Source organism: Amyelois transitella, chromosome 9, assembly GCF_032362555.1.
Source record: "Amyelois transitella isolate CPQ chromosome 9, ilAmyTran1.1, whole genome shotgun sequence".
In the NCBI taxonomy this organism is placed as follows: domain Eukaryota; kingdom Metazoa; phylum Arthropoda; class Insecta; order Lepidoptera; family Pyralidae; genus Amyelois; species Amyelois transitella.
Window position 1 is genome coordinate 5,916,024 of NC_083512.1, and position 139,394 is coordinate 6,055,417.

Here is a 139,394-nt window from a genome sequence, read left to right on the forward strand (position 1 = left end):
TAGATTCATCTGAGCGCAGTCAGAAGGTCGGGCGGTCGCCTGTCAGAAGTTGCCCATTAACTTTTCATTTGCAAGTTTGGCGAACCTACGAAGCTATTGGCGCAACTTTGTAATTTCCACCCACTTGACTCGTACAATATGTAGAGCACAAACTATGCAAGCTATTCTCTTTGTAGGTATTGTAAATTAATATTCGCTTACAATATTAAGTCATTGCCATCTAAAAGTCTCCTTTGTTGCACTTCTTTCGAAAATAACATGAGCAAATTTAACCCAAAATAAAATGAAGATTTAAAGGTAGAGTTACTAGTTCTTTTCGATGTGAATAACAACACTTTCGTAAGAGAAGAAAGGGAGAAGCTTATTTGACATTAAAGCGAAGCCGCGAGTCAATGCTAGTAAAATTTAAACTTCAATAACATTCAATGCCGTGCCGTGTGGTTCCCGGCACCAATACAAAAAAGAATAGAACCACTCCAACTCTTTCCCATGGATGTCGTAAAAGGCGCCTAAGGTATAGGCTTACAAACTTGGGATTCGATTTTAGGCCATGGGCTAGCAACTGCAACAGCAAGTCACTATTTGAATCTCAATTCTATCATTAAGCCAAATAGCTGAACGTGGCGATTCAATCTTTTTCAAGACTGTTGGCTCTGTCTACCCCGCAAGATATAGACGTGACCATATGTATGTATGTATAACATTCAATACATACATAAATCACGCCTCGCTTTCGCGAAGAGGTATGCAGAGACCACATCTTTCCACTTGCCACGATCCCTGCATACTTCTTTTGCTTCATCCACATTAATAACTCTCTTCATGCAAGGCCGTCAGTTTCGGGTACTCTTGACCAGATCAGACCTTTTGCTTGAACGTCTCCGATTTGATAAAGGTACGTTCGTCTAGGCCTTCCCACTCTAACAGTCCCATTCACATTTCCCTTGTATATTTGCTTAGTTATAATAAACTATTTTCCTACTACACCGCAATATTCACTGAAGTTAAATTGCATGCAACCGTATTTATATTTGAAGTTCATTTTATAACGTAGATATAATTTGAAACCGAATTGAATATGCTTGAATATGATAATATCAATCAATCTTAAACCGATCGCTATAGTGAACGCAGCATCTTCGACGTCGTTTTAATAACTTAATTTAACTTTCGTAAATTAATTTTCATTTGATCATTTCATTGGGAGATGAGTTATAATTGAAGAAGCGCGTCGCAATCGCTCGGGATCCACAAACGGAATAATGTCAAATCAATTAAAAGTTGGATTCGGCGGGCAGCGCGCCAGTCTCCACCGAAGTTGATTCATTAGTAAAGGATTGGGCGCCGCTGTCTACTACTCCAGCTATCTGGCCCGCACAGGCCGCTCGCATACGTTCTGTATAATATGAACAGACTGAACTCAAATACTACATTCACACCACAAAATCAATATTATTCATCAATATTCTATAAGTATTGAATATTTCAAATACTTTGATTACTTATAAAAAGCAATTTATGTTGGTCACGTAATCTTAGATTTATCCAAAATAAACCCACAACTTGTTTTCTTCTGAACGTCAAAAAATATTTTATCATAAAACGCGAAGAATTTTGGTAATGGTTATTTTTGTTGGTAAGGAAAGCTATTGAATTATATCGTTTGTTTTTCTTTCAATTTGGTAGATAAAAAAATTTCAAGTCACCTAAATCTATGACACAAGGTTAGGTTTTTGGAGAGTAGAAAGTACCTAATCATTTTTCTCTTCCGTAGATGCCTTATGGTATGATAAAGGAATAAAGAAGCCAGTTCAAATTAGAGAATGCTAAATCATTTCACAGCGAAAAGTAATAGTATTATTTACTCGTGATTTCCTCTCTAGCAGATAAGTAGTTTCTTTTGAAAATTGCAAAATTATGAATGTTGCAAATAAATATGAATTCGGTAACCCTGTATTTATGCACGATACGGCATTGGTTGCCACGTCTTAAGTCCGCCGACGTTTCCTTATAAGTAAACGCAATAACATTTGCATAGGCCGCGTCAACTGCTGGCGCGCTCATAAAAGTAATGTGAAAGGGATCACACTCCCGCTACATAATAGTGGAACTTTTTCTGAGATCAGCAAAAGTAATTCGCCTTCCCTCGCAACTCTATTAAACTGGGAGAATACAACAGTTAAGCCATAATTCACATGCTACTAGCTACATAGTTTATCGTATGCTGGGGCCATAAAATTGCTATAGCTCGAAAACCTCGATTTATTTGCGTTTGTTAATGTATTTTGTTATCGTACATTTTTATTTGTCATCCTCTAATTGTATTCGACGAAAAATACTAAAATTCTGCACTACATTTTTCAAAAGAAATAGATAGAACTTTTTTCAACTCGAGGCTTGGCTTATTATATACCTACTCGAAAGATAAAAGTATCGCCTAATTGGCAATTGATATTAAACCCGATCTTTGATTTTAAGAATAAATTAACGAGGCCTCTCATTAAGCCGCTTTTAATGAGAACATTTTGAGTCATCAATTTGTTGGATTATTCTGAAAAACAGACTCAAAGAGAAAACCAAAATTTGCGGTAGGAAAAATGAATATAATACAAGTTAAAGGCTTATCCGCCGCGAGCGATTTATTCAAACGACCAATAAATATTCAAGAGTAATTAACCGCCGCGCCGCGTCGATACAGATACAAAATATGGATTTTCTAGACAACTGAGAACTTCTTGCCTAGGGATTATCTATTTTATCTCCAATGCACTTTTAAAAATGAATTAAATTATGAATGGCATATGATATGGATATTAAATTCGCAAAATCGCCATATTAATTTGGCTTGCAAGTTACACTTTTAAGTAAAAGTGTAAAATTGCTTAGACGACTTCCGTAATTGAGTAGAAATCATATAAAGGCAGCACGTCGTGGGTATGTGCTCTTAAAGGGCTTTTTATTTTAAAAAATTTCTATAGTCTACTTATTTTGTGATGCGGACCAGAATATTTTTCGCTGCCGTCGATTTTACGTTAATCCCCGTAAAGGTAGATTACGGAGTGTTGCTAACTCCATAAAGTACTACCAGCAAATTCATATTTTACGAAAGAGAATTAAAAATTAATTGTTAATTACTTTATATTGTTTCGTATTTTCAGGTTTTTCTTTCGTTATAGATATACACAAATTAAAAAAAACTCCACTTAAACATTAAAAATCAAACTCAATTATCATTCTTATCTCATCGGTGCACAATTGCCGAGTAATTAACTATATACATACATGTAATTACGTCGATATTCCTTGTGAGGTAGACAGAGCCCACAGTTTTGAAAAGACTGATAGGCGACGTTCAGCTGTTTGGCATTTGAATTAACAAAATTTGCAGAAATCATATCTCCTCCTTTTTAAAAGTCGATTGAAAAATTAAGATAATAAACAAACTTATTGCCTTTAAACATTACAAATTACTTAGTTAACTAAATATACTTAGTTGCAGTGTTCTACTTAAACAGCATAAATTCAGCAATTCAGTTGCATCTCCACACGCAAGCCATCCGCGTAAATTATGCACTCGTAAGCACTCGACAGGAGCACAGTGGAGCACCGACATTTGGCGGGAATCTGGGAATCTTGCGTCTGTTCCGTATGACGGGAACTCAAAAGACCGAGCGATGCGGTGAACTCGGCTGTACCTATTGTCTGCACATTGCACAACGAGCGTCTCAGGCGGGCGCTTCTTAACGCGCTGCGATAACGCCAGCCGCAGACGTACTTGAATATAGACGGCGAATGCGTCGCCAATAAAACTTGTTAGTCTCTTGAGCAATGAAAAGTGAAACGATACCACGGACACTTTATTCGATTGTACACAAAAAGTATGCCGTTTGCCTGAAGTTCAGAATAGCCTTCTGATCCCAAAACAGTCCTTTTACTCACATTTTTTACCTCTAGCTAGTCGAGTCATTGTTTGTGGGATGTGTTGAGATATTTTTATTTATTTGAAAGAAATGTACACATATACATACACTTATACTGCGTTAAAATATTCTTCAATTGTAATTAAAACACCTATATTTGTATAAGAACAAACATGCAGAGCGCCCAATTGAAAATTTTCTTAACTTGTGGTTATATTTACTGGTTAATGACTTTGTGTTGTCTACCAAGCAACTGGTCTTTGAGAAGCACTAGTAAAACGAAACCGGCTATATAATTTATACTGTGCCCCGATAGCCTTTGACCCTCGCTGCTGGTGTTTTATGAACACTCCAAGCTCATTGCGATGTATGGCGCGTCGTGAGCTCGGCCACTGTTAGAATGTTCTTCAACTTTTATTACGAAATTTTTGTCGAATTTGTGAAAATCACTCGAACATATTGACTCTTTGATTTGACAAAGGAAGTCTTATTCTAAGTTTATAACCCGTCATGGACCTATAGTCATGACCTTGGTTTGGATAAGAAGAACCCTGAAGACACGAAGCGACTCTGGCCTGACCTTTGCAGTTGCAGTGACACTTAACCCAATGAGATCATAACTACACATTCATTTACCGGAATGGACAGATTTTTTCACAATGTTTTCCGTCACCGTTAAAGCATAGAATACCTAACCAATAAATATAAATAACCTCATTGACTATCAGTAATGGCAGCTTTAAAATCAAAATGCCGTCGAATATAGTAATCACCCCATTCGTTTTTATCTGATTGTGTAGTTCACATACGCAATATTCATTTCAATATCCCCACAGCGTTATCTTATATCTTGCAATACAAACATTTCACTATTTCCGTTAATTTTCATGATGAAAAACAGCAATATAAATGGAAATACCTATGAAATATTAACTGAAAATTTATATTTGATTTTATATCTAGCGTTTATGACCAGTGTATCTTTTTGTGTAGATATTTCCCAATATTATTATTTCGGAAATTTGTTCATTGCAGGCATTCCATACAATTCCTAGGCAATCAATGGCCTGTTCACAATTACTCGGCATTATATAGAATGTTTGCTGGTCTACTATCTGAAAAAAATATTTCATAATGGTCGATTTTTATGTAAAAGCAGGGGTACAAGCAAACACAGCCCACCTGCACGGAAGAGTCAGGCGGTCGGTTAAAGGAATAAAAACTTTACTGTGACGGTACGAGTAGGTTTGTAAGGTAACCTCGTGAAATAAAAAGTCTAGAATAAGTCAGAATAAAATTAATTTAAGTGTTTGTTTTCCTTCTTTCTTTTAATTAACACATTGCCGGCTGCTCATTCGGCATTGTGCACAATTCCTAGGCAAAGTGAGAAATAAATAATGTTTCATAAATTCCCCGGTCGTTTTATGCATTTTATACATTTCCTAGGAATTGTATAAAATGACGGGCTATATAAGTTTCCGATAACTACATACATACATATAATTACATCTATATCCCTTGCGAGGTAGACAGAACCCACAGTTTTGAAAAGACTGATAGGCGTTCAACTGTTTGGCTCAATGATAGAATTAACAAATTATAACTACATATATAAATTTCCGGTAACATGGAGACAAAAAAGCAAATCTTTAGTTTAAGTATTGGGTTAGATATAGTGATACACTTTTTTAAATGTCGTCCAGTATAATGATCAGAGATCGGAATAGGTAGATTGAATTGGGGTCAATGAACTGAAACGTATATATAATATGGACATGCCTCCGGGATTGCGGGATTTGTAAATTGTTAAGATTTTTTCCGGAATTTTTACAAGTGGGATGAAGAATATATTGGTGGTAGCTGTTTTCCCTGTTATAATGCAAGTACATAAAATCAATCTACCTATTCCGATCATTGATAATGATAACATAATAATAATAGAGGTGAAAAACTCACCTTAACTAATTTCTTTAATATTTTAGATCGCAGCTCTAATGAAGCTGTTCCATCTAAGAAAAATCTCTTTAAGAACTTCCAACTGAACTTATCTAAATATACTTTAACCGCAATCTCTAGATAACCACAGGGAATAGATATTTTTACATTTGCAAGCGCTTCGCACCAGATGCATTTTTCTTCAAAGTAATATCAAAGTAATATTCTCATGCTCAGGAATTCTCCAATTTCAATTCCGCGACCTCCCACTGCCCGCTCTGTTTAGCTTACAACGGCTTCTTGGGGACCTCTTGTGGTCTCTTGGATGGTTGCGCAATCAAACTATTAGGTAAAATGTACATGTATAAATTAATTTAAACACTGCGAAATCATTCTCATTTTTCTTTAAGTGGAAATTTGCATTATGTAAACATTCTAATATTTAAATAAAATCTCACTAAGTATGCGACAAAATTATACTTCGAGTTGCCAAGTCAAATATGTTAATTAAGAAGTCCCGAATTTCTGATTTGTCATTGATGAGTAATTTCATTATCGACTCCGAAAAATCATGTTTGTTAAGTTAGAATGTAAAGATCTTCTTAAATCTCTTTCTCCATGTTGGCAGTTGGTACCTAACTACTTACTTAATCTTTTTTTGGACAAATACATACTTTAAGATTTTAATGATTTCAGTAATTCTTCTGCAATCATTCATTCATCTTTCCACGTAATATTTATGACAAAACAATGTTGGAATATTAAATTTATGATATGTGAATTATATAATGTAATTCTATTGAATAAATATACGAGCCAATGATTGGAAGGAATATAGGCAGACCCGTAAAATCCTTCCAAAAGCGCTATGATCTTAATGACGAAGCAAACTACTGACCGTTAGTGCGTAAAATGGGGTCGGGTCGGGAACATTATACCTCACCTACCCCGTAGTCCATTTTCAATGGTTCTCGATTCTCACAAATTCAACAATTTATTTTCGAACGTGCATTGCTGCTGTAAAATTGAACTTTATAAAATCAAGTGCTATTTTGTAGCTATTGCATTGATTTTATTCCAGCCAGTGGTTTCATTAATACAAAATACTTATTGCAGACCGCTTATTTTAAATCATAATATCCTTCATGCTCAGTTTTAAAAGTTTGGAGTTTCAGACAACAAATTATGAGGTATTAAACAACCACTTAACCCGCGTCGGTTTTGTATGGTGCACCTTTTGCAATATAGGTACAATATAATTATGTACATATATGAGAAAATTAACAAAAAGTTGTTATTTACCAGCGGCATACATTCAATTGATTGTGTATCACCCTAAACAATCACAGTGCCGTTCATTCGGATACCATTCATATACGAGTTTTATTTGTTTCACCGACCCACACTAATGGACCGAGCTAATTAAACGAGACATCAAAGGCCTTTCACAATACAATCCTCATATCCCGGCGTTTACATAAGTTCGCTATACGTATCCTGCATATTCATCGACCACTCGGAATCACGATAGCGCGATGACATCGTGCCTTAGTTAACAGATCGTAGATATCTGTTAGTGAGCCTGCCTAGAATACGACTCTGATAATATACTCTGCACATGTATTCGGGTTCGATTCGGACGGCGTTACGGATTGTACTCAGTGGTAAGAAAGGGCATTTAAAGTACAAACCATACTTTATATTTCGCTTATATGAAGATAATTTGTCTCTATCTATATGTATCTAATCTATCATAACATACAGAATAGTAAAATGCCTTTAATTGATTTTTATTTTAACATAATCTCATTTCACATTATTGTGCTCTTTCTTAAGACAACAATCCGTACTAACAACATTCGTAATCGTAATCGTATAGAAAATAAATTCAAAACAAATCTGTTCATTACAATCTCTTCAAGTAAAGAAAAAGCTGAGAAGTCCAATAGGAAAGCTCCGTGTGAGTCCCAATTATACATCATTTAAATTGTTATTTGCGATCTTTAAGTTGTGTGGTTAAAATGTTGGCTTGAAATATTGAATTCAGCGTTTTCTATTGAATACTCATTTATTAGTCTTCTAATAATTAAATCAACCAAATAACCCATGGAATTAATATAATTTTAAGTATAATGTTTGCTAGAACCATAATTATAGTCCATAAAATGCTAAGACTCGCAGCATTGCCATATTTTATGGCACGCCTTATTTCTGAAGTCACAAGCAACCTTAATTATGGATGATTTTTCGCCGAGTTTTGTACATTAGTTTGAATTGCTGGTTAGGATTAAGAAAACTTGCATTTTCACTCAATCATGATCAAAGCTAAGTTATTTTCCCCTGTTGATAGTCACCACTATTCTATTGCGAATCGCACTAGTGTAATAAAATAGCGCGTCATAGCCAAGTGTATAGCTAAACAAGATGCAAACTATTTGCATCCGCTGTCTTCTATGACCGCTTCTAGGACCGCTGTGTAAAGTCGGGCATGGAGCGTCGGAGGTCGCTGTAGAGATCCTTCACTGGCTACGTACGTGACAGGAATGGCGGCTAGCTAGTGCTGGCTCCACACAGCTTGACAAGCGTGCTATCGATCACGCGTAAACACGACACCAGTAATCCCGGTAAGAGCCCACCGAGACATCAATGGCGCAATTTATCTACAGAATCACCCTGCCAGCGATAGCATGAAAGAGTTAACGATCAAGCTTTGCGTTGTTAATGGATTTTTTAATAAATTGAAATAACTGTAACAGGATACGATCGACCATGTTCAACGAAAATCGAATGAACAGTTTGCGACATTCGGAAATAATATTTTCCCTTTTTATATTTATTTAAGTACACGTTGCCAGATAGGGATAATGGCTTCTCCGAACCAATATAGCTCTTATACGAGTAGTACCTAAATGGAATCGTCATTATTGTGTGTTTGAATACCACCAAGTACAACACATAAGTAAAAATAAATTAAACAAATATTCAACTTATTCTAAATTAAAATAAGTATAAACATATTTGTTGAAGTAAACAAACACGTTGAATAAGAAAAGAATGGAACTAAGTGGTGTCAAGAGTGCAGCACTAGCATTTTCCGAGTGAAACGGAGCACGGAATAGATTTTTATTCTGTTGAGTTAGCCGGCCAATTAGTTTCAGAAGTGCATCGGGAATGCTCACTGCCTCATTACTCAACTCTCAAATGAATACGATCCCTAAATCTACTCTTTATGGGAAATTTTTCCTTCCCACACTTTCATTACAAACTATCTTATACAGTATAATATAATAATACAAATATAATACAAACTTGTTAGGAAGTATTTTATCACGATTCAGAATAACTTGTTATTTTCATAACAGTAATGCGGATGGCGCAACATGTATATTTAATAGAATTATTCCATCTAAAAACCCTTTTTTTTTCTTATTGTTCCTAAACGAAATCAGCACACAATTAAAATTAATAAAATGGCTCTTCTTAAGCTCTCCTAACTGAATGATTTGCAAGTCTCAATTACAAAATAATCACATCAACAAAGTTGCAAGCAAAGGAATCGGCAGAATATAAGATATAATACTCCAAAGTCTATGGTTGCGAGAAAACAGTTGACTGAAATAAGTAATTTATAGTAATATTCAGTTAGGGTTAGCCAAGTGTTTCAATGTGAGGTTTCGACCTCGCGACCTGGTACTGTGCACTCACTTTCCGCGGCGCACTTTATGGTGCCAACGTGATGAGCTTACTCATAGCCCAATTCCAGTTCAAGTTCCCTGACTTGGTATTTACCAATGTATGAAAGTATCACGTCTCGATGTTTCAGTGATCGAACTACTAAAGATATGCACGTGTTATGGAATGTACCTACTTGGCCTTGGTCTTATTTTTCAAGTAGGCTTGAGATTCAAAATGATCAAGATTGATTAAAATTAGGTACAAAAATAATTTTAAACATAGTAACCGAAACCGATAAGCAACTCTCGTGACGTAATCAATGTGATCCTGTCACTTCCGAACAATTTACCAAATAAAAATGCGTCCATATTTATAGGGAAAATGTCATGACAAGTTAATATACCTTGCTCAATATAATGCCATTTGACGGCCTCTGTGGCGCAGCGGTGGTGCGCTTGTCTGTGACACCAGAGGTCCCGGGTTCGAATCCCGGCCAGGGCATGATGAGAAAAGAACTTTTTCTGATTGGCCTGGGTCCTGGATGTTTATTTATATAAGTATTTATTATTATTATAAAAATATAGTATCGTTGAGTTAGTATCTCGTAACACAAGTCTCGAACTTACTTCGAGGCTAACTCAATCTGTGTAATTTGTCCCAAAAAAAAAAAAAAAAAAAAAAAAAAAAAAAAAAAAAAAAAAAAAAAAAAAAAAAAAAAAAAAAAAATGCTATATATGTTATACCGTGCAATTACATTTCCTTTAAGAAATTCACAAACGTTCTAGACGTGTCAGTGGGATTTGTATTTTTCTGACATCTCTTCCATAATATGGAAGTTGTTTTGCAAAGAAATTGTGTCAACGAGAGCACGCGTCGTGTCGTGAAGAAATCTGTGCTTTGCAGACGCGATTGTGTACCTGGGAATCTTGTGCAGAGAAAAATTTAAACACTATATATATTATTTCTTTCTTTTAAAAGCAATATAACTTATGAACTATGCAAACGTAAATCCTTTATGTACTTAAATATAATTATAATCGTCGTAAAGTTTGGTCATACACTTTCGTTATTTCTACAATCAAAGTTAATTAGGTACTTACTTTAATTAATTTTCCTAAATCCGTCTCCTGAGTCTAGAACCAAACTTAAAAAATTATCCGTTTTGCTCCGTGATCACCAAATTAATAAAAACTGTCGCATTTGTATCTAAGATTGACAGCTTATAATTTTCTTTACTAAGAAATTCTTTATCATGAAATAACCAATCTTCGTATTTAATTTAACGCTTGACGGTATTATGATCTGAAGATTTCTATTCATTAGCGGGGCGTCAGGCTGTGACCTCGAGACTTCGCTCGTTTGAGCCTGGACGTGACAGGAAATAGGCCGTCTTACACAGAAACGTACCTACATCATGTACGTTATAGCTATTTAACTACAAAATACGACGTTGGTATATACATCATCGACCGCATTGCTCCGTGTATGTACATTTTGAGTAATTCGCAAACAAACTTCGACACGCGCTCAGACAACATTATCTACACAAACAAACCCAACATTATGTATTTTACATATACTTATATAAAGCCTACAAACCCAATATAAAGGTGCTAAATCTATTTGAAAATTGGAGTGGTGCATAAAATGATATTGACATACAAAAATTGAACCGGGTTTTTATTAAACCCCAAACATTGGTCCCTATTTCCACGTTGTTAGTCAAGGATCAACAAGCAACTCGCATTTTTGTTTACCTGTCCGCTTGATCTCCCAATCCCACACAGGGATTGATTTGTTCCTCCAGGATTTCTCCCCTGTCTCGTGGCTGCAAGACGAAGTTATCTGTCGGCTTAGAAGCGGCTACCTGAGGGGTGAATTTTTATCCGAGCCTCTTAGTATTCAAGGGCTGTAGGCTTATAATTCGCCGGAGGGTGCGACCACAAGGGGTAAGCGACATGGCGTCCCCACACGCCTAAAGATCTGCTTTAAGCTCGTACTGTCGCCCCTTATGAAGCCTTTTGACTTTATCCTATGGATCAGCAAACTTTATGAGTTTCTTATTGAAGTTAAATGACATTAAATGTCATCTTTGATGTCTAAAATAAAAGTGGGCGTATAAAACACCTTTTGAAACAAGACTTTGGTAAAATTTGTTTATTTTTAAATGTTAATTAACTTTGCTATGAATTATAACAAATACCCCCACTCTATATTTGTAAATAACAAAAGTTTCACAACTATTCATAGTGTCCAAAAGTTTATTTTCCCGATCCCATAAAGTAGTTCCCGAAGATACTCCCTCTAGACCGGGCGTACTATAACTTTTCATTTTTATTGGCGTTCCAATGACTCAGCAACTGACGGATCCGAACTCTAGATATAATAAATGTTTTACGAGATAAATTTAACTTGCAACATTAGCACCCTCAGGTTCGACACAACGATTACAGCGCGTGCAATTTTTCACTGTTGCCCACCCCTGTTGCTACAATTTATGACGCAGGGAATGATTTTTCAACATCCATAAGTTAGATTTATATTTAAGAGCCGAAAACTTGCCGATCTAAGGAAAATTTTCGCCCGGAGCGAAATAGTAACATGCTGAGTCACCGTCTACCGTGATCTATTTATTACGAAGGCGGGGGCAGTGTTTGGAAAACCAGAGCCATTAAATTTTTGTGACTCCGTAGGTACCTCTATTTTGTAATGGTAGTTTTATGTTTATTTATATTTCCGATAAATAAAATAAATAGTGCTTTCCGTATCTCGGTAAAATATTTCGACTGTTTTAGTTAAGCAGTTTTTTTTAATGATATAAATAAATCATCACTGTCTGTATTTACTCTAGCATTGCTATTTTGAATGGCAATTTTTAATAAATATTTTTTATTGTGTATACCCTTGTAAAAACTTTAGTCAAATTTTGGACACATTTGATCAAGTCAAAAATATACTCTATCAGTGCGCTTACACTCGAGTATATTCTCTGACATTCGATCTACCTTAATCACTTTCAACAACTTTAAGCGTCTCAACCGATTTTGATCAAACATTTCTAAGAACACTCGCACCTAAATCACCTTTAATCCAAAAAAATAAATTGAAATAGCTTCATCCGTTCGTGAGCTATGGTGCCACAGACAGACAGACCACATAGAGAGCTAGACACGTCAAACATATAACACCCCTCTTTTTCCGTCAGAGTTAAAATTATTTTAATGAGGTTTAATTTCTTTTATTTTTTTGCTGCATTTTCTCTCATTTTCTTCTTACTCTTATGGCTGATGGCGTTACAAATACGAGTAGGGCTACCTAATTGAAACTCTTACTTCTCTTATTGTCGTGTATACACATTGATCGTTTCGATTTGGATAGTGAACCAATCGCATTGGACACACAGCCAATTAATTTGGCCAGTACGAGATAAATGAGAGGTAATTTATTACAATTCGCGAACGGCCGCCCCATTACGTTTAAAATATAGCACGTTTGCGGTTCACTGCATATGAGGTACCTCTATCCAATTATAGGTGATTATTTTCTTATAAAATTTTAGAATATACGAATAATTAGAATTAACTTTATGTTTACCTTTGAATTTTGATAACTATATAACAATTATATGTTAATTTTCTGTCTATTTATGAATACTTACGTACGGTAAGCCAAACTGAAAAATACACTACATTTGCAACGTCTCAGATACGCAAATGTTGTAAGTAGTTTTCTATGTGGCCCACTGTGAATTTATTTCATTACAACGCCTGGCGTCATATTCTCCATCTCTTAGCTCAGCTTCTTAGAAAAAGCTTAAGGAAAAGCAACTTTGTAGCACCAATTCTGTCTGTTCTTCCACTAAAGCCTTTTGAATGTTCCGTAGAGCATATGTTTTTTTTTTTGATAAATATTTCGTTTGTAATAAATGAAATCTGGCACACCTGGTTTTCGTCTGCCCTGGCCGACACTTCCCAGCCCAAAAACGTGCCAGTAATACGAATGGTGCAAGGGATTCCCCGTGCAACTGTTACCACAACTTGCTTGTAGAGCAAATCTCGAAAAAAACTACCTACATAGTTATAAAATACATTTTGTGGCAAGCTTTCAGATACGCACACACTACGCCCTAGTTTCAGTGCCGATTTTCTGAAATTTTGTTTTTTGTTGTAAAATAATTTTTGTATTTCAAAAATGTTAGTTTAAGTCACGCCTCTATTGTTTTAAAAACCTTTTTCACCTCAATGTTATTCATGTTTGATCAGTATGATCGTAAATGTGTCTTTATGTCTACACCAGCCCCCGTAGGATAGCACGCCTGATGCCGTTTTTATCGCGCGAAAATCTATCGCTGTCCGTTACACGTCATAATAAAATCCGAAACATAAATAGATTTTCGCGCGATAAAAATGGCGTCGCGCGTGGTAATTACGGGGGCAGGAACTAATATGAAGCTTCACACAATTTATATCCCAAATAGGTTTAACCTCTCAGCGACGTGGGCCTTTCTGCCACACTGAGTGGCTAAGTAAACTGATGTGTAGTGAGATTTTGCATAACCAGCGGACCGGCAGGGCGCTCCCGGCCACAGGTCTACAGCTAAATGGCTTTAATTGGACCTCCTACATTGCATTCGCATATTGGAGTTAAAAACATATTACATAACAATTATATTAAGTTCTTTTAAACTTTATGAATAAAGTAAAATATGGAGTCGTATTTTAATACGAATAGCACCGCTACGAGTGCTACGAAGCTCAATTTACGTCGTAGCACTTTTAACTATTACGCTACGAAATAATATAGACTCAGCAAATATCATATTATGAAAAAAAAGGATAATGATACAACAAATATTAATAAACGATAATGCATACAAACATATTCCTGACGGTGTAGAGGCCAAAAATAATATCTTCTTTTTCAAAATTTTAAAATTTATCGTATAATAGTTATTTTAAACATGTTAAATGTGGCTTGGAATAATCATCGCGGGCACAGTTCCTTTTTTCGATATAAAACGTACCCAGAGTGGTGCTTAAGATTATACTAGGCAATTATACTATGGAATATACTTTACATAGACTCTGTCAACTTGCTTAGAGACAACATTGTAAAAATATGTATCGATATGTAGGCCATAACAACGAGGCGCCACGCCGCGCCAGCAAAATATCTAGACCATCGTTTAGCGTGATTTATGATGATATATTGCGAACTGATAGAGCAGTACCAGCGACTTGACCGCTCCCAAATGATTAATGTGAAAATTAGCTGCTGATTTAATAGATGGTCCGATAAATTTACTTTCCTATATAATAATAATGAGAGGTCTTATTGAATAAATTTACGATACTGAATATTTTTACATGAAAGGAAATCGTACTGCGGCGTAATGCTTTCAGCATATTGTTACATTTTTATGTAAAATCTTCACTTATAATCTAAAAAAAAAACTAGCTCTCAAAAATCGCCTGTGGGGAAATTTTTACATTAAAAATTTAACGCAGAAACAGTTTATAACATTAGAAGACTAGATATTTGATATATCTTCTTTGGCAAACTTTTATCAAAATCCAATGTTGAAACTTTGAAAATTTAAGCTAAACTATGTTGTACTTATAAAAGTTACCATACGTACGTTTTTATTCTCACTATAACTGCAGAGATAATACTCATCCCCAAAAACTGTTAAAAAAGGCTAAATGTAGTTACAATTTCTTTGGTTTCTAGGAAACACTGCAACTGTGTAAGTAGCAAAGAGCAAGTATATTGGATTTCTTGGAAAAATGTATTATTATAACAAAATAACGTCGCAATCTTGAGTTGATGCAGTCCGCTGTACTCAGGTTTCCGCTGCTTTGTATCTCAATACTGTTATTGAAATACCTTTACAAGGAGTTCTTTATTAAACTAAGTATTTACCTTAGTTTTAATACAATAAACAACAGGCTTTAATCTAATATGTTACTCAGTTCTTTGTAGAAATACAAAATATTTTTTTATTATTTTAGAAATTTATATCTTACCGGTATATTATCTCAGTATTTATATGGTCATTAAAATATTAAGTTAAAGTTCCTAAATTAGGTTGTGTGGTTCCCGAGGGTCCGAGTTCCCGGTCTCCAGCCCGCCGAGTCAAATATAGAGCATTGCAATCGATCGTACATTGCACCGGTGCAATCATTGTATTGACGTTGCTATATAGAGTATATGAGCAGCCTAATAGATTAACTTGAAAATTGTAAGGCTAGATTTATTGTGTTTAGTTACAGGCTACGTTACAGCTATATTATTTAGTTTTATTTGCAACTATTACTTGATATAACCATATAATTAATCGGGGATCAATGAAAATGTTTTAATTGTTGATGACATACATACATATATATATGTATATGGAAAACCTGTTTTATTAAAAAAAAGATAAACATAAAGTATTTTGAACTGCTACTGGATTTATAGAACTTGTATTTCAAGTTTTTTAAACTAAAATTAGGTAGACGAGATAAAATAGGAAATTCTCAAAGCTTCCACGACCAATATTAACTCGAGGTGTCACTTCCACGATAGTTCGCATCGTACTTGTTTTTATTTTTATCTTTGCCGATAGCATCATAAAAATAAAATTGTCTATTTTTAAATGGAAAAATACTGGTGAAATATGAAAATACTTACTTTCATAGATTAAGGGCCTACGTTTATTTTAAATTGTTGAAATCTTACAGTCCTATCATACTCCATTATTTAAAGATAAAAATACTACCTCCATACCTTTCTGGATTTTATATCATTTTCTGCAAATTTCCCAGAGGGGTACGTCTCGCTTGTAAGTACTCGTGAACAAAGATCTTAGTAATTATTTTCCTCTTTATTGCAAGATATAAGATAGCCATTAATCGTATTATCTAATAAGAATAAAGGGTGATAAATATTTAATTTAAAAATATCCTACTGGTCGATTTATCTACTTGAAGAGTAGGTACTCTTTTAAAATTATTATAATGTATACAAACGGATAGGCTTACAAACTTGGGATTCTTTTTTAGGCGACAGGCTAGCAACCTGTCACTATTTGAATCTCAATTGTATCATTAAGCCATATAGCTGAACGTGGCCTTCCAGTCTTTTCAAGACTGTTGGCTCTGTCTACCCCGTAAGGGATATAGACGTGATGATATGTATGTATGTATGTACACAATAATGTTTCCGTGCACGTAAAATATGCGTACATACATGTTCTCGCTTTTCCAGAGAGGTCGGCAGAGACTACATTTCTCCACTTGCTACAAGCTCGTTGTTCGCCCTACACATACATATAATAATAAAGTGGCTGATTAACTCGATTCCGAGTAAATATGTAGATAATATTCAAGATAGATAGGTATTTAAATGGTCATTCTAATTTCTCCAAGGAGCAAACTACATATATAAGCAATTGCACATAAGAGTCGTCTGCAATGGTCGTTCAGTTCTAAAGGAGCCGTTATTCACTTTGTGCAAGTTGAACTAATAGCTAAATATCTGAAAAGCTCCGTGGGTTGCGCTCTGGGAACTCTCGGGGTAACATTGCAGTTTGAATGCTTGAGCGGGACTTACAGATGCACCCCTTGGACTCCCGGAGATAAAATAAAAACGGGGTCAAGCACGAGTACGTCTGCACTGAAAGGGCTGCATACAAACTGCTTATTTAATTTTCCGTTAGGTTTCTTGCTTTTTTAAATAATGATCTAGCAAATATTATGATGGTTTAATTCAGCTTCTTACATAAAATAATGGATTTAGATATTTAAATTGATGAAGCTTATAATGAATACTTTGCTGTCCAGAACTGATATTAGTTATAATAGAACTCGTACGATAATGAAAGTCAAATTATAACGCTATACTTTTTATAACTACTTATTAATATGCTAACATGAAAAATGTGCCGTGTGGTTCCCGGCACCAATACAAAAAAGAATTGGACCACTCCATCTCTTTCCCATAAATGTCGTAAAAGGCGACTAAGGAATAGGCTTACAATCTTGGGATTCTTTTTTAGGCGATGAGCTAACAACCTGTCACTATTTGAATCTCAATTCTATCATTTAGCCAAATAGCTGAACGTGGCCGATCAGTCTTTTCAAAACTGTTGGCTCTGTCTATCCCACAAGGGATATAGACGTGACTATATTTATGTATGTACATATGAAAAATAATCTGTAAGTCAGCTGAAAGTTTCAAAATAAAGCGAATGAAATTACACATTGAGCGCATAAAAACCAAGTTAACAATCTAGCGGTTCATCACCTGTTATTTCGCCGTTGTATCGTAATTCCCGGTGCCTAGTGAGCGGGAATTGTGGAATCCAACAGCGAAACGAAGCGGAATGTCGAGCTTTAATGATCCTCCGCGCAGAGTTAAGTGTTAAGCCTTATTTACCTCCCGAACGTTATGAAACGAAAATGCAAATCGAATTTCCAATACAATGACTTAGTTACCAGAGTGTTCATTTGCTTGCAGTTTCCAATTTCGCTGAGCGCTGCAGCTATTTATTGGCTGCTCATTTTATTCTTCACTTGGATTTTTATTTTGTACTGTTCCTTATAACAACATTCATGTGTTTTTTCAATTAATAAAAAATGATACATTTGAACATAGATCACGGCTTTTTCCCGAAGGAGTAATACTCAACCTTCTTCACCACTCTGATGTTGATCATACGCAGACCCACAACTTCTACTCAGAATGAATGCCTCCGAAACAATGCAAACCAAGCACATTGATGGCTAGCACGCAATCGTCAATTTGACTAATTTTATTTTTTCGTTTCAATTCTTTAAACTATGTCATCTCGAAATACTTTTCTAACATTTATGTCTACATTTGTATTTGAAAAATCGTTGGCAAACGCCGTTTTCCAATAGGGACGTCACCTCTCGTTTCCATAATTTAAACAGCTGTGGTCATAAAACCGAGGTACCTGGTAGGTAGAGCGGAGAATCGTAAAATTTTGCATGTACTTGGATCGCGGGCTGCTGGAGCAGATAATTTCACTCGTACAAGAGGAGGTACGCAACATTTACGACTTTCGATGACGTTATACAAGACCGGCTGCTTTGCACAGACAACCATAAAATTTTTAGACTTTACCGCGTTTCCATCCTTCGTTAATGTAAAATAAAGAACTATTTTACGACACTAAAACAACGAAATCATAGCCAAAATTTATTTTTATGTAAATTTGATCTTAAGGGAGTAATTGCAATTGTTAATATTGAAAAGAAGAATACTGTACAGTTAATCTAAACAACTGTCACAAGTATATCAAAGAAGGTTACTAAGTTCGAAACTGGTGGAAATTAACTCTTCCACATGTTAAGAACTTCACTAAGTTCCTATAACTGGTCACTACCAGTAAACGAAATTATATATGTCTGAGTTAATATTGGCATATATAAGTTTTTACAAGAATAACCTAACTGATGATGGAAAACGATAGAAAACAATTTTTGTACAATAAAAACGCTGCGTTAAAGCGCGTAAAGTGTAAGCTAGTTTTGATGCACCAACGGAGCAACTTTTCAAATTGTCGCAGCGGAATACACTAGTATTCGTATTGTAACAACAGCGTGACGCAAAGTTAGGAGCGCAGCAGACGCCCAGCCGTCCATTACCGTCGTGAAACGAAAAGAAATATTGAACGCGATCGTCTGGCTTGAAATGAACTCTGTGGCACAGAGTGATACAGAGATACAGCCTTTTAAAAAAGAACTGCATCGGAACCAGGGAATACGATTAAGGTGTCTTTAATATCAAAATAGGCTTAGGTAGTTGAGCTTCAAAAGCACAAAAATTTTTTTTTTTGTATGTATGAGTCAAGGTTTTTTCGAGGTCACTGTTTTTTTGTTGTAAAAATTTGGTACCTAGAAATTTTTAGCACAATTTTTCAAGGTCAATTAACGTCATAATCGATTAAACATTACTTAATATAGAAAAAAATTGCTTATTATTTATTTTATTGAACGGTGCTTCTATTCCATCAATGTACGCCTATAATTCCGTCCGCCAGATTAGCGACTATCAACATACTCCACGTAATAATGTGAGAAAGGAATCATAGAAGTGTAATTTTTTTTATTATTGCTCATTAAAATTAGGATTTGTCCTGATATTAATAAAAATGCAAAAACTAAACTTAACATAACGACGAAAGCCTCGTTCTTGGAGATTGACTAGTTACTTAACTGGAATCCCAATAATCCGAAAGATGAGTAAAAACAGAGTGAACCCATTGAACTGTTCTTCTATTCCATCGATGTTTACGCCTTTACTTCAGTTCGCAGCGTCCGAGGGCGTGGCGTTACGATAAATCGCGACGCGCGACATCGACAGCGCGCGCTTGCCGACGCAACCCGCGACACCACATTAGCGACTAATGTCCCGTAACAACTCACTGCGAGTCATCATACATACATATAATCACGTCTTTGTCAGTCATATAAAAGACTGCAAGGCCACATTCTGCATGGCTTGATGATGAAATTGCGATTCTAATAGTGACAAGTTGCTAACGCATTACCTTGATTGACTTTTACAATCTGCACGGGAAGACAGCAGCATGGAAGCTTGCACTAGATAAATAGATATCGTAAACGTCCACCTATTCCCTTAGTCATCTTTTACGATATCCATGGGAAAGAGATGGAGTGTTCCTATTCTTAAGTGACGGGAACCGCATAACAAGTAATGATGCTCTTGTAAATATGATCCGTATTCAATTAGATTCGTATTTTAAAAATTCCCATGTACAAAGCAAAACCTATTGAACTTTGTCAGCGCACGCTTGCTGACGCAACCCGCGACACCACATTAGCGACTAATGTCCTTGTAACAACCCACTCCACGTAATGATGCACATGTAAAATACCATTTATAATGGCCGCTTTATGCTCAAGACGTTTTGTGGAGAAACGTGAAGGCAAATTTATCGTTATGAAAATACAGACCTCTGTTACTGAGACGTTGTTAGGAGCATTTGCGTGGTACATTTAAATAAACATGTTTTTTACTAAATTTATGGGCCCGTCTATATTAATCGGTATGGCAAAAGCAACGACATAAGACGTAGCTGGTTATGTGAATTATGTTTTGTTTTCACCGTCATGGTTTCCTTCCAAAAATAATGACAAAAGTAAATAGAGTTTGTCCTAATATAATAATATTATATATATTTCATAAGTTTTTAGATAAATAGAATCAGTATGTCCCGACTTTGCAGCGCTCTACAGAGTCTACAAAGTTCGCAATACGTCGTAGCAGCGTAGAGTGCTACGAGCTACGACATAGGCCGTAACTCGTAGATTACTCGTCTGGTCGTAGCTTCATAAACGAAACTTCTATAGTTGTTTAATAGCGCCCATTATGTTATAAAAACTATACTCGTGTACAGTTTATGCATTTTATTGTTGATGTATCACACATATGTGTCGCTTTAAAATAGGACCATTCCGTCTCATTTCCGTGGAGTAAATACATAGTTAAGGAACATCTGTTTTATTAGGGTTCCGTACGTCTGAATAAAAAAACGGAACCCTTATAGGATCACTCGTGTGTCTGTCCGTCCGTCGCTTATAGTCAATTATCTCCGAATCTATTAGACCGATTAAGTTGAAATTTGGTACACATATCAATTCCTGTGACCCAAACACAGAGGTGTGACTTGAGCAGATGAAATCTGTATATGGGGGGTCATTTTTGGGGGGGAAGGGGAAAAATTAAAAATAAAAATTCTGAAAACTGCATCGTGTGGCATATCAAATGAAAGGTCTTGTTGAGAAGATCTTAAATGTATTTTTTTGTAATTTTAAAATAAATAGTTTCCAAGTTATTCAAGAAAATAGACGAAAATTGACCATTCCCCAAAATACAGAAATTAGTTTTCTCCTTATAGATTATAGGAAAACCTATAAGAAGTCCATGATATTAAAATAACATGGTAAATAACTCAATATTGTGCGTACCAACTTACATTTTTTTTAGTTACCACAAACAAATTTTCTTGTCTCACTTGTCCCCTTTTTTTTATTATGAGCTAAGTATGCATTAATATAATGATTTTAATTTAAGACTTAATTTAGTGCCTTGTGATTTCTGGCACTCAAGAATACTAACCAGTTCATATTTTTCCCATGGACGTCGTAATAGGCTAATTAACTTGGGATTCCTCTTGTAGGCGATGGGCTAGCAACCTGTCATTATTTGAATCTCAATTCTCCAGCTCTGTTTGTGTTTAACATGAAAAGTAGACGTTTATGTATACATACATACATACGAGTACATATGATCACGTCTATATCCCTAGTGGGGTAGACAGAACCAACGTTTATGTATCAAGGTAATAAACTTGTGTGTGCCAGTTGTTCTATGCAGATTATAAAAGTCAATCGAGAAAAAGCCTACGAGTATTATATAATTTGGGATTCTTCTTTTATTCGGTGGTCGAGCATCCTGTTTAAAAGTTACTTTATATCCACCCTAATTAGACTTAAGTTATGCGAAGTCAATAAGTGATACCTGGTTTCAAATTTGGAAAATAAATCTATTCTACTCTATTCTATTTCTGTCTCTATCTCAATTTCAATAGCACCATAAATCTATCGAGCTGAATGTGGCCTTCGAGTCTTTTCGAGACTCAGCTCTGTCTACTGGGGTAGACAGAGCTAAGTTAGAGAAAATGACGAGATATATGTGTATAATTGAAGGGATTTCTTTATCAATCAAGATATTCATTCTACCAATGAAGGCAATATATCCGCTGCAATTTACTACGACATTGCCGTGATATAGACCGGTCTATTGGTCGCTGACGCACCACCATATTTTACAGTAAATAGTAGTCCTGTAATGCTGGCGTAGTATCGAACCGTTTTATCGGTGAATCAGCCATCAGGGCATAAAATAACGTAGTTACAGAGGTAGGTAACTTACATATGTATGTATACCTAGCCACGTAGGCTAGGTATATATACATATGTAAGGCGCGAAGCTAATATGCCTGTCTTGGTCGGACTCAGTAGATCGGACAAAGTAGTTTGAGAAAAGTCGGAAAGCGGACACCAGCAATCGGGAATACGCGATGTGAGTAAAAAAGGTTATACTTTCATTGGAAGTTAATGTGGAAGTACAGTTAACGCAAATAAATGTTTACTACTATTATTTACAGTCCATCAGTTCAAATATAAGAGCATAATGATGAAATATACAAATACTCTTAACATGTTCAAAATGCTTTTGAATCTTCAAATCAAATCAATTAAGAGGTTTGTGTCTTCAATTAGCATCTGGTAAATATTATTTTATTGTAAATGTCAATTCAATTTTATTTCCCCACTTCTGTGCTATTGTTATTATGTGGTGCAGGCTGAAAGCGCGTCATTGGTCGCGCGCCTAACATTCTGGATAACTCGATACGACGGCCGGACCGGACGCGGACCGCGGGAAATAAAACGTTCTTTGGACTTTACCCGTAACTATACAACACAACAAATTTAGGTTATTGGTGTAAACAGATATATTGCGTAGCCTTTACATTTATGTTATTTTGATTTGATTGTTGTTATGATGATGACTTGTATTAATCATCATAATAATAAAATAACAAAACATTTCATGAAAAATAAAAGTAAAGTCACACAGTTATTAATAGTACGATTTGTAACAGTATCTAAATAAAACTGCCACATTTTAAGCATTAACTTGCAAAATGTATCTCAGTTGGGAATTCGAATAACATAAATACATTACGTAGATTTCTGCCACCTCCCAACCCATCTACAAAAACTTCTAACCACGCGAGAATTACAACCTGTCTATTTTCGTTACCAGAGAAGAGCGTCTATTAGGGAACCAAATCCTTTGAGACGCTTGTTTAACTACTTTCTAAGAACAAAAGATATTCCATAAATATTTTTTCTTTCACAATTATAGGCCAATAAGAGTAAGCTGTACCACTTTCAAGATAAGATTTGCTCTTAAAATAATTAATTTTGTGAAAGCCTTAGAATCAAATACGAACCCAAGTTTTTGTCGGCATTCAATGTATTTTAATACAAAAGTAAAAATCCTTGGGAATTCCAACTAACTTCCACCCATTTGACTTGATTACTCGGAGAAAAATAATGTTTGAAACCGAGAAGTTTAGAATTCGCCTCCTGGGTCTGGTCTACTTAAAGTTTAACAGAACAAACGTCTTTCGTAACAGCAGCCGACAGTTCCAGTTGGCAAACGAAATAAAATGTCCGAGTGATATGTTTGCTCCATATGTCTTCATTTCAATGACCATTCATTTACGATCGACGCGGCCGCTCCATCCGCCATCAGATTAATGGCGATTCGATACTGTACCTACCATCGACACCGACCTCTAAATAATCGGACGCCCAACCCATTTACTTTCGACTTGTTCCAGATTTGTTTTATTGAGGAAATCATAAATTCTATGATAGGAGTCTGCATCAGTTTTTTGTTTACAAAAACAACAACAAATGATCAGGCAAAGGCGCGGACGTTGTCTCAGCGTGTTCCCTTCTACTTGCTTACAACTTCTACGCCCGAGTATACTTTGGTTGCAAATACATAATTGTCAATTGTTTTTATTGCAGCACTTAAAAAAAGGATGTCATATTGATATACGAGTATATAGTAAAAAGCTAAGTCGCCTTCCCTATCCCTTTCTAAGCAACGGATTTTGACAAAGTTTACTCTTAGGCAATTTATTCTCGAAAGCTTATTTATGGGCACAAAACATTCTACAAAAGGCATCGACAATTTACAAAAAACCAAGAATCACACACCAAATTCTTTAAAGAAGCAAACATAATACCAACATTTCAATAGTTACTTATAAAAACAATCTGTCATATACATAAACGGACAAACGGCTTTCGCAATCATGCAGTAAACCGGAACTAAGTATAATGAAAACATCCGACGTAGGTAATAACCATCTACTTTTTGCACTTTGAACTTCAGACTATGTGTGGACCAGAAAAATATTTGTCACTCATTCATATAATTACGTCTTTACCACTTGCGGTAGACAGTAATTAAAAAAATTAATTTCTTTTTTTTTATTTGAATACTAAGAGTTATATTGCCCTTCAGAGCGTGAAAAAGTCACAGTAGGTTAATTTGCGAGAGGAAAGGGCCCTATGTTTCACAGAAACTTCATTAGAACCTTGGTTATAACTTTTACATTAATAAGTAGTATTGTAAACTTGATTGTTATAAACTTTACAAGATGTGGTACTGAACAAAATTCTATATTTAAATATTTTAATCACTTAAGGCCTTCATTGGCTACAGTGCAAAATTTAAACCCGTTGTAAATCATTTACGAATGGATCATAAACTCGATGGACCGCGTGTATCATATGTATTATTTAATGCTAAAATGGGCAACCGCTGTAATCATTAAACATGTATCAGTGGCACAACCTTTGCGCGCCGACGCATTTCCGACTTGTAACATTTTAATGAATGTCATAACCGGTAAAAGCTTAGCTCTCATGCCGCAAATTGAAATTGTTTTTACCTGTTCAATTATTTATTTCAACAGGCCATTTATCTGAATTTAAATTTGTGTTGGTTACCTGTCATAAATGTTTTGCAGCGTAAAAATAAGGCATTAGGTAAAATTTCATTTCCGTAATAAATTTCATCTGATATAATAAAGCTTTTTGCCCTGGCACAGCCCGTGCAAAACGACAAGTCCCGGTACTAGACATCCGTGGAAATTTCGGGTAATTCGTTATGAGTGCGCCTCTACAGCCTCTGGGCCTCTACCAATGCTACGATGATGATGATGAACTAACTAAACTTTTTGTTAGTTTTTGGATGTTTTGATATACATACTTACATAAAATCACGCTTACTTACCTCCTTTGCCTACCCCTCCGGTAGGCAAAGACTACATCTTTCTTGCCACGATCCCAACATCTTTAATACACATCCATTACTTAGATTATATTATTCTTAAGTCTTATAAAAGTCGGCGAATAACAATAATGTACTTTATATAAAATATCCCCGTGATAAAATATCCTTTAAATGTTTCAAATCACAATATTCACCCTTACATACTTCCTTTATCCTACATTCTTTCACTTTGGGAGATTTGCGACAGAAAACCAAACGGCCGCGATATTATTTTTTAATCCTAACATATTGCAGACGACAAGTTGTATGCGATGTGGGACGTGGCGTCATCTGTTTGTTTGTTTGTGTTTATCGTGCAAACTGGCGGATTAAAAGAGCAATGCAACTTAGCCGACATGAAAATACCCGTGGGGCATATGGCAAACGATATGATAGTGGAGAGAAAACTATATTTATTTGTAAAAAGGTTTTTTATGAAGTAGTAGCCTGCCAGGTGTTGTAATATAAGATTGCGATTTAATCCTAATGAGAAAAATATTTTTATAAGAATATTTTTGATAACAGTAGGTACATATCAAAACTGTGTTAACCAATTATAGCTATTATTGGCGGTAATATTGTTCCTACTTAGTGTCTTATCCTACTGAAATCCGAACCTAAGTATCTCTCATAGATGAAAACTCGATAACATTAACAAACGAAACAATTTAATGGGAAGTGAAACTTTCAGTGCGTCAATAAGTCGTGAAGGCAATAACTTCACGGACCATAGGGCACGCCCGTCCTCGAGTAACGACAACGGAAATGTTTAAACTTGCTGCCCGGAATTTGTTTACTATAAGTACGCCCACTCTATGAAGGTACCGACGATACGGATTTTACAGAAAGAAAATATATGAGGCACTATCGAAGAAGAGATCTGTTAACACTGGTCGTATTGAACCGCATCTTCTTCGCTACGATTCCGATGCCAACTGGAAGTGGGCGCATCAAAACAAGCACATTATCGTTCCATTTATTTTATGACTAGCTTTTTCCCATGGCTTCGTCCACTGATTCCGAGCACTTTGTTATAAGCAAATCCGCCAAGAACAGCCATTTTCTTCCGAAATGAAAAATAATGGAGAAAGAACATACTCGTAATATCGTGATTTCTGACTGACACATATGATGAATGACTAAGACACGTGATATCTGGGACAAGTGAAGTCTAAGATACGTGCTTACTAAGACATGTGACGTCCGAAACACGTGCCTTCCAAATACCGTGTCGTTCGAGGCACGTGATGTCTGACTGAGACAATTCATGTCCGAGACACGTGACGTTCAAGATACGTTACGTCCGAGACACGTTTTTGACGATGATAATTTGATTAAAAAAAATATAAGGTGCATTGCCTTGCATATGAAATTGGCGTTTGTAATTCTTCTTAGTCGAACACTCTTGTCAGAGTGGTCGTGGTTGCGCAGACGAGGTACATGGCGTTTGTAATAAGACGAACAAAAAGTCGAATATTTTTTCAAATATTTATTTTATCAAAGTAAGAACCATTATTATCTATGCACTTTGCCATGTCAATAAAGTAAAATCTTTGAAGGTGATTTGGACTGCCCTACCGGAGTTGTTTTCCTTTAAAAGAAAGTTATCGAAATTTTGTAAAAAAATTTAATCTGTTGGAGCAAGGTCCGGGGAGAACGGATATCTTGGGCATACCAATTGAAGCTCCTCTAATTTGGTAGCCTCTAATAAATAAATATAAATGAACAGTGTGCTGTCCAGCGTTGTCGTGAAGCAGCAGTGGCGTGGAGCGATTGCTCAACCATGGTTATTTAGCAGCTAGCTTTTCCATCATATTTTGCAATTGCTGACAATAGACATCTGCCGTAATCATCTGGCCAGATTTGAGGAAACTGTAATGAACGACACCGGCACTAGTCCACCTAACGCTTACAAGTAACTTTTTTTGGGTAACTTTCGCTTGGGCCGTGATTTGGCTGGCTGGTCAGGGTCCAGCCATTGCGATGAGCGTTTTTGATTATCGTAGAGAATCACACTCTACGATAATCGAAAACGCTCTTTATTACAGGTAATTTTTTGATTAAAATCCCGTCATTATTGTGCCGTTAAGTAATGTAACGCAGCAGTCGACACGCGTTTGCCGGTTTGCTTAACTCAATTCGTGAGGTACCCACCTTTCCAGTTTCTTAATCTTCCCAATTTGCTTAAAGTGGATTAAATAGTTTTATCACTAACACCGAAGCCTGAAGCTTACTCGGACGTGGTTTGCAATGGGTCCGCTTCCACAATAGCCTTTAATTCTTCATTATCAACTGCTTGGCTTGTTCTGCAGGTACAATTTTCCAGAACCAAATCGTTGAAACCAAAAACGCACTGCTTTCTTTTGCTACATGACCGCCATACACATCATTAACCCTTCGAACCGTTTCCGCAGCACTGGTGCCACAATGGAACTCGTATTTGTAAATAACGCAAAGGAAGGACTGTTAACGAAACACAAATAGACGTGTAAATAGCTGTATAAATCTGAATTAGGAATTCCTAACCAAAGAGGACAAATTTGTGATTAAAGTAGCCATTACAACAAAACCTGTTTGACGCAACTTAACAGATTATAATTTTTACTATCGCGCGATAAAAATGCCGACGCGCGTGCCATGCTAGCACCACAGGTAGTGTTAAAATGGTAAAAGTTCGCTAATATAAAAAAATAGAATTGTTATTTAGGATATCAGTATAATACCTACTGCATTCTTTGTTAACCCTTAAATGTGTAGCTTGTAGGAAAGTCGAAAGAGATCGCAGTGTTCAGCGCCATCAAGTGGAGATATGAAGAACTGTTAAAAAAGTAGTTAAACCTCGGATAGGAGGATGCATACCAAAAACATCCTAAAAATCTGAACCCCTCTCACCTTGTCTGAAGCTGCTAACGTTTTTCCTACAATGAACCTCTTTCGTGTAGTAGCGCCTGTAAATTTGAGATGTAATATAAAGCAAACACGTGATTTTCCCACAGGTATAAGGAGATGGCTTGTATTAACTGCTGCGCAGGTTTTGTCTGTCTCACTTGTCTAGATTCCGTTTGGACCCAATACCTACATGATAGGTAGGTACTTATATTTAGGATTTTTTTTTATTTACAGTCTTGTCAACGCGATCTAGTTATCATATGGGAAACCCTATCTAATAATATTTGTTTTTCCCCCTAACGCATTATATTCTTAACCACTTTCTTGGCTACAACGTGGTTAAGAAGTTCAATACAAATAAATATTATTATTTTGCTAATATTGTAGTATATCCACTCCCTAGTAGATTCTCCAGTGCATAGTCTTAAAGGTCTAGTGCATCAAAACTTGGTTGGTTCACTAGGTTGCTATAAGGCAGGTAAAACTTCTGACAAACATTTTCAGCGAAAAAATTTTAAGGTTGACAGTTTTCAAATGCGTACATTTTTATCTTTGCTCTTACCAAGTTCGTATATAGTAAAAGACATAAATCTATCCTGCTGACATTCTATCTAATCATATCATATAAACTACTATAGGCTTAGCAACACGGGTTTCCGGAAGACTATAGGTATGCAGCACCTCGTCTCTGAACTGACTTAAGCGTCACCGAACTTTTTAGGTATGCTATCGGTAATACAGTAACATGAGAGAGAAAGGAATGATAAATAAAATCAAAGTTTAAATAAAACAGGTACATTTTATTGAAAAAAATATGTACACAGCAAAACAAATAAATAATCTTATGTTGTATATTAGTCTATAAAACATTAATTTCATTGAAATAAAATACTATACATAACTACAGTAAGATTATGTACATAATACCATCTCATAGAGGAGTTGCTATCTGACTATCAATATAATAAACAATATCCATTTAACATTAAATACTATTTCGATATCTTGGAGTCACATTTATTAGGAGTTTTAAGTGGAATCTCTAAGGTTAAAATACGATAATATAAAAACAGTAAGCTATGATAATTCCTTGATATAATTATATTTACCGGACATATTCAAAGATCACATAAAGTAATTTTTCACATTGATAATATCTAACAACGACCGTCAATAACAAATTACCTAGCAAATGTACTCATGGTATGAACTATCGTTAACATTCTACCTACATTTTATTCTTTATTTCTAATGTTATTTGAATATTGTGATTAAAAAGCATTTCTGAAATGTTTTAAAGTAATCTCCCTTGTACCACAGAAACTTAATTAAACGACACTTACAGTGATAATTTATTTTCTATATAAAAATAATAACGACAAGGTTAGTACTTATGTGATTCTTAAAAGTGATGTGACATTTTAGCATTCTATAGTTTGACTGTGCCCGGTTCGAGTCTTTTGATTTATCACATAAAAATATTTGTTCAAATTACCCTTCTAAAACTCTCCAAACATTTCAAAACAAAGTTACAATATGACCTAAAATAATAATATAATAGGCCTATTATTTGAATTGACGTATAAAATGTATAAAGATACTGCAAGCTAGCAAATACTTATTATTTCAATATGTATTGAATTGATACCACGCTTCTCGTGTATAAACCGCTCTATGTATAAAAATCTAGCTTTCCTTGAATAAAGTACTTAACAAAAGAACGCAATTAATTAACTGAAGAAAGTAATAGTTAATTATGCTGTACTTATCCAATATGTAACCGAAACAATGTTGACAGACATACGTCGTCGAAGGACGTCAACAAATGCCAGGCCAGTGTTATTGTCATTTACCTTCGTCTATAAATATCTACGTTTTAATATGCTCAATATTTTGACTAGAAATCATGTTATACTTATAACTCTCTAATAAAACACATTAATTTACACGACATATACCATAATTTCTTATCAATTTACAGATAACTACGATTGTACAATATATCGATGACAGGGTGAATTTCAACTTATTTGGATAACATGAGATTGACTGCAATCTACTTTTATCTCTTATTTACTAAAATTATAAACAACAATGTTTTTAATTATTGTTGTTGTACATAAGTATTACACCAAACATTCATTCTGGCAACCAATAGACTGCCACACACAAACGTTTTTGTTAATAACAGATTATGAAAATTTTTCGTCATTACAGTTATGAAACTACCGACGCCCAAGAGGAACTAAACAAAGATTGAATCATACTGACGTGGATTTAACCTACGATAAACTTCCAATTAATATGTTATGGAATGGTAAATCATCACTTATCAGTATAGTATTAAAGAAATTACAAATCTCAATTTCTATATTAGAAGACTATTCTAAACACTTGCCGCAGCCGCTGAATACTGATGAAACTTGAGATGTATAAAACTACGAGAAAAACATCAATAGTACTATCTTGGGTTTGATGCGCGTTGGAGCAGCATTCTGTTTAACTATAAGATGTTAAGAATCATGAAATCCTCGTTTTATTTCAATTGAAAGGTACACATATTACACTTAGGAATTCCATTACGAAGTTTAGGTATGGCTAAAGCCATAATAAATTATAATCAAGTTCTTATATATTTATAATATTGATTCAAAAGTATATAATCTTTTTACGGCAGGGCGACAAACTATAATATCCTCATCTTTAAAACCTGGAAAAACTGTCAAATAAAATAATAACAGCCGTTTTACGAGAGTACCTAGAAGAAGCCAAAAGATATGTAAACTGAATCAATTTTATTAAAGTTCATTATTAGCAACGTATGCAAGGCGCAAAAACTTGTTTAAGCCTATGCGCGGGGACGGAGTTAAACCCACTTAAAGAAATTTATTTATCTGAGTTAAGATGAAGAGCTATATAATATAGAACAGACATTCTCAAACTGTTAATGACCATAAAAACTGTGTGTAAATTAAAACTGCGCTGTTAATACATTATTTATCAGTTGCCACATAAAATTACATGCCTGTACTATATATTCATGTGAAACATACGGTTGTCATCGCGAGCTCCTTAGTCTTGTGGTGTCTCCTGACTTTGAAGTCTTGTTTACTTTCTTGGACTTCTCTTTGCTTTTTTTCTCTTGTTTTCTGCTCCGTTTGGGAGTTTCGGCGATGGGAGCGCCTGGCGCTGCCTCTTCGGCCTCTTGTACCCGTGTGTGTGTTTTCTCACTTTTCTTATCAAGCTCTGCCATCGCCTCTTGTATAGCGTTCTCGAGAAGCGTGTTTAGTTTTCTACTCCTGTGGCAATAATTGATGGAAGTTAATAATTTATTGTTATAAAGCTCAAGTGTTTAATAAATGTATGTTGCAACAAAAAACTATAAGACATTTTTGAAAAAAAAAGCGTCATTTTCTTTGAGCTCCACCTAAAAACGAGTACTAAAACAAAAAAAAAATAAAATAGAATTATTACGACTTAGATTTAGTTCTTTTATAATTAATTCGCGAACTCATCGTTTGTATCAACATTGCTTAACATATTAGTCTATGGTAATCTTTGGGTTGGGTTAATCGTCACACGACTCACTTCCTAAGCTTGGTGCGCGCGGCGTGGTGCGCCTCCAGCCCCTCGCTGAGCGTGAGCAGGCGCGCGGCGGGCAGCTCGGCCGGCGCGGGCGCGGGCGGGGGCGCGCCGAACCAGCGCACGCGCCAGCGCTGCGGGCCCGCGCCGCGCGCCACCACGGCGGCCGGCCACGACGCGTGCCCCGCCACCCCCGCCCACACCACGTCCCCCACCGCGAACCGCCGCCCGCTGTTGGCCGCGCGATCCTCCTCCTCCTTCGCCTCCGCCTCCGCCTCCGCCTCGCCGTCCGCCTCGGCCGGCTGTTGACCATCTATCGACGACCGGACGGTTACAGACGTACACCGCGAATACCGTCACCCACGTTTTATTAACTAAATATTGAACTAGCCAGAGAAAGCCGTCCGGGACAAATTGTTATACTAAAGTTTTTTAAATCTATGTCAATAGAGCGAACTTGACATTAAATTTGTATTTATAAACAAATGGCCTTAAAATGTTCTCTTTTAATGTAATTCAGTTTTCTCACTCTTCCATTTCAACGTTTTACACTTCTAGGGGTAGGTATTATTTACTTTTTATTATCTACTGAACTTTGCCAACTTTCATGATATAGAAAGAATCACAGTCAAGTTTGCTCTATCAAAAGCTTTCAGAACAATCAGATTTTTATACAATTTTAACAAGAAAAAAATACTTACTTCTAAATATAATGTTTTACTTATATTTTAAACTGATGTATGCAGATATTTACATTTAAAATAAATTTAGGTGCAACCAGATACTACTCCAGCATAACCAAAAATAAGAAAGCGATTTTTATATATTTCATGTATGAAATTTAGATAAACAAGCGTCATCTGGTTATGATGAAGTAACATCAAATTGAAGTGGATTGCATTTCCTCCCTCACCAAAGAAAAGATATTACAAATCAGTAAGTACATAATATGAAAATGTGCATTACTTACAATGATGGACAGATGATATGATGATGGCTTTACAATGATGCGTTAGTAATGTAATCCCAATTTGTGAGCCAATTTTGTTACTTCGAATGTGGTGCAATGGAAAGCGACAGAAAGCCGGGGTGAGATCATTTGAACGCTGCACATCTCTTTAGTTCTGATTAGTTTCCAGTACACCCTTTATTAACAGCTGTATCTTGTATTAACCCAACCAAAAGAAAACCAATGACCAATAGTATCGCATTATGTAGAAGCTGAAATATACCACAATACACATTGTTATGTATTCATCCGGTTCTAAATTGAGTCGCTTCAAGGAAATAGGGCGCGAGCAACAACATTTTAAAAGGTTTTAGGTTACCATTTCTCGATCATGAATTACGTATTTTCAACATTCAGCGAATGCTGACTCGCGTCCTTTTAACATGGAGTGATTCAATCAATAAAATTAATGTAAATTTAGAATATTTTGGCTAGCGACTGGCGAGACAATCAATTCAAAACCAATACAAGACACAACATAATGAGAAATTTTGAATTTTGTTAGCTGTAGCTAAAGCGTGAGATGGTTTGGATAGGTTAGAATATTGTGGCAATAATTTCACGAAACTGAAATCATTTTAATAAATAAAGAAGGCCTAAACACACGTTTGTAAGTGTCAAAATGTGTATTTGTAATGTTTCAAGTGAAAACATATAAATTTTCATTAGATAAAGACGTAGATATTAAAGTGTTATCGAAAATATGTAAGATTAAAGTGCGTTCGGCACTCTCATGAGTAAGTCATAGAGCATCCGAATAACATATAAATAGTAGCAAAGAATCAAGGCAAAGAAAGAAGAGATAACATAAACCGTTCACTTACCGTCGCCAGAACCTAAATTACGTCTGTCATATACTTTTTGCATTGAAGCATTATCCATGTTACTCCCTGAAGATGGGAAGTGCCTGGCTTGAATTTTATCCGAAGTAATACCCATGTTGTCGTAATCTGAATCTTTCGGCATGGCATGGACCATGTTGTAGTTAGTTCTCATGATTTTGTCTGTCCTGTAAGATGATCCGTCCCCGAAATCATTCTTCCGCTTGTAACCGTGTGTTCTGTCGTAGTAGTTGGACGAGACTGGCATGACGTGCTGATTGTTGTTGGCGGCCGCGTTCATGTTTTGGTTGTAGTGCATTTCGGTAGACTCGACCGGATTGTGCGAGCGGGACTGACGCACCAGGGGCACGTTTGACATCAAGCCTGTAATTATAACATCGAAATAACGTAAGTTCATATCTTTACAATAAAGTTCAACTTTTATGTAACTCTCCCCTTTCTGCAGAAGTTCTATAACGTTTTTATCGCATAAAATAATGAGTATTTTTTGTGAGAGTCGGTAGTCATGAGCGTAAGTGATTATACGGTTCACAAGGAGGCACAGGTTCAAAGCAAGGGCTCCTATCCAGAGAGGTAAGGTCGTAATCGGGAACAAATCCGAAGAGGATGGCGACTAATTCCAAGACACTTTATTTTATTTTCTATACAAAAGCTGTATTGTCTTTATTTTTGTAATAATGATTATGCGATCGTAGCATATTCATAAATATTAGGTTACTTATGGATGGCGTCACAATATACTATTACTGATAAAATTATATAACACCAAACAATATATTATCCACAGGAGCAGTCGAGAGATCCAGAATTAATTTATTATATGTCTTACCATGTGTTTCAGTATCAGAATGGAATTCGTTCCGAGCGGCAGGCCACACTTGTTCTCGAGACTCCGCCATGTCTTGCTCGCTACTTGAAACACATTGGACCATAGCCTGAAAAACAAAATCGAATGATTCTATTCAATTCTTAAAAAGACTGGTGTCTAACAGCCAACCTTAAAAACATATTTTATCAAATCTTATACTGTCAACATATCCTGAGCTTCAAAAGGTGTTTTTGTACTATTAGCAAATAGCTGAGCCTAAAAAGCCTAATAAAATTTTAAAAGTAAATTTTACTGACAGATAACATAGAAAAACATAACTTTTAGGAAAAGCATTTATGAGATTATAGAAAGAAAAGTCTTCCTGGGGTGCTCACTTGGAAATGAACTTGTTTCTTAAAGTTTCATCCTAATAGGTTCAATAATGTAGGTTCTTTGTGGTCTAGAAGTACTCGAAAGGATGGTGGTGTAAGTGAGTATTTCCTAGATTTTTTTGCGGGATAAAGAAATTACGGAATGTTTCGGTTGGTATTTTACTAGTATGGAATGAAGTGATTCTCACCGAGGAGTTATTATCGGGCTCGGGCGAGCTCGTGGTGGTGTCGGCGTAGTGCGGCGGCGGCGGGCGCGCGGGCTCCAGCGCGCCCAGCGGGCTCAGCGTCGTGGTGTCGGGCGGCGAGCCCGCGCCCGCCACCAGCGGCGACTTGCGCTGGTTCACCAGCGTCTGCGTGGATACAGAGTGCCGCACGTAGTTGAACCCGCCCGCCGGAAACTCCATAAACTTCCCCTCCTCCGACTTAATCTCCTCGTTAAACTTGTCCTCTTTCGTCTCATCGGCGAGCTCTTGCATATAATTGTAACTCTTCGCCTTCGCGTGCTGCTTCAGCGCGAGCGACGCGCCCCCGTCTAACAACCGCGGAGCGTTCCCCCCTTGCAAATTCGTAGTAATCGACGTGTGAGTGTTGTGAGAGTTAGACACCAGAGTCGTCTGCTGCTGGACTATAGTAGTATTTTGCTGCACGAACGTAGAATTACTCCTGTTGTTAGTTGCCGCTATAGACACTTGCTTCGGCGATAGCGGCACCATTAACGTTTGTCCCATTTGATTGGTCTGAATGAACTCTTGAGCTTGCACGTTACTCGATCTCACTTGGGAACTCGTATTGAATGCCACGTTTGTTGGACTCAAGTTAGCTAGTAAAGGACTTAATTGACCATTGAATCCGGGACTGTTCATCATCATTTGATTATTAGGGGACAAAAACTGAGCCCCTGGACTGTGTTGTGATTGTATTATCTTCCCTTGTTGATTTTGAGCTCTGATAACTACACCACCGTTGGCGCCGGCAGCGAACACTCCAGGATTTTGCACCGGCGTCAGCACATTTTGACCGTTCACGGTTTGTAATTGCAACTGAACCGGCATTCCCGTCGAATTGTCCTGTATTATAGCCGTGCCGTCCGCTGTCATAACCATTCCGCCGAGATTTGGCACAATAAACTGTTGGAATGCTGGGAAATTCTGCATCACACTGCTTGCATTATTTATCAGGTTTACTGGTTGCAGTAAATTAATTTGTTGTGATGGTGACGTATTCGTGATTATTTGTTGAGATCCAAAGTTATTGGCATTTCCTTGGCCATTCATGACTATATGAGCCGGAGTGCCAGATTTTCCAGGAACAATAGTTAAAGCTTGCAGTACCGGCGTCGGAGAAATATTATTATTAGGCGACAATTGGAAACCCCGCGGCGAAAACTGGGGGCTAGTGTTATGCTGCGGGGACGTATGATGAACCATCAGATTATTAGGATTTTGTGGCGGTGCCGCAATTTGTAAAACGTTCGTGATGTTAGGCTGATTTTTCTTTTTCTTACTTCTCTTTTTGAGACTTTCGGGAGACAGCATAGCCACTCCTTGTACGTAATTTTGTCCATTTTTAACGTCCATCGGTCGCTGACTTTCGCTCGGAGACTGGCCGGGCACGATTCCCCCTGCCACAATTTGCGGCAGGACAGCATTTGGTTGAACTACTTGACCGTCGACGGCCATCATAGGAGGTTGGAAAACGAATGGAGTCGGCAAGGTGTTGACGACGACAGTGGGTTGGTTCACAATAGGTTGCACGCTTCCAACCCCCGGGACAACCTGTGTTATAGATGTAGTAACATTCGTTACCATACCAGAGCTATGTCCTGGAGATACTGCCGTTGTTGTCTTTGGTGGTGGTGGTGGCATCTGATTATTAGACACGATTATTTGCCCGGTTGATGATATAAGGATCTGCCCTGGAGTGGTGGCCATTGCTCTTCGTACGGGTTGAGAATTGTTCGGCTCCAATTTAGAAGGTAAGCTGCCTATAACGTTTTGAACCATTTCTAAAGGTGATTTTGATATCATGTTTTGCGCTGTAGTTCCGGCTATGTGCAGTGGGTAACTTGTCGGTAAATTGACCGAGTTTATGAATGGATCGGGCTGATTGTTTGGGATGGCGTAACTGGTCGCTAAATTGACACTAGGCGGAGGGGGAGGTCGGACAAAGTTTGCTTGGGAGGCGTTGATTGAAGTTGTGGCGGTGTTCGCTTTACCCGCTAATACTGAAGTCATCGTATCGCGAGTAACAGAAAATCCACTGGCCATTGTTGTCACGAATGTTTGTACATAACACGCTTGTATTAGAGAATGTGCGGGACCGCCTCCCAAGTGAGGGGGAGGGCAATATCCCGGCATAGCATTTTCCAATCTTCTTCGATCGGCTCTAAATAATTCGTGTGGAGGTTTCAAGCCAGGCTTTACACCTACCATTGATATGTTATCTACCTCCATTAGATTTTTATTTACATTGTGATTTGATATGAAATGCATCATTTGTGTCCCGGTTATCGTCTGATTACTAGGCGGTCCAGGAGAATTAAAATGGTAAGCTTGGCTGCTACCAGGCGTCGGTGGATTACTATTAAAATTTTCTCTAAAGGAAGATGAATTAGAATACGCCGGACTCGGCATAGGGAATGTACAATTGGGCATTTGTGAGCTACCACTACCGTTGCTGTGCGGAGTGTCAGTACTTCGGGAACTGTTAGACAACGTGGGAGAAGGTTCTGGCGGTTGCAACGTCTCTGTGGGCGACACGTTACTCGTGCTCACGGTTCCTGCTTGAATCGGGCCACAGTTATCGTTTACGATCGGACTACGCTCAATAAATGTTGACGACGTCACGGGATTATCTTCGAAACTATGTTTAGGACTAGATGTAGCAATATTACTCTCCATTTCAGGTTTATACAGATTATGTTTCATATATTTTAGCCTCATTTGATTGTCAACAAAATCTGTGCTGTTTTTCATTGGCATATGCCCTTTATAACAATGGGGAAGATTTTCAATATTTTTCTCCAGTAAAACACTGCTGTCTGGTGTGTTATGTGGAGAAGGCGAAGGATTAGGAACTACGTTACCCCTATAGTTCATTTCAGATTTTGTATTTGGTTTACACATTTTATCTCCCTGATTTTGAGGATTGAAGCAATTATTGCAATTGTCAAATTGATTATTATCTAGAGAAGAATTCATTCCTACTTGTCTTGAAATTGTATTATTCAACAAAACAGTTTGCTGTGCTAAATACCCGTTAGGGTCGTCCATGAAAGACGGCACGTTACTGTTTGTGACGTCATCCCCTTTGACGTCTTGGACAATCCTCGTGCCGTTGTTACCGAAGGCCATCCCTTTGCTCTCGGTAGATCCTGCCTTCTTTTTAGACCCTTTGCTATTGTTTTTGAGCTTTTTCTTGCTAACGTCGACACTTGGCCACTGCTGACTTAGCATATTGTAATGCTGTGGCAACGGAGGCACACGGGAACACATGGCTTGATTCATGGCGTGTTCGTTATTAGTAAAGGAACCATAAGAACCTGTGGAATCATCTGATATATTTGTGTTTGACTCCTCATAATCAACATTTTCCATTTTCTGCTGCTTTGGAGTGGGGCTAACAATAGGAGCATTAGAGTCGTTTCTTTTCACTTGCCAAGGCGGAGTTTTAGCCGGATTCGTTTTTACAACCGCACCATTTTGTATAACCAGTTGACCTTGAGGCACATACTGAGGCTGATTCTGTGGTCTATTTTGACTAACATTATCGGCCAGTTGTGTTCTAAAACCTTTCATAGCTAATTCAATCTGTTTTTGGTTTTGTTGTATAAATATTTGCTGTTGTTCGTTAATTTTTTGCATGACTTCCGGTGTCAACGGTTGATTCAATCCGCAAAATATTTGGGACTCTTCTTCTTTGCCGGGGTATTTGGAGGCATTGCTCTGATGGTTCATTTCTTTCTTTTCGTCTTTGTGAGCTTGATCAACAATGTTTTGAGGGATAACGCTCACATTTTTGAAACTTGGGTTTTGTTTGTTGTACCCTGTGTTGACGCCTATGATTTGTCCATTAGTACCTAGTACTGGCAAGCCTACGTTGACAGGTGGAGTAGCCGGGACTGGGGGCTGTTGAGTTCTTTGTCGGTCGAGATTCTCTTGTTGTTGTTGAGTGATCCAGCCACTGCTCACGGTGAGGTAGTGGGAACTCCTTTGCACTTGTGTCTCCTGTTTGACATCATCCTGAGGTGCAATCGGAAGGTTTTGCTGCATGGGTGCGAAGGGCACGTTAGGTTGTACGTTATTCCGTTGGGGGCCCACTCCTGGCGACGCAGTCCTGTTATGATCGATGTCTTGAGACTGAAATGATAAAATATTCAATTTCAGAACAATACACTGTTAAGTACCTGTTAATTGTTTTAATTACAATAACACAACATGATTCCCGTTTGCATACTTTAATATCATGCAATGCGAAAGTTTAAAAGTTTAGTTTCAACTACAAATGCCTAAAAAGTACTGTATTTCAGGAAGACTAAGAATTGTGCTTATACGCTAAGTTATGGAGGACTCGGTCTATTCGGGATCATGGCCGAGAAAAGGTATACCCCGGGCTCCTCTTCAGAGAGGTGAGGATGAAACCGGAGATAACGGCAGGAGGAAGAGGAATACTTAGTTACGAGGGATTATTATCCTCCTTATAATTAAAATTATTATATTGTATATTACCTTTAAATCATTGAAAGGTCTTTCCCTTTGCATCATCATCTGAGACACACTCATGTTTGGCGGGAAGCCGGTTCGCTTCTTCATTTTCTTCTTCAAAACGGCGACCTCCGCACCAGCCACTGAAAATTAAAGAAATACGCTGAACTTGTGTTATCTTTCAAGTTAGAAGGAATAATGATGAAAATAATCAGTCAATACTAATAAAATCGCAAACAATGAAAATCCTTCAGACACCAACAAACTGTTTAAATTAAAAGGATAAATGCCTTATACAATAGTGTACTTAAACATTGACATTGAGGGAGCGGGGATCGACCGCGTGACTTTGCACCGATCTCCAGACGACCTAATAATTTAAAAGAATATTGAGATGCCAAGCAATGTCATTTGTCCAAGCAACCCTTTTCATGAAGTATTTTTCTGCTTAGTAGTTAGTTACTCTAAAGTCAAATATTTTTTTAAATTATCTTTTGTTCTGAACTCATTATAAGTATAGTAGTTTTATTCAAATTTTGCTCTTTAAGCATCATCAATATCTCTTGAATATACTACTCATAAGTTAGCAATATTTTCATTATTATAGTATAGATACACCTTACGTATGACTTTGGAAACTCTACCATCTAAATAATCTTAAAAATAATGCCATACCTACATACTACCTTCCATTGTTAAACCTATCAAAAGCATCAATGCCTTATCGAGATTTCCGAAGGAAGCTGCCAACGACCCGAACGGTGGGCGGGGGAAATGGAAAATAAGCGGTTCCACGTCAAATCGGAAGAGTCCCAGTAATCGAGCCATTGCTATGTAAAACGACAAAGATTAGCATTTATAGCCTTTAAGCGCGGTTAATAAAGTCCAATCTCGTCAGCCGGAATAAACCTAATTAAAAGTTATAATTGATATTCGAATTTTTACGACATCATAACTCGTGTATTAAAACATAAACAATTTCTAATCGATTTTGACGAGCCTAAAAGTCAGTCTCGTAATTCGATAGCGCTTCATAATTAGTTAGCGAGCCGAGTATAATACCGTTATCTATTTGCACATTATCTGGCAGATTTGCAATTAAAATACGGGCTGTGTGCGAGGCGAGGGTGGTCTCCGAGGCGCCAGGGCGGGAGGGCGGTGTGGGGACGCGGGCGAGGAGGCGCGACTCGTCAGATCAATAGTCGGCGGGGCGCCCACACCGGCCGCTCTGCACCACCACCGATTGTTTCAAATTACACTCGCCTTTGTTCCTGCCACTGATCGAGTCGCCTGCGTTTTTTGTTTGCCTAAACGTCCTACTTCCTTTACGGTAATTACGCAATTTCGTGGATTATGTTGACTTCCCTATACAATGCTTTGTAACACAAAATGGTTTAACCATTTAGTAAAAAAATATACATATTTATGCGTAATAAAACATTCTTTGTTTAATTATTATAAAATAATTATATAACGTAAAGATTCTGGTTCAGATACAGAGAAAAAAAATACATTATCAAAAAAAGTTATTTAAATAAACAATACAAATAAAATGTCAACCATAGTTTTGAAATTTAATAGTAAAACACAGTCGTAGCATATTACAGGTGGAGACACGACTGCTAGGATTGCAGGGGGTGTTGGGCGCAATGCAGGTTGTTACTCCCGGACGGACGGCTGACGAAGTGCAGTTACCCGCTATTCATGCCACGCTAAATGCGCCCCGCACCCCTTTTACGAATAATAAACACAACAGAAAGGACCCAAGATTTTGCTGCGATTAATCCCAAAATTTTGCCTAAAATTAGTAAACACGACATAAATAATTTTAAAAAACTTTAACTTTTCCCTATATTTTTATTACCATACAACTATTGCATGATAAAGTACCTATTCACATATTTTCTAGATTTTACTTGACCATTGAAAAGAAAATCAACAAGTCTTCATTGAATTTTGAAAACAGAATGCAACAGAATGCAATGAGATTGTAATTCAAAGATGGGAGGGAAGGTGTCTTTCCATACTATAGATATTTGAAACGCCTTCCCTCTGACTGCCACTTAACAACAAAGAGACCGCTCTACCCTCTTTGTTACAAGAAACAACTCTGCGCTCCGTCCTACGAGCAACCACGTTTCAGTGTTGCTTTTAGACTCTTTAGAAATAGATAGTGAGACTTATCTCGCTTTTACGGAGCCGACAGAGGACGACACTGATGTATACGTACTGAAACTACTCTCGGGAGATTTACATTTCCATTACAATGTTCACTGCAAATATGTGGCCAAAAATGTGTACAAATGCAATGTTTTTGCGAAACATTATTCAAAGTTACTGATTTTGTAAAGGTTAAATACCAAAATGAATCGCGTCATCGTCAACTGTTAATTAAATGAGGGTTCAACGGTCACTTACAATGGATTTTGAAAACAGGCGGGCACGTTGGTATCCCGGATAATTCCGTTCGGTTCACACTAGTGTAATTGGATGAAGGAGGGCCGGCTCGGAGATTGCGCCCGGAACACCCGCCCGCTAATCGGATAATAATGCTCTTGGCCGGTCTACTATGAGATGAAACTGCACTGTTAAAGCCTTTCTTTGCATAAACTTGTTTAATTTACAAAGTAATATTTTAACAACAACGAACATTGTTTTTCGTCTCTTCTAAACTGTATTCGAGTTGTATGTTATTCATTGATGGGTTAATTCACAGACAGTAAAGGCTTTAAAAGAAAAAGGCTTATGAAGAAAGAAAAAAGGAATTTAGGCTAAAAATATTAACTATACTCTCAAAAGTAAACAAATATAGAAAAAAAGTAAGATTAAGATTTATCCCTTTTGCCCCAGACGAGATAAAATCAGAGCCGAGCATCTCAATAAGTAACTCTAGTACAATAAACATGGATTCAAGACAATATACCCTCTGTTATTTCGCCGACCGTTTACTCCTCGCCTCACACCATCTTTCTCCTCCTCCTTATGACATGAATAATAATTTGTTTATTGTTATCTCATTTCTTCGTGTTTACTCCCAAAATTGAAGATTAAATTTCTCTGAGTAATTTATTTACAGTGACGTCGCTTTTAGTCGAATTGTACTAAGCGCTTCAAACGATGTGATATTTATTTTCACAAAGAAATAGACAAAATCTAGCATCTTATGATATTTTTGGGTAATTATTAACTTTATAATAGACTTATCAAAAACGCATATTGCAATCTTAATCAAATTTCTAATAATTATATTTTGCCCAAATAAAATTCACATAAAATAAACTTATTTTACGTGAATTTTTATTTTGGGACTAGGGACAGTTTGATTCAATACAAAAGCAGACCGTTTAACCTACAAATTAAATATTATTAAATCGTCGAAGAAATTAAGCGTTACTGTTAAATGTTCACCTTTCTTTTGTTCGGTGTGATTGGGCGGCGGCGTCGCAGGCGACTGCGCGCGCGCTTGTAGCGTCGCCAGCAGTTTCCGCTTGTGGTTGCACAGCTTCGTCAATTCCGCACCAGATGACGGCTGGTACGGCTTGCTTATGACCTGTAAAAGAAACAATAGAAATACATATATTTAACATGATTATTTTTTACGTAAACATGCTAATACTACATTTAGTGATACAAAAATTGTAACAATATCAAACCGAATTTTGTTACACTCAATTTCAATCGCTCTTCGCTCAACGTTCCACATATCTAAAAATGAACATTAACGTAGAATATGTTATACGAACATATTCTACGTTAATGTTTCGATCAATCGACATCTTATATGATCTACACTAATAAATCCGTGACCCAATCATCAAAACAGATCCCCATTGTATGAACAGACTACAAGAACCGTTAATAAAGCATTCGTATTGTTAACTAACCAGTGTCGATATCTGCACGCCTACAGCAGTTATAAAGTATGAAGAAAACGGAAATGAAAATAGATTTAGTCGCAAGCCTTTTAGCGTCTTTTGTTGTGAATAAAACACATAATTTGTGTAAAATGGTCACTTAAGAAAAGAATTTTTTAAAGTTATTAAAAAATACTTTTCTTAAGTGACCATTTTACACAAATTTCACTTCAAGAAATATTATTTATTTGTAAATTCCATTCTACTTTAAATTCTGCCGCTTTTGCGTAACAGTATTAATAATTAATAATAATGTTATCATTGTCAAGCACAAGCTATATTTCTGCATTGTAGGTATTTTGCAAGTGCACAGCAGTGTTATGAGTTTAGCCAATCATCAACCGTTGCATTTCCTGATTTCACGGTAGCGAGTGCTGGTTATGATCTACTTCGCAGATCGAACACAATGCATTGGACTAGTTCTTCTGATTACCCGTGAATAAAATATAGCAAATTACTTATACAATTTATGTTACATAAGAAGCATATTTATAGTTTCGCAGAAAATAGGTTAATCTTGACTCACTCGTCACAAACTCAAAGAATCTTTTATCCTGTTGTGTGTGAGTCAGAAATCGCAGCCGCGTCGATGAATAAAATTAATTTAAAGTGGCTTAGCGATTTATAGATGTGTGGTTTTCTGTGAAGTTAAATTTAAGTGTTTATACCATACTATATACATATACTACCTACCTACTATATATATATGTATATACATACCTATCCTATGAATCGAGCCTATTCTACGTCCGATAGCGGTGTTCCCAATCTGTGAACACGTCGCCCATTCATTACGGCGTGGACGCCCACTGTGCACGGCTGCACACGCAAATTGCTCTACGCTCACCCGCTGACACAGCTGCATATAAGAGTGCCACCTAATGTTTGAACAAAACGAGGAAATCGCCGGTCCCTCCACCGCGACCGCGGCTCAGCTGCGTGAGCGCTGCCGTGCTAACAAAATAATTTCACAAACCGCAGACTTGAGTACTCTGCTAACGATCCAAGATAAATGGCTTTTATGAAAGCAAGCAATTGCATATTGAAAACGTTTTGAGTAAGCCTTAACCAGGCACAGCACATTTTATTATAGTCTTTAACATTGTAATGATGATATATACATATACACATCTCCATGTAAGTGGTAAGCACTTACGCGTTACTTATTTGTTTACTTTATAGCCAGATTACTATCTATATAAATATAGGGATGAAGATTATTGGACTAAAATAGCCCTACATCTGGAGGTCTTTTTACACCTTAAAAAGTTAAGTAAAGTTACGTATAATAAATAAGGGGAAAAATGCAAAATATTAAAATCAGCTCAGATTCCATCGTTGAAAATAACAGATAAGGGTTGTATTAAAAGAAGTACAGTCTATTAAAAAAGTAACAAACATGGTGCCTAAAATACGACGAGTAAACAAATAGGTGTTAATTTGCTAAATTACTTTTTCACAGACACATGGATCAATATATCAAAACTAGCATTTTTAATGGAAAACATGGGCAATATTTAAATGGATTCATGCTGTGAGCGGGAGGCCGTGTCCGTCCTTGTGCCACTTACAGTACAATCACACGCGGTCAGACATCACATTATCACAGAAGACATGTGAATACATTTTTTTTCTGATACTAATCGACGTCGTATGAGTAAATTGCGTGTTATCACTACATTATTGCTGTAAATTAAGGATCCCGCACTGGTGTTTGTGTCGTTTTGGCACAAGTCAGGAAATAATTTGCTTATTTTCATTATAACTTGCGATTAGTATTCTATGAAGACTACCTTTCCTAGAACATTCACCTGAAGTGACCTGGCAGTACCTAAATTATGATTCTAGCAGTTAAAATACATTATATTTCGCTTAATGTTTAAATAACTTTTACACTTCGCATTTGGAACACGATGCGTAATTATGAAACAGTGACTTTAATACAATTTGATGGTGTGTTTCATACATAACTATGCATATGTCACGTATTGTCAGCACAAAGTGCACCGTAACAATACAAGTAGCACAATGTCGACGATGTCGCTTGGAGTAGCAAACCCTTAATGGGATGTCTCGTCGGTAGATAAACCTGTACAACAATACGGGGTCATTGCAATATGAAACCAATCAACGTGATGGACTCACCTACCATAGCTGGCGCTGTCATATCCCATAAGTAAAATAATGAAAAACAGGTACTTATAAAACTTATGCTTATGCTCGGGATTTTTTTTTATTGTGAAATTACTTTTCTTTTCATCATGTCTCTTGATTGAAATTTGGAAATAAGCAAAAGCTTCGATTTTCTTGTGTTAAAAATATCTTTATCTTTTCTGTGTACACAAGTTCATAAATATAAAACGTAGGTTCAACGGTTGGTAACCAATATTGGTTTAATTAAAAATTCCAAGAGTACAAAAATGAAAATAAATGTAACTATGTTCACTTTTTGCACTCTCCATACTTTGTAACACAACTGCATACTGCATCGAACATGTCAAGGTAACTAATGACTATGCTCTAATTAATAGATACATTTCGCTACTGAATAATTCATACAAGGCAGAGTAATGTTAGGACACAATACGTCAATTTCCTGAACAACACTACCTACTCAGTTTATTCTAGTTCTTGTTCCTTTCGAGCATTATATAACCCAAAGGTTGCCTGGAAGAGATTGCATTAGCGACAAGTCGCGTTTTTTCCATCTCTGTCTCTTTCGTGCTGTTTTGTATGTTTTACTCTTATGGTGCAATCAAGAGTTTTTCTATGTTTATTGTGTCCGTTTATTTATCTATTTTTTACTCAATCTAGAAAGAGTATCGAATCTACACGAATTCTCTACTTAGACATTAAATTGAAAAGAATTCAAAGATGCTAAAATGTATCATGAATTTTGTATGATAACTACTAGACTTACTAGAAATATTATATTCGCAGAAGAATATTAAATAAGCATTTTAATAGACATCAAGAAAAAATAATTAATGATCTTAAAAAAAATATAATAACGAAAGAATTGATGGAAGTTCAAAAGTTTGAGCAAATTGACCGCGGTGTCGGCGGCGGCGACGATACAGTGCGGTCGTTTTATTTGCGTGCGGCAACAGAATGTAGAGTAATTTGTCGCCGTATCGTCGGGAGCCCGCCACTAATTAACGGGGGCATTTACGGCTGCCGAACTTGCCTATATCTGTCTGTACTCCACCTTTGCCACCCTGTGGGTGTGCTGCATTCGCTCCAAACTTACCGGAATTTTAATCAATTAAGCTGCACAGGAACTGGCGCGAACGGTCACAAAAAACAAATATATATAAATTTAATTTTAATACAAATGCATATCATAAAGTATACCATTTTTAACTATATCCGTACATCTAAGTCGCTGTCGACACCTTCTGGACGTGCATTCGCTCAAAACTAACCATCAGTTTTTATCAATTTAGTTTCAATGGCAAATATGTAGTACCTACCCAAATTAACAAAAATAAACCTTTATTCAAACTAACCTTCAAGTATGCCATTATGAACAAATACGCGTTAATCAGCAATCAGGTAGAGGAGACTCCAATAGAAATTATCATATCGTTGAATAGTAAGTGGCTATGGCTACCCGTAAGAGGTAATTGATGTTCCCCTTCCTAAACTTTATTTAGGTCAAGCTCTGTCAAAGGATAAATAAATATCTTGACAGGGGTGGCAAAATAAGTTAGGGCGAACGAATGAGATTACCATCATTCGCCTAGTATACGAAGGAAAATCGGAAAAGTCAATAAATAAAAATATCCGATGACAGCAACAGAAAATATGGAGACTATGGAATTACATCTTCTGCATTTTGACAACTAAAGTCAGTCCAGTGACCAGATAAAATAAAAACACTTTTTAAATCCTTAATCAAATTGGAATTTACAGCACCATCATCGAAAAACCTTCAGCTATAATTGAGAAAGACAAGATTATACATATCATATAAGCCAAACAGCATTAGCTTTACTTTTGACTCAAGCTCTTTTTTATAAGGGTCTTATTTTTGTCCGTTTTACTGTCCAAGATAAAAAGCCGACACTTTTCAAAAGGTTTATAAGGACCTACTTCTACATTCTAGTTAATTTCTTACAGCAGTGGAACGAGACGCAACCACGCAGACGCGAGATGATAAAGAGATTCTGCGTGGGATGCCTGCCCGTGACTGAGAAAATAATGTCAAAGAAACATTAGTTATAGACGTCCATGAAAACCGTATTACATCAAAATTGGAATGTATTTTCATGTGAAGGCAAAATTAACACATCATTAAAAAAATGTATTAGTAATTTTGATACACCAATATTTATACCGTCCGTTGTCATAAAGTTTTCAGTTCCTAATATTTATTTGATGCAATCACAAGATCGATGTCCGTCCTTTAGTTAAAACTGCTTGATTGATTATCTCATTGCAGCTTAAACACTCACACCAGTCACACCTAATCTTCACAATGCTACGAGTATCCATTCACTACATATTTCGTTTAGGGTAAGGGTCGCCTGAATTGAGTATTGGTATTGAATACACATTGACCTTGACCTAAAAAGGAACAAGGGGGATGTTCGTCGTGTCTCCGGCACGTAAATATTTAATAAACAAAACATGTTTACATATTTTGTGGTAACTTACGTTTTCACATTTAGGAGTTACCCGTTCTTGGTCGTGTTATGTTATGGGAAAGTATTTAATATATCAAAAAAAATTATGAAACATTACCTACCTATCTTTTATTTTGGCAATATACAAAATTACTTCACAAACTCAGTGGAACCGTTGGTATACTGATAAAATGATTCCAGCATATGAAGTTGGATGAAAGGAATTATAGTTGAACCAGCCTAGTCACTGAAGAACAAAACGTGAGAAATGTCGTGGCAAAAATCACACGTATGATTTATACAACAGTAAAATAAATGACAGTTAGTAAAACGGAAACATAAGTGTCTATTCACAATATACCTGTCAAAGGAAATAACGCGGTCCAGAACGGTGGGCCACCTAAGACTTGTCATTGTATATGGCTCCATTCTCCATCGGCAGATATCCCGTCTTACAATAGCCAATAAACAAAGCTTGTAGATGGCAGACAAAGCCGCCGGCGGGTGCTATGCTAGCTATCTGGCCATCGGCGCGGACGCGGCGAACCGTGTCGCTTACAGCTGTCGGTAAACACAATTTACTGTGCCATATGTATGCACTTTAACTAATGAATGTTAGTCTGCCGTTTGTGGGAACCAACCCTTTTATTCATTTAGCAAAAATTAAAGATATATTATACTTATAAATGACAAAAATAAGAACGCTATTTCCACTGCGGGCCAACGTTTTAAACTGCTATATTTCATCATCAATACTATATTTTGGGGAAAGACGAAATCGTAAATAAAAATATTAGTGTATTGGTACTATGAGGAATATGTAAAGAAAGATCAAAGAAATGTAATATTATTAAACAAATATAGTGTAGTTTAAAGACAGTATATAAAAGTGATACCCGGTTGTATTGGATCGGAATGTTACGTGTGCCCTGCGCCAGCGCTCTGTCGCCACTTTCACCACACTGTGGGAAAGTAGAGGGCATTTTAGAAACTAACTCCACGTTTATTTTACATTTAATAGCTAGCATTTACATTTCAGCGCATATTCTTTGTTTGTTCTCCGTTAAATACGATTGCATTTGGCAAATTTCAATAGCGTGTGAAACTTGTTTGCTTGTACCTACTTACTTGTAAATTTTTCGATTCAACATTGTTTGTGGCTGAATTATGATTGGGCGACTATCAAAGATCACGACCTCGATTCATCGTTAAATGTCACTTGATATTGTTGCCACCCGGAAGAGCCGCATTTCTTTGTTCGCTCGGAGACAATGTAATTCCATAGGATCGGTGAATGTTTCGATTGAATTAATGAGATTTATGATGTTATTTTTTTATCAACATTTCAAGGAATCTGAAAGAGTTTATTGCACAAAGTCTAAAAAAATATAAATGATAACCGGAGTCGCGATACCGTTTTTAACAAAAAACGCCTTGTACTTTATCCGACTATGGAAAAGGCTTGTTGTAGAAGATGATAAGAAGTCAATCTTTTTCACTTTTAGTATTGGATTTTAGATAATGGAATTACCATTACTATATACTACATTAGTCATTTCGAATCATAGTGCCAAATCAATTGATCGTCCAGCATTTCGAGCCATGATAATAATTACGAAACGAACTGTTCGAAACTGTGATATGTACTCTTAAACATTGTTTCCAACAAATGTTTAAGAGTGATATGTGCCACAGATCACAATACAGGCAGGTGACGTCACCGACCTACTTGCAGCGGCATATTGTCAAAGTAGCATTTTGGCGCGCTATTGAATATTTGATTTTTTCTAGCGAATAAGTACCAAAATTAAAAATGAAACTTTTCGTTTTTACTCTTACTTCTTAAATAATATAAACTGGTTTTAAAAAAAGTCAAATAGCCTTTTGTGCGATTCATCATTAAGCGATACCGTCAAATTACCGTCAATTTATGCATAGAATCGGTTCGGTCGTAAATAGGAGTGTAATGGACCATAAACGTCCTAGTGGCAGCTGGAAGTGCAGACTCGATGATATCGCCTGTCATCGCCTGAGGGTTCCGCGACTTCTGAGCTCACGATTCACGACATGAAGGGGACGACTTTCTAGCAATCGAGATTTTCTAGCAATTCTCGTTCTTTAAATGACTGAAGTGAATGCAATGCAAACTCTAGATAAGAGGATGGTTCTTTTGTCTTGTGAATAGAAGAATTGAAAAGCGATTGAGGTTAATAACATTGTACTATCTCCATGTAAAATATTTTATCATCAAATGTACTATGAGGGAGGGAGTAAATTTCAAATAGACATATAGGGCATTGTTATAATTTCAAACATTATAAAGTTCAATGATATCTATATTATCAATAAGGAAGATATTCTAGATTGAATTGCGATCTGAACGGAAACTACGCCCCTCAAGAATTAGTTACATCCACGGAATCTGAGCACCGTCTCCTGCATGTAACATACACAAATTTTAGTGAATCAATTCAGTGTTCCGAATGAATGTGAAATCGAGATCTCGCTGAGTGCATCTCAAGACGAATGCTCGGAACAAAGAGGAATCGATGAGAGCCGGAGTGTGGGGATAGGAGGCGAGTGCACCGACCTCCCCCCTACGGACCGCGGTGCAATTTGTACATTTCAAGTGCACACAAAGGCGAGGCGAGGAGGTCGCACAGCACTTGCAGCAAGCTTTGACAGAATTAACTTGTCCGTCGCACGATTGCGAGTACGGCTCACCTTTATTGGATTGGACAAACTAGACGGAATTTTAGATGCGTGTACCGTTCTGATGCACAAATTGACTACCGAGGTAAAATTAGACAGGACAAGCCATAGGGGTTATTAAAGGCAAACTGCTGAACAGAGCATTTGACATTTCAAAACTAGTAACCTTTTTCTTTGATTGAGAATTAATAATCTACTATAAATAAATATTTATATATACCTCTATAAATAATTGATACCTTTATGTTTCTTGACGACGTAATCTGATCTTTTTACAATGTATAAGATATAAATATTATAATGTTGCCATAGTAATAAATTTACTTAATAAATATAATATAGCTATAAAAAAAAATTTGCATAAATGAATTTGAGTTCAAATTTGGTTTCTTGGAAGTCATACTGGCATGCCATTCTAATATGACTAGTACTTGGGTTGTTTGACTTAAAAAGTACAAAAAAATTAGTTGGATACGTGTGTGTATTAACATAAAGGCATAAAGTAGAGCAAACTACTAGCAATGAAATGGCAATCCACTCGAGCAAACATAATGGTCATGCGCGCGCCCCAACCCAATAATAACTGATATAGTTAGCGAAGACATGTGAATCATACTAGCGATAACGAGTTTGATACTAGATAACTATAATGTACTTGTATTTAACTACTGGTAGATCTCCGTTTCTATTTTCAAAAAAAAAGATCAACATTAGTACCAATTAAAGAAATTTATATATGTTTGGGATCAGCGATTTACAGATGGCGTGCATAAAAGGACGTATACAAGAGAAAAGGGATTACATACACCGAAACTTGTGTGGCCCAGTGTATATTTCCAATTTTCAATGGTAACAATAATAACAAGTAAGCAATAATTACTACAAATTATATGTTACGGGCGCAAAAATACGATGTAAATGAAAAAGTATATTACAACATTAATAAATAAGTGGTTTCACTGCGTAAGTAACTACGTTCATAACTTAAGCCTGATCCTTCATACATGACAAAATAATTGTTGTCCTCCCTAAACGATTACTGCATTCACATTTATTTTATTTGCTATTTGTGTCTCTATTTTATCAAATTGATGTTCGTTAATTCATATTTATTATCTATCTCGGATAGGTCATTTATAATGGTAGAAAAATGGTCAATTAATAAATATAATAAAAAATAGTTGTGGATTATTAGGATTACAGCTCTTTGCTATACTTTAGATCTCTAAAACGATTGATCAGTTAACGAGTTTCATATATACACATACTTGCATTAACTTTGTCAGGAGCGTTAAATATAAGGACGCTAAATTAAATTCGTGTTAATGAGCACGTGTAAACTCGTTTCTAGGGATATCATTTACGGGGAGTAGGTAGATGTCTTATCCTCCGTTCCAACCCCCCCACCCTTTTGCGATTTATGGCACAAACACAAATTTGAAATCAATGAATTGAGTAATTGATTGATTTCATGTATTTATTAGACCTTATTGTAGTGGCAACAATTTAGTACCTACCTACTCGTAAGTTGAGGTCCAAGTTGGAATGACTGGTCAGGTCAATCGTTGTTTTTAAAAGGATTTACAATTTTATTAATTTGTACTCGTTCATTTGTCAAGTCAAATCTTGACAGACAAAGTCAGGGATCAAAGTGAAAGATATAAAACCTTACTAGGTAATTAATTTATAAACGGTACTGACCGACCACTGGCCACTGGGTACTGATCAATTAGTTTAGTACAAAAACAAAGCAAGATGAAAAAATCAATAGAACTAGCAAAGATGCTAGAAGATTTTTCAAGAAGTATATTCTAATAATCTAACTGTAATAAATCTGTCACGTACACTTTATGTTGAAAACGCCCACTAAAGTTGACGATCCGCCAACGCGCCGCGTGGGAAGATGAGAGTAATTTCGCAAGCCCTTATTACGCCGGTCTTTGAAAAAATATGACATACCCGAGCTGGTAATGAATGATCCACAACTCTCTGCTTTTATATATACTCCTATTACACAAGTCATTAATAATTAACAAAATTAAAGTAGATGTAATACGAAACTTCGTACGTATTGTAGCGATGCAAGCATCGAACAAAAGCTTTGTAAATTTTTAGGGTTCCGTACCTAAAAGGCAATAACTGGACCCTATTACTAAGCCTCCGTCTCTGTCTGTCTGTGTATCACCAAGCTGTATTTCATTATGTTTTTCCGTTGCCGCTATAACAACATGCAATAAACGTGTGTTTCTTTTCGTATTTTTTTGCTGAATATTAATCACAGGTAGACATTAAAAATTTTCATAGAATATTTACTTGTATATTATCGTTCAAAATAAATAATAAAAGAATAACATACATACATATAATCACTTCTATAGCCCTTGCGGGGAGACAGAGTAAAAGATAGAATGGATCATGGACATGCAACATGTCGACCGTGTTGTAGTCCTACCGATTTACGATAGATGGCGTTGTTATGTGATTTTACCGTATGTACCGTTTTTATATCCTATGCATTACTAACTCTGATGTAAAATGTCTGTAATGATGTCCTTTTATTTTCTACTTTAGAAATATACAAAACCTAAGAAATTGCGTGGCAGTTTTTTATATTTTTAAGCAATTTTTGGGCCGATTTCAATAAATAGGTGAAAAGTGAATATAAAAAATTAATATTTATGTAAACGTAATGATGGTACGCTTCAAACCTTCGTGCGAGAGTCCATTTTGGTATGTGAATTTTGGTAACTTGATACGCCGTTGACTTGTTCGTATATTCTATTCTAGTAAATGAGATTGAGGGACTCGTGTAATACTCAGTTATCGTCCCTACGATGTGTCAAGGTGACACTGACATGGTAATTGCCCTAATTAATAATGTCTCGACTCGCCTTCTGTGCAATGTCGGCCCTTCACTCAACTAACATACTGCAACATTTATAATATTTCGCCGGCAAGGCGTAATCACGAATTAGTTACCAATTATTACACGTGTGGCAAAATATTTTTACCATTTAAAGAATTATATCAAGGTGGTGAATGTTTTACCGTACATACACCCCAGAACTATGTAATGTAATTTACGTATTTACATGTTACGTTACTTCGTATATATAATGGATTAAGAAAGTTTTTATCAGAAGCGTGTTAACATCGACTTAAACATTAAATATAAACTACGTGCCTGAAGGTCTTTAGGTAACAGAGTCGATTTGAATAGCAACGCCCCAAGGCAAAAACACTTGCTTTCACAAGTTTGGCTGTCAGTACGCACAAGATACAGAGCCACACGAGTAGGCTCCATACCATGATCCATACTCTAATACTTTGTATGAAATAAACTAGAAGCATGACTGAATCAGTTCCAATTAAGAGCGATTTGTAAGGAATAACAATTATAGTCAAGACATCATTTGATTTTTGTAATAATATCCTTATATTGACGTCTAATACACTAAAATTTATACACAATCATAGTCTGAATAATTTTCAATACAACCATGAGAAACATTCTAGTAAATCATACCATTATCTTTACAAAGGTTCCTCTTTTTGTTGGCAATGCGCCATAAACAATCACAAATGGATATAAATGACACATTTGCGCTTGGAGAGATCGTCAACGAGACGTAAAAAGTTTTAAGATACTGCTTGGTAACCGGCTGCGATCGACTCGTTCGCGGTTCAGAAAAAGTTCAACGGCTCATTCCTCCCTGTCGATGAATTGCCCGTAAGAATGCATTAAACGGAATATAAATGGCTGACGAACTTCACAAACCTGTGGGAAATTGCATCCCGCATGAATTAAGCATTCAATAACAATTTGAATTCTTGTCTAGAAATAGTTAAAAAAGAGTGTTTACCTTAGGATCGAAGCTGAAGGCTGTCTCCGGTCTAAGCGGACACGGTAATCCACATTTGCAGGTACCGGCTGTCTGTAGGTATTCCCGAAGCTGTGGCAGTGCACTAAGCGCCGTACCGCTAGGGCTAAAATATAAAAACCCACAATTAATTCATCAGTTTGCAGACATCGAAGACGATCATCAATATTAATATCGTGTTCATTACCAGCAGAAAAAAAAAACAATTTCACGTTCTCGAATAGCGAATAGAGATTTTATCTATTACATACGACAAATACAACATCGATATGGTATCGGATATATTAATCAAAACCGGTTCGTTCACAGGATGGACTAAGGTATTTAATATAGAAACCAGTTTGTAATTAATAAAGTGTTCAGTGATTACCAGTACCGTGGGGAGAGGTGCAGTGATTCGTGTAAACGATTGAAGGCATATTTGCTGAAAGCGGGGGATGCAAAAGCTTCTAGTCAAGCGTGAGTGCGCCTGACGCTGGCGAGGTAATCACGCGGGTAACTGACTGCTGTCCGGTCAATCGATATTTAATTTCTAGACCCCATTACCTCACGTCGCTGACTCTCAATAAGCCCAGCCTATACAACTGGTCCCGTCCCGTTGAATCTAATAAGAATTTTCTTTTTTATTGCAGGACAATGTATCGTAGAAAAACATCTTTAGGTATATAATAGCTCTATTTATAGTTACACATCTTGATTCTCGTTTGATGATTTTTTGCGATGTACTGTGATACTGATAAATGACAAAATAAGAAATCTTAGCAACAGATAAAAACGCTATGCTAATAGAGCAAAAACATGTTTCATGAAATTAGACTTTTTCAAGGTTTTCCTCAAGAGATTTAGTTAGATTTTTTAGACAGACACGTCCGAAAATCAATTCTATGTATGAAATAAAAAGGTAATAACCGGTTTCGAAAAGAGACACATGAGAGTTGAACTAAATATGAATACAGAGGTCAAGCGGGTCTTCAAGGCTAATAACAATTTGCAAACATATTATTTCATCTCGATTCGCTATACAAACAACCTCTTTCATAAATGCTGCACGTGATAATTCACGGCGATTGTTCACGGTCTGGTACACTCGGTAAAGGTAAGCCGCGACCGCAAAAAAGATTTTTATTTACCAGCATTTATATTCATGCGCAGTCTGCGGCTTCAGCCACTACGCGGGGTGTTCGTGGTCACATAGCGAACAACGCAGCGAATTTCGCTTTTTGCCTCGAACGCAATGTTTGGGGGAGCCTGATGTAGACAGCTGCCAATAATTACTTGACACGCAAACCCTTTAGCACCTTGCTCACTCGAAACACAACACTATCTAAATTACCTACCTACTTGTGCACAACATACACGCCTGCCCCACGTTCGTAATTACTGGTTATTTATTACCATAAAAAAATCAGAAAATATATAATACAACTATGTACTTAATTGAAACTGTCAACATTTCGTGTGGTCTGTAAATGTTTGGACACAAGCCTTCTTTTATTTTTTAATTTTATATTATTATGTTGTCACGTACTCCGGTAGTTCAGTAGTCATATAATGTTTGTAGCAAGATACAAATTCAACCCCAAAACAATTAATTACAAATACTTTGGTACCCAAATTGTATGACTAATGACTCTGCCTTATTAATTACACAATTAATTGCTATGAACCGTGACGAGCTGTCACAATCTGCATTTACAACGAATGTTGTTAATTTACCATTGAGCAGGAGTTCCCTTCTAGTTTCTAAATTCCCGATTAATCTGTACAAACGAGGATTCCCCACAACGACAGGTTTAACCCTCCGTCACGATTCTGAGACAGTTTGTTGAAAGGGAACGTCGACTGATCCTTTTAATAAGCATATGTTTTAGATCTATATTATGCAAAGCTAATTGACATATTGATGAAAGATAGCTCATTTAAATTACATGATGAAAATGATAGATACCTTCAACACCAAAGAGAAGCGTATACCTTGAATTAACTCTTTGGTGACTGAATGTAATGAGCCCTGCCCAGGGCAACGAGAATCATTTTGGATAAAACACTACGACGACGGCCAGTTTCAATTATCTCGATATATTAATGTATTTACGTTGTATTTAACACTCCAGGATAGTAAAATTCAACCACAAACTAGACGAATGTACTGATGCTTCAGGACATAGGACATAGAAATTAAAGTAGTAAATAGTCTTTAACGAGCACAACAAAAGAAAGCAGTCTAAGTAATAGACTCAACAGATCTAACCAAAGCAGAGACAGAGTTAGCTAGAGGAATAAGTTCGTAAAATATTGTTAACTTATTAATTTTGAAACTTAAAACAGTTAATTTACTTACAAAGAAAAATTAAGACATCATAAGTAAATACTTGAAAATTGAAATAATATCGATTAAACTGTCGAGCAATACTGCCTCCCGCAATTAAAATACAGGCGACCTTGAAGACATGACTAATCGGCCTCAAACATTTATCCTCAATGACGACAAATAAGATTTGTCAACCATTATTAAAGAATCAAATTAATAATTGATAAAAAACGAAATTTGTAACTGCATGTTTTACTGCGCCTTGGATTGAAAAAATTATATAGTATGTAAGCATAATAAGAACTTTCGGGCGAGAATGACAACAATTTTGTTTTAAAACAGTAACCAACGTAGAGTACTTTACGTATACATATATAAGTAATAATAATAAAGTACTCTACGTTGTTTAAAACAAAATTGTTGTCATTCTTGCCCGAAAGTTCTTATTCGTGGACCACCATTAATATTAATTCTAGACCCAGGTAGTTAGGAAAACCACGCATAACATGTTAGTAATAATACTTTTCGAAAAAATATTGAATTTTTTGAAGGAGTTTCGCAAGGGACATGACTTACCGGTCTAGTATACACCGCGATTGATCTCATTTCCTTTATGATCGTCAACGGGGCTTCGAAAACATTCTGGCACTAAGCCAATCCGTGCAATACAAAATACAAAATACAAAATACAAAATCGTTTATTTCTTAAAGCACATGACACAAGAAATATGATTGGAGTCTCCTTTTAAGCGTGCAAGCCTGTGCCAGGAGACTCCGCTCTTTCATAAAAGCAAATTAACCTTGTAAAGTACGAGTAAGGTAATTAAATAAATATATAATGTGCATTTGAAAAAGTGTTAGATTCGTATACTAAGGTAAACTATATTTTATATTTATGTTAATATACATTTATCCTTATACTATAGTAAAGCCTCAGTCTGTTCATAACTTTTCGTTTTAAGCCATCCAGTAATCACAAACTTACATTCCTTATACAATTTTCTATATATATTATTTACTCTGTTAATTTTGTTATATAATTGGGCTGATATTACATAGAATTGTCTTCGTGCAAAATATGTTCTAGTTTGTGGTATTTTAGCTACTATGTATCTCCTTCTTCTTGTTTCAACTTTAGGATCATATTCTGTAGTTTTATGCTTATACAGTACACAATGCAAAATATACAACTGTCTAACCGTAAGCAGATTACACTCATTGTATAAGAGTTCAGTTGAATATCGCTTTTTCTTAAAATACATAATTTTGATCAGGAATCTCTGTGCTCTTTCTAATCCTATAAAATGAGTCTTTGCAGCATTTCCCCAAACTGAAATACAATAAATAAGAATGCACTGCACAAGTGATATATAAATATTGTTCAGAAGGTTTTTGGATGAGCACTGTACGTCTAAACCTCTGGGTACCACATAACGTAATGATTTAAATATCCAGGACAACTTTCTCACTCTATTTATTACGTGATCTACATGCGGGTACCATGATAATCTTTGATCAACCAGTACACCCAAGTACTTAACCTTATCTACTCTGTCGATGATAGGACAGCAGCAGTCAGGAAGATCAGTATTTTGGTTACAAGAATGGATTTTTATACGGTAACCTTGATTAGGTTGATTTCGTGAGTCAATACCAAAACAGATGTAATTAGTTTTTGCAGTGTTAAGAGTGAGCAAATTACTTTTGAGCCAGCGTGCTACCTGGGCTAGCCCTGTCTCAATGTGTGTACGTGTACTATCCCATGTAGTGCCACTGAAGACAATGGCAGTATCGTCCGCATATGAAAAGATTTTCGCATTTGGAATATTCATTTCACAGAGATCATTTATATACAAAAGAAACAGGGTGGGACCCAGTACACTCCCTTGAGGAACACCATATGTAACATTTTCTACCTCACTCACACAGTTTTCAATTTTAACCGTTTGCTGTCTGTTACTCAGATAGTCTTTAAACAGAGCGAGTGCCACATCTCTGATACCTATTCGTTCTAACTTCCGTATAAGAATGGGGATAGAAACGGTGTCGAAAGCACTTTTCAGGTCCAGGAATACAGCAGAGCATTTGACGCCTAGATCTAAATTACGTGCAACCAGAGTTGTCAGCTCAATTACTGCATCTTCCGCCGATTTTCCTCGTCGGAAGCCAAATTGTTTTGACGAAAGTATTTGGTATTTGTCAAGAAAATTTATTAATCTAATGTTAATTAATTTTTCCAAAACTTTCGATATAGCTGGTAGAATAGATATTGGCCGATAGTTGCTGACATCGTTTCTATTACCTCTCTTATGTATAGGTGTGATAATGGATTTTTTTAGTGGCAACGGAAATATTGCCTTCAAAAAACAAAGATTTACTAGGTGAGTCAGAATCGGAACAATTACATTTTTACCTAGTTTCAGGAATTTTGTGGATATGTTGTCCCATCCAGGAGCACTGTCCGATTTGAGACCCATCAGTACACCGCTCACTTCATCACAATCCGTTGGCAGTAGCACAAATGTATTAGGTTGTTGTGGAATATTATGTAACATTGTATTAAGTTCAGCTTCAGAACTTGTCTGAATCTGCGTAGCTAATTGTTTACCAACATTTGCAAACACTTTATTTATATAGTTAACAGATTCCTGATTTGAGGGTTTAATATGCAACAATTCAGAGTTTTGACTATTATTTTTGTTAGTATAAGTAATGCTTCTAATATTTTTCCAAAGTTGTTTATTATTATTTAAAGATTTTGATAAAAGTTCTTTTTCATAATTTCGTTTTAATTTTTTAATCAGATTATTACAATAGTTCCTATATCTTTTATAAATGACTTTAGTAACTTCATTCCCAGGATTATTTTTACATTCTTTCTGTAATTTGTTCCGATTTTTTATACAACGCAATATTCCTGGGGTGATCCAGGGTTTTATTATTCTTTTAGATTTAGGTATATTAGTGGTAACAGAATTTTGATCCAAGCAATTTTTTATACATTTAGTTAACTTCTCTATTATTATTGTGGGGTCATCACAGAACAGTAAGTCATTAACATTGCTTTTTTCCAACGCAACTACGGCACTTCCGAAATCAGTTTTGGTTCTAGATTTATTCACCTGTGAACAACGCGGTACTGAGGAGATGGAGAGAAAAACAGTTTTATGGTCTGTTATACTAGTTTCTAAAATAACTATACGTGCGGTATGTTTTACTTTATTTAATTTGAGCATTATATGATCTATGCAATTTTTATCATTCGTTTTAAAAGTATGTCCTGCAAGTATCCCATAGTTAGATAACATATTCTGGTATAGTATTCTGTTTTTGCGTTCATGAGATTCTTCTTTAGTTTTAAACTTAATGTTTATGTTTAAGTCACCCGCGACAACTATATTATTTCTAGAATTTAAAGATATTAGATGGGACTCTAGGGAATTTATGAACGGTTCGGCATTTTGTTGTGATGGAGACCTATATATACCTAAAATGACAGTGCCCAGTACATCGACTTGAATACAGGAAGCATGGGTAAGTATGATTTCCTTCACTTCGTGCCTAAGTGTATTTTTAATATAGAGAACAACACCATCATTTTGGTTTAAGTGACGAGTACTATGATACATGCAATAGCCTATCATTTGAGGTATGTTTTTATTATCATTTAATCTACATTCTGTCAATATAACAACATCTATATCAGTCTTTAAAGTAGCCAAAGTAAGGGTAAAATCGTCAAAGTTGTGATCAATACTTCTTATATTTTGTGTTATTACAGTAAGGTCCCTTTTGTCTACTTTAATAGTTGAATTAAATTCACTAGGGCTACAAATAGTGGAAGTGGCTATCTCCATATTGTCTATGTCATTTAACGTTACCAATCGTTCATCCATTATGATAATAAGTTAGGCTGCACGTCAAAATAAGGCCGATGTGACATATACAGTAAATGCATTTCATTTTAATAATTACTGAATTTTGTGGTTTGTACGATTTTACCATCATTATTTGCATACTTAGATGTTCAATCGGTTTTAAACGTAAATATGTATTTAAGAAATAGTTACATAAGGGCTGTTCAGACAAATGACAGAAGGTGTATACTTTCACCAAATGTGAAAAAATCCGAAAGTTCAAAAAGTGCACAGATCCGTTATAATAAATTAAATATATATTTGAATTGTATATTTCAAGTATATAACTGTTATATATAACTGTTATATATATATGTATATAACTGTTATATATATATGTATATATAGTCCAAAAGCCGTGTTGATGGTATGTAATAAAATGAATTTTTTTTATAAATGAATTATTATTATATGATTGTATCAGCTTATTTTGATATCTAATAAAAGTTTTCCATATAAGTGAGAATAAGAGACTGAAATTATCATAAGTGATATGTATGTTACCCCTAGAGTTAGCAATTAACAACAACAGACTAGGCAAAAGTAAGGCAGTGTACACATAGACATTTTTAATATTAAATAGTAAACATGCATGTATTACAAATGAATAGCAAAATTGCTTTAATTTATTATTGTTATAAATCAAGTATGGATATTTAAGTAGTTGTTGAGTGACTTTGAATTTTGTGAGTGATAATTGTCTTTTCAAATTTGTTAAGAACATTGAGATAAAAAATATTACCTTCATTAAGTTTAACCATAGACGTACATATAGTTCATCGTTATTCATACACACGTTAAGCTGCAAAAATAGTCATTTATCTTGGAATAAGCCTTGGACTTGCTCTTCAGTCCTAATATTTATTATTGGAGAATTTTCATCTTTTCTAACGAATACTTTTCCATAAGCCGTCCAACAAAATTTGTAACTCTTCGACTTAGCGAGGTCACGGGCTAGGAAATGGAGACGTGTTCCTTTTGCTGTGAGGTGTTCTGATACGAATATTGGAGTATCCTCCTGCGTTTTGTAGCCCATGTGTTTGGCACATAATTTATTTTGATGTTTCATGTTAAAAAATTTTACCTTCTTTAGGAATTCCGCTTTTAAAATAGCAGAGTTAGTCTCCACAATAATTGGAGTATTCTTCTTTTCAGGATGATTTCCTCTCACTCGGTAAATGTCCTTAATGTCACAATTTCGTAATGAGCAGTCCACAGTCTTGAACAAGTTTGTGACATTTTCTATGAGGTCCTGTTTAGTCTCAGGGTTCATCTTTGGAACATTTTTTATTTCAAAGTTTGTTTTACGACTCGCTATAAGAATATCTTCGAGTTTGCTTTCCAGGATGTTAATATAATCTCTATTTTTCTTAGATTGCACTTCAAGCTCATTTATCTTCGTCTGATATTCCTTATTTTGCTCCACCAGAAAATCCATAGAATTTTGAATTTGTTTATTAAAATCTTTAATTTCTTTTATTTCTTGTTGAAGGGGTTTCATTATATTACATAACTCTTCTCTAACTATAGTCCGTAAATCTGTTGAGGTGCTATCCATGCACTCGTCCGTAATCCGGCGCCGTTTGTTATCTCGTTGCGTAATGTTAATAACATCCTCCAAAGATCCAGAAAACTGGCCCACCTTATCCATGTCCGTTTCCGAAAAACTTACTGACTTATTTAGTGGCGGAGAGCGCATTAAATTAGGCATACTTTAAGTCTGCTATTAGTCAAAGCAAAACAAAATAACGGTAACAAGTAGCTAAGCGTTCTCGTAGCAGTACAAAGGCGCCCCTGTCGTAGACTCGTAGTAGGTATTGGGTCGTAGCTTCAAGCTCATGCGTCAGCCGGAATCATTCGGTATCACTCGGCACTAGTCGTAGCTGCGGTCGTAGCGTATGCACACAACGGAGTGAGAAGAATAATATATTTGACCCTTTCGCGGAGGTGAAGATGCAGTCCCCGCGCTCGCTTCAACTTGCCGTGCCACGAAACTTGCCGTAGAACGTCGCAGGTGCAATAAATATTGCTATTTGTATTTTCGCACTTGTACACGTTGATTTAAACGCGAGTTTAGTATAAATCAAGTTCAATTATTGGGAAATTAACGAGTAACACGTCTGCTCAGCACACGATCTTGGACGAAAGAGGACAAGCAAATACCACCACACAATAATATGAAGACAGAATATTTTTTTAATAAAGTGTCAGTGCAGTCCCATTGTTATGCTATTCTATTCTATTAAGAAGGACATTCGCTTGAGATTACGTTAAAATAGTTGCTTCCTACTCACAATACGTAAAGAATATAGTGTTCTAAGTTGCACCTTGAAATAGCAAGGCAGAGAATTATTTCGCAACTATGAGGATAATGTTACGTGTAATGTTGCAATAAAAATTGCAAATCTTGCAGCCGGATAGAAAGGGGTCCCAATCCCATATAAAAAAAACGAAGTTATTTTTTGTTTTTTTATTGGGTATGCGCCGAAAATAATTCTTTAAGCGTTAAGGCAACTGACATTTTCTATTACTTATATATCTGTAAATAAACGGTTAGCGGTCACAATGTGTGACAAACAATATTATCAAGAGAGTAGGGCGAGCCCAGTCCCTCAGTGCCAGCGATCCGATAACACGTGAGTCATGAAGGGTTTCCCTACATGACTCACGACAATACTAGCAGCCCTTTTAAAGTAACTGCAAAGATTGAACCCATCCATGTTTAATAGTATATTTACCCCTATACCCTAAATACACACAGGTTAAAACAACAAACAGGTATGACAAAAAACAAACGTTAAATATTAAAATGGCCGCGAGTTTATGATGTTTTTATTACGAAGTTTTTAGACGCAAATATAATTCTGAGTGCTGTTTGTCATTTTGTCAAGGCTAACCTTATAGAGATTTCGATATGTTCTACGGCAAATATCTTAAATTTACTACGCTTCACAGTTCGATTTGGGACAATGAAAGGTGTAAAGTGAGAAAACTGTATGTTCACCAAATTAGCACAATACACATATAAAACTTTTCTTAAAAGCTATTATTGCTACAGAACTAACAAAGAAACGAAATAATATTAATAACACGCAGATGAGGTTAAAAGTCCAGCCGCTATGTCATCAATAAATCTATATTAATATTATAAAGCTGAAGAGTTTTGTTTGCTTGTTTGTTTGAACGCGCTAATCTCAGGAACTACTGGTTCGAATTGAAAAAATATTTTTGTGTTGATAAGACCACTAGCTGTGCCCGCGACTTCGTCCGCGTGGAATAGTTATTTGGGCATCATATTTATTTTTGCAAACATCCTCCTCGGCTTTATAGCGGGCGGTCACGCGTATTAGAAAGAACGCTGGTTCGCCGTATTTAATGTTTCGCTGCAAATTGCTTATAACGACCATATCTCAAAACCTATTCGTCTGATTTATATACTGTAAATGGCAATTTTAGTCTACATGAAAAGCCGAAAGTAATAAACATATTTATTTGGATAAGGATTAATACTGAATTAAAGAAAATTGATTTCAAATTAACTTATGTTTATAATGAAAAAATAATCTTAAAAAATGAACATAAAAGTGGTATGCTCTCGCGGACTTTTTTGTGGCACAAAATGAGTACTTCACATCTTTAGTACATTGTTTTACTATATCTTTGTTGGTTTGCGCAGCGTTCGCGTGGAAAGCTCGCAGATGGCCGACTCATTCAACTTTCACCTGCATTGTTGACGTTTCCCGTAGGAAATCCGGGATAAAATGTAGCCTATAGCCTTCCTCGATAAATAGACTATCTAACAGTGAAAGAATTATTCAAATCGGTTCAGTAGTTTCTGAGATTAGCGCGTTTAAACAAACAAACAAACAAACAAAACAAACTCTTCAGCTTTATAATATTAGTATAGATTTATCGAGGAAGGCTTTAGGCTATATAATATCACGCTGCAACACTATTAGGAGCAAAGAATTATTGGAAAATGTGAAAAAAACGGGGAAAATTATTCATCCTTGAGAACTTCAATGATGCCCAAAATATCTATTCCACGCGGACGAAGTCGCGGGCACAGCTAGTATAATATATTTCTCTCTAATTTTTGTCTCTTTAGCAAGCAACATTCGTATTTTACACTATTAGGCAGCATTGACTAAATTATCCCTAAGATTGTACTTACTTTCGACTACCTACATTTATGTAGGTAAGTAAATTTTCGAGTATGTACACGCATCTAAATACGAATAGGATAAGTTAGTCGAAGGGTAACCGTACATTGTGTTTACACTTGTGCGAATGTTGAAGGATTTGTAGGCATGTCAATCCCCCCTTAACAAAATGAGCCTTGTCGGACATAAACACTGTAATAGGATACGTCACATGTATTTGCTGGTTTCTCTTTAGCATATTTTTTTTTGTTTACATACGTGTACGTACACATTTATCACGTCTTTATCTCTTACGGGATAAACTGAGCCAACAGACTCGAAAAAACTAAAAGCTACATTAAGGTGGAATTAAACAATACAAAATACTACTACTACTTCTACTACATGGAGGGTGTGGAGGGAAAGGTCGGAGTGGGAAGACCTAGACGAACGTATCTTGATCAAATTAAGGACGTCCTGGTAAAGGGTCAGGTCAAAAGTACCCGAAACCGCCGAGCTTGCATGAAGAGAGTTATGAATGTGGATGAAACGAAGGAAATATGCAGAGATCGTGGCAAGTGGAAAGAGGTAGTCTCTGCCTACCCCTTCGGGAAAGAGGCGTGATTTTATGTATGTATGTATGTAATATACTAGTAAAAAAAACTTAAATACAACTGGAATTGACATTCATGAAACTTCTCACAAAGGTAAAGGTAAACAAGATCTTTAGGAGTAAAACGGCTTTTCTTTATGGTAATGTTCGTGGAAGCGAAACTTACGAGGAAAAGTGTAGTATCGCAGTAACTACCTACTTCATTTAAACATTTACAATTCGGCACCTGTACAGAAAAATTGTAATGTCGACATAATCTTGCACATCTCCTGATTTATCATGCAAGGAGTGTCGCAACCTCGCTATTCCGTAAGTGGAACATGATACTTACAAACGTGTGGAGTGGAGCGAGCCCATCACGAAATTATGTCAGCAGACAACGCATCTGGCTTCCGTCTGTCCGGAGTTTCAATGTTTTAGAAATACTCATGTTTGGGAAGAAACATCAAGATTTTTACTTCTATCAATATTCAGGAGCCAAGCCGAGTCTATTATCTATACATATAATAAAACAGTAAAAATATTTTGTCTGTACATTTAGTATTTTTGACTGAAATGGATAGAGGGACGTTTAGAATGAATGAGGCATGAGTTTGCCTGCAAATAAGTTTACGCGAAAAAAATTGAAATTTACACGGACGAAGTCGCGGGCAATAGCTAGTATCTATTAAAAATTAACACATCTGATACTAAAATATAATCTATTAGTAAAAAAACAATTTACATTTTAATTTAAAAATATGTCCATTCCAAACTGGTGCAAGGTATGAAGTCACAATCACATGGTATTATCATAAACTAACCAACCTAATTTATTACTCAAACATATCATTTTATATTCAAAGAATCGGGCCTCCACGCAATTCAATAAAAAGCTAAACAAGAGCAGGCAGCTTTTGGACGCGATTGGTTTAACATAACCCGTTGACAATACAACCAGAATAAGAGAGCCCTTAGACGGTCATAAAATGTACTTCTTTATTTCAACATAAAGGACTGCTAAGAGCAGTAGGGGAGTTCATTTTAGACCGGAGGCGCTTATATCGATGCGTCGGTTAAACGCGCGAGCTACAAATTGAGCTTTTATTTATTCATGGGAGGGGAACGAGGTTGATATGGGTCGGGGTCGCTCGATAAAGGACACTCTTAGCTCGGCAATCGTCAAAGGATTCCGTAACAGTGTCATTGTTTTGCTACAAAATCAATCGTTCAATTGGCCCGAACACAAAATGAAATTTACTAAAAATATTTTATATATAAATCTAGATTAGAATATTATATAAATCTAGATTGAAATGAAGCGTAGTGATTAAAGGACATCATACTTAACGATACTGAAAACACTATATTGATTGATGAATGGTAGCATCTTTTTTAATAAATGGTCCAGCTAAAGAGGAATCAAGAAACCATTAGGTTAAACACACCAGTTACTCACTGGCTTAGAAGTTGGAATCATGGGGCAGGTGAATGGCCGACTCAGCGGCACGCGAGCTAAGCGTTACCTTCAGTGATTTGCAACCATTCTATTGGTTAAATGGAAAACTTAATATACCTACCCAGTGTGGATCAAGATCAACTTTAAATTAAAAACCTGCTCATTTCTCACTTATTGAAAGTGATTGTATCATTTCCTTGAAGGATATTTTACTATTACTTAAACAGGAAATAATTACGCACGTTCATCTTTAACAAATCTTGATATTGCATAGTGAAGTAAAATATAACTTATCAAAACTTAGTAAAATTAATATCATAGTTTCCAAGGGATAGGCTTACAAACAAGGGATTCTTTTTTAGGCGACAGGCTAGCAACCTGTCACTATTTGAATCTCAATTCTATCATTAAGCCAAATAGCTGAACGTGGCCTTTCAGTCTTTTCAAGACTGTTGGCTCTGTCTACCCCGTAAGGGATATAGACGTGATGATATGTATGTATGTATGTATGTAGTTTCCAAATACGAAGGTCATCATTATGCCACATGGCGAAGTCAGCAAAAGGTTTAGAAGGGTATGAAGTAGTATAAAACGTAACCGTAGACCGTATAATGTAATACCTAGTCTTTTTTTTTTAAACACGTAACCTCGTACTTTATGCTTATCAACCGATCAAAACAAAGCAACACATTATTATTCAAGGACACGAAGACCACGTTTCTTTAAATTCTATTTATATCGCTTAGTAGACAAAAGCCTATCTATTCAATTATCCCAATTAAAGAAAACAAACAGGGTTAATATCAGTTGTTTGAATAAATGTTGTCTAGTCGAGTCCTGGATAGCCGTGTAAGATACACCTGCTACATGCCGAGTCAAGGGATATATCGCTAAGCAAATAAATTCACTTGAACCATACAAGACGTGTAAAACCACCTAGTTTTTATTGAGCATGTTTCAAACCGTTTTTTACAAGATTCGCATGGCAACCTTGACTCGATCCCCTCAATAGCGCTTCTGTGGGAATTATTGAGTCAACGTTTCGTTTGCGTCGTATCGTCTGGAGACCATGTGAGCAAACGCATCCGGTGTACTTCTTCTGACGCTGGTAGGCAATCCATAGTTATTTTTGTCTACCAGCCTTTATTATATCGATTTTTGCAATGAAATAACAAGTAATATATGTTATATTACTTGTTATTACATTACAAAAATTGAAACTGGATAGACAAACTTAACCTATCGTTTCAAAATAAACGATTTTAGATTTTTGAACTTTGACACCATAGTTATCGCGAGGGGCCCCATTGATATTCTAATTGAGTTTACCTGTGACATTTCCTAACAAAAGTAATGACCATATTATCATCGTTAACAGTTGTTTTGTTAAGACTCTCCACCCAGCTTCGACCGTGTGCCTCATTTAATGGAGCAATAAAAAATCTTCGAGTCTGCTTACGTAATCCGTATTATTTCCGCGTCGAGGCGATTGCGGAGGTCAACGCGCGAATGATCTTGTCTTTTGGTGCCACATTGTCATGTTGGCCTTAAAATAAAATGAACAAAAGCAATTGTAACTACAACGTAGGTAATTGAACAGAATACAGAAGTTTATTTAATAGGTACGATCAAGACTCGCATAGGTATTATTTGAATAATTGATATGATATTTAGTATCTTCACTTTAAACAATGCTGCTGTTAGTTTTATTATCAAATCGAGAATAGAACTTTCTACCAAAAAATTTATAACGGATACAAGATCGGAGATTCAAGAAAGTGAGATGAAATTTCTTTAGATATTGAATAGAATAAAATTTGGTCAAAAATGGAAATTTCCAATAATTTACGGTCAAAAAGTATGAAAAGTTATCGGTCTTTGTTTTATGGCGGTCCAGTATTGTATTTCACAATAGCCGTTCATCACCAAGGAAGATTGTAAATCTTAAATTAGGGACATTGTAAACTTTTACGGACTGCCATCGACCCAGGAGGGAGTTCATAAAAATTCCTTATGCGTTTTAGATAAAAAAAACAATGCCGTATGAACAAAACCATAATATCGAGGTGGGAAAAAATAAACAATTAACACTCAGACAAAACAATATTAGTTAAAATCCTTAAATTTAAAAAAAAATAGATATGCTAGTTTTTTGGATTTGCTAAAAGGGCAGTTTTCACATTACGAAGTAAATTTTTTTTTTATATTAAGTACATATCAGTTGACCACCGTTTTTTTATTTAAGAATTCGGCACCAGGCGTTGTTATTTATTAGTTCGTTGTACTATTCACGGGGATCTTTGTATTTAGGAGCATAAAGAAAGTCGGAACGAATCGTAAATCGGATCAGTACGGGGTGGAGCCGCTGGATGCGACCGAAACAATTGAGACCGATACGTACGCATTGAACACAGACAAACTAACATTGTGCAATACATCACAAAGGAGGCCGGAGAAATCCGTGTGTTATGTTACTTTCGAAACAAGTAACTCTACTTTATGCGTATCGTCTTTTGGTGGCCATAAATCAGTTCAGCTTTCTTACAAATGAGTCGAAGATTTGGCGGATGACACAGACTCCTTTCGACGACGGTCAGCTGTTGCCTTTTTGGAATAAATAACAATAGAATTTTGGAGATATTCCTTAAAAATAACTATACCAGCTGAGATAAGGAATTTATCTTTTTTGTAGGATGATGTTTCAATGACAAGAGGTAAATAAAAGGTGGTCAATACACCTAATAATTACAAGAATGAAACAAAACTTTTGGATTGCAAGACAATTAGATACTATAATTTGCTTTTAAGAGGAGCAAGTGAGCTTGAATAGCGACTGTATAATATGGGTCCATTACCGCCCAAGGTGCGTGAGTTAACAGTATTGTTCGGCTTAGGCATTGTGCTGCCAATGACAGATAAGAGACCGGGTAATGAGAACAAGCACGACCCACTATGGCATCTCTCTCGGGCTTGCCGTAATCGGCTTGTTACGCTTATTAGTCTTTATTTTACCTAGGCCTTCGCTGTCGTGGGAATTTCCGAAGACTATTCCTTTCCAAATCGTTGAACCAATCATTGAACTACGCTCAAAAGAATTCAACGATTATCAAACCATTACACGCTTTATATAATGTAGAGTTGAAAGCACACGTAAGTGTTTATATGTCTTTCGTCACTTGCACATCGCTGGCCGCGTCCGCACTGCGCCTGCGCACAGCTGCCCGACTGGTTTGTCCACTTGTAGTGGATTGATTTAACGTTGAAGACACGATCCGCCGCTCATTCCAGAGTTCCTCTGGTGCTTCATTTACGCTGAACAATCATTATTTATAGCAGAATATTTATCCACGATCGCATGAAGATCTAACCACAAGTTTTTCAGATGCTGCCAGCAACAAGGTTTTAATGATGGTTACTAAGCGATAGACAAGTCACTTCAATGAATTCTTAACCCTTAAGATGGTAGACAGAGCCAATAGTTTCGAAAAGACTGTAAGGCCAAGCTCAGCTGCAAAGCTTTATGACGGAATTGAGATTAAAATAATGTCAGATTGCTAGCCCATCGCCTACAAGAGGAATCCCAAGTTCATTAGCTTATCCTTTAGCCGTGTTTTACGCCATCCATGGGAACTAAAGCTGCCTTTTTTGTTATATCATTAGGTCAGTCTCATTGTGGTTTTTTCCATTTCTTATATCTCCACCTTTATTAGTGGAGAGAAAGTGGAGAGTTATGAATGTGGACGAAGTAAAAGAACTATGCAGAGATCGTGGCAAGTGGAAAGATGTAGTCTCTGCCTACCCTTCTGGGAAGAAGGCGTAATTTTATGTTTATATATATGTATCTTTATGCTGTTATGTGAGAATATTCCTGTTTATCTTTAATTCATTAGAGCCGTGTGGCTCCCAGCACTTTAAAATAAGACCAATCCCTCTCTTTCCCGTGGATATGGATGTCATAAAAGGCATTTATGGAAGTAACCTCATTAACCCAGTACAGTTAGGAATGAAAGAAAAAAAAATGTGAAAGATGCTTCTCTTCCCTTGCAGATTAAAAAAAAAAAACTCAAAATGAAAGGTTTTGGAGTGTTCTCATAATAAGTAACGAAACCTTTAAGCAAAGCAAGCCTCAGGGCTTAACTGCACGTTCTACATTATTATTCTATACACTTTACACCTGGTTTGGCTGATCGCATTCTCACCTTCCAGAAGAGGTTACCAATGACCAATCCTGGAATGTGCGTATGTAACTGGTAAGTGAGTCAGGTTCCTAGATGAACTCTGTGACTCTGATATAAAACAATCTAATGAATCATGGTTACACATCCAGTTTGGCTTAATGTTCAGGTCTCTTCACCATGTTTACCACCTTATTGTTAGTTCATTGTAATCCCGTTGTTCTCTCATTGTAAGAACATTCTAACTAAAATACAAGAAAGATTGTTTCGAAAAGAAAAGGTGCTGTGGAGTAGTATTTTACTCTATGGATGCTGCGCAGAAGACTATTTATATGAAATATTGCTACTTAGCATCCCACAAGTGTCAAATTCTATGGTCAACATGCATGCTGGATGTACTATGGTCCCTGTATCAAACTAACATGCACACAATATTATTTATTATTTAAGAACATCAAAGATTTAAAGAACTTACCTAATGTAAAGTACTGATGCTCCATTCACTATCCTTCTCCAGCCTAAGGGCACAACTATAGTTTGTGGGGTTTCACTTTGAACACTCTTGGGTTCTGAGTCAGCAGCTTGAGGCAGCACTGATGAAGGCAAAACTGCCAACACAACCCCATCCGCTGTGCGGACAAGCTGTGCACTACTTCCACTGTCACTCTCACCCACCACTCGGCTCACACCTACTTGTTGATTCAGTATACTAATACTTTGATTGACTATAGATTGATGAGACACACTCTGTTCTAACAATTGATAGTTCACATAACTCCTGCCAATTGCCACTTCTCCTTCACCACTGTTTACTATTTCACCACTCTGTATTGTAACATTATCATTAAATTGACCCTGCCCATGACGCAGTGCAAGAGGGTGCATAGGCATAACACTCTCTGCACCCACGGACACAGAGCCTCTTCTCTGATATAACAATAATTCTGCAGATTCTGCAGGTGTCCTTGCATTTAAAGTGTCTACACTATTTAAGTCCACACTCACTTGGTTAGTTGAGTCCCTCTTAACATTAACACCACATAAACGGTCACTCAATTTGTCATCAGTTTTCAAACAAGGCTCTTCAACAAATTGTTGTGATACAGGTAAATAATCAGTCCGGTGACCAGGATTCTCACTCGTGCCATAGACACCAATTTTCCCTTCAGCATCATTACCAGCTTTGTAGAAGATTGCCCCTGATGAATTCCTCAAGTCGTTTTGTTCTATTTGGGGTCTGTAGATAGGATTTCTGGGAACTTGGTGGGGTAGATTGTCAGGAAGGTAGAGAAGGTCGGGCGGCTGCGGTTCCGGGGGCGCGGCGCCGGGCTCTAGCTGGCGCGGGCGGTCCGCCACGTAGACCAGCACGCGCGGGTTGCCGGCGCCCGCCACGCCTGCCGCCCCGCACGCGCCCACACTCGCGGGCTTGCTTGACATCGCGCACGCACATCACACGCCGCGACAGCCGGCTGCTCACTAGCTGAACCCGCCGAGACGCTCACGCGATCCTCCAGAGGACCGAGCACGACTCCACCTGGCATCGCTTTCAGCCCGACCATCGCTCGACGACCAGCCTGTGCACAGAGGCCTCATCGACATCTCCTGACGAACCTATTTTACCTAACGATGTCATTAACGAATTGTATAATCGTTTTATGACGGTCTAAAGCGGCTCTAATAATTTTATGGCGGGGCCTTTTTGCGGCCCCATTGTAAAACTTATAGCACCAACTAGTTAACCACATTCAAAGGCTTGCCGATCGGCTACCGTATTGAATTGTGCCGTTTAGTATCCATATTGATGCACAGCAGATTTGGAGGATGTAAAAGGTCACAAAATGAAAAGTGTCCGTTTCATCTCACTAACAAACTTTGTTTTGATCAAATACACTCATGATTTACATTGTTTCCTCCCATGTACACTTTCATATCATATAGGTCAATATAAATATTGTAATTGGAATAATTATACAATTTCACAAATTACGATCACTGTTAGAAGCACTTTTAATGAAAGAACTCGAGACTTGTAAACGAGAGGTTGTAGATTGGATTCTTTTCTTTGGAACGTTCCGATCCACCCAATCCAAGCAAACATCAAATGAAAGCTAGGCTAGAGAAATGCAATTTGACCAAGATTGACTTCAGAGTCATCTATTGGTAAAATAATTGACTGTAGTTTTATCGACGCATTTTAGGGTTGGGCAAGAAAGTCCAATCCAAAGTTATATCGATACTTTCTCATGCCATGTTATTATCTGTGGTTTTTGTAAGTTATCTTTTAGTTGGTAGTAAGAAAGTGACATCTTGTCATTGTCACTTTAATGAAATTTTATGTCAATGTCTACTGATTTGATTGAGCGCTTGTCAAATCATATTTCAACAATAAATCGAATTGCAATTTCCATGCTGAAGCTGATTTTCAAGTATTGACGCGTGTTTTTTTTTAATTTACTATTAGTTTATTGTGATAAATAATCAATCTAGTGTAATGAAAATAGGTAATCACACTGAAAACAATGAAGAGGGCAAGTTCTAACTTGATAGAAGATGAAACGAAGTATGTACTCAAATTTTAAGCTACATTGCATGCGTTCATTCTATAAATGGATTCATTGTGTTGGTTTTGTGAATAATTACGGAACTTTTTAAATTTGATTAACATTGTACAACAACTTGTTTAAATGTAACTTAAACTATACTAAAAGAAATTCTGAATAAAAGACGCATACCTAATAACTTAGTCGAAACAACACACATAACCTATGCCATTACAACCTAGTAGATTTGACTGACATGACGAACATTACGATCAAATGGTTTTTATTTATATGGAGGTCTAAGGAATTATGCAGAGATCGTGGCAAGTGGAAAGAGGTAGTCTCTGCCTACCCCTCCGGAAAAGAGGCATGATTTTTATGTATGTATGTATGAAGGTCTAACTTAAAATGTTATTTTCCACTATTTCAGGTTATCCGGATTGTTGTTTAACAAATCGAAAAAAATTGTAGAAAAATTGAAGAAGAATATTGAGAATAATGAATTTGTTGATAATCAGCCTGTGTGGTTTGATGAAGATGATAACCATTTGGCCGCAAATACAATACCTAATAAGAAGAGTAAGGCTCTGCAATCTGAAAGGCTCAAACAAAAATATGAAAGTATTATGGGAACTCCTAACTGGGCTAAGCTAGGACAAATTCCAGAAAATGAAGACGAGTCAGAAATAACTAAAAAAGTTGGGCATGTTCATAAAAAGAAGTCTTTAAATCTGCCTAAAGATTACCTTGAAATTAGGAGATTCCCAAACATAAACAATGAAACTAAATCTGAAGGAAAAGTTATTTCATGTGTTGAGTTCCATCCAAAATTAAGTGTAGCATTAGTTGGTGGTCAATCAGGGATAGTTTCATTGTTTTCTATTGGCGGTGACACTAACAATAAACTTCACAGCTTCAGGTTGAAAAAATGGAAAGTTACTTCAGCTTATTTCTCACCAGAAGGATCGGAGGCATATTTGGCTTCAGAAGCAGACCATTCCTATTGTTTGTATAACCTTGTTAAGGCGGAGCCAAAACTGGTTCAACTTCCGCATTGTGTGAAAAAACCAAAAATATTTAAGCTTTCACCAAATGGCAAATATCTTGCTGTAGCTGATGGTTTTGATGAAATCCATATAATCTGTGCCAAGTCAAATGAACGATTAAGGGCACTAAAACACAATTCTAGTGTTGTGTCTGTAGCTTTTAGCCATAATAGTGAACAAATGTATTGCTATTGTGCCCAGGGAGAAATAACTATATGGGACTTGTCCACATACAGAGCCCTGAAAAAATTCTATGATAATGGCTGTGTTAATGCATCATGCATAACTGACAGCCCTTGTGGTAAATTATTGGCTGCAGGAAGCAAGGAGGGCATTGTCAATGTCTATGACAGATCTAGTTTGGACAGCCCTTCACCATTTCCATTGAAGACAATTTCAAATTTAACTACTAAAATAACTGACATTAAATTTAATGCCACGTCAGAAATAATAGCAATTTCATCCAATTGTTACCCGAATGCTGTTAAACTGGTCCACACTCCCTCATATCATGTATTTAGCAACTTCCCAAAACAATCAATTACTTACAACAATATACAAACTGTTAATTTTTCGCCAAACAGTGGATATATGGCTCTTGGTAATGATAAAGGGCTTGCCTATTTATTTAGGCTTAAATACTATAAGAATTATTAAGTTAATAAACTTTGTTTTTAAAGAAACCACTTTGTTTGGATTTACATGTATCTGAACGACATATATCTGACTTGACCGCTTTTGTCATTTTATGTTAGTAGGTACTTACTAAAATTAAAAAGCGGTACATAGTAGTCCAAATGTATATTTTTGGCGAATGCTCATTTTGGCGGCAGAGACCCGTTGAATCCTCTATCAGCTGACATTGACTTCCTTCTTATTCCCTATTTTTATAACCCAGTTATTTGTTCTCCTGTCATTCCATTGTTATCCCGGCAGGGGTAAAGAAGCTTTCTCCTTTAAAGGCCGGTAATTCAGTGCATCCACTTTTAGCAAATGTGTTTCAGGATATCTACTCATTCCGATTTATAGGATGTCTTTCCTCTTTAATCGCTTTGTATAGCTGCGGTTTGTGAGTTGCTGTGCAAGTATGTTTGGGTGCTTTACGAGCCTCTCCCGGTACCTCAGGCCGACATTTAGGAGTTCTTCCTTTATTGTAGTAATTTCCAGGTGTTCATGGATTTCTGCGTTCGTAACATACCAGGGCACGCCACTGATGTTTCTGAGTATTTTATTTTGCACTCTTTGCAGGCATGAGATATTGGAGTCAGAAACACTACCCCACAGTTGTAGTCCATAAGTCCAGATTGGTTTGAGAATTGTTTTATACACTAGGAGTTTGTTGTCTACTGATAGCTTGCTATTTCGCCCCAACAGCCAGTGGAAACTTCCATAGCGAATGTTTACTGCATCCCTCTTTTTTACTACGCTTTTATTAGCTTGGGTTGTATGTATGTATGTATGTATGTAACGGAATCTTTGAGCTTAATTTTCACTGATTTCTAAACGTCTGATCAACTTGAAACTTTGCACACGTATCAAGGACCGATGACAATGCAATATTTTGATAAGAGTTTCTCATTATCCTTATTAAAACTGCCAGGATTAATAAATTCATTTTTAGATCCTTCGTAAGAGAGTAAGAGAGACAGAGATAGCACCATTGTCAGTAATCTCTATACAAGAAACCAAGAAGTTCTGACGTATAAGGAGTCCAAAAAGAGATGTAATATATTTCCATATAATGTTACTATTAACCTGAGGCTTTTTTATTTCATCGCATCGCTCCATTTAGAATTACCATTAGAAACAATAGTAGAATATTTTAAAACAATAAAAAATATATAAGTAATAAAACAAGAGTAATAAATGAAAATTGAACAACTAAATTTACAATAATACAAGAATAAAGTTACTACCTACAGAACTTTGCGATATTTAATACGTATTTAACATATTAATGCAATTCTTGAATTAACATTAGGTATCTTTTGCCTATTTATAATAGCAACACTGTAATACTCGTTTAAGAAATGAGTGACATTTATTTATGTCAAATAAGTTTTGCAGTAAGTTTCGAATTCGATTAGAAAACCTGTAAACTTTCTTTCTGTTTTTTTATACCGGTGCCTGTGTATTTACCTATTTGCACTTTGTTTTGTGCTGATAACTTATCGTTATTTGTAGTTTGGAATCTTCCGTTGAGTCGAGCTTTGTTCTTCCGGATATTCGTGTGATTTTATCATCTGAGATTGGACTCTGACTGTGTTCACTGTGTTGTGCAGATAGGACTCCTGTAAAAAGTACCTGATTATTTGAGATAGGAGTCCCAAGTTTGTGTTTGTTTTTGTGAAAGACAGTTTTACAACGAAAGTGCCACGATATCTTCCGATAAACATTGTTGCGTTCCTGGTTGTAAAGGCAGTGGAGGTATGTTTGAAATATTTTTGTTCCTGTATCAATCTGCCTCTTAATCTTGTGGTTTGATTCCTGGCAAGGCCACAATCGAAAATTATTATGTTTGCTGGATAGTCAAAAATATTATTAACAGTGATTTATCACTATAAAATTCTTTTCAACAGGGTTTAACAATCATCATACATACATATAATCACGTCTATATCCCTTGCGGGGTAGACAGAGCCAACAGTCTTGTAAAGACTGATAGGCCACATTCAGCTATTTGGATTTAAGATAGAATTGAGATTCAAATAGTGACAGGTTGCAAGCCCATCGCCTAAAAAAGAATCATCATTATGAGAATATTATGAGATTTAATCCAATCAGGCCACATGTAACTTTAAGAAAGTTAGTTGTGAAAACCTCCAGCGATGGGCGCATAAATTCCAAAAAATAATTGTATAAAAAAACTAAAAAACTACGCGTTTTATTGCTAATCAAACTAAAAAATAGAAAATAAATAATAGTTTAAAAAAAACTAAAAAACTACGCTTTATTGCTAATCAAACTAAAAAATAGAAAATAAAAATTAATGACAAAGGAATTATAAAACAGTAGTAGTAAGTCGAACAATCAGTTATAGTCAATTACCTCTGATTAAAATTATAACAAAATTAAATTTATAAACAAAACAATTTAAATCTGAGTAAAAAGCGTGGGGTGCCTGATGTAGTAAATATTAAAATCATTCTATTAGCATATATTTATGACAAGAGAGTTATGAAAATGAAGTAAAATGCACCCCACGCTTTTTACTCTGATTTAAATTGTTTTGTTTATAAATTTAATTTTGTTATAATTTTAATCAGAGGTAATTGACTATAACTGATTGTTCGACTTACTACTACTGTTTTATAATTCCTTTGTCATTAATTTTTATTTTCTATTTTTTAGTTTGATTAGCAATAAAGCGTAGTTTTTTAGTTTTTTTTAATTTTATATGATTTTTCCATGTCAGTCGTCTGTCTAGGTGCAGTCCCAGATACCGTACACTGTTGTGTTGTGGGAGTACAATATTTTCCAGTTTCACCTGAGGACAGTTGCCTTTTCGTAGTGTGAAGGTGACATGGGAAGACTTCGAAGCACTAGCTTTAATGCGCCACTTTTGCAACCAAGTTGTTGTCTCATCTAAGCCTTTTTGAAGTACTTGTGTCGCCATAGACGGATCTTTGTTACTTGCTAAAATAGCGGTGTCGTCAGCAAAAGTAGCTATTGTGGTGTCCTTTGTCTCAGATAAATCACTAGTGAAGATTGTATATAGTGCTGGTCCCAGGACTGAGCCCTGTGGAACACCGGCCGGCCGGCACGTATAATATTAAATTCATATTTATACATAAATCAAGCCTCTTTCCCGGAGGGGTAGGCTGAGATAACATCTTTCCACTTGCCACGATCCTTGCATACTTCTTTCGCTTCATACATACATATGGTCACGTCTATATAGGTACCTTGCGTGGTAGACAAAGCCAACAGTCTTGAACTGCCGGGAACCACCTTTTGCCAGAACATATTAGGTCCATAATCAAAAATTTTAATAAGGAACGAAATTATTTAAAACATACATAAAATCACACGCATCTTTCCCGAAGAGGTAGGCAGAGATCCACATGCATTACTCAAGATCGGTGGTGATCTGACCTTTTGCCACGTCGAATAGGACATCTTCAATTTGATCAAATTATTTAAATGAAACTTTAAATGCGAGACAAAGAAATTTATTCTGATAACTTGAACAACATTAATACAGAAACTAAGTAAGTCCTTTTTTTAAAATAGTACACGTGTAAATGCAGGGTTATTGAAGAAAAACCAAGGTATAACTCGTATAACGGTGGATGTGTTAGTTATTTGAATTAACGATGGAATGACACAATGTGCAAAAACAAATCCAGTTGTAACTGACGAAATTAATTACAGTTCATCTATTGATAGTAAGCAATAACTTACAAACATAAATTATCTAAAGAAATAGTAAATCAAAATCACAGTTAAGTTTATTCAATTCACCTTTTGCCAATGGACCCGTTAGATAGTGCTATAAAATTATTTATAACTAGTCATTACAAATTACACATGCATTTCACCCTAATTAAATTAGCTTAAATTTAATTGTTTGTCGCCCATGTCAAGGTCGAAGGAGAATAGGATTTCTTACCCCGTTTAAAAGTTCTCATTTTAAATATTGCTATTTAGGTGGAGATTTCGTGACGTGATTTACATGAAGCTGATAATCCAAGTTATAGTACCTTTACATATATGGAACAGTCTTCTTTTTATAGTTTCTTAAGTTTCAATAAACGTATAGGCGACATCCATCCAGACTTATTTTTATTACCATTAAGGAGAAAAAAAGATTTGATTGCAATTTAAACTCTGAAGCAACTGATTAGATTTAAAATATATATTTCAGCATTAGAAAGCTATAATGCTAGTAACATAAGCATACATTCCATTCCCAAAGGAGCAGAATCTTGAGGAACAGTATTTATATATCATACATCTCAAAACGCATAAAATCCTAATCACATTATATTAATTAGAACAACTCCCAATAAAACCAACACATTATACTATTACTTGCTTATCGCATTAGTAGCTAACATAAGATATAGAAACATATGCATAATATGCAAAGCTTCTAATACTTTTCGGCAGTTAATAATTTAACTAGTTAGAGAGATAGTAGTCATAGCCAGAGATGTGCGACCAGGATTCATTCAAGTTATTTAGATCGTGAAAAAAACAATCAGTAGAAATTATCAATACCATTAACAAAATCATAACCAAAAAGAGTTATGGTTTGACACTACAGTGTACTAAACAGTGATAGCAAAATCGAGTACTGAGTGCATCAAAAGCAGGTTATATGCAATACAGTTTTAAAGCGGGCCTACACCATTTGTAATCCAAAAAATCTTCGAAATTCTTTGGACCTGCTTTTGATGCGCTCAGACCTAAATACAATTTTTTTTTCGGGTATCCAGCCAAACGTCACCAGTTGCACAGCCCTAGTACTAGTTTCAAATCACTACATCATTATGCGGTTATGATTGTTGGATAGTGTCCATTGCGGGTCCATTGGTGTCATTAACGGTGTGCAGTCTAACTAGTGGCGCATTGCACGCGGTTCATGCCGGGATGGTCGTCGTCTTCGTCGTAAGCAGCGCCGTGATGCGCGCGTCTCCGCCGGCTCTCTTGTTCCGGATCCAAGTCCATCAGTTGGCACTCTTCAGCCAACTCGGGAATCTCAATCTGCAAATCAACATCGCCGTCGTCTATATATTTTGGCAAGTGGTGAAGTTGCGTCAATCAGTGTGGTAATATTTGGCAATAAATAAATCTGTCATAGTAAACATTTCAAGTAAACATCCGCATGTCTCTCTACTAATGTAAGAGACTTTATCGAACAGTGACAGTAGTTAACATGCAAGTTCGAATAATTTGTCTAGTATTGTGGGTTTGGTTTGTTCAATGTTTATGGTTTTCATGGGATGATATGGTTCCCGGCAATTTGGAATAGTTGTCTGTGTTGATTTCGTAACAGAAAGAGGAAGAGACTGTTACAATCTAGAATCCAAGAAATCCCTTTAACACCAGAAATGTCAATATGCGAACTTACCCTAGGCCGAGGGGGTAGGCAGTTCTCCAGGGCAGGAATGACTTCAGGCGGAATGCGGTTGGGGAAATTAACTAGGAATTGTATTATAAGTTGGCCTTTCTCAAATGGATTCTTGTACATCGGCATACCTAGAAATAAAATTAATTACTTATAGCTTTTTAGTTAGATTTAAGAGGCATGGAAAAAAAACAGACAGCTAATAGTAAAGAGGCCACTGGAAGTGAAGTTGACAAAAATTTTTTTATGTAAAATTGAAATTGAAACTTCTACCCAATAACGCAAAACCCAATAAAGCAAAATGTAGTTAACAAAAAATAAAATTTTGTCATAGAGATTTTTTTCTCAAGAAAAACAAAGGCTTTCACTTACCCTCGTTCAAAACACACTTCACTTCACCGTGCTTAGTGACTTCGCCCGGCATCACGGTGATTACAATATCCCTATCGTCCAGAGTCCTGATCACTTTCTGGAAGCCGCACAGAGACTCCACCAACTCAATGTTCAAGCGCAAAATAAGATCATTGCCAGATCTTTTGAATACCTGAAAAAAACATCACTGAATTAATTTGTTTATTCTTTACTAGCGACCCGCCCCGACTTCGCACGGGTAACATTTATAAATATAAACCTACATCAGAAGACCCTCATCCTTCCAACATTTTATCAGGAACAAAATCCATCCACTACTTTCCGGGATTAGTGGCAGAGAAAATAGGACTGTAAAGTAGTGATGATTAGATTCTATACATGAAATGTCTGGAAACTTCAATCTGTCATAGATTGATTGTTCCACGGGAACAAAAAGTCATCACATTCAATTTAGATTTCATGCTAAATGTTATAATATTTACTTGAGTTATTTCAAGAGATATGATGAATAATATTTTTTACACATGCTGCCTACCCACTGCCCACGCCTAGTGCACAACACTATTTTAAAATTCTTATGTATGGATTTATCATATTTTCTTTGCTTGTATAAAAACAACCATAAATATATTGAGATATTCACAATTTGCACTGCTCAGTATTGAATTTGAATTTAATGTAGAATGATAATAATTTGCAAATCATGCTCATATAACATTGGACAAGGCCAGTGTTTAAATGAACACATTTTTAAAGCCGACTCATTCTTATTTGTACATTTAGACAGTAAACATCTGACTTGCAATTGTGACAAAAAAAATTACAAGCTCTAGCTTTTACTGACCAGTTTATATTTGATCTGAATTTTATATGAAGATAAGATAATAAGATAACAATACCAAGACTTTTTTCGAGATATTAAAAGACCCATTAAGGGAAAAAAGTTGTGGAAAATATAAATAGTAGCTTTACTCACGTCATGTTCCTTCTCGTCCAGAACTATAATTAAATCTCCTGGTTCCAACTCAGGCTCTTGGTCGCCTTCACCACTGAACACTATCTTCTGGCCATCAGTCATGCCCTTGTCAACGTGGACTTCAAGGATCTTGCGATCGCGAACGGTTTTGCGACCCTGGAAACAATTATTAGTTTAATGAACAAGAAATAGTTTTCATTTGCTTCCTGAGTGAGCTGGATCCGCCGAATCAAAGAGGAGGGTGAGCTAGCCACAAATACAAAATGGACTATCTTTGGATGGTCTATATGAAAACAGGCACAGAACTTTTCAAGTTGAATTTGGGATCTTTAAATTGGCATCTGGCTAGGAATCTGTCACACGCAAAATCTACAATCCACTTTCCAAATGGACATGAATCAACATATTATTAATTCATTAATTAAAGTCGCCAGTCTTAGAGGTGTCGACAATTAATCAGTGGTAGCTGATAATATGTAAATTAATAAAAGGTTTAATACTTGTCATCTTGTTTGTTGAAGTAATAATGCAATGTAATAGCTTTTTACTTCTTACTAGGTGGATGAAGTTGTGGATAACAGCTAGTTACTAACAAATAAGGTACCTGGCAAACTTTGCAGCGATCCTTAGGATCAATGATCTCCCGCTGTCCACGACACTCGCTGCACATTGTCTGATTTTGTTGGATGATGCCAGGAGCAATTTGTTGAATGTGAACCTGCATTCCTGTACCACGACATGTGGGGCAAGTTTGCACTGCTCCCTGGAGGAAAAACAAACAATTACTTGTTAATTCTACATAAAAACGATACTGCACAATCACCCTCACTCCCTCAATTTCTCTTTTACAGACCTTTACTTAATAAGGATTCATTTTTTTAATAATCCTTTTGCACTTAAATCTTTTGCTTACTCATTATTAATAATTTTTAAATACATAAATATTAGTCAGACAAGGCACCAACCTTCTTCCCTCCCCTTCCTTCACACTTATCACAAATAACATTCTTCTGCAGGGCTAGTTTCCTGACAGCACCACGATAGAGCTCCTCCAATGTGACAGACAGCTGATGGATGACATCCTTGCCCTTGCGTTCACGCCCTCGCCGCCGCCCGCCGCTGAAACCACCTCCAAAGAACATGTCAAACAAGTCCATAGGAGATGAGAAGCCACCAGCACCACCGCCACCACTCTTGAGTGCCTGCTCACCACCTGTGAAATAAAATTATTTCAAAATAATACTAGTCTCATTTGATCTGGAAGCCAGAAATTCCTGCTACATGTGGTCTTTGTCTTATGACTATTGGTCTGCCTAACCCATTACTGATAAATATATGTAAAATGTGGTACAAGTTAAATAAATTAGCTATATGAATACTAGCTACACATAGACACCCTGCTATTACTTTTATCAGTTTTTCCTATGATATTATACACAAATGACTTAATTTACATTAAACACGATATTCAAGTTCTAGAATGACATGTATAAGCTATATAGCTTATCTTTTACACTACAACTTAAGGCTAAATTACCTAATAATTTTAATTAATGCATAAACATAAATCAAAAGCCAGTTTGTCATACAGCTTTTGTTTTATACTGTTACCATTGATCAGGCATTTTGACTTACTATACAAAACAATGGAAAAAGTAAGTGCTTGGCCATGATACTAATTAAAAATACAATAAAATGTAATATCTTACCTTGGTCATAAATGCGTCTCTTCTCTGGGTTTGAAAGGACTTCATAGGCCTGTGATATCTGCTTGAATCTCTCACCCTCATTAGGATTCTTATCTGGATGGTATTTAAGAGCCAATTTCCTATATGCCTTTTTCAGTTCATCTGTAGTACAATTTGGCTTTACCCCAAGAATGTCATAATATGTTGTTTCTTTCACCATTTTCACAACCTGATAAATAAAGACATCAATATGAATTGAAACTTGTAAATATCAGAGTCAGCTTTAACTTTGGCCAAACATAACAGAAAATACTTTCATATCACCATGTCTCCCTAATTTATAATAGTTTGTAGTAGACACCAGAGACGTCAGGTAATCCATAAAACATTATATTTATTGCATGGTACATGAGAACAAGATTGAACATAATGAGAAATAAGCTGGGATAATGAACCCCACAGTATAAAGAAACTCTGATAAGCATATCAAGAAGACACTCAGATGATGATGTAAAAAGGTACCTACATTCAATATAACAAATTCACTTTGGAAAGTTCTAGCAGCTCAACCTAATCCTATGACACAACTAAATAGGAAAGTAATTCATGCAACATATTTTATTGTAATACCAAAATCATAAATTTGTAATATTTATTCGATATTCAGCGCTAACATGTGCTTACAACTAATAACACAAAAAAAGTTGAACCCTATGATTGAATTTGGGAAACTAGAAACGACGAGAAATTCATGAGGTTAACTTTTCATGCTACATTTTATCTCGTGGAACAATGAAAAAGGCTAAACATTTCTTTACAAAATTTAGTAATGACGAAATAGCTACGGTAAATAGGTAATCGTTTCATAAAATAAAAGATAGAATCCATGCATTACTGGTTTTCTATTTGATTATAAGCATTTCTTATTAAATTAATACAAACTTACCTGTTATATTCTCTTCAAAATAAAACCAACCTACGTGAGAGAAACTGTATGTAATCTCGATCTTTTGAGCCACAAAAGCACAAAATCCCAAAATGTGGAACGACAAAAATCTAGAGAACCGACAAGCAAGTGAATTACTAGTGACGTTCTTACAAACTGAAGTAAATTCAGAAGTCGATGGAAAACTTGCACCTTCGAGAAATTTCTACAGACAGAATACGATTAAATTAAAGGCCTCTACTCACTTTGCCACTTGTTGCAGCAACCTGAGCAGCCAACTCTACAATCCTCTGAAAGTATAAAAATTTTTAGGGATGTTTTGGAAGAAAGAATGATTTTAAAAATCGAGAATAGTATAAAAAGAAATAAATATACATAGCTTCGAGTTCAATGATACCAATGATTACTTTAAAACGTGTGAATTTGAAAACGAGGACCTCACTATCTGGTATTCATTTAGTAGAAATGCATTAGTGATGATTAATTGGCTCTAAAAAATGACCAATTTTGAAGTTGCTTTTCTATTTTACGGATAAACCTCTTTTGCAGCAGTTTTCGTTTACAGTTCTCTATAAAACACTCTCATCGAAAACGTGAGTACTCGCAACTCGCGTATATGAATATTATTTAATGTATGTGAATATTATGTATGTATGCAAAAACTTTTTAAGTTTTTAACGAAAATTGTCAGAAATAATATCACTGGCCCTGAGCCAGTTCTTGATCTCATAACCTATACACGTCCAAGCGTGTTGCGCATACCATATCGCTGGAGTGTTCACATTTCCTAGCAAAACTAATGAGGAGTTTTCATACGCTATTCGTCGTATTAGGCATTTAACGAACCTAATTCATATGAAAAAAATAAATTAATTAAAAGAACTACATAACGACTTTTACTACACAAACATAATATTAATCCTTATGATTAAAAGTTATTTCAAAATGCACGCTCCAAATTATTCATTGTACGAGTAACTAGAACGTTGGTACCGTTGATGGTCGAATGGATACAGTGTCTTTGTTAAAAGCGAGTGGAAGCACTTTAGTTGATTTCAAAGGACGATATTTTTAGTGTTGGTTAGTAAACAGTAAATTGCCAGCGGGTTCTTTCGCGTGAATTTCCCTTGGGAACAGTAAACAAATATTTTGCGTACTCCGAACTATATAGGAACGCCATTTAAGTACATATTTAATTTTAGCAGGACTACACAATCCTTATCTACACTAATATTATAAAGAGGAAAACTTTGTTTGTTTGTTTGTTTGGTTGTAATGAATAGGCTCAAAAACTACTGGACCGATTTTAAAAATTCTTTCACCATTCGAAAGCTACATTATCCACGAGTAACATAGACTACTTATATTTTCTTTTGGAAAAAAATAGGGTTCCGTAATATATTTGGATTTTTCGAACACAAACTGAAAAAAATCACTTATTTTGCGTACGCTGCCTAAACTACAAAAGATAGAACCATAAAATGTTTTAATTATTTGTAGATCTTATAAATATCTACAAAAAAGTCCGCGACACACTATACCTATCTATGTCGAGTGAGGCACAACAACCACATTTTTATTTAAAAATCTTGAATTTTTTTTGGTCAACATTTAAACGCGTTTTTTTTACTCATGCTATTAATCCTTATCAAAATAAATAAATTTTATCAACAAGTACAGTTTATGTAGATAATATTTGGTCTTTGAATGATTAAAATTGGACGTTTGGTTTTGAAGTTGTGGTGAAATTAAAATATTACGATTTCTGCTGCACGGCCCGGGACTGCAGGCAGAAGTGACACTTTTGCCGGGACTTAGTTAGCCGCTTTTCAGGCGGTCCTTTAGTTAGTTTTAATAGAGATATATTTAGTATGGGCTGTGCATCCGTGCGAAGCCGGGGCGGGTCGCTAGTAATTCATAAAGAGGTGAAAAAAGGACAGACCTACATGCAATAGCCATTGGTTGAGTGGATAAAGCATGTGCGCTAACAAACAAAGAAACTGAAAACGATATTAAAATAGTGTCTATCATCCCGGAAAAAGAGGAATGTAACTGCGGGTTTGTGTATGAACGACAATGTACCGAGTTTACATTACGGGAAAAGCTATTTTATTCACACTACTAATCAAAAGAAAAGGTTTGTATTTTTGTATGCTTATAACGAATTAAAACCAAGGAACTGATTTTAAAATTCTTTCACTATTAGAAAGCTACATTATTCTAAAGGACTATATGCATATGTATGTTTTGAAATAAATTAGATTTTAGTGTCACAGTTAAATATGCAAACAGTGCGTGTACAATACATGTATAAGATTAGTAAAAAAATATTCTTTTTAGATTACTTAGTAAAAATTAATGTGATGAAATTTCTTCGCGGGATTTCAGCGAATTTCTCCCTCGTAAACAGTAAATAAATACTTTCTACTCCGAAATATGCCCTATTTATTAAGTTGAAAAGCTTTTAAAGCTGCGTTTTTTCGTTAGTTATATGTATGGTATGGATATGAAATGTATTTGCAAAGCCCATCTATAATTTGCATGTGGTCGTTAGTTTATGACTTAAAGTCTTAGGTCTATGGTTTTGCCACTTTAAATGTCACTGTCGATTGTCAATGTTAAATAAGTCATTCGTTTGTCATTGTCTGTGATTTAATGAAGTTAAGAGAGGATTACTGTCAAAATTGTTGCAATCAGCAAATTGTTGATATGAAGTTTCTTCTTATCATCTAGCTTCGTAGCTTGAATATAGCTGCTGAGAGTGACCGACACATACATTTTTATTTAGTTTGTTTGTGAGCGACAAACCGCTGGGTCGCCACTTTACAATAACCAATCTTCGACTATACCCAATACCGATACCACCAGTCGTAAAGTTCAGTGAAACGTAAATTTTTGAAGTTAATTTTAATAAATTACTCGTGATATAATGGCAGACCAACCTAAGAGCAGAGTTTGCATTATAGGGTCTGGAAATTGGTAAGCTTTTTTATAATGTTAATATTCACTCTTATTATTTAACCGCACCTACTCAAAACACAAATTTATTAATAACTTGCGACGAAATATGACATAACAAGAATTATTTCGCATATTTAGCAGTCTTTATTTTAAAATTTAATTATTAAGACCTTCCCACTCCTTGATTATGGTCATAGGCTGAGTCCCTTTTAGGGCAACCTCAACCTCCCAAGGAAACGCGCCATTGGGATAAATCATGTTTTCATTTATTTGTTTATTATAATAAATATTTCATAATATGTCTTTTGAAATAAGAATGTTGTAAGGGACACTTGTGTCCTTGGATATTTTTTTTTGTTTGTTATATAGTTACTTACTTTAACACTTTATTTACTTCATAATTCAATGAGATCAAAAATTGCTTTGTTGGTTTTTAAAGATTAACTTTAGAAATTTCAGTCATAAGAAAATTTATATGTCTATAAATAAAATACTCTCTTCTTTCTCCTGCCTGCTAATAGCGGGTACCTACACACTCATTAATTATTATTTTTTATAATGTGATTATTTAAAATGATTTGATAAACTTAATAATATTATTGATTTCATTTAGGGACCTACTATAGGTAAAATGTTTCCAACATAATATTTTGTCACTGAGACTTTTGTATTTGAAAGATTTTTTAATTGTAGGGGTTCAGCTATTGCCAAGATTGTTGGCAGAAATGCGGCCAGACTGCCAAACTTTGAAGATAGGGTCACCATGTGGGTCTATGAAGAAATCATTGAGGGAAAAAAACTTACAGAAATAATTAATGAAACTCATGAAAATGTTAAATATCTTCCAGGGCACAAACTGCCCCCAAATGTTGTAAGTATTAGTTTTATTTCTTAAGAATAATGACAAAATATGACCAAATAGACCACTAGATCTAGTGATTTCAAATTTCCCATTAAGGTTAATGAATCTTCATTCTATAAAGATAGGTAAAGTAAATCCTGTTAAATTCCTCGTCCTTAGACCACTAATGTAGTCTTAATACATACATACATACATACATACATAAAATCACGCCTCTTTCCCGGAGGGGTAGGCAGAGACTACCTCTTTCCACTGTAGTCTTAATATTAGTTTGTATTTTCTATAATTAATATTATTTTCATTTGAAGTGTAAAGGTTTTGTTTTGTAAGGTAAAGTATTTGTTTACTTTCAATAGCACATGAATTTGATGGCTGTACCTATTTCATACACAGTTATTACCTGTTTTTGGAATATTGTTCCAATGATATTCTGTGTTAATTTTCCTATGAGGCTTGGCTAGACAATACAATCATTTTTTATAGCCTATTTAGTGTCCCACTTCTGGACAAAGGCTTCCCCTTTCTCCCTCTTTAAGTCCTAACTAATAATTACGCAAATTTTCCTATGTTTGGTTCAACACAGATTGAGTGTATTCCAGAATTTTATAATGAAAAAAATTATGAGATTTTAGTCTGTATTATCTGTATCTGTACTAAAATTCATCATTATCGGTTTAGTCGTTTCGGCGGAATCGAAACATACAACTAAACACTTTCCCATTCATGATAACGTAGACAGTAAACAACTGTCAAGGTGGCGGCAATGAGACATGTGGCATATGTGCAGTCAGTCTATTTGTGTCTTACTACCATATGTGAGCCATTTCATTGCCAATGTCATCAGCCGTACTTTGTTATATAATAAAGATCGCAAATGAAATGAGAACAATTGTACTGTAAATAACAAATTTGAAATAAAAGCACATCATGAGATAAATGTGCCATGTGGCATTAATACAAAAAAGCTCCATCATACTAACACTGTTGTCTAAAAGACTCTGTCAACCCACATGGGATAAAGACATGATTATTAGGATGTATGTATGATGAGAAAAATATGACTTAAATATTCATGTACTTTGCCGTTTGTCTTTATGGGAAAGTCTAAAAATATTTCAAGGTCGGCATCGCACGTAAAGGCCGTCATAAACGAAACTGTAATATATATTAATATATCGAGCTATAATATGTATTATAACTAGCTCCCACACATGGAGGCAAATCTATTCTATAAAGTTTAGGGATGGGCTTTAAATAACGGAAATTGTTTTCACAACACTGTAGTCGAGCAACAATGGAAAAATAGCGCGTGACTTTGACAATGATGGTGTTGGATACTATCTGTTAGTGTGTCTGTATGCATCTTTAGGTAGGTTTTTTTCATTGGAATAATTTATTTTGTTTTGTATATGAAATACCGCAAACTAACTTTGAAGACGACCGGAGCAGTAGAAATTGAGAGAAAAATCAGACTTTTTTTCTCTCATCATAAAATAGAAGTTTGTTTGAGGTGTTATTTTTCTGGAAATTCCCACGGGAGTGAAGCCCCGCGCAAAAGCTAGTAATATATATCACGGTTTAGCTTGGTGACGTCACGAAGATTTGAAGCTGCGTGTGGTCACTCGAAATTAGCATAAAAGATATTAATATACCTTGCCATAAAATATAGTAATATTAATTATAGCTTTGTGTGTGTCGGCCCTAATACGTTGATGTTGTTACCATAATGCCGGTTTTCTTAATGTTTTGATTACGTAAAAAATATTAAATGCATACATAGGTGTAATCACGTCTTTATCCCTTGGAAGGCCACATATGCTAATGATTGATAATATTTAGATTTAGTACAAGATCCTTACGTACAATGAAGCCAACAAGCACCGAAATGTCACGCACTCGATCGCGACACCAGAGATTTCGAGAGGTGCAAACATTTCCCTATCCTAGGGTAACCTACTGCCACAATGCTTCGGGGCCTGGGGCCCTTTATCTATAACTACCATTAACTACGCCAACACAGTCTCTCCTCGAAACCCATGCTTTTAATTAATCAATTAAATAATGTCACTCTCTTGTTTTTTTTGTTTTAACGTCACCTGTTACATCAAAATTTGCTACAGTTATTAAATTTGTTTCTATTATCTCTTCTTGATAAGATAACATTTTATTTACATTTGAAAAGAATTACTGTGGAAACTTACCATTAAATTATGTGTATTATGACTTTTGCGTAATGAATGTCATGAGCCCATGACTTGATTATTATCTTTTCCCAAATAACTTACGACTTTTTATCGGCTGATAAGTAAAATTAGTTATGGGAACTTTCAAAAGTTATGTAATTGCGAGAGAGACTTCTACTTTTAATATAATAACGCGATAATACCTATATTATTTGCTACAGGTTCGCGATATTCACTTCATGTACATTAGTCCAAAGTATCATATATGATGCTGATATTTTAATTATAGTATTATGTTTAGGTGGCCATTCCCGAAGTAGTTGATGCAGCGAAAGATGCCGACCTCTTAATCTTCGTAGTGCCCCACCAGTTCGTCAGAACCATTTGCTCCACACTATTGGGTAAAATCAAGCCCACGGCTGCAGCTCTTTCGTTGATAAAGGTAATTATAATTAAAAATATTTTTTTTATTATATTTTTAGAGCTTTAATAAAGAATTAGATCACTTAATTCACACACATGCATTCTCATTACTCGTAATTTTCAATACTGACATAAACAGGCCGTCTTTACGGTACCTCAGTTCCTGCTGATGACCCGCAATAAAACTAAAAAGCGACAAACTTTATTTTATAAACTAGCTGTTGCCCGCGACTTCGTCCGCGTAAAGTTCGAGTTGAATCTTAATCATACAGTGAGATACAGACAGACAGACAAAAAATGTAAAAACAACATTTTCTATCCGTTTCAGTCAAAATATTGAATGTACAGACAAAATATTTTTACCGTTTTATTACATGTAGTAATTTGATTTCGTTGGGACTCGAACTTGGACCGCCAACTTTACAGTCTCACGCGCTAACCACTGGACTATCGAAGCCGTTGCGATGGTGTCGAAATTAAAGTAGACTACATACATATGGTCACGTCTATATCCCTTGCGGGGTAGACAGCCAACAGGCTTGAAAAGACTGAATGGCCACGTTCAGCTATTTGGCTTAATGATAGAATTGCGATTCAAATAGTGATAGGTTGCTCGCCCATCGCCTAAAAAATAATCCCAAGTTTGTAAGCCTATCCCTTAGTCGCCTTTCACTTATATTTATATGTTATAGGTATTATGCTGTCGTTCAATGATAAATGACTTTAAATTTTAAGTTTCGTAACTTATTTGCAGGCAAACTCATGCCTTGAATTCATTCAAATGTCGATAACTTTTTTTTAGTGAACCGATTTTGATGAAACAAACTTTAAATGTTATTCTGAGTCAAAACAAAGCAATTGGTGAAAGTTTCAAGTAAATCGGTTCAGTACTTTCGGAGATAATCGTGATCATACATACAGACAGACAAGAAATTAAAAAAAAATATTTTTGCTTTCTATTAATCATTCTAAGTGTCCCTCTATCCATTTCAGCCAAAAATACTAAATGTACAGACAAAATATTTTTACTTTTTAATTATACGAGTATGTATAGATAAATAAAATAAATACGGGACAAATTACACAGATTGAGTTAGACTCGAAGTAAGTTCGAGACTTGTGTTACGAGATACTAACTCAACGATACTATATTTTATAATAATAATAAATACTTATATAGATAAACATCCAAAACCCAGGCCAATCAGAAAAAAGTTCATTTCTCATCATGCCCTGGCTGGGATTCGAACCCGGGACCTCCGGTGTCACAGACAAGCGTACTACCGCTGCGCCACAGAGGCCGTCAAATTTGGTTCTTATTAACTTACAAATTTCATAGATAGTTTGATTTATAGATTGTTGAAGTAGTTTTTGAGAGAAATTGTCACATGTTCCAAGATTAGAGTCCAAAAAACTCGCCAAATCGCAATATGAAGCCATTAAAAATCGTAATGATGTGTTTCTTATTCAATAGGGATTCGACATTGCGGAAGGCGGTGGCATTGACCTTATTTCGCACATCATCACGAGATGCCTGAAAATCCCTTGCGCTGTTCTAATGGGTGCCAACATTGCTTCAGAGGTGAGAATATATTTTTAATGAGGGTTATAATTTTACTGATTACATTGTTGTAACGTTTTTGTCTATTTAGAATACGTTGATTCGTATATTTTTACTAATTTATTAGTATTTTCGCTTATTCATACATCGGTTATATGGAAAACCACGCTTCTTTTGTAAAAAAAAAACTTAAAGGTTCATATATTTATCCCATAATATATTTTATTATATTAAAGGCAAATTTATCTTCGTCTTTACTGAAATCAAAGATGTAATAACAGTAAATAGTTTAGTCTCATTGTGGTTTTATAAATAAGTCTCAGCTCTTTGCCGCGTGGCTAAAGTGGTCAACCTTGAGACTCGTGCAAATTATACAATAACGAGACGGTAGCGAAGCGAGTTGATAAGATTGGATCAGCGGTTTACCGAGCGCATTAACTGACACTACTTCATTCTAGTTGTTACTTCAAATACAATTATTCATGAAAGGTATTTACGTTTACTATGTTTGTTGCTGATAACGGTTTATATTTTGTGCCGTAATTAATATATACATACATACTGCCGGTAAAAACCGTTTCGAACCGTGCATGCGCCATGAAATAAGTATATGTATTAAGTTTGTATACCTAGTAACCTATTTTTCATAAATAATTTTCGAAGAACATTAATAATTTGAATTGTCCGTTTATATAAGTTCGTTATCGACTTATCATTATTATATTTACGAGTGTTGGAACTACGGTTTCAAAAATATCCAATTTGTCCTTGCTCATTAGTATTATATATTATTGATAGATCTACGAATGAAATGTTAGTTGTGAGGTCTCAGATCCAGCCTTGTTGAAGTATGGAGGTTAATTAAGCGATCTAATTAAAATGACCGTGCAAAGTTCTCTTCAGATTTACCACTAACGTCTAATTATGATTAATGAACACTTTAATCAAATCCGCTGTTCTGTCCTAATAAGCATAAGATAAGCCATACGAGACATACTTCCGCGATGCGTTTGCACTCCTAGCGGATAACATAGCCTTTCAACCTTCGAAGTCATTGAAGAAGATACTGGTTTAGTGTGGCCACTTACAAACATGATATAAAAAAATAAAATTTCTGTCGTCCGTAACATGATTAGTAAAACAAGAACCTATCCTAGATTCATGTTATGATTATCATGTGTGTAGGTATAAATTCTTTATATTCGACACAGTTTTGACACAGTAATCGTCAATAGTAGCATAGATAAAGTGAAAAGTTCAGACGGACCCCGGGCCCCGAAACACTTCTGTTGAGGGTGCAACCAGGTACACGCAGAGATGAGAGAGATTAAGTAAAAAGTTCAGGAAAACAGCGTTATAGTTGTAAAATACTTAACTTTAGGATTAATAATACTCTTCTTCTATATATTCAGCCATGAAAAATGCGACGTCCTTCGCCGAGTCAGGCAGCAGCCAAATCACTTCACATGTACATGAGCTAGGTCACGAAAAAATACCTTACTTTCCTTTGTTTTTGATGTAAGCAAATCAATTGAGGTAGTTCCAAATCAAGGTCGAGACTTGTGTTATGGTGTCTACTATATTACCACTTTATATCTCTTACGGGGTAGAGAGAGCCAAGTCTTGAAAAGACTGAAAGGCCATTTTCAGCTCTAGGGCTGTATAATGTAATTGAGATTCAAATAGTGACAGGTTGCTAACCCATCGCCTAAAGCCATAAAGGAATAGGCTAATAAACTAACTTGGGATTCTTCTTTTAGGCGACGGGTTAGCAAATTGACACTTAGAATCTCAATTGTATCGTTAAACCTATCTATCAGCTGAACGTGGCCTATCAGTCTTTCAAGGCTACTGGCTCTGTAGACAGTGCTGCAAGGGATAGAGACGGCATCATATGAATAAATAAATAATTTGACCAGGTCGCCGACGAGAAGTTCTGCGAGACAACAATCGGTTGTCGCGATGTGACGCTCGCGCCGATGATGCGCGACATCATCCAGACGGAGTACTTCAGGGTGGTGGTGGTGGACGATGAGGACGCCGTCGAGATCTGTGGCGCTCTCAAGGTAATTATTTTTGGTTAAACGTGTTTTTTTTCTTATACATATATGTAAGTAGGTAAATTGATTTCGTTCCAGTTAAACAATTTTGAATGACACGATAAGGAACAGCGTGATAGGATTTTTGTGATGTGAAAAAAGATATAGTGACAGAAGAAAAACAATCTAAGCATTCCTAACTGAACCATCTAGGTTTGGTCATGTGGGAAAGATGAATAAAAGCAGGTTGATTAAGCAAATATATTACTTATAAATAAATGTCTTTATAAAACTTGCAGTGATTATTCGATGCATATGCTCCTATTGATCATAGTTAATGAAAAACTTTTATGTTACTTGTATTATAATAAAAGCAATATCTCAAAGTTTAGCGTTGAATAATAGATATTCAGTTATCGTAGTCCAAACACTGTACCTACTTGATAATAGTTATAAATATGATGATAAGTTAAAAGCGGTACGTTATCACTATCAATATTAATGCGAGCACACTGTTTATCGCAAATATAGCTAATGATTGAGAATGCATGTAAACACATGCTATTCGTATCCTGGTAGCAAGTATTGTAATAAATCTTAGATAATTACATTGCATATTGATAGATAAATTGACTCGTAAACAAAGAAATTAATATATGTATGTATAAACTAGCTTAGTTTATAGGATTCCTAACAATGTGTTTATTCGAATTTAAAAAGATAAAGGTACTTTACTTTAGAAAAGAATAAAAAAAGATTACTTTGTCGTCCCCATTTAGGTATATATGCTTATATATAGGTATATTGAAATAGATTTTCCTTATTCTCTTGCATGTTTTATTTGTCTTCTAAAAAAGTAAATATTGCTGTTTTAATGTCCTTATACTGAAGTTTCTAATATTCTTATACTGAAGTGTTTGGTACACTTGTAATGACACATATGGTAAATCAAGACTAGACTTTCCGCAAATGCGTAGGAACTTGCTGTATTATGTTTGAATTAAATTAAAAGTTTATTGACACCGCTGTTGCACATGATAATTTATGTTAATTATTCTTTTAAAGTATATGCCACTAATGTTAAGTTTTCGTAAGAGTTGATACCGCAGTACAAGTTGCGGCTTAGAATTACAACATTTATTTTTATGGAATATCCACCTTCATAAATGTTTGCAGATAGGTATAATTCTTAATTGTTCATGGTCATGAATAGAGAACATTGAATTGTTTCGCTTTTTATGTGTATTTGAATATAAAAACAGTGGATTTAAAATTTTTAAACATTATGTTCAAAATATCTGATCTTAAAGGATAGCTACAAAATTACTACCAATGTATATAAATTGTAGGCTTACAAGTTTTATTTCCGCATAGTTGATGGCAGTATCGGAATAATAATACCCACAGCCATGTTCGCACGACCTACCTACGATATTATATTGCAAGTATTCACTTGCAATATACAGACATTCGTCTGTTACAAATAATATTGTAATGGTGCAAATAAGCCGCTTTATTTAATTATTTATCAAAACTATGATACTTATTTAATGGTCTCATAATGCTATGCTTAGCCTATTGCTTTTGAAGTGTAGCTGAGATGACTCTTTTCTCTTAATTTTACTGTAAAAGTACTGGTCACTGAAGCCATGTAGAATCCGGTAATGAAACATTACCAAAAGATCAAGCGAATCATTGACATGTGCGTGCACATACGAAAAGAGTTACGACTACACAATTTACTATGTTATTTTTCTTTATAATCTTAATTTATATTGAAGCGGTTCTTTATTTTAATCAAATCATCTGTGAGGATTTTACCCGAAGAATTATATACATACCGATTTTAAAATAGGAAGAAGTACTACATTCTGCTTCTTACATGATGAAAGACTTAAACGTCAGAAACGACGGAACAAGTTATTTTTATATGTCTCTTTAAAATAACAACACAACAGAAAAGTATGCTAAAGGTTACTTCTCTTCAACATCAATAAAATTACTGTCCCAGTTTAAATAACTTAATATTTTCTGTTCAGAACATCGTTGCAGTAGGCGCTGGCTTCGTAGACGGTCTCGGCTATGGCGACAACACCAAAGCGGCGGTCATTCGATTGGGACTCATGGAAATGATCAAATACGTAGACGTGTTCTACCCAGGCAGCAAACTCAGCACTTTCTTCGAGTCCTGTGGCGTTGCTGACCTTATCACGACATGTTATGGTGAGATGTTTTTATATGAATTTACAGGTTCATCCTCTCAAGAATCATTCATTTATACATATAGTCACGTCTATATACCTAGTGGGCTAGACATGCCAACAGTCTCGAATAGATTGAAAGGCCACAAACAGCTTCATGGCTTCATGAATGAATTGAGGTGAAGGACAGGTTGCTACCCCCTTGCATACAAAAATATATTATATAAAATATATTTCCTAAATTTATAAGCCTGTTATTTAGTCGCCTGTTACGACATCCTTGCAAAAGTGTGGTTCTTTCCTCAAGTGCCGAAAACCACACGGCACACGAATCTCTTGAATCCTTAATCTTCCTCCTCGCGTCAGTCATAGTGTTCTTACCTATGGAGAAGAGCCCGAGGTGCGCCTGGATTAAGTGGTTCAAGTTTTAACAAGAAGTGACTCCCGTATGACCTCCGAATGATTGCAAGGGGAAGCATTATGATGATTAATATGTTTTACGGCCAGCCCGGATCCGAGAAAATGATAAAATATAATATAGGCCAGTTTCTCTTTTACATTAAGATTGCCTTTACGGGATTAGGTATACTTATTGGACATAATACGATGGGGACATAACAAAATGTGATTTTGTAAAAACATGTATCAAGTATTTGTAAACAGAATCTATTTTCAGTGCGATATAAAATTTTAATGCAATGTCGCACAAATAATATTGAAAAATGAAGCATGAACTTTGATTATTATTAATTACTGTCGAGTTGTGTTGGTCAATAGAATTGTAGATTATGCACTTTGCCTTATTGAACCTTTGGTATGCGATCACAATCATGTACCTACCTACTGTGGCATTATTTCTGAATCACTTATTGTTTCAATAATGATTATTAATATGACAGTGCGCTTGGTCACATTTAAATGCGGACTGATATTGGAATTAGTCCAAGTGTAACATTGATAAGAAGTTTTTTATTACTTCGAGTTTATAAATGAAGTCTATGTCGTTAGTGAAGATATTTTTAATAGGAAATTTATACGTTTGTAAAATCTTAAAGCGATTTGAATATTTAAAAAAATATATATTTCTAGATTTATTAATCGAAAACAATCTTTTTTCTGTGCTGACTTCTTGTATAAAATAATAATAATAGTGTATCAATTAATTAATAAACTTCCAAACGTTTTCCATAACATAATTCAAAATTTTCCGTCGATAGTGATATGAAAAAATCGATAGATAGTCTTATCGATAGTGGTCTTTATTGCCTTGAACGTGATCACCACGCGTTGTATCAGCGCAGCGGGATCCCGCAGCTTCAAATAGAGAAGATACGTTCATTTAGGTCTAAATAAAAGGTCAGCTTCTTCTAAACCAAAAATATTTCAAATATACCTAGTTAAAAAATGTATGTGGCTCTATGTTATTTCGGAGAAAATAACGAGTCAGCCTCCTCCTATAGATACCAAAACTCTTTAAAATAATAGTTACAATTTTTTACGTAGCTAATTATAGTTTGAGATGAGTCTGTCGATATAACCAGCGTAGGATTGTCGTACGCAACTTTTCACTGCACGTGTATCTCGTGATTACGTTTTCGCTGTCTTGAGCAAACGTTTTTTTATCTGGAAGAGACCCTCGTCATCCCACCCAACGAACGAGATAATCTTAACTAAATCTCGTTTTTTCGCTCGTTTGAACGTCAGTACGGCGATTTCCTGAGATGCTTCCAAGCACGTGGTAGACGCATGGTTCTTTACGTGAGCCAGTTATTGGTACTTTATGCCGTCACGTGCACGTGATATGATTACGCTCAATTAAGCGACCCTGAATAAGAAAAAAGTTCTTAACGTAAAATGTTATCACTTACGCAATATGATCACGTTGAAGATATTAAATGTAAAGAATAAAACAGCTGGGCCAGGAGTTGCGGCTTTACTTTAAATGTTATCAATTACGCAATATATGATCACGTTCAGGCCACCGTATGCCGAAACAGAAATAAATGTTTCTTTGAAGTGTAATTTGCCGCAAAATGTAATCAGCTCCAGCATAATCGACACTTCATGTTATGAAGTGTAACTTTTAACCCCTGACCTATTTCAGAAGGTGTCTCTATAGGCGAGACATATATATGTAAACATCTTAATTTTGTTTGTTCTAAACTTGCATCATAATATTCATAATCACTGGTAGGCGTAATAAAAATAATACTATAAATGTGACTTTTTATCACTATGTTTTCTTATCAGGTTATCTTTTCCCTTTTATTCTTCCTTTATTAATCGACATATGTACATAGGTGTACATTTTTAACTCATTAATTTTTTTAATAAGGTGGCAGAAATAGGCGTGTTGCGGAAGCATTCGTGAAGACTGGGCGTTCCATCAAGGAGTTAGAAGATGAGATGTTGAATGGACAGAAACTCCAGGGACCCATCACGGCGGAAGAAGTGAACCACATGCTCGCCAACAAAAATATGGAGAACAAGTGAGTAACATGTTTTATTTTAGGCTTGATAGTTTATACCAAAAATGTTTCATCAAAAGACAAGTTTTTAATGTACACAAATACTTTTTCTACTGTTTGTATGTATCGATTGATGTCTTTATTTTATATCCATAATAGATTATCAGAAATGTGTCGTCTTTCACGTCAATACAAATTTTGCGTACATAAGTATAATGTAGAGTACGGAGAAGACTTAGGATGATTTCTACGGAGGCGGACCCGTGGGCGAAAGTTAGATGATTATAAATATACCTAAATCTGTTAATTCAAGGTGTTTATTCAATTTACTGATATTAGTGAAACATTTCGAACTCATTGCTTTAAAATATGTATTTCATATAAATAAGCTAGTTCAACCATTGACAATATCGACAAAGCGTTCCCAAATTTACCTTTCCTTGCTATCTATTAATAACTATAGCTAGCAATGACCACATAGCACACGGATGATGTTATGTAAAACTTGCGCGTTTTGGCTTATATCCATGTAATAATGGAGGCCGTTTATTGTGATGTTAATTATTACGATGCATTTAGAGATTTAATCATTTTGGTAGTGTACTCATCAGTACAACTTTTCCCACTAAGAAATAGAAACCAAATTATGTAATTTATTCGACATACATAGGTGTTGAGACATTCACATATTTATATATACACACATGGGCCGATTTGATGAATAAAGCTATTTTTAGACATACATTACTTTTTGTTTAAAGCAGGCAAAGGCTTGTATTCAAATTCTAATGTTCACGCAATCAAAATCGCCGGTGCAAGCTAGTTTTATACAACAATCTACAAAAGTATAGTACAAAGAATATTGAAGTCGAATGTTTAATCATTGGATAATTGCGCAATTTCAGATTTCCTCTGTTCACGGCAGTGTACCGTATCTGTCGAGGCGAGTTGAAGCCAAGTGACTTCATCGACTGCATCCGAAGCCACCCAGAGCACATGTAAGACCCCGCCATAAAAATGTATCTGCCTGCTTCCTGCCCAAGCTTATATCATAGACTAGAGCCTATTTACGTATAACCTTTTTTTAGAAATGGTCAGATTTCTCACCTGCCATACTGTCATAATGATTTAACCAAAAATTATTTTAAACAACTGGTTATTTTTTAATGTGTTTACTTGGGCCATTTCTAATGAAACATATTAAGTAGAGTAGTGCCATTAACTTAATGTGTACATAACATTATATGTATGTTTATTTTACAGGGTGCTAGTACTTAGATAATAAAAAATATATGTATAGAGAGGATGAATACATTGACTGCTGTTTCAAAAAGAGAGATATATTTGGTGGGCATCGATTTGTTAATATAGTCTGCTATGTTTATTGACGACGTTGCTTTTTGTGATAGCGTTGTTTTATTTTCAGTTACAAAGTAACTAGGTCCTTAAGTAAACTTATATTTATATATATATATATATATACTACTTACTTACTTAATACTTATATATATATATATAAGTATTTTATATGTTTAAATCAATTTAATACATTTAAGTTTAATGTAAATTAAAATATTTAATATGAATGCCAAAGTATATAAGACAACGACGTCAATAATAGCGTTATGTGGTTGGTTTTGATTTTGTCGTGGGTGTGGTATCGGGAGAAAGTCATTTTTTCATCTCCTGTATACGTATAGGCTATTATTGGAAGACAATTATCGTAAAGTTGTTAACGTATTTTTAACAAAAACGAAAATGTTTGCAGTCATTCTATTCATGTGTTCATATAGTGAGTAAATAAAGCATGTATAAAATATATTGTTTTGTTACCACTGACAGCTGTTACATATTTATTATATTCATGTTGCTAATATCGAATAGATTATTGTAGTTTTATCTTTGTTGATGTATTAACTGTCAAATTAGTAACGAATTCCGCCACAGCGAGTCTGTTATCTCTTGTAAGCTTCTGAGTAAATGAACATATTGAAGTGGCGGTCCTTGAGATAACGTATATTAATGTTGTAAAGTACAATGTAGGTGCTAAGTCCAAAACGTAGTTAATAATATACATTATGTACAAGATTTGTGTCATATATATTTTACAACTTTTCCTCAACTTTCTTACTGCACGACAACTTTAAAACAATGTATCTAAAAACAAATTAGCGATATAAATAAATTGTGATGCACAAAATTTTTCTTTACTAATTTGATTAACCCTTTTTAGTGCTTTGGTTCCTTTCCTTGAATTATTTGTTCCTTTTACAGATTTGCACCTAAGAATATCAGTATATACTAAAGGAAATCAGAAATCACGACTAACACAACCCAGTTTTATAGCATTTTTATACTTTTACATTTTATTGTCATTTTTATACATGCATGTTGTTTTTGTATTTGTGTGTGTTGCCTTTTTCCAATTAAAAAATATCACGGGAACAGCTGCCTTTGCATTTTAGAATAGAAGTGGAATTTCGGGGACTTTATCCGAGTTGACACAAACAAGTGGTTATACATTATACAGTCTACATTATGGATCGGTACTGTTTTTGTGTAGTCGTAGTGGTGAAAAATATAACTTATCGTTATTAAAAAGAAATTAATAAAAAAATATTTATTAAAATCAATAGACCAAATTTTTCCATTACTAGACTTAAACCCACTACTAGACTATGTAGATTTGTGATAATGCTCAACTTGAAATCCACCTTTATATACATAAGTGGATAAAGATTTATATTAGTTTGACTAAACTTCTAGGAAACAGCCGGGGCCCAAAAAATGCTCTCTGTGACCAGCGTGACAAACCGCATCACATCTTGCCTCGACTCTGTCGCATTCCCGTCTACTGCACGTTCCGCACTTGTCTCTACCAGAAACAGCGATGTACACATTGATCATTTTAATCAACCGACTGGTGAAACAATAATTTATTTTTAAGCTTACCCCTTTTTATTTGAAAAATAAGAGCGTTAATATGCCTCTGCCTTATAGCAATAGGTATTGTAACTGCAATTTAAAGTTATAAACTGTTTTGTGATAAATTATTGTTTCCCAATACATGGTTTTTTAAACATCACACAATGGGCATATAATAAATAACACGTACTTACTTATTTTTAAATATTTAAAAAGGAAAAAAAATATTTTATCCAATTATACGGCCTCCATGTCATCTGCAAGAGTGTTCGGTGGTGCCATCTATAACGGAGCAATAAAGACGATATGTAGGTATTCATTAAGTATCTAATAAAGTTTTTTTTGTTTCCAGTACCATTGTGTGTTGTAAGAAAACGAATTTAATATCATTCTCGTATGCACAATAAAAAAACAGGTATTTAATTGTAATGCACATTAGGATTTCGTGATATGTGCAGTCCGAATGTAGTAAGTAGGTCCTCCCTCTTCATTTTGGAATTGAAGATGTTGAACGTCGATTCTGATGTTTTAAGAATTTCTTCAAAAAATTTTTACTAAATCAAATTTATTTCTACAAATGAATTTATTACCTATATTTTTGTTATTAATCGATGTTTGACAATCTTTTTCGTTATCATTACTACAATTTTATGCATTTAAACCGTCGATTTGAGCTTAATTTCTAATATAAGTGAATGTGTTAATAAGTGCACAGTTGTTTTATCATATTTCGGTTGATCACTGTTTTTAAATTTTACTGCCTTTGTAATAATTAAAAATAACACACAGGTTTTTTTTCTCTTGGAATCAAAACAGGAATCTTGCATGACAAATTGTAACAAGAACGTCGGGTTGTCGAAAATTAATTTAGGAACGCTAGTAAATTTAAAGAATCATTATAGGAGTAAGTAGATAATAAAAAACGTAGGTCGTTCTTAATTAAGAAAAAGCATGGAAATGAACGCCGAAAGAAATTATACCCCAACAAAATTTCAACAAAGCAATTGAAGTACCTGCGGGTTTCTTTACGAATGTTGTCAAGACATTTTTTCTCTTGACAACATTCATAAATGTTCAAATGAATTTTTATGTGTCTAACGTTGACCAAAGACGATGAAAATGGGAACATAAGAAACATGTCTTGAAAAGTTCTTGAATAGCAGGGCTGGATTGTGTTATGGTTATAGGCGCACCCTAGGCATTTCCATAGGAAAGACACAACCAGTAGATACAAATGCAAGGAGAATAATGATAACATTATACAAAAAGTAAATGGTGAATGGTGGCAGTTGCGAAAATTATATGTAAAATACTTTTTCATTTCGCTTTTGAACAATTGTTTAAGTAACCACTGAAGGAAGTTTTAAGCTAGAACCTAGTCAAAAAAGACCTTAGTCAACTTTTTAATGTAAGAATTTTTCAATGTGTAATTATCGCATGCTATTGATAGTAAGCGTAAATATTTCAACATTTCTTTGTACTATATGTGTCATTATCATTTCGCTCACTAGATTGATAAATTAGTTCCATATATATACATTCATGTTGTTTCATAATAAATCATTCAAAAATATACTAGCCTTGTGTAATTTATTTCACTCATGCCATCTGAGTCATCAGATCACATAGCCGTTTGTTTCAGGGTACGGATAGTTAGAAAATCACATTGCTGTATATCCTAAATAATCGAGGAAAAATTTTAAAGGACTATTGGAGTTACTTGGAATTGGCTTCTGTTCTGTATTCAATGATTAATAGCGTTGTTTACTTATCGGTAAGCGTGTACATTTTTGTAATTTGCACATCAATTAAAAATTTTCAGCACAAAAACTTTACGCTTAACCGAAGTTTCAAGTACGATTTACATCAATACGAACAGATTGTATTGGATTCTAAATATTTTTCCATCAATGTATTACGTAATAAATAATTTCGGTTCCTGTTTGTCAAGAGACTAAGAATGATTGTTGTAGAAGGTGTACAATGCAATTCATGCTGTTCACTGTAAATTGTACTTTAGGTACTTATTCCTAATAAAAGTTATACATATTATATATAAAGAATAATATAAGAAATATTATCATTTTGCGAAGCTCACGTCTTTCTTTCATGCTGCTTAATTAGATTAGAACTTGTGATTAATCTTTCGGTGAGTATCCATTCACGATTATTAATCTCATGTCATAAAGAAACATTCTTCTAACACTACATAAAATAATACTTATAATACCTATGTAGTTGTATTCCCTGAATTTTAATGCAACCTTTAATTTCATGATAAAACCTTGAAACCTCTAAATATATTTCCATTTTTCATAACAATACTAATTTTTGAATACTTAGTAAGTATATATTTAACTCTATTTACTTATATTTTTATAATGTTTTTTCATCCTTCTATTGAATAAAATTCTATCCCTTCCATATCTATCCATATAAATATATATCTTTATTATGTATCTTAAAAGTAAATATTTTTTCTCTTTTCAGGGTAAAACTGTAAACTACTTCTATATTGAGCCGCGGGGTTATAACGTAAAACACCAAATAAAGAATATACCTACTGTAAATATGTATTCCCAACGAGTAAGTAAATTTATTGTAGAACAAATTATTTGCTTATTTGTGAGTGTATGTAAAGTATTTGTAAGTGACACATGGAGTAGTGAGAATGTATAATTCTAGTTTAATAAATATTGTTAGTTTGTGAACAAATAAATAAAATCGCTTATGAATCATATAATAATTGTTATTTATAAAATAATGTAGATGATTAATTAGAAAGCAATAATATTGGTTATTTAGATCAGTCTATTGAGCCATAATATGAAACTGAAATATTGTATTTTTTTTTTGCAATAAAGGAAATATTATTGATTAAAGCTCCTATTAAATTTTGAATCTCTTGGGTAAATGTATTTTTAAAGCAATTTCTATGATCTTTTCCATCTTGTACTTGTCAATGTTTATAAATAAAATTGAAGACAAATCAGACAGGTAGTTCCAATAAATAATCTGAAACTGTGTAAAAAAGTCATATAATTAATTTGGAAAAACTAGCTATCACTTGTGGCGTTTCCAAAGACCAGTTGCCGATACACGACAGGTAATAAAACAAAAGTCATAACTAGGTATAACAATTTACTAAGCTGTAACGCAACAAAGATATTTTCTTTTCTCTGTCGGTAAATTCTTGATATATCCATTATAAAAGTCAACTGCAGATATTTCTCTCTTACCAACTATTCGAACTGATTTAAAATGAACATATTTTCTATCTCTACATAATATTTTTACAGATTCATTTTTATTACAATATTGAAGTGTGCCTGGTGGAACACTACTATCTGCAATTTCTTCTGGATTTGTGATAAATGCATTGAATAATTTCATTTGCTTGTCTTTAAACTTGGTAGTTAAGGTATATATTCCGTAAATAGCTCGGTAAAGGTTGTATACTTGTATAGCATCCATTTCTGCCCATCTTACTTCACTTATCGATCTGTTAATTTTTTTTGCTGCAAATAAATAGTTCACTTAAATAAATAAGAAAAAATCATACGTAGTTTATGTTGGACTTAACAAATGGTTAAAACCAAACAGAAAAAGAGAGGGGGAAATCAAGATTTATTATCAACACTTGTGAAACTCATGAAGTAAAGACCCATAGGGTTCTATGCACATTCTACTATATGGAACATAGCTACTACACCTTCACACAAGCATTATACAGACACAGTGTGGCACACTATTTCACCTCATTTATGAAGTGAGAAAATGCTATAGATTATTACTGTGTAATAAGAAGCATCAAATACAGACTTGAATAATATTTAATGAAGCGAAGGAAGTATGCAGAGATTGTGGCAAGTGGAAAGAGGTAGTCTCTGCCTACCCCTCCGGGAAAGAGGCGTGATTTTATGTATGTATGTATGTATAATATTTAATACCATAGGTAACTCCTTCTGAACTTTGAGGTTTTGAGTTCTTAAGACTATCAGGTAGAGTCCTCAGGCATTCTACTAACATATTGGCACCAATTTCTGAAAGCTGGGCTGTCAATTCGGGTTGCTTGATATCTCTGGACACTGGGACAGTTTTCTGACTTATAATTTCACCTGAAGCAAAACCAAATATATCAATCAAACATATAGTCTCTTTGTCTGTATTAAAACAAGGAAATCAGAATAATAGAAGACCAGGGAAATGACAAATCTTATTTGAAACAAATGGAATGATGTGTTGTCGTCCAGCTACAAATGTAATCTTCTGCATGGTTGGAAAGCCATTTTTTAAGTTCTGTGCATATATCCTTTTACATATAGTAGCCATACATTCATACATACATAAACTCACGCCTCTTTCCCGGAGGGGTAGGCAGAGACTACCTCTTTCCACTTGCCACAATCCCTGCATACTTCCTTTGCTTCATCCACATTCATAACTATATACCATATAGAAGCCATAGACTCAGCTATAGAAGCTCTATATAGTAGCCATTGACATAAAAATATGTAGATAAAAATGTATACCCACCTACATCAAAAATATTTGGTTTTATTTTCATAAGTGAGACACCAGCAACTTTATCTCCATACAGCAGTGTGTAAATAATTGGTGCAGCACCTCTCCAGCGAGGCAATAAGCTCGGGTGAACATTTATCATCCCTCTGAAAAAATTATTTGTTTGTTTGGTATGTAATAAAATGTATAAAAGCAACCTATTTGAATCTTAGTTCCATTCCAGTCAAGCTGAACATGGCCTATCAGTCTTTTCAAAACTGCTGGCTCTGTTTACCCTGCAAGGAGTATAGATGTGATTTTATGAACTTTTACTGATTACTTTGGGCCTGGGATATTTATCTATGTAAATGTCTTAATTATAAAGCGGTAGTACGCACTGTCTGTGACACCGGAGGTCCCGGGTTCAAATCCCGGCCAGGGCATGAGGAGAAAAGAACTTTCTATAAGTATTTATTATAAAATATAGTATCGTTGAGTTAGTATCTCGTAACACAAGTCTCGAACTTACTTCGAGGCTAACTCAATCTGTGTAATTTGTCCCGTATATATTTATTTATTTATAATGGTTATTAATTTAAAGGAACTATGAAGCAAGGTTCAGTTTCAGCCAAATTTAAACTTTGCTGCTCTCAGTAGTTTTGGCCTATACATTGTCATCAAGGCATTTCTTAACATAAGGGTTTTATACATATTGATAAATAGGTACTTACAATGGGAACTTTTCAAGAATGTCATCTTTGATTAAATGACCAAAAGCCACGATTAATCCAACATCATATTCTGCTGTACGAAGATTTGATAGAGGCCAATTTATGGTTTTTAACCCTTCTGAGAACGCATAGTTTTCGATTTCGGTTTTGTGTTTAGAAGTGTTTGTGATGACCAAGTCCAATTTCTTGATCACATTTTCCTTTTTTCTGTTTGAAAATAAATGTTTTCTATTTATCATAATTTTATATATGACGTAAAATGAACCAAAACATTTTTTGTAATAAGGAAATTAAATTACCTGAAATCATTAACTTTCTTCAAACTACTGAGGGCTATGTTGTCAGATCCGAAGAATAACACATTATAATAATTACGTGTGCTAAATTTTCTGTTATAAGCATACTTTTTTATATTAAAATATCGGAAAATTCGAGATTTGAGGTTATAAAGTTTTAATGTCATTGTTTATAATGATTATTTTTTGACAATTGATTGACGTTGACAATAGTTACAGGTACTTAACCTAATGATAGAGTTACTGATGGTAAAGGGCTTTACTCACTATGCGACCGCTTCACTTCGCAACTTCGCTTACTTAACCATTGTAGCTAACTTATTGGGCACATTTTTTACATTAACACGACTAACTATGAAATTGATATTTCGTCTTAAAATGAGCTTCGATAATCTCGATAGCGTCTAAAGTATTTACGATACGTAACGTACGGTACGTTATTTAAATCGAGTCGAGCAGCAACAACACTGCTGGTTTGTACGTCTTTACAGGTTTTTACAGGGTTACGGACCTCATGGAGAAGACAGTCGGAAGTTGCTTCACGTAATTATCTGATGTTTTAATTTTTACAACGAAGACATTGGCAGAATTGCAAGGTTAGGTACTTATCCCATATTAAATCATGTTAAAAGCTGCACTTAATGAATTTTCCTATTCTCTTAGTCATCTTTAACGACATCCATGGGAAAGAGATTGAATGGTGCTATTTTAAGGTAACGGCAATATGGGCTGTGTATCATGTGTAAATAGCCATAGCGGCGTAGTCGAAATTGAAAGCGTAAAGTTTGCGAGGTCAACGCTAAAATAAAAATTACAGTAATTTTCTCAACATTTATAATGTAATAAAACATCGATTTTCGTTTTTATCTTGCGTCTTTTTTTACATTTTGTCTATCTTTACATTTATAAAAATAGTTTATGTTATTATTTAGTCAAAAACAATTACATTATCATATACATTCTTAATAAGTAGGTAAGTTTTTACGGCGTTGGTGAGAACAGATATTTCGCGGTTTTTACAACAATAAATTATAACTATTAAAATACTAAGAAATCTTAAACAAATTACTCTTATTAAATTTTTAGAACTTATAGGCATGTAACTAGTAATTTTAATTATGATGAAATTAATGACATTTGTGTTTTCTTGCGAAAGAAGTATGTAAGGATAGTGGTAAGATGGTAGTTTCAGCGTACCCTTCCGGGAATTAGTTTGTTGCGTTTTCTAGTTTGCAAACCTCCAAAATTCTAGAGGTATCTATCGTTTAAATCACGTCATGTAGGTTACCTCTAGAAGCTTATTTACAGCATTTGATTTTAGAACAGTGAGTTAAGAAATCTTACAGCTATTTAATTATCTAAATTGTAGGATCCGTATTTAATGATACTATGCTTTTTAAGGAGCGAGTTTGAAAACTTTTCTTTTTTGCAAATTTAGGTTTCGAATACCAAGACGGAGGGCTGACGACGTCTTCTTCAAAGCTTTTCATGCTTATACTCTTTTGAGAACCCTCGCGATCTATAACTCTTGAAGATATCGTTTTAACTTTCGGACCACGCCTTTCTAATAATTGGTCAGTCTGATAGGGAATGTCAGTCATCTCGATGATCTCTACATCAGTGTCACTTAGATCTTTACTTGGTCTATGCATTTTTGTGGACTCTGTATAGTATCCTATGGTTTTCATAGTACCTCCCATTCGTCTGGATTTGTCCCTATACAACAACTTCTTAAATTCCTTTCGAAAGTTTGGATGGGTTATTATGTAAATGAAAGGATTTATACACGCGGCTGTCTTGCAAAATAATGCGGGTATCATGGAGGATAAAGGCGTAATGAGATCTTTTCTCCCAAATATGCCCAAAAGAGCGACTACCGCATAAGGCGTCCACGATATAAAAAATAAGGCTATGACGGCCATGACGAGAGCGGCCAATTTAATTTCCGCTTTGCGTTTGGCACGCTCTTTGACATGTCTGGATGAAAGCCTTTGCTCCTGATTTTTAGTTGTAATATTCCTATTACAGACTACGGTCCGGAAAATGCTTAGGTAGCAAAAGAAAATTGTACAAAAAGGTGCAACCCATGCGGCACAAAAAAAGACAAATATGAAAATGCGGGGCCGACTCTCTTCAGTGAGATAGTCAAAACTGCAGCTCGTGAGGTAGCCTTCGGGGACGTAGCGCCCGTATCCGATGTCAAAGGCCGGGACGGAGGCGAAGATAGCAGCGTAGAGCCAGGCGACCACCGCCAGGATTCTAGCTCGTATGGTAGTGATGGCTCCTACTGCTTCTAAAGGTCGGACCACTGCCCAATAACGGTCCAGGGCGATAGCTGACAACGTGGCGATTGATGTGGTGCCAGTTAAACCTCCCACGAATCCGTAAATAACGCAACCTGTAATATGAAAAAATTTATATTTCTTTTGTTATTTTAATTTTGTAATATGTTTAAAAATTGAGTGTATTGTATAGGAATCAGGCATACCAGTTTTTCCCAAGGCAGGGCCAAAGTGGAAAGAGTTGAAAATGAAGATTGGCGTTTTAGCAAGCATCATAAAGTCGCTTAGAGCCAGATTCGCCACGAGGATGTTGCCTGGAGTGCGCAGACTGCGGCATCTGAAACACATCAATCAATGTCTTTGATCTTTTGTGCCACATGTGTAAGCTTCAGAAATATATTGTAATATTTACGTAGTTCTTCATTTTATGTTAAAAGTGTATATTTAGCCATATAGTTCAATCGGAATAAGTTATGATAGTCCTATATTATTGCCATTTATATGATATTGCTTTTAATTATAAGAAAATGATACATTTCATTTCGTCAAAAGAGACATAAAATTATTGTTACAAGAAGCATAAAGCCCATCGCCAATCATTATAATCATATTTTTATTCTGCCATGTAGAGAAAGCCATCATTTCTTTAAAGAGGCTTGAGATAGGTATACCTATATATTTTTTAGTATTAGATCAAATGTATTGGGTTTCCTGCTTAGAATATTAATCGTTCCACGACGAGTCCGTCAGAAACAAAACTCTATTATGGAAATGTCCCCATCATCTGTTCACGGAATTGCTTAAATTGCCGGCTCGATTAACTGGGCAGACCTTCATGAAATACAATCAGATTGTGGGTTTAGATAGTTCCTTATGTGTATTATAAGAAATTTCATTTATTTATTATTAACTTGATGTTGCCCGCGATATCGTTCGCCGTAAGAATTCACTGAAAAACCTACTTTAAAGGTTCCTTACTATTGTATTATATGTATATATTTTTTATACTAGGATGTTTTGGTTATTATGTTATGTAGAAGTAAGTAGTTTAATCATCTTCAATAGTTATTTATGTTTATTATCTCAAATATTTCCTCTATCATTAAAATAGATTTTTTTTCTATTTATCACAATTTTACCAATTTTTTTGCGTATAAGTATTTTGAGTTACTTTTGTAAAAATAAATTCATGTAAATTAATAACATATAAAAGTAATTTATTTTTAATAAATTAACTTATACGTAATTATATGCATTGACTAAATTAAGAACAGGCACTAGGCGGCAGGAGAGAAATTCTGAGACTGTCGGAGTGCATATTTAGCTATTCGCCTCACGGAGATGAGGGTAGGTTTGTCATAGTAATTGAAACACGTACACACACTTTCCACGAGAAAATTAGTGCTGTTTTTTATATGCTACAGTCTTCTGTAAATAAAAAAGACGTAACCATAAAAACATTCGTGTATAATAGCAACTCAGATTGCTTTGTGTACTTACTCTATTGAACAATAAAATGCACAGTTTAGGGTATATTGCCCATTTTCTCGATTAGAAAAGTAGTTTTAAATGTTACATGGCTTCTTGTAAATGTTTGCTATTTAATTAATTTATCTATACATAGAAAATATAGAAATAGTTTTCCGTTGACTTTTCGTATATTTTGACTCCGCTTCTCATTCAGAACAGTTTAGTAATATTATTAAATTATAGGACAACGTAAATATTTGTTTCATCAATTTTATGTAACGCTGCCAAGGCAAACAATAAAATAAACAGATTATATCTATAAATATAACAACTAATATGCAAATATCTTCGGTTCAGTTCTCATTGCCATCAACGCAATATGTGACTCATAAAATATACTTATTGAAGTTGGTCAACATGAATTAAAATTACCCTAAGGACATGTGACAATGCTTTGCATCTGCAACGCGAACGACGAATATATTCAGTGAGTTACTTTACATACGAACTATGTATAACTTTCGTAGAAATTAGAATAACTTAAGACTATGAAAGATGTAAACTGATGAGTTCCTTAATTTTGATCATTCTGGTTTTTATTTGGTTGTCTGAAACTCAGAACAATAGCAGTATGATGTAGTATATTTTATTGTAGTTATTTAAGTAAGTACGTTTACTTTGGGTTCTGTTTATCTGCCACTTCCGAGCTATAAGACTATTTGTATGTGGGTAAGTTTATTTACTTGAGAAAACATTTATACGCAATAAAGCGTTGAAAACTTCAATAAAAATAAAGGTGTTATTTCACACTAAAAAGTTAAGGTTTACTCAAAGAGTAACGAAGACTGGATCTCGCACGATTTGTTAGTATTCATGAGGCAACTCGTCTTTGTCGCGGCCCCACTTCTGCTTTTCCTGAGAAAAAATATGACGGTGGTAACGAGCAGGACCCTTGTATAAACTATTCCGTGTTACCTATATAAGAACTGAGTAATTGTAGCTTTATATTTATCGCGCAATTTAATTTTGTGATTTAGAATCTAAACATTTTATATGGTACAAAAATTACTTCATTTGAAATCTATAATCTTTTGCTTACTAAGCAATCAAAAATTACTAACGGTGAGCATTACAGCGATTGATCATCATAATCAGCAATAAACATACAGATAATTCAAATATACAAAATATACTTAATGAAATAGAATTTGTTCTGTTTACTAACGTAACACATACCTAAATGTTACATGAAATTAGAGTTGGGTCTCTATTGGCATGAAAGATCTGTTATCTCAAACTCGTCATCTACAGACAGGAAAAGTATCTGAAATAATATGGCCATATTTCATATTTGGAAATCTATGTGACAGACCAATATTACGGGCTGTTACACATAAGAAATGTTTATAAAATATTTACACGAAAAATATAATACATATATGCAATACGGAAATTAAAAAAAAAATGAATGTCAAAAGTTATAATTATGAGTGATGACAAGGTAATTAAGTAAAAGGATTTATTTTTATCCCCTAGAGAAATACCATTAGTATCAAAGTATTGCAATATCAGAGTGACGAATTTCCTCAGAAAATTTCAATCACACAGCTTTAAATTGACATTGAAAAATGACGTGCCAATTATTATCGCCAGCTGTTACACGCCCCAATTTGTGCGCTAGTACTAGTGGTCTAATATTTTACAAATACGTTATGTCGTTTACCTGTTCCTGTAACTGAAACATTCTTATACGCATATAATGTTATCAAAATACTTAAATCTGAAATTGATATTAGTTAATTAATCTTAAAGAGGTAAATTCAGAAGCTTAAAAAAAGATATTAATCCTGCGACTGTCCCTGTTTACCTCGTAAGAGATAAAGACGTCAACGTGTGTAAAACACATAGGTACATACATTTTGTTTCAACCGTTTGGGCATACATATGGCAACAAACCGCAACTCCAATTTCAAATAGCAGAAAAACTGTCGCATAAGGTAAGAATACAGAAAAAATGAGACGGAATAAAATTTATAAGTAAACACAAAGAGGTTTTACCAGAATTAAAATATAAAAATACAAAGCTTGCAATTCAAAAGTTCAAAGAAACTTCTACATTAGTTCTACGAAAGTGCTACGAGTGCTACAAAAGTGCTACGTTCGTAGCGCGTTTGAAGGTCCAACTCAGATACAAGACAATTTGCAAGATTTACTGCTACGCTTTTGTTTTTGTTTTTAATAATATTGTGTTACCATTCAGCTCTCTCTCGTTTTTAAATGATTTTATACATTTAAAAGGTTATACATTTTTATGTATTATTAAGAGATTTTGAAATTGTTTTTAGTTGATTAAGTGTGAAATTGTTTTTAGTTGATTAAGTGTTTCATCTAGTGTTTGTTTCATAATTAAGTTGATATAATACTGTTTTGATGATTGAACTGAGAAAAGCAACTTAAAGATGATATATATATATATAGATACATCCGTTTGTAGGAGTTGTTTTTCTGGATAATTTATTACACTTCCGATTCTGTTTCATTGTGATACGACCGATTACGCTTAATAAATATGTTTGTTACACAGTTCTCTAAGGTTGACCTAGTTTGAGGCAATAAACAAGTAAAACGTTGCCAACGTAATAGATTTTAATTTTAAATGCAATTCCACTAATGTTGGACACATACATAACTGTCTTTGCCCCTATAGACATATATGCGAATGCAATGGCCGCCTTTAGCTTTATCTTCTTCCTCTATATTCTATATTCCATGTTACATCCTGACCGCTCTGGAGAGAAGCCCGGGGTACCCTTTGTACACTGTCGCTACTACGATAGTATAGCGTAACGTATGCCCCATCACCTGCACATTGAAGGGTCTGCGTGTCTATTCACAAATATCACCAAGAAATATGGAGGTATTATCTTCTGTCCCTGTTTATATTTTCATATAACCCTAGTGGAGAAAAAGGATAATAATATATACATATATATCAACGTTCATGAATGACTCTGCTGTACGTGAACGATGCCTCTGGACATTACATATTTCAATCAGGTTTTTATGCCTTATAGTGCAGACCGATTCAACTGTTTCAAAAAGACTGAAAAGCTACGTTCAGTTCGATGGCTTAAAGCATTTGATAATGCTTTATAAGAGAGGTGCGATAAACTGATCCTTGTTAATATCATTTGCGACAGTTGATATGCTAAAAAGAAGAGCGGGTCGTAAAGAAAGACTCTTACCTATCATTGGTACGTATTATACTACTTAGTATAAACCGGGAGTCTTGTGTTAAAAACAAGCCTTAGAGACCATCTTATATTCTGAAATTACTGCGAGAACGGGAAATAATCAAGATTATTAGTTTGCCACAGTTAAGAATGAAGAGATTGCAGTGCCTCTGATATCTTTACCTCACAACAAACAATGGCGTTTGATTAGCATCAGAATGACTGACACGGGATGCAAATTAACAAGACAGATTGTATTCTTAATCAGACTACTTAATCTGGGTGGATCTCTGGTAATACAGAAAGGGTAAGGAAAGGATAAAACAACCCCTTTCCTATTCTCATCGCAGCGTATTGCAAATTGTGTTTCTAGTTCTGAAGGAAAAAGTATGAGTTTCGTTAAAGACGAGTATGTGACACTTTAAATGCTGTAATTTTTTACGGAGCTATTAAATTTTATGGTCGACTGCCAGTCAGTCATCAACCAATTTTGGAATTTTTGTACGTACATATCTACGTATAATCAAGTCTATGTATCTTATGAAGTAGACAAAATTAGGAAACAGGTAAATTTTTATTTTATTGTACTTAAGTCGTCTCCTACTATATCCACATAAATAGATTGCATGGTCTAACTATATTTATTAAAATATTTCATCAATTTCTCCGTAGTTAATCAATTTGGTAGTGCCCAGAAATTTAATAACAATTATCACTGTGTTACCGTGGTATATTAAATACAATAAGAAACGTTTTTGATGGAAAGTCGAGTTAATAATAAAAAAATACGTGTATTATGTCCAAATATTTGCCACGACCTATATTTATCTTTAGCAGATGATAATTAAAACTTTACTGCATGAACATGGATTTCATTTGTATCTCATTAAACACAACACATATTATATATCTAATTTTGGGAGTTAATCAAAGGGCCCCTCAGGAAATTAAATGATTACGTGTTGATTTCACAAACAGCAATTAAGTGTTTGTTTGTATAACAAGATCGAATCAGTTTGAAGCATTAAATCTTACGCGTATTAATTAACAAGGGATTCTCTTACGCATGCAAGATTTTCGGTAGATACATACCTAAGGTACATAAAAAGGACGTAAGCATTCCCGGAGCATCCAACTGCCATCATCACTATGTACAGACTGCCCAGTACATAATTAACGCTAGGATCAGGAGGAGGGAAGTGCAGCCAGTGAGAATTTATCAACACCAAGTAGTCGTTCGTGTACAAGCCCTTTTCCCGCCATAACCTCTCCGGCCACTGTTTTTTAAATCTGGCCACTAATGACAAGGGAGCGACATCGGAAACAGCCAGTCCGGAGTTCATATGCACTAGATGTATAGTTCGTGGTTCCGAAACCTCTCCTCTACGTATTTTATAATTAGGTTTTTCTCTTTTAACACGTTCACTCAACAACACTTTGACCGGTTGAATTGTTCTTCTGCGTTTCTTCCATAACTTCAAATTACCCGATCTGCCCCACAAAATATCCTGATGGCACTTCAAACGCTTTAAAATCACCGTCTGAATAGTGTGAAAACTTTTTGCGACACTATTTTCGTTGACTGACACATCACTTTCACTGTTAGAGTCATTTAAGTTGTAACACTGCATCACCGACAGCAAGATAAAGATGAGTTGTATTGTTTTGGACATATTTGCGGGATCGTGCGGAAACTTTGAGCGTGCAATTAGCCCGGGCACGACCGCGCGCGTCGGTTTCTGAGACAAAATGTTTGTCGTGTGCTGTGTAGCTCGGAGCGGACCCGGCCTGGCCACGACGCCGGCGGTAACTCCACCACAAATGTACTTACCTAAGTAGTTAATTGCCTAATGATATCAAAAACATAATGTCCTTTTGTAAACAGTATGGTTTGAAATGTTAACAGATCTTATCATTTAAAATGGAAAGAATTGAAAAACATTCACTGTTCTGGTAAATTTATCCATAAGAGATTTAATGTGAATACCAAAACCTTAAGAAAATAATTTTAAGACATCAGGAGTGGATTGTTCTATCGATATATGATTTCCGTAATGATGTATTTTTTTCAATGTTGAATTTAAGGTTATTTGATTTTGACATGCTTTGGTCGTATAAAATATTCACTGTCCTTTCACAAAGACCAAGTTAGGAAATACAAAAAAAAAATAATATTACATCACAGTAGGTGTAAAATAACAAATTCAAAATGTCTGTTTAAATTTGCGTGCTCGTATACCTTCAGTTTCATGAGATTCATTTGGAAAGCTATAGACGATGACACACATGTCATCTACAAAATGTGTCACATATAACATTAGCCAAAGTTATTTTGGTCTGTAACGTAACAGCTACTTTAATTAGCATCAATACAAGACCTATACCTATATAAGATATAAGTAGGCAAATATAAATAAATCATAATATCAAGTTTTTAGTGCCATTCTTTTAGGCGATGGGCTAACAACCTGTCACTATTTAAATCTCAATTAAATAATTAAGCCAAACAGCTGAACGTGGCCTATCAGTCTTTTCAAGACTGTTGGCACTGTCTACCTCGAAAGGGATATGGACGTGATTATATGTATGTACGTCTTTATTTCTTATGGGGAAGACAGACCTATCGGTTTTGAAGAATGAAAGGCTACGTTATACTGTAAAGATTAATGATGGAATTGAGATTTAAATAGTGACACGTTCCAGGGAAATCCCAGGTATATTCACTTTTAAAACATAACAAAAATAACACATAATCTTTGTATTTACTATATAACCACTTCTATTTTATTTTTTATTCATTTCGTTACGAAGTCAAAATATTTTCTTTGGGCTGTGTCATCAATTTATTCACCTACAAATAATATAATTAAGTTATTTCAAGAATTATATGAATTCACCAAACGATAAATTAGTTAATAGGAGTAATTACGATAAAGTGTTTGTATTTTTTAGCTATCTGGCTCTTTAGTCAGTTGTAAATCATAAGTCAATATAATTAATTACCATGGCGTGTTTTTGAGAAAAATTGGTTCCATTACTTAATATACATCGACTTAGATATTTTTTTTCAAGTCACATATAATCAGGCTAATAATAATAGAAAGTTCACAAATTTAATACCATAGAATGCATAAATATGTTAAAATGAAACCAATAAAATGAGCAATTTAGTGAGTATTTATCGAAAAGTAAATTAATCATCCACTTCAAAGGGCGCAACATTATTAGCGGTTTTCAACAATGTAGCAATCATCTGCTACCTTGACAAAGGAGACCCAATATAAGATCGTTTAAGAATTTAAATATTCATCTAAAGTTAATCTTACCTTAGATACATAAATAATACTATCACGTTTCCCCACGATCCGACTGTAGAGAATATGATGTACAAACCACCTAATAACTTTTGTGATGTCTCTGATGGTGGTTTAAAATGAAGCCAGTGTTCGTTAATCAGATCCAGGTAATCTTCCGTGAAGTATCCTGTATTAATCCAACTCTCTACAGGCCAGTGGCTTTTAAACTCCGCAAGTAATATCGCATGTCGGCTACTGGAGCAATTGCTACATTCTGAATTGTTTTTTGTTTCATTGAACGTGATTGGCGGCTCCCCCGGGGCCGCTTTGTTTGTTTCTACATCCTCTCTTTTCATTCGCATTCCGTGCGATGTATAGTTATATAAAAGACTTCTTTTAACATTTTCGTAAAAGCTTTTAGTTATTTTATTTTCCTTTGATTTTATTAGGGGTAATACCGTTACATTGATCATACAGAGAAAGTTAATACATATCATTGACATCAACAAATATAAAAAATATATTTTCATGTTTCACTTAGCTTTGAAGGTTTTCAAGCGACCGCGTGCGTCTGGCAAGAAATCTGACGGAGTTTTAAGGTTCTTTGCTCAACAACGACAATCAACAGGACCCCCGGGACCAATTCCTAGCCAATACTTAAGTAGATTAAAAATTGATCAATTTCAGGAGAATCTGTGTACCTATATCGACGGTCATATAACTAGTTAATATATTGACGGATAGGACTTTTGAGGCATTTACGTCATTGTATCAAGGACAAATACTTGTGATAGTCATGGTCTTCTTAGTGTATACACTTGTTTATAAATACTTAATACGGTCTTGTTTTTTAATTCAACTCAATTCTATCATTAAGCCAAATAGCCGAATGTGGCCTATCAGTCTTTTCAAGACCGTTGGCTCTGTCTATCCCACAAGGGATATAGACGTGACCATATGTATATGAATGTTTGTATGCTTTTTTAATTTTTTAAGTCCCAACTTTACTTGACAACCCAAGTAACGTTGGATTTGAAAGTTTAATCATGTCCGAATCTTACCTTTATTATACATGACTACCAAAAAAAAAATCTTAGGTATAGTGTATGGTAATAAGTTTTTAATTAATGATAAAGATCTATAGAATTTGATTGAAAATACTAAAAACTTATAAACAGGTTTGTATTTTCACCAAAAGTCTCGGTAAAAACAATTTTATTTGTTCATGATCAGTGCATTAGAAATCCCACAATATGCTGTGGGAAGCAGTGATTTTTAATAACGTCAGCCTGTAGTAAATGTAACTACATACTTGCACACAATCAAGTCTTGTCAGATTCAAAAAGTGATAGGTTGTTAGCCCATAGCCTAAAAGAATAATTCTAAGTTTATTAGCCTTTTTCTTGATTGAATTTTACAATCTACACCGGAATAGAATTAGCTGGCAGACTATGTTTTTCCATTGCTAATAGAATGGCATGGATGTTTGCACTAGATGAATATAAACTTATTATTCGTATGAATTCCAATGCATACCGTTCCTAAATTGTGGGACTGCCATATTTCACAGCTAGTTGTGCATGGCAGCCTTCGTAGGGAGCCGTCTTTGACACTCTGAGATGCCATTACATCCGCTAGCGTCCACTCAATTTCCGTTTCGGTTCCGTTCGACTACTCTGCGGGTGCTATCGAACTTTATTTGAACAGGCTCATTGGCCTTCTTAACGCCGCCGTGTGTGCAGGAGAATAGAAACCCGATCTTTTTAGATAGCCTCGATTATCTTTCGAAAGGGTAAACATAGATTTTAACTGTTCAATTAAATGAACATAAAAATATATTAGTTATGTTGGTTTTTTTAAACATAATTCATCAGTATTATTTCAAAGCCACGCTTATAAGTGTATCTCAATGTTCATTGTTTATAATCCAATTGGTACCCAAATTAAAAAGAACCATAATTTTACATTTGAATCATCAATGTAGATCCGGTACCTGTCGAATTTTCTAACGTTATTTGAAATTTAAAATTTCATAAGCCATAGAAAATGCTTGCGTGTAGTATTCTAAAATACAGGGGCAGACTTCCAAAGAACCAGCAATAGGCTTGGGTGTGTGTTACCAGGCCAATGCGATCTTTTTTCCACTTGAAACAGTATCCAAGGATGAGGTATAATTAAAAGATTACATTAAAGATTTTCAACGGACGCCGTACCGATAAGTATTGTGAGGATTACGTAACATTTATTTAAAATGTATGTATTTTAAAATATTGCATCGTTGCGTTAGAGTCAAATACCTAATTTACAAAATTTACTTTAAGAGAATTCCAACCAGTGTCATTTGTATATATTCTATACTAGCTGTGCCCGTGACTTCGTCCGCGTGGAATAGTTATTTTGAGCATCATTGAAGCCCTCAAAGATGAATAATTTACCCCGTTTTTTCTCATTTTCCATTATTTCTTCGCTCCTTATTGTTGCAGCGTGATGTTATATAGCATAAAGCCTTATTCGATAAGTGGTCTATTCAACACAAAAATAACTTTTCAATTCGAACCAGTAGTTCCTGAGATTCATATTTATTTTTATAAATCTGATTTTTCGACTCTACCAAACAGTTAATTTATAACATTTCCGCCTTTTATTAAGTTTTGATTAACAAAAGCATATGTACCCAAAACCATACGATTTCTGTTAAGATATAATTTTACATAGGAACTACCGTAAAAGACCGCAACAAAGGGGATTTACCAACAGATAACTAACTTAATATATCTCTCAGTTCTATATCATTCTCCTCGTCTATTTACGTGCCCAATGTCGCAAGTTGCGTTTTAATTTAAACATTGCGAACATTGGAAATGTGCTCTTATGCCGAAGTGTTTAAGTGAAAGATTATATAACAGTGATAAAGTCGTATTGGTCCAATGTTATTTAGTCACCGCGCACGTCCGTTTTCATAGGGGTAGAGAAATTGTGCCGTAACAATCTGAACTATGCCTCCAATCCATCCACTTCTTCGGGCGACTGAATAAGAAAACGTAAAAGTTACAAATGTTCAGTTAGATGTTATCTTTATTGATGGTATTTTTGATAACTTAGTTAAGTAATACTCGTTTTTTGCAAAATTACTAGTTCAGCATGAATGTAGGTAAATCTCTCAAGGTTAGAGTTAGTTAGTTTTTTTATTTTTTCTCTTTACTAGTTATCTACTGAACCAATCTTGTTGAAATTTTGCATATACTCGTATATAATTAAGAGTCTGGAAACTTTTTATCCCGGTAAAAACTTTAGTTCACGTAGAATTTGCGATAACCTGTATTCTTTTGTAGGTGGCGTTAAATATGGCACTATGAATAAATAATAATATTTTCTGCACCTAAGAATCCTGTTACATTCGATGTCGGAGCTAAGTCATTAACACTTGAATAGTAATACACCAAAAAATTTTTTAAACTTTTAAGCCGACACTGTTTTAATTTATTAATACATTTAAAAAGTAACTGAACTTTTAGATAATGTATTACCATATGGTATCATCATTCACGTCTGAAACAAAAAGAAAGCAAGGAAAAAAATATCAATTTTTTGATATTATCCGAAAAAGTTTACCAAGAAATATTGTAACAAGAAAACTTAAAGAATTCGGACGCGATCTTTTGGATGTCATAAGTTTTGAAAGTTCCTACGTCAGCTTAAAGAATGGCGTAAATGTAGGAAGTATGGGCGAGCGCGTAGAATTTGTTACTTTTGCTTTTCAGAGTAAAGATTGTAAGATATAGGTATATGGTTAGGAAGACAGTTTAGAGGAGATACGAATCATGCGTGGTAATAAGGTTATTATAGTTTAAGTTGCAGTTGGTAAAAAATCACCGAATGTTATGGGTACTTTCTTGTAGCAGACAGCGAAGAAACGAAAAGTTAAGTAAGAAAACCACTGTGTATAATGGTAAGTTAACTAGTATATTTATTAATTAGGCGATTGCAAGTTTAAACTGTTTATAAATTTAAAACCACCACATACATACATACATACATATGGTCACGTCTATATTCCTTGCGGGGTAGACAGAGCCAATAGTCTTGAAAAGACTGAATGGCCACGTTCAGCTATTTGGCTTAATGATAGAATTGAGATTCAAATAGCGACAGGTTGCTAGCTCATCGCCTTAAAAAAGAATCCCAAGTTTGTAAGCTTATCTCTTAGTCGCCTTTTACGACATCCATGGGAAAGAGATGGAGTGGTCCTATTCTTTTTTGTATAGGTACCGGTAACCACACGGCACACGGTTAAAACCACCATCACCATAAAATCAAATTTTACTAAAGAAGATAAGACTTTTTTATGCTGCAATAATAGAATTATGAAAAACTGGGCGGACCGCGGACTTCTCTCCGGAGGAAGTAAGATATAAGACTTATTTTTTTAGGCATTGTAGTAACAATTTCAATTTGTTTCGATTATATTATATAAGTATTAAAAGTAATAACTATGTATATGTGCATAATACTGAGCTATTCACAACACACGCTTTATGAAACTTGTTCTCCCTATTGCTCCGAACCGTGGCTCGATGCCAAGGCACCTTTGCTGCTGCAGTATAGATTTTCGTGAAAGGACATTCTAGCCTTTTTAGAGAGAATTGCTTGGTAAGAATTGCATCTAAGGTTGAAAAGTTACTTCGAGTAATGTACTCAATTTTAAAGGATTTAAAAGGCTTTGTTTATCTACATAATATGAAGGGACTAAACGCCGTGTAGCTTTCGGCACTTTAGAATAAGACCACTCCATGTCTCCCCTCCCATTAATGTCGTGAACGGTGACTTAGGGAATAGGAATATTCGTCTAATGCAGCTTTTAACATGATCCAATTTGGTTTGGGTTAAGTATTCAGCAAAGGTTGCGCATCGTGAAAAAACCTGACTAACCCAATCTAGAATCATGTTCAAAATTGCACCCTGAACACCCTTTCCAAAAAGGTGAAAATGTAACTGGGATTAACGAAGAACAAAGAGTATTATCAAACTAATGATTTACTTAGAACATAAAATGATTAAGGAAAAGGTGCTTAAATACATTTATATAAGTACAATAACGCGGCTAAAATGTAAGATTGAATGCTTGCTAATTAATTATGTACTCATTCTTCCCTCAGCCCGCGACGGAAGTGTTCGTTTAGCGAAAGAAATTATCTCCGAGAGCACTTTACTATAATTGCTCCATGCCGAAGGATGCTTGTATTTAAATGGGGAGCCATTCACAACCCTCGCTTACCCCTGAACAGGTGAAATCTAAGAATATTAATTCGTGTCACGTCACACTCGTCAGCATAAATTAAATATTCAAATATTCCATCCGAGTATTTCTTTTTTTATCTGTTCTCAAGAATCATACTATACATTACAAATTATTATGAACAAAATTTGTGAACTTTTGTACCATATAAATCTGAAGTAATCTCTAAGGTCCTGGTTTGAAGCCAGAAGTTAAAAATTGACACAGCTTGAGCTCTGCTTAGGCAGAAAATAATCTTCTATCGGATACTGACACTGCGCAGATTTTACTCTACAGAGTGCAGTCTCTAAAATTTGTAGTAATCTCTAAGTTCCTGGATGGAAGCCAGAACTTAAAAACAGAACTTGAGGTCTGCTGAAGCAGACAATGAACTTCTTTACCGGATACTGAGAACGAATACTGCGCAGATTGCATTCTATAGAATATGTCACTTTGTTCTATAGAACCGTTGAGCGTTATTTATTATGTCTTATAACTTCAAGGTTAAATAGGAGTAATTAAATGTGATTGTACCTGTATGTAATCGAACACATCTAGAATTACCAAGGCGGAACTAATTTGATAAATTAATCCTGTCAATTGGTTACCACTTGATCCTATTACGCTAATACTTCCAATTAGCGAGGTGTTTCCCACGAGTTGCTGAATTAATTTTCATATCTTGATAAACATGCGCCACCTACGCATATTTCGAAGAGTAATTATACGACTTGTATATGCCATAAATCGGAGAGCTTCGATGATCGAGGTTTTAACATAACTTAATTGAATGCGTAAGAATCCTATACAGAGGCCATGTACCAATAATTATTTTCCAAGTTATGTACAATTGAAAGATACCATGTTCTGCTCTATGGTGAAAGATAACAATGCGAGGAAACCTGCACATTCAGAAAACTGGATGTGTAGCCATGAACCTATATAGTTTAGATTTCCGTGCAAGGCTGCGGAGATTAGAAGGGAGTTGCTTTGTTTAAAAACCTGACTCATCCACTCCCATGACCGTGGTCACAGGCTGAGGGGTGAGGTTGCAACCGGATTAACGCCAGAGAGATGACGTATGTGATATATGTAGTATACACTTTATCTTGTTTTAAATGACATAACATATAATTACGTCTATATGTTTTGCGGGGTTCAACAATCTTCAAAAGACTGAAAGACCACGTTTAGCTGCTAGCCCATCGTCTAAAAGAGGAATTCTTAAGTTTATAAGCATGTCCATTAGTCGCCTTTTACGACATCCATGGGAAAGAGATGTGAGAGAGTGGTCCTATTCTTTTTTCCATTGGTGTCGGAAACCACACGGCACTTGTCGATGGCATTTTTATCGGTAAAACATGAAATGTATTTGCGTTGAACCAATATATCACAGAATCTAGTTACTATGTTGCTTATGATGTAGGTATCATACCATTGTTAGCAAAGATATAGTTATTGCTTGCCTGCCAATATTTACATATTCCTAGTTAATTGGCTACAGTAAACGTTTTCGGTCGTATACATAAATAGGTAGCTGGATGTTATAAGTTATCGCGTGACGGCTTCGCGTGTCTCTTCAGTATGAATATAAGAGTTATCTAGTAATAGATTAAATATTTTTCCGTTATTCGTCAAGTACATACTTTGTTTGATTACTTTATCATATACAAAATGCTATTACAATAAAGGGGTATGAAACGTTAGTAAATTAATTTTCAATTCAAATGAGAACATTATTAGTTGATATATTGAGTTGGAACAAATAGTTACTAGGTTTCTACATATCTTTAACTATTACGAGGCAGACAAACCAAACAGTATCAAAAATACTGTAGAATTACGATGAGCCAGATGGCTCAATGATGGAATCAATTAATTCAGATAGTGACAGATTGTTAGCCCATCGTCTAAAAGAAAAATCTTAAGTTTATCAGCCTTTCACTTGGTTTACTTTACGTTACCAGACCAGCTTGAAAGATGATTGGTTTAAAACTTAAAATATTTAAAACGTCAGATAAAAATATATTTTAAAAAATACTTCTAACACACAAAAGGTAAAGTCACTCTCTCTTTATCTCTATGGAAATATTAAAAACAAAACATTAAATAATAAAGAAAATTACGGCAGAAGGCATTTCAGCGGAAAGATTTATTCTAATAATTTAGAATCTGTAATTGTTTTATTTTCAAGTTTAATTAAAAGAAAATCTTTTAAGAATAAGGTTAGGTAACTTTGAGAAAATTTATGCATCCACACCACATCCTTACATTCCGTGGTCGCAAAAGTTTAACGCTTGTCTTTACTGTATGAAGAATCTTTGTCATAACTCTACGTAACTTTAAGAAGCGGATTAATTAATTAATTTTATTATTGTACTTAAAAAGTTTAAGGTAAATTATACACAATATCATAAGATTATGGGTATATATGTTTTATACGGCATAATTTTTTATTCTACTTTTATAAAATTCGTTACCTACCGAGTTCTAGTTTTAGAGTTTAATTTATTACCCAAGCCCTCAGGGCCATCTGATATAACTAAACTAGACAACTGAGCTTTTACCACCACTTAGAAAATTGCCGTCATTAAGTATCATAAACTTCAGAATAGTGTAACTAAACGAAGAGATTTCTCGTGAGTATAACCTGCTCTATATTTTAGATGTCGAAATGCAGTGAAATAATTAACGATGAATTTTTGATTGGTAAATTGTATTAATTTAAATAAATATAAAAAAGCTTAAGTAGTGTTTTATATAGTCAGTAGGTCTAACGAAATATGCGAGACCAGGGGTACACAAACATTTAAATCAACAATTTTAGTTATTTCCTAGTGTTATCACATATTTTGTGTTCTTTTCTCTATTTATTCTTAAACTGCTTTATCTGTAACCACAAAAATGATATCCAATTATTGTGGCTATGGCCACTACAATAATATATAAACAGAGACAGACAACGAAGTATCTTTGAACTATACCAACGTACGTTCAAACGTAAACTGGTCAACAAGCACGTAATCCGAGATCAAGTGACATAAATTGACTCTTGGTATGATATTTTCTCAATAATTCGGGGACGCTGTGCTGATTGAAAGTCAGTTCGCGTAACTAACATAACAAAAGAATCCGGTAAGACTTCAAAGATTAATTTCACTTCCACCCGCAGACAATAAGGATTGTAAGGATAGGATCCTTTGAGTCGGTGAAGAAAGGGACGACCTTTGAAAAATTATGCATTTGCCTTATTCTTGAAGCTTAAATTACTTTCTGATGGATTTTTGTTACTTATTTTAATAAACTGTTTACCTGGTATTAAAATCACGCATATTAAAACATTCTTATGAGTAACAAAGCGTTTTATTATAATTCACCGCGTTTCGCGTTACATTTCTTCGCACCTTGATTAAACCCAGCCGTCGTTTAAAAATTTAATTGAAACGCAGTATAATACCGCTTAAGCTATATGAACCACAGGTGGTTAATAATCCTCCTGGTTTAGCGCAGCAATATTTCCTCTCAACGGCAGTTTTCCGGAGAATATCAAGCTACCTACCAATTTCAGTTTCTTGAAACTCTACTAAATTGTTTTCAGCTTGCTATGCATTTAAGTTGAATTCAGCTAAACGATAAAATCCGTTTAATACTTTATTTCTTATCGCATTATAGCGTTCTCACAATTGCATTCATGGCAGCTTTAAAGCTCGGGGTCCGCTTCCTCGAGGTCTTCTCATATGACAAGATGGCAGTGAACGGCAAAAACTTTTCTTCCCTATTCAGACGAGATTTATAATTACTAGGAATTTTTGTGCAATTTCGGCAAATCTATACAGTATACATCTATTATTTTACTACGCTAGCTCACTTAGCTTAATTTAACTATATACAAGGTAAGAAGTACAGTGTTTTTTGTGAAGATACTGTTACACAACTGCTATGCTAATTTCTGATTTCAATTTCGGCTGGAATGTAAGTATGTGTATCTTGCGGTAATTCTGAACTACTAGGAATGTGGGGCATGATTGATATTCAGAAATGCGTTTAGTAGAGGTATTCCACGTTCTCACTCCCACGCATACTCTATTCGTTACCAGTGGTTATGTGTATTTAAGTTGTTACATAAACGTGTACATAAATCATTGGTATAGTCTGGTTAAATACTGTTTTCAATGAATTACAGCTATAATTCAAAGTCTTTGATAAACCACTGTAACCGGTATTAGGTAAATTGAATGCGTCACAATTATCCTAATTGAGTTTGGTTTTCCGAAATATGGTCACCAATATCAGAACCAATCACCACAAATGCCGGGAGAGTTATTATGATTATACTTTCAACTTTTAAAAGAAATTTTGATAGAAAAAATTGAAATTATATTGGATTCAGTCTTCGTTTAGTTTCAGGAAGTTTCATGTAACAGTCTTGTCTAGAGGTCGATCCAATTACAACTTAATGTGCTTCGTAACCCAATCCAATTCGTGGCTAAGAGAGGTCTCAGTTTATCTTGATTTATTTCAGGATAATTTCGTTTGATTTACGGAACTTATTCTATCTTGAATTTAACTTAATTAATATTGTACGGAAAAGTTTGATATGGAATGTATACGAATTAAAAATCATGTATGAATTGGATCGCAGCTTTGATAATATTGGTGTGCCAACAATGTCTATACGAAAAATATTCACATAAATGTATGATGAAGGAAGGAACCAGCGTAAAAGAACCTGCACATTCAGGTAACTGGTCGTGTCCAATTATGCAATGGGTTAGCTTCTCCTAAGAAAGTTATTGAGGTGAGTTAGGAGTCGCTTTAAGTATAATTCTGACTCACTCAAATCAGGATCGTAGTAGCGCATTTCCGGCTTATCTTTAGAGGACGCGTGAGGACGCAACTGGGACTATCGCGGGAATATAATGGAGACACAAATGTTATCTCTCTTGTTGTGTGCGTGTTTCTATTCGCACATCGTCATGGGTCAACTGTCCGATATTAACCTTTGTCTGGTCTTTGGCATCATGTCTATTGGCTTGCATAAGAAAGTAACGTTCAAATAAAGGATTATTTCTCACCGATCAAAGAATTCAATCGGCTTAGTTCATCGCTATAGTACGTTATTGCATTGACACGTCCGCTATGTGGAATTTCTCGCGCTCAGCGGCTTTGTCAAACTTTCCCGGGCGCTCCAGATAGAATCGGGAAGCGGGAGCTCACCGCATTTGACTGGCAAATTATGTCAACTTTTATTATTACGCTGATACTAACTAAATATTGGGTCTGTCTTGAAACTTAGAACCTTTAAGTTAGGTTAAATAAGCTGAAGTGGGTGTGAAACAGGTTTGATATGTTAAATGAAGCATAGCATAGCAAACATAGGTATAGCTAATCTCGCAAGTATATGTAATGCCCATGTTAAATTGGAGTCCAATGATCTCCTTCCCGAACATGGTAAAAATGAGATTGTTTTTATATTGTTTTGAAGACTTCACAGAAATCAGTAAAAACTTGACATGATTGCTGTTTCCATAAATATGGTGGGACTGGCTTGTTTCAGTTAAGAATTTCAATGTCATCTTGGAAGTAGTTAGTTGAGTAAATATCTGTTTAAATGAAATATATGTACGTGTTACGGCCTTTTTATTTTAATTCAATTAAGAAGATTAATATATTTTTTCTGTTTTGATTCTTCGATCTATTAAATATGAAGAAAAAATACAAAGGCAAAACTAGTAAAAACTAAATTACAACAAAATTCAAGATGCAAGTCTAAAAAGTTTTTATAAAATGGAAATATGTAAGTTGTTCGTACTTAACGTCCCAGTGATGGTTATATGGATACTTTTTCTTATCTTTACGTACTCAAAGAGGTTCTTAACGCTGAACTGCCCATATCGTAGGACGTGTTAAACGAAAAAAGAGCTTTTTGGTTAACATCGTAGAGGGTGGCGGAATTTACTTAAACTTTTATTACTTGATAGCAACGTTATATTGCAGTTTAACGCGATGAACCGCGAAACATTATTGCTATACCGTAAAGGCCGGCATTACCTTTAATAAAAAGAAGGCCCACTGTTTTTGTGTAATAGTTTACTGTAGAGTATCTTAATGTTTCAATCAGTATGAATAGTAAAATATTAATATTTTACTATATTACTAGTCATATATTAGTTTACAGTAAAAAAGCTTAAAAATACCTATTTAAAATTTTCTTTTACAACAGTCTTGAAAAGACTGAATGGCCACGTTCAGCTATTTGGCTTAATGATAGAATTGAGATTCAAATAGTGACAGGTTGCTAGCCCATCGCCTAAAAGAGGAATCCCAAGTTTATAAGCCTATCCCTTAGTCGCCTTTTACGACATCCATGGGAAAGAGATGGAGTGGTCCTATTCTTTTTTGTAATGGTGCCGGGAATCACACGGCACTATATTTTACTGTAGAAATAATAATACTATTATACAATTACTCAACATTGGTAATTTATTTATTAGCATTCAAATGTTTTATTTGAAAATACTTACATCTTAACATACCATCATGCCTGTTTCCCATTGGGGTAGGCAGAGACTCCACTTCCTACGACCCTTACAGACCTTTCTTGCTTCCTCCGTTCTCATTACTCTTTTCATACATATCCGACGATTACGGTTACTCCTAACATCTCCCCTTGTTAAGACATTCGAAAATGTGAAAGTGTGAAAACTTTAACGAACAGCTAATGCTCACCGAAGAGAGAGTACACATCGCATTGAATATGTACGGAATGGCTGAGCCCAAGTACCATAGCTGAGTCTCCCGCGTATTGTATAATGAACAGTTAACATTATTAATTTTGCCCCCTTTTACAGATTTTTTTTTAATAAATAAATATATACGGGACAAATTACACTGATTGAGTTAGCCTCGAAGTAAGTTCGAAACTTGTGTTACGAGATACTAACTCAACGATACTATATTTTATAATAAATACTTATATAGATAAACATCCAAGACTCAGGCCAATCAGAAAAAGTTCTTTTCTCATCATGCCCTGACCGGGATTCGAACCCGGGACCTCCGGTGTCACAGACAAGCGTACTACCGCTGAGCCACAGAAGCCGTCGAAGCCGAAGATTATTTTGGCTTCTCCAAATAAGGTAATAATTCCTGATCCAGGAGGAGCCAAAATAATCTGTAATTACAACATACATGATAGAATTTACTTGTGTTTTTGATCTTGTTCCCAACCTGGGACACAATATCATAACATGTCGAAGTTTTTGTGGATAGGGACAAGAACTTCAAAACCCTTAAAGACACCAAATATGATTACACTTGGGCTTACTTGTTTTTAAGTCTGAATATGTCTGATTATGTCTATTATAATGTAAATTGTCTATTGACTTAATACGATTACTAACGGAAAGGCTTAAACCTGTCACTCTCAATCACTTTTGACTCATCATTTTAAGCCATCCAGCCAGAACGTGACCTTTAGTATATAGAGAGTATTGGCTATGACATGTAGGTAAGAGATAAAATATGTAAGATGTACTATCGTGAAATGATAGCTAAAACATAGAACAAAAGTCAGACTCATTACAAATTCATTGAAAAATAATCTAAGCATTTTTGACGTTTTGTAGTAGCTCGACAGCTACGCCGTAGATGTGCTACGACTATTTAGCTACGGCGTAGACCTTAGGCCTAGATCGTTAACACTCTCCGTGAACCAACACGATAAGTTTGACTTTGCTTTGATTAATCGTATCTAAAAATAGATATTGAAGTATGTTATAAAATATATTTCGACATAAAATTAAAAAAGGTTGTCTTAAAAATGATGTACAAATTTTATATCCATATATTTAAATGTCTCTTTTTTTGTCATTATAATTTCGGTCATTGGTAGCAACAGACGTAAAACCCCGTAGGACTAAGCAATATTTTATACATACACTAAGAGATAATGAAGCTTACGTTCATTGTTTGAGCATTTATCTTTATTTAAAAGGGGTCAAAGTTATCGGAATAACAATCTAATAATGAGGGTTTTATCGTTAAATATTAAATGGAATAACCAAAACCTTTATTAAACCGTTCTTTATGTCATTATTATCGGATTATATGGAGAATTTGTTATGGGTAGTTTTAGTTTGTATATATTTTAAGTATAGGTATTTTATAGAAAAAAGGGTTTGAAATTTCAAAGGTATTGAATTTTCACTTACATTTGATTTGAATATATAACAATATGCAAAGTAGCTAACAATTATAATTCTCAACTTATATACAACACTTAACTTGAAATTCAGGAAGAATACCTACAAGTAGGTTGTAGTCTCTTTTGTAAGTTGTAGTTAATTGTCTTATGAAAGAACCCAAGCCTACACCTGGCTCAAATGTTAGAAAACCTGGTTGACCCTGGCTTATTTTAACGTCCTCCCTTCATAAACAAAGACACATATCCTGTCTTCGAACAACATTTTATATCCAAACCAGAAACATGAAAGCTACTTGGCAACTCCACACCAAAATACGACGTCTATTTTTATGAGTTTTTTCTTTTCAAGGGAACATAAAAACTTTGCCTTTACAGTTTACTTGAGACTGGTATAAGAACACTTATTATTATACTATAGTGAACTCATTTAGTTTTTTTTAACATGTTTAAGCTCTGCAAGTATTGTGTAGTCGTTATCATTTTATTAAAGGATCTAGTTTCGGAATTTTAACAAACATTTTTATGAATATATGCACAATTTTTACTATACATTTCGTTTAACTTTTAAACAAACTATTATTTGTATACTCAATTTTTTTCACCATATCGTCATACTTGTTTATGTTTCTTCCTGAGGTTTTTTAAAGATTTAGATTCGGCGTGGTATCAAATCGAGATATATATTAACACAATTTTTTTTATTCATATAAGGCTGCGTTCTACATAGTATACTAGTATATTGTGGAAATATCAACTGCTGCAACAATCTTGTAAGCTGCGGACGCCTCGTCTACCAACGTTACTCCTGTTTACTGCTCGAGTTAATCCTAGGGGAGCTAAATTACATAGCTTTCGTGTTTAAAGATATCTTATAAAGTTACCTTGTATGAAATGATGCAATCTTTGCGTGAAAAGTTGTAGAATTCTAGATAAAGCTAAAGAAGTATGCTATGGTTGTGGCTAGTGAAAAGGTGTAGGCTCTGTCCACCCCTTACGGGAATAAGGAATATATGAATATGTTTGCATGTTTGTTATAACAATAATTACCTAAAATGGCTTTGATTGTTGATTATGGTGCGGAAGACAAAAAAGTTGGTAATGGTAAATCTAAAACCTTAATACTATTCTAGTTTCCGGCAGCTACATTCTTGTTCCCGTAAAAAATTCGCAGATATCTGCTCTCAGTTACTGTTTCCTAACAAATTTACACTTTCCACTAGTTGCCCAACTTGGGAATGCAAATTTACTTCAAGCAAGGTAGGAGAAATTCCACAAGCGATGATGACGGTTGATAGCCGCTATCTAAAAGTTGATTTTAAATTCAGTATATAGGTAGATATTGGTCGTGGTTCGGTCGGTAGTTTAAAATTGCTGTGTAAAAGATTATTTACTGAGATATCAAAAGAATGAATTTTAAAGCTTCAATTTTCCCAAAACAGTCAACATTAATCATATACCCTAAAGATTCTTAAAAAAGTAAATAAACTTAATGCGTATTTTTTCTTAATGACTCCGTTATAGTTTTAATAATGTACGGCCTGGTTCTGGAGTTAACAGTGTATAATTTATTTACGCCTCTGAAACCGAGGAAAGTCAACTAGTATCAAATAAAATACATCCAAAGTTACGATAGGGACAAAAGCTGTGGGCCCTTGTTTTAAGTAGGTATACATAATATGTATATCTCGACCTCCATTAGCTTACACAAAATAAAGAAAGGACAGAATTTAAATTTATTTAAATAAATATTTTCTAAGGAACTTAACCGGTAAAGGTGTGATTTAATTCAAGATGTATTTTTGCTATTTTTTAAATATTAAATGGTAAGGAATACTTTTGCATTCACATGTTTTAGTTTGAAGGTTCAATAAAGTTTTAAATAAATATTCACGTATACGTCAATAAAGTAGAAAAGAATACATAGAATAGCTGGTAAAACTTCGCATCCGCAATTTATCGTATCGCTGTCCTCTGTTAGACATAGACGTTTTTTCCTGTTGTGGATTTCATTGAATGTAATTTATTTGGGAAGTGTGACCATAAATGCCGACGGGTTGATTGCCATATTGTTAATGTCCAAATGTAGCTGAATGGTTCTGGTTATCGAAGTTTTTTTTTGGCTATTGTCAATTATTGGATCAGTTCGGAAATACATATCTTTCGATGACTTAATAAAAAATACTTACCTCCTTTTTTTCTATTAAACAGAGAACTGAAATATATAAATAACTTATATTGAAGCAAAATAAAACAAAAATTTATATTCACTAAAGAATTACCTTTTTTTAAGTTAAAACAACAAGATTTTATTACGTATTAAATATGCAAGTCATACAGTTCATGGTGATGGTAAGCAGTTACCAAAACCTATGGATGCCCGTAGCACGAGATTTTTTCATTGATAGTTGTTCATTGGTCTTCTTGCATTTTACAATTCTGACGGAAAAATATTTTGTTTGGTACATGTATGTATTATTTTGAATTTGTGCTTGTATAAGCGCGTTAGGATTTCCAGTGTTCAATTTTCATTCATCAGTTGTTATTAATGTAAATCGGGTCTGTCAGCGTGCCAGTGTTAACTACGAGTAAGTTTGTTAACAGAGATGAGTTCTGACGGCGCACTGTTCACGAAAACGTGCATCGCCGCCGGCCAAATTAATTCCATTTTAACATTAAGGGTGTATACGATTCGCCAGATGACAAGATGTTAACTTGTTTGATATGATATTTTATTACACATGTTTCCGTGTGGGACGATCTAAGAATAAAACTTCTTTATGAAAATGTCAGAAAGCAAATACATATAATATATTTATTTCCTTTTTAGCTTTTTGTGTTTTGTTGTATAATATAGCGCCCCGCGGCGAATTTTATTTTTCATTAACAAGAACATAATTAGAGCAATCGTGAACTCAGCGCGAAATGTTGTAAACAAAAGAACGCGTTTTAAGTAATAGCGAGGACTACAACAGACAAAAAATACAATGAATACTGCGAAGTGGACGGAGCAGCTCTTGATTTGACAAAAACGAGTGGAGTGCCCTCGAGATTTGCCCTACGAGATTGCGTTCAGTTTATTGCCAATCGCACCCCTTACTATGATACTGCATTAACTGTATACTTCTTACTTAAGTATAGAGTTAATGCAGTATCATAGTATACTTGTAGATATAGGATTATACTGGACGTAGTGCGATAATATGTATTTATGTAGATGACGAACGCTTTTGATATTCTTCATTATAAGTGATACCTCTGCAGTTATGGCCACATTCTTAAGTAGGCTTATATATACTTATATATAATTAAAACTATGAAAGAATTTAGGTTTTTGACCTATAAGTACGTTTATAGTGATATGAAAATTTACTATTTTTAATGTTTAGTTATTAATAGCAGTCTGGAAGCTTTGTAAGTATGTAGGTACTTACAAAAAATATAAATTCAATGTCAAGTCTCAAAACTTTAGTAGGTACCATGGTAGCACTGACCTCAGTGTTGCAATGTAGTTATCATAAAACTTTAGCACTTTAAGAGCGCGATAACACAACAGTATCGACTAAACATTTTTGGAGAATATTGGTCGCGATATTTTCTTGTGATAACATCATCTATATCATAAGAATATCATTATATGATTAGAAATATTACTTAACTTACTTCTGTAAAGGAGAATGTATAGTGTACACACATTACTTGTAATGTGACTATTTCAGTAAGCAGGTATACAGATAAACCTCTTTTTCTCTGGAGTCCCGCTTACATCAATAAGAACGCCGAATGGCGATATGGAATATGGAAGGTGCTAAGTCTTTCATCATTCACATAATAAAGGTGACAAATAACAACGAGGGCAATACAATAAACATGAAATATTGCTAGCGTTGTTCCTAAATTTAACGAAACGTATTTCGTGTTCGAGGAAATCCGCCGGAGCGATGAAAAACGATCACGTCGGCGGTAGATGCCGCATCATTGTGGCTGCCCTTCGCAGCCTTGTGTTTAAACAAACCTATAATGTACATTTTGATACAATCTTTAGAATAAAATAAAACCATTTGTTATGAAAACTTTATTTATGAAACTTTGTTGAGCCTAAAGGTCAGAGGCGAACTAGCTAAAACATTATCTACCAGTTAACTAATAGAAAATAGCAGAGATAATAAATCTGGTATCAATTTGAGATACAGTATATTCACTGAAAAAAGAGAGACATTTAAGAAAAACGTTCTTTCTATAAATATTTTTTTTTTCAAATTTTATTTTACTTTCGGTGTCCGTCAAGACATGATTGCAGAAAATTAATGTGACGTCTGTATTTTTATATTTTTGTTTTAAAAAAATAATAAACCTAGGTTATAGACTCAGGTAAGACTTAGGTTATCCGACTATTTAAAATTGCATAAAACTGTAAGTAAGAGTAATCAAAGTGGTAACACGTCAATTTAGTCTAAGTTATTGCTTTGCCATGTTGGTTAACAAATGACAAAAAAAAGACACAAAATTAAATAGACATGATAAGTACTTATCACCGCTGCAGAAATCAAAATAATGTAGCCTTATATTATTCAGGATTGTATAATAATGGCTGTATGAATATAGAGGGATCATTGGTAAGCTTTAATGACGTCCATTTATTGCGGTGATGTTTGCTGATACCACGCCGGAACAAATGGAAAGCTTGTCCAATAACTGACGTTAAATGCTCCGATCCGATCGTATGACGGCATCCAGGCTCAATGGACGGGTAGGATTTGGTGGACGAGCTTTTTCAGATTGAGTCCAAAACTGCGAAATATTCGTTCGCCAATAACAAAATGTGAAAAATTCGATATGGTTATCTATATCCCCAGGGAAATTGCAGCTGGAACAAAAGCCCGGAGGATGATGATTTTAAGGTTAGAATAGAATAGATTTATTTCAAAATTGGATACAAGGATCACTTATTGACGTCACATCACTTAAATCTAATTATAACTACTACCGCTTCCAAAGCGCATGTGTTTATTTTATTCATAAAATCAAAGTTTAAAGTAAAGCTACAGGACAAATTTAAGAGCTTAGGTAAACAAATATGGAAAAAGAACTAAATTCATGTTTCACTCCCGGTTCCATGTTTACTACCTAAAGGTTGGCTAAAAGCGATTGCTTACCGCCGCCTGATAAGCCCGCCTTTGCTCAACATATTTTTTGTGTAGCTTCTACTAGGTACTTATACAATTTTGTTACGCACAATAAAGTTGATTTGTATTGTAAGGTAAGTCTTTTTATTTTTCAAGCTCATAGAATGTTTGGTCTGTGAAAATTACTCCTGGTGTTGTAAGTTATAATTTTAAAATACATATATAACTTAATCAAATCGCGTAAAAGATTCTCTAAAGTAACGGTTGGCAAAATCAATATGTTTCAGCACAATAAATTTTGCCGATACCCAGTTTAATCTATTTATGAGCTAGATGGTATTGTCTGATAGATAGTAACTGATCGGGCCGGATTAAAGGGATTTGCCCGAACCTCTTACTGTCTACGGGGTTTAGCAACATCCGTTCTCATCGTAGGCGGATATGGGACTAAGGTTACATTACTGTTTACTAGTTTTGACCGTCAGATATGTTCATGGAAGTCTTGATTGACGTTTATTTGCCGTTCGTTTGTAAAAACAAATACTATCTGTGTTTATCCCCAAGATATGGCGACTAATCTGCGTTTCGTGTAATTAAGTGTTGAAGGAGTACTGCAATTATGTTCTTTAATTATTTATTTTTTCTTATTTACTTGCTTTCGATACCTCTTTTCTTCTCGAATAATATCTGAACTATTAACAAGCATGTTTATCAAAGCTCCTGTATTGGAGTTGACAGATTTAAAACAGTTGGAGGATCATCGCCGTCTTGTTTGGCAAGTTTTGATGAGTTTTGGAAGTGTAACGTGACCTAAAGGTCGTATTGTTTGTTCTAACTTTCCGTGCGAACTTGAGATATTCAAATGTACTCTTAGTTTATTTTCTTACTTCTACCTATGTTAAAGAAGATACGCTTACTTCAATGAGTTTTAAGATTAAAGGTTATATAAAGTTATAATTAATCCGCACTGCTCGTTAAAATGTACTCGTATTCACTAATAGTTCTTTATCAATATCCTTTAAAATATTATAAGAACTTTGGAAGTCTTCATTATCGTCCCTACTTGAAATGTAAGTATACATTTTTAGGTACAAAATTGTTTTTTGAAGACCGTCTGTTATCTTACTTTGTCGAGGCTAACTAATGAAAAGTCATTTCCTTTGGCATTATTACAGAACTCGAACAAATAATGAAGTTGAGGAGTTTCTTACATAATAACAAAGTGAGAGTAATACAAGTAGGCTGAAATCGAAATAAATCGTTTGTTTCTGGAAATGCAATGTTGAGAGTGAGAGCTAAGATATGTTTAAAATATGATGAACGAATTAACTGTGGTACGAGTAAGTATATCTTGGCAAAATGGCGATCATAAGATATAGGAATATTTATTTATGTTGTTGCCTGTACCGTGACAGCCATTTCAACGTCTATAAGGACACGGGCAACAACTAGTGTATGTAAATCAATTTCCGCAAATTTAGAACAATTTGAATACAATTAAGTGATTGCAATGTATTTCACTGATGATCCGACAGCTTCTCTATTTTTTAATCTCGCCGCATAGAACTATAGGTACCTATTAATTTATGTTAAACTTTGAGAAATAACATTTTGAATATTAATGTTATTGTTATTATTTATTGTTGCCGTAGAAGACGACAAATAATAACTAGTGAAATTTGAAATCCAAGAAAATCATAATTTTTCCAAGTTATTTCACCACTTATTAATTAATATCTACTTAGTAGTAGATCACAAGGCAGAGTAGTATAGTAGTATATTGGTAGTAGTCTACCAACACGCTATCTCTCGCAGATTCTGAGCTTAAAAACAGAAATTTAGGATACAATCGGAATCGATTTAACATTTTATTACATTACTTAATGAAATATTTCAATATTAGTGAAAATCGCACTTTATAAATGGTAAGTACATAAAAATAACGCGTGCCGCTTTACGGAATCAAAATATTAGAAAGCGTTATTTCTATGCTATTAGTGTTTCATATCTCGCGTATGTGGAATAAGGCGCAGTAATTAGTGGCCGTTTAACTTAATTGGCATTCGCCCACAATCAGCATAAAGCCAGCTGTTAGCTTGCAGTTGGCTTATTAATTTGTTTGATACCTAAATACGGAACCCTAAAAACGTGCTGCATTAATTAAGTTATAAAGATTGCATCAGACATGGCGTCATTTGTCAAGTTCCTCTGGCAGGCCATTAGTCTGCTTTTTGAACTTTAGCCGTAACAAATTCGTATGTAATACGGCAAG

General features: G+C 35.1%; 6 protein-coding genes across 11 annotated transcripts; 2 read left to right on the forward strand and 4 right to left on the reverse strand.

Moving 5' to 3' along the window:
- Positions 1–29,173: 29,173 nt before the first annotated feature.
- Positions 29,174–73,564, reverse strand: LOC106134694 (uncharacterized). 3 transcript variants are annotated; one of them, XM_060945706.1, is made up of 9 exons: positions 71,919–73,564; positions 54,830–54,953; positions 43,121–43,262; positions 39,737–39,855; positions 35,198–39,367; positions 34,639–34,744; positions 33,792–34,172; positions 31,965–32,271; positions 29,174–31,675 (listed from the first exon to the last, which is right to left on the reverse strand). In XM_060945706.1, the coding sequence occupies exons 1-9, from the start codon at positions 72,878–72,880 to the stop codon at positions 31,435–31,437; spliced, it is 6,552 nt and encodes a 2,183-aa protein (XP_060801689.1). In that variant the 5' UTR covers positions 72,881–73,564; the 3' UTR covers positions 29,174–31,434. The 3 variants fall into 3 exon arrangements, with proteins under 3 accessions (XP_060801689.1, XP_060801690.1, XP_013190252.1); XM_060945707.1 differs by lacking the exon at positions 31,965–32,271 and having other exon boundaries at positions 31,523–31,675; XM_013334798.2 differs by lacking the exons at positions 29,174–31,675; positions 31,965–32,271 and adding an exon at positions 32,279–33,179.
- A 245-nt stretch (positions 73,565–73,809) lies between these two features.
- LOC106134662 (U3 small nucleolar RNA-associated protein 18 homolog) lies at positions 73,810–75,712 on the forward strand. Its single transcript, XM_013334761.2, has 2 exons — positions 73,810–74,003; positions 74,414–75,712. The coding sequence occupies exons 1-2, from the start codon at positions 73,963–73,965 to the stop codon at positions 75,684–75,686; spliced, it is 1,314 nt and encodes a 437-aa protein (XP_013190215.1). The 5' UTR covers positions 73,810–73,962; the 3' UTR covers positions 75,687–75,712.
- Positions 75,713–79,185: 3,473 nt separating this feature from the next.
- On the reverse strand, positions 79,186–85,256 carry LOC106134765 (dnaJ homolog subfamily A member 1). Of its 2 annotated transcripts, none has more exons than XM_060945786.1 (8): positions 85,085–85,256; positions 84,160–84,367; positions 83,412–83,663; positions 83,055–83,209; positions 82,451–82,606; positions 81,475–81,646; positions 81,106–81,233; positions 79,186–80,738 (listed from the first exon to the last, which is right to left on the reverse strand). In XM_060945786.1, exons 2-8 carry the CDS (start codon positions 84,356–84,358, stop codon positions 80,589–80,591), a joined length of 1,212 nt encoding a protein of 403 aa, XP_060801769.1. In that variant the 5' UTR covers positions 84,359–84,367; positions 85,085–85,256; the 3' UTR covers positions 79,186–80,588. The 2 variants fall into 2 exon arrangements, with proteins under 2 accessions (XP_060801769.1, XP_013190352.1); XM_013334898.1 differs by having other exon boundaries at positions 83,055–83,213; positions 83,416–83,663; positions 85,085–85,255.
- Positions 85,257–87,807: 2,551 nt separating this feature from the next.
- On the forward strand, positions 87,808–105,225 carry LOC106134710 (glycerol-3-phosphate dehydrogenase [NAD(+)], cytoplasmic). 3 transcript variants are annotated; one of them, XM_013334820.2, is made up of 9 exons: positions 87,808–88,063; positions 88,739–88,916; positions 91,392–91,532; positions 92,988–93,095; positions 94,994–95,140; positions 97,153–97,336; positions 99,650–99,803; positions 100,688–100,780; positions 105,198–105,225. In XM_013334820.2, the coding sequence occupies exons 1-9, from the start codon at positions 88,014–88,016 to the stop codon at positions 105,208–105,210; spliced, it is 1,068 nt and encodes a 355-aa protein (XP_013190274.1). In that variant the 5' UTR covers positions 87,808–88,013; the 3' UTR covers positions 105,211–105,225. The 3 variants fall into 3 exon arrangements, with proteins under 3 accessions (XP_013190274.1, XP_013190273.1, XP_013190275.1); XM_013334819.2 differs by lacking the exon at positions 105,198–105,225 and adding an exon at positions 102,549–104,282; XM_013334821.2 differs by lacking the exon at positions 105,198–105,225 and having other exon boundaries at positions 100,688–101,115.
- A 365-nt stretch (positions 105,226–105,590) lies between these two features.
- Positions 105,591–108,418, reverse strand: LOC106134709 (methionyl-tRNA formyltransferase, mitochondrial). The gene is made up of 5 exons (XM_013334817.2): positions 108,241–108,418; positions 107,942–108,148; positions 107,244–107,377; positions 106,658–106,825; positions 105,591–106,225 (listed from the first exon to the last, which is right to left on the reverse strand). The coding sequence occupies exons 1-5, from the start codon at positions 108,402–108,404 to the stop codon at positions 105,852–105,854; spliced, it is 1,047 nt and encodes a 348-aa protein (XP_013190271.1). The 5' UTR covers positions 108,405–108,418; the 3' UTR covers positions 105,591–105,851.
- Positions 108,419–109,595: 1,177 nt separating this feature from the next.
- Positions 109,596–116,895, reverse strand: LOC106134617 (opsin, ultraviolet-sensitive-like). The gene is made up of 3 exons (XM_013334712.1): positions 116,315–116,895; positions 110,726–110,856; positions 109,596–110,635 (listed from the first exon to the last, which is right to left on the reverse strand). The coding sequence occupies exons 1-3, from the start codon at positions 116,893–116,895 to the stop codon at positions 109,596–109,598; spliced, it is 1,752 nt and encodes a 583-aa protein (XP_013190166.1).
- Positions 116,896–139,394: the final 22,499 nt, after the last annotated feature.

Coding starts and splice junctions, on each gene's coding strand:
- LOC106134709 (XM_013334817.2), bottom strand. CDS start 108,404: ATGACATTAAAACTTTATAACCTCAAATCTCGAATTTTCCGATATTTT. Junction 108,149..108,240: donor AAGAAAGTTAATGATTTCAG/GTAATTTAATTT, acceptor ATTTTCAAACAG/AAAAAAGGAAAATGTGATCA. Junction 107,378..107,941: donor ATTCTTGAAAAGTTCCCATT/GTAAGTACCTAT, acceptor TAATTTTTTCAG/AGGGATGATAAATGTTCACC.
- LOC106134662 (XM_013334761.2), top strand. CDS start 73,963: ATGAAGAGGGCAAGTTCTAACTTGATAGAAGATGAAACGAA. Junction 74,004..74,413: donor TTGATAGAAGATGAAACGAA/GTATGTACTCAA, acceptor CCACTATTTCAG/GTTATCCGGATTGTTGTTTA.
- LOC106134710 (XM_013334819.2), top strand. CDS start 88,014: ATGGCAGACCAACCTAAGAGCAGAGTTTGCATTATAGGGTCTGGAAAT. Junction 88,917..91,391: donor ACAAACTGCCCCCAAATGTT/GTAAGTATTAGT, acceptor TATTATGTTTAG/GTGGCCATTCCCGAAGTAGT. Junction 93,096..94,993: donor GTGCCAACATTGCTTCAGAG/GTGAGAATATAT, acceptor TAATTTGACCAG/GTCGCCGACGAGAAGTTCTG.
- LOC106134694 (XM_060945706.1), bottom strand. CDS start 72,880: ATGTCAAGCAAGCCCGCGAGTGTGGGCGCGTGCGGGGCGGCAGGCGTG. Junction 54,954..71,918: donor GCATCAGTACTTTACATTAG/GTAAGTTCTTTA, acceptor TTTATATTTTAG/CCCTAGCGGTACGGCGCTTA. Junction 43,263..54,829: donor CCTTCAGCTTCGATCCTAAG/GTAAACACTCTT, acceptor TTTCTTTTACAG/GTCATAAGCAAGCCGTACCA.
- LOC106134765 (XM_060945786.1), bottom strand. CDS start 84,358: ATGGTGAAAGAAACAACATATTATGACATTCTTGGGGTAAAGCCAAAT. Junction 83,664..84,159: donor GAGACGCATTTATGACCAAG/GTAAGATATTAC, acceptor TTTATTTCACAG/GTGGTGAGCAGGCACTCAAG. Junction 81,647..82,450: donor TGGACGAGAAGGAACATGAC/GTGAGTAAAGCT, acceptor TGTTTTTTTCAG/GTATTCAAAAGATCTGGCAA.
- LOC106134617 (XM_013334712.1), bottom strand. CDS start 116,895: ATGTCCAAAACAATACAACTCATCTTTATCTTGCTGTCGGTGATGCAG. Junction 110,857..116,314: donor GTCCTTTTTATGTACCTTAG/GTATGTATCTAC, acceptor GATGTGTTTCAG/ATGCCGCAGTCTGCGCACTC. Junction 110,636..110,725: donor CCCTGCCTTGGGAAAAACTG/GTATGCCTGATT, acceptor TTCATATTACAG/GTTGCGTTATTTACGGATTC.